This window comes from Anopheles gambiae, chromosome 3 (genome assembly GCF_943734735.2).
Source record: "Anopheles gambiae chromosome 3, idAnoGambNW_F1_1, whole genome shotgun sequence".
Classification (NCBI taxonomy): Eukaryota; Metazoa; Arthropoda; class Insecta; order Diptera; family Culicidae; genus Anopheles; species Anopheles gambiae.
The window spans coordinates 57,239,636-57,383,814 of record NC_064602.1 but is presented as its reverse complement, the minus strand read 5'-3'; the positions used below and the strand labels follow the sequence as shown (position 1 = coordinate 57,383,814).

The 144,179-nt window shown below is 40.0% G+C and overlaps 5 protein-coding genes and 2 long non-coding RNA genes across 8 annotated transcripts in view; 5 read left to right on the top strand and 2 right to left on the bottom strand.

The window, feature by feature from the left end:
* Positions 1 to 3,842, top strand: part of LOC133393522 (uncharacterized) — a 3,877-nt gene extending 35 nt beyond the window's left edge. The window contains exon 1 of the mRNA XM_061658773.1: positions 1 to 3,842. This exon is cut by the window's left edge and continues 35 nt beyond it. Coding sequence (XP_061514757.1) covers positions 2,650 to 3,672 — 1,023 coding nt within the window. The 5' untranslated portion in view covers positions 1 to 2,649 and the 3' untranslated portion in view covers positions 3,673 to 3,842.
* Positions 3,843 to 3,917: 75 nt separating this feature from the next.
* LOC133393519 (uncharacterized) lies at positions 3,918 to 6,627 on the bottom strand. Its single transcript, XM_061658751.1, has 4 exons — positions 6,498 to 6,627; positions 5,707 to 6,112; positions 5,286 to 5,593; positions 3,918 to 5,203 (listed from the first exon to the last, which is right to left on the bottom strand). The coding sequence occupies exons 1-4, from the start codon at positions 6,625 to 6,627 to the stop codon at positions 4,014 to 4,016; spliced, it is 2,034 nt and encodes a 677-aa protein (XP_061514735.1). The 3' UTR covers positions 3,918 to 4,013.
* Positions 6,628 to 26,076: 19,449 nt separating this feature from the next.
* LOC1275989 (heat shock 70 kDa protein 4) lies at positions 26,077 to 41,815 on the top strand. 2 transcript variants are annotated; one of them, XM_061653682.1, is made up of 6 exons: positions 26,077 to 26,504; positions 30,047 to 30,718; positions 30,792 to 31,632; positions 32,300 to 32,392; positions 39,325 to 39,426; positions 39,579 to 41,815. In XM_061653682.1, the coding sequence occupies exons 1-6, from the start codon at positions 26,398 to 26,400 to the stop codon at positions 40,293 to 40,295; spliced, it is 2,532 nt and encodes an 843-aa protein (XP_061509666.1). In that variant the 5' UTR covers positions 26,077 to 26,397; the 3' UTR covers positions 40,296 to 41,815. The 2 variants fall into 2 exon arrangements, with proteins under 2 accessions (XP_061509666.1, XP_315285.4); XM_315285.5 differs by lacking the exon at positions 32,300 to 32,392.
* A 7,408-nt stretch (positions 41,816 to 49,223) lies between these two features.
* Positions 49,224 to 82,351, top strand: LOC1275996 (mucin-2). Its single transcript, XM_315286.5, has 6 exons — positions 49,224 to 49,495; positions 49,553 to 53,856; positions 57,104 to 57,236; positions 73,394 to 75,193; positions 75,699 to 75,791; positions 79,221 to 82,351. Exons 3-6 carry the CDS (start codon positions 57,162 to 57,164, stop codon positions 81,861 to 81,863), a joined length of 4,611 nt encoding a protein of 1,536 aa, XP_315286.5. The 5' UTR covers positions 49,224 to 49,495; positions 49,553 to 53,856; positions 57,104 to 57,161; the 3' UTR covers positions 81,864 to 82,351.
* A 17-nt stretch (positions 82,352 to 82,368) lies between these two features.
* Positions 82,369 to 85,903, top strand: LOC133392889 (mucin-2-like). Its single transcript, XM_061655386.1, has 6 exons — positions 82,369 to 82,529; positions 82,598 to 83,284; positions 83,370 to 83,621; positions 83,680 to 84,636; positions 84,711 to 84,848; positions 84,961 to 85,903. Exons 1-6 carry the CDS (start codon positions 82,515 to 82,517, stop codon positions 85,054 to 85,056), a joined length of 2,145 nt encoding a protein of 714 aa, XP_061511370.1. The 5' UTR covers positions 82,369 to 82,514; the 3' UTR covers positions 85,057 to 85,903.
* Positions 85,904 to 88,199: 2,296 nt separating this feature from the next.
* Positions 88,200 to 106,172, top strand: LOC133393528 (uncharacterized). Its single transcript, XR_009766236.1, has 2 exons — positions 88,200 to 89,896; positions 104,881 to 106,172. It is a non-coding gene; the product is annotated as an uncharacterized LOC133393528 (long non-coding RNA).
* A 31,938-nt stretch (positions 106,173 to 138,110) lies between these two features.
* On the bottom strand, positions 138,111 to 138,753 carry LOC133393525 (uncharacterized). The gene is made up of 3 exons (XR_009766231.1): positions 138,629 to 138,753; positions 138,465 to 138,568; positions 138,111 to 138,386 (listed from the first exon to the last, which is right to left on the bottom strand). It is a non-coding gene; the product is annotated as an uncharacterized LOC133393525 (long non-coding RNA).
* Positions 138,754 to 144,179: the final 5,426 nt, after the last annotated feature.

Sequence of the window (144,179 nt, the reverse complement as noted above, 5' to 3'; positions counted from 1 at the left end):
TAAAAAAAACGCTCAACACAGACACTCGTTCCTCTGGCAGCCAAAACAATTCTAATTCTTTATTCCAAATCCATCTCCTTTTATACCCATTTTGTTGGTCGCTTGCTGTCTCACTCTTGTCTCCCTCTGTTTCTTTCTACTTTGCCTGTGGTACATTTTACTACGGTACGTTTGTACAGCGGCACGTCCTAGCAAAAATTAAACCTAACAATCGGCCTTTCCTGACGCCTGATTTGCAGCCCCTGCCAGGCACTATATTTCACTGCTTTCTTCGCTATCGTATGCTTCTAAATCCTCATTGTTGACCGTATAAGTCCAAAGCTTCATATTGTCTGCACTGGTTGTGGTGATATTTGGCCCTTCGCATTCTGCAGCTTTCCTGACCTTGAAACGTCCGTTTCGGTTCACCTGTGTAATTTCGTATGGCCCTAGAAATTCGCTTGCCAATTTTTTGCCTGCCACAAACTGTGTTCGTTTTATCGCTACTAGATCAAATTTACGTTCCCCGAAAAATGGGGTCTTTCACTGCACTCCCTGGCTCGGTGCCCTGGCTTGCCACACGCAAAACAAACTGGCCCGGCTGCTTTGTTTGGGCAATCTTTGACGATATGTCCTGTTTTACCGCAGCTACGGCATTTCATACTGGCTGGAGGTGCATATTTTGTTTTATTACTGTCAGGGTTCTTAGCAGGAATTTGACGCTTAGATCGTTGCTCGCGAATTTGCTCTGCCAATTTCTCATAAGTTCGCATTTGGCTTTTCAGTTGTTTAATCGTTTTTGCAGCGATCAAACAGGTTTTATTCATTGGATCATCGTCTATTCCTTGTACTATGTACTCACAAAGGGATTGTTCATCGACATGTCCCTTTTTCCCGATTTCGCACATAGCGTAGATATATTCTGAACATGATTCATCCGACTTCTTTTTTCTACGTCGAAGTGATTCGTGTACCGTTGCACTGGACACTTTCTCGTCGAATTCTTCCACAAGCGCGTGCTTCAAATCGATCCACGACGATACTTCCGGAATGCTTCTAACAAAAGCCTTGGCTGCGCCCTGGAGAACTCGTTTTGCGTAAATGAGCTTGTGAAGATCATGCCATTTGAACAGTTTGCTACTTGTCTCAAACTCGATCACCCATGCGCATACGTCTTCCTTTCCGGAGAATGTAGGCAAATAATCCTGCACATCTTTGAAGTGAATGGACACGCCCCGGGCCTCACGCTCTACGCTCTCTCGTGACGACGTGCTTGACCCTTCTACCGCATCCAAATAATCACCCACCCTCGTGGTGTCCTGATTTCCACCTTCACTGTGCTCCACTATTCTGCCAGCTAATTCCTCCTTCGAACCGCTTGTGTCTAGCCCTAAGGCCTCACACCTTTTTACTAAGCCGACACGGGTAAATTGCTCCATCAACTCTTCGATACTCGCCGGGATATCCATAGCAAAATTGCGTTATCTCACTTCTGACACCAAATGTAAAGAATCGAAAAGTAAAAAAAACGCTCAACACAGACACTCGTTCCTCTGGCAGCCAAAACAATTCTAATTCTTTATTCCAAATCCATCTCCTTTTATACCCATTTTGTTGGTCGCTTGCTGTCTCACTCTTGTCTCCCTCTGTTTCTTTCTACTTTGCCTGTGGTACATTTTACTACGGTACGTTTGTACAGCGGCACGTCCTAGCAAAAATATGAATATATATATATTATATATATAATCGCACACTCGCACACTGTCACTTCTTCGGACATCGTATTTGTCAAACCCCAAGATGCTCACAAACCCAAGATTACTATAAACTCAAGATGTTTACTGCTCGGCCTTTCCTGACATGATAAATTGCCCTCAATTTACTTATAGACTAAGTGTTGCCAAAGATACGCAAAAGGAAGTCAATCACTACCCGGGATCTGCACAATCCACTTTCTCAACATTCGCCTCCAACACTCCGTCATAAGGAAGTTGGGTCTGCTGGCACCCATCGATGTCCCGAACAACATAACGATCGTTTGGAAGCCGTCTGTGTATGACATAAGGGCCCTTGAATCTAGGAATAAGCTTTTTGTTTGAGTTTACCGTATTATCTACGTTTCGTATTACCACAAATTCTCCTTCTACAAATTCAGGGGCTGGTTTACATTTCGACAGGTGTTGTTGCTCATTAACTTGTTGATGTTTCATTACACAAGTAACAATTCACCACTGCCAAATTCACCACGATCCCTCTTTTTCAGCATTTGGAGGAACGGTTGGTTAATGTTTGCGCATGTCGAAAGGCCGATGTTCAAAATCCAAGATGGCGGCTATATCGACTGTCATGGCGGAAAAAATTTACACTGGTCTGAACAAAGGAAGAACCTTGTTTTGTACATGTTTACAATTGAATACATAAAAAAAGCGAACTTTCCCCTTCCTCAGCACTTGTTGTTTACACCCCCACCCATCTGCACTGCCTTGTATTGTCGTTCCAGTTGTCGCTTTCTCTCAACAGTGATTCTCGCTTGATATCGTTGCGTCGTGTCGCTCCTTTGGTGTTCCTGTGGATATAGATTTGAAAGAGGTTGTTATTAGAATTGAAATGGGACTGATTGATTGGTAGTCCGGTCTGTTAACCGCACGGCCATTCAGGTGTCCTGCCATCATGGGTGTTATTAATCAATATGTAATGGTATTGATTCATCATTTTAGGATTAGCGGATATAATAGAAACATGGCTGATAATAATGAGACACCCAATAATGAAAGAAACAGAGCAGTTCTACCGACTTCGTCTCGTGGCATCACCATCATAGACAACATATTGATAGTTCCGCCGAAAGCTGTTCATTCCAGCACTTCCCGATCATCATCTCCGCCAGCTTTTATGCATATTAGTGCCCCCCTACAATCAACATCCACAGCAACGCATTCTCGTCCTCACTCACAACCAGGATCAACAAAACCTGCGATTCCTCCTAAACCCAAAGTTCTTTCTGATCCTGCTTCTGTTCCTAAACTTCCAATGGCTCCAAAAACTAGCACAACATTCAAACCTACAGTAGCACCAAAACCGGCAATAGCATCCAAACCACCAATAGCATCCAAACCACCAATAGCACCTAAACCATCAGTATCTGCAACTGATATCGCATATTCAAAGATGAATCGAGAAGAAAGGATTGAAAGGAAGATTGACATTGCTGTTAAAATGCTGGAGAAGTTATCACCGCAGGTTTCGATGATAATGAACAACGTGTGTAGAAACGAATATACCGTCCCTAGGTCATTTGAAGTAGACAGGATAAGCGATGAACATAGCCTAAACAAATTTGAACAATCGTTACAAAATGGTACGTATATGGTAAACCTAGTTTGTCAAATCGTGCATATATTAACGGATGTCACAGATTTTGACAAACGGTTAACAGTTGTTCTCGATCTTTTTTTCGAAAAAGATTTTTTGAAGAAATGTTGCTGGACCGGAGAAGGCAAGCAGGGACCTAAAATTTGCTTCTCGAAGTATACGCAAATTTTAAGTCTACTAAAATTGATTGGAGGCAATCGATTGACAGAGCTTACTGACGCCTACGTAAAAACATTCCTAAACAAAAAATTTTACAATTGCAAGCCTTCAAAAATCGAAAAGTTAGAAACGACAAAGAAACGAAGAATATCAGAAACGTAATTTTTATATCAGGGATATAGTTATTAGCTATAAGCTTTTTAGATATTTTTTTCCTTTCGTTATGATGAACTGTGATGAACTATACCAAATAGGGATAATAGGTTAAGTTTCTTTCAACTGTATTACGAATATCAAAACTGAAATTAAATGTGATAAATAATGGAACTCAAGGATGGGATATATCTTGTTTTATATTTTTTAAATGATATGTTATTCGAAAAGTTCTGTATTTATGGTAATAAGACTCCTTTCTTGAAATTATTTTTATTTGAGAGCAATACATGCATTCATGTGTAGGATGTAATCCAACTAGCCAGGCTACAGATCACTAAATATATGTTTTATTCCAATAAAGTATGCATGAGCGGACTAAAATAAAACGATTCGCCATCATCAACAGAAACCGCTACCAATTTAACTTTTACATTGTTTAAATCTACTTTAACTACGTCGGTTGGAATATCTGATACTCTACCTATATAATTATAAATAACTTCCGAACGGTTCGGATAACTAAATGCTGGTTGTGTTTCTGCTAATTGATGTCCTTCTATGATATACGATCCTGGAACCTGCTTAACGCTACTATACCTAATAAGCTTATTATCTTTGGTTAAAAACCAACCGTTCCTATCACCTTTCCTTAATTGAAATTTATCTGTTATGTACAATTTAACCTCATCTTTCTTATGTTTAATAATTGGATAAACCATTTTCTCCTTGCTTTCACTTGCTTCTAGCTCATTAAGTTCTGTTAACCTACATACTATTTGTTCTAACGTTCTATGACCTGTTCTAACTAGCCTTTTAAGAAAATTTAACCGGCTTTCAAAGGGATATGAGGATATTGTTGGAAGGGGTCCGAATTCACGTACATCTTCAGCTATGTGTAAAAGATTGTGAACATTACTGGTAATGTGAGATTTGCCATAAATTAAACCGAAATCCTCAACAAATTGTTTTAAAAGAGCTTCCGCATAATCCCAATGATTTTTAAAATGATTGCTGGAAAACAATGTAATTGCAACATAAAAGAGTTTAAAATGATGATAAGCATCATCGTGAATTCTACCTCTAAGTAATGCTATGCTAATATGATTGAGAAATGTACGATATTCGGACCCCTTCCAATAAGCTAAATATTTCAGTGGCCTCATTGCCCTATTTATCTCTGCAGGTAACTTTGTCTTTGCTAGAATTTTAGAAATTTCCTCTCTATCTTCTTCGTTCCACTTCGGAAACGGTGCTAAACTACCTTCGTCATATCCTTTTCCTAATTTTTTTGCTATTCCTAAATGTAGTAAGTGTAAATCGTCTGCTATGCTTAAGATCTTAATAATATCTTTATCCTTAATATCTAATAACGGTGTTGGTCGTTTCTGATGGCTTATTTCATAATCTCCTTGCCTAAATTCCTTGTTTGTCCTCGGTTCAGCTGTTCCTTCAAATACCATTCTGTGGGTTTTTTTGTCCTTTTTTCCCACAATTTTACATTTTATACACCCGTTCGCTGCATTGAAATTCGCCACACCTGACAAATGAATAAAAAAAATGAGGAATTTAGTAATAAACACTACAAATTAGATGTATACATTTTTCTTTGATAAACTTACCTTTTATGAACGCTCGGGCGGGAGAATCGGCGATGATAACACGAAGATCAATTCCAATTTTTGTTTTGTTGATTGTGACTCCTTGGTCCATAACACGATTAAGGTCGTCTACCAATTGACGAAGATAATCCTCCACGTTGTCAGGTTTCGACGAACCACAGAAAATGCCTAGCACCAAGCCAGGCACCTCCGGAAGCTCGTGAATCTGCGCCATTATTGGCCATAATTGCGTAGGGCCACTGTTATGTAACGGAAGCCCATCTACGAAGAGATTTAAAGCAAATTTGTCCACAGTAGGCGTCGTGTTTCTGTAATAAATGAAAAAAAATGTATGTATATTTGCAGTATGTATGTATGTATGTATGTATGTATATCATTTGTGAGATGGAAAAATCATGTTACTTTAAATTTTAATTATTACTTAAAATGGCACTGAAGCGTCTTTTCGATCCCTTGGTACCATAGCTGTCCTCCTGCCACTGTGGTAATATTTTGTCTGACGTTCACGGGAGTTTTCAGAAACGTCCTTGCATCCATTGGAACGTAATATTCCGTTGTCTCGCGTATGATCCCAAGCAAATCATTTATAGCTGTGTGGGTTATTCGATGAGATAGGGCCCACATTCGTAATTTCCTTGATAATATGTTTTCAGATTGAGGATCCGTAACATAATTTTCTGTATGCTGATTATCTTCGCCTTCATCTTCGTCACTTTCGTTCAGCCATTCCTCCAACCATTCTTCTTCGGGCTCATCGTCGTCAAATACTTCTTCATCGGAGGCATTCTCATCTACGAATTCCGAACCAGCATGCGGAATTTCAATCACTGAAAGTGAAATGTAAAAAGAAACAGAACGTTAAACACTTAAGGGCCAGCAATAAGCATAAGTTATCTAAAATAGAAGCCACCGGCTTGTCACAGATGCATGTATGAACATTTTACCACCTTCCCGATATTGAAGGGCTTTTAACGGTAATCACACGCGTTAATTCTGAGACAATCTGGCGTGACATGAAGGAATATAGTTGTCGAGTAAATTTTGCTTCAAATGCCACTTGTCATGCATTTAAACACACTGCACTGGTTGATCTTATTTAATATCACTGATACTTTTGAACACCATTTTTCTTATTATTTTTAAAGCATTTTATGAAGCTTTCACTTGGGGTTTTAGCTAAAGTGACGCCACAAAATAATAAAGAAAATGTACCTGGTGCTTCTTGGCGTCGGCTGGTTCCTGGTTGGTTTTCCGCTTCCCATTCTCGCTCGCACTCCTCCCTTATCGCCTGCCCAAGCTTGCTTAGCATACCACTTTTCCTAGCACGCTTCACGTTCTCCATTTTCACTTAAAACACTTGGTATAAACTCTTATTTTGTTAACTGAACTAACAATGTTTAACTTGACTTGGCCGACAACGATGCTGGAATGATGATGCCGGTTTGTTTACGTTCCAATTTGACCGACTGTCATTTTCGCTTTCGCTCTTTTATGTGCCTGTCTCTTTCTCTCCACACATCATCTGAACGGTTCGAAGTCACCATACCCCCTCGCTACCTGTATGTCGATATTTCCCACCCCCGCTGTCCTAGATCTAGCTGTCAATTGTTACTTGTGTATGTTAACTGATGCTTGTGATCGTATACTATTTAAATCTACTCTTGAATCGTTATTTATCTCATCCAAATGTTCGGTTAATTCATCGATCACTGGACCTCTCTGTTCAATGCCAAATAAAAGAACTGACGGAGCAAAATGTGTAGATGTGTGAGTAGTATTGTTAAGAGCATACTCTATGTTAGGAATTTGAGCGCTCCAATCCGCATGGTCTACCAGGATTGAAAGTTTGCTCAGTACTGGTTGTTGTGTACAACGGGGATAAGAATGTGACACTTCACGGGCAAGGTATATGTTTACCTTACAGTGTGGAAACCTTGGGAAAAAAGGAGGGTTCCGGAAGAAGAACTGTCAGAGAGAGAACAAAAAGGGAAAGCCTAGGAGCTAGGAAGCAATTACGAGGCAGAATAAATAATACAGTGAACTACGATAAATAACTGTTCCTTAATTACAAAGATACAACAGTTTTGGCGACGAGGATGGTTGATCAAGCAAGTAACGCGGGCAACGTGCCATCTACGAGTTCTTCAATTATACCGAACGCAGCTGCCGCTGCTGGTACAGTTCCACCTCCGAATTTTGCTATGGAACCATTTGACAAACGCAAATCAAAATGGATGCGGTGGGTGGATCGACTGGAAACTGCCTTCGACATCTACAGAGTGACCGAAGAGCGGGATAAGAAGAACTACTTGCTACATTACATGGGAACCGAAACTTACGACGTCATTTGCGACAAGGTTGCCCCGGCTGCACCTCGTGATTGTACCTTCCAGCAAATTGTGGATACGCTGAAAGATTATTTCAGCCCGCAACCCTTAGAAATTGCAGAAAACTACAAGTTTAACAGTCGCCGCCAGGGTGACAAGGATGCAGTTACAGCCGATGAGTCGGTAGATGAATATTTGGTAGCGCTACGCAGGTTGGCCGCATCTTGTAACTTCGGTGATTACTTAGAGAAGGCGTTGTTGGTTATCATAGTATACAACGTTGTGTTGTTGAATCAAAGTAGACTATAGTATAGAATAAAAGGTTTTAGTTTTCTGTGTAACTTAAAAGGATACAGAACAGTTTAAGTTGTGTCCATTGTTTTATTAGAAAATTCCAACAGGTTATGGGCCCAGACCGTCTACGCTGATAAAGGTTTGGCTACCTCGTGGGTAGACCACTTTTTTATTTGGATTCCCAAGATGTCACAAAATACAATTTTTTACAATGTTTTTTTATCACGGGTTACGCAGTTACGGGAGCACGTCCACTAGCGGATGAGAACGAAAAGAGAAGAGAACGCGTGGTGGGAACGACGGCTTTTATAATCTTTTAACGGGAAATAGTTTAGTCTGGCTAAGTTGGTAACTATTGCTCGAATTAGGGTGCTCGAATAAGGTTGCTCGAATTAGGGTGCTTGAATTAGGGTGTTCGAATTAGAGTGCCCGATATTTTGAATTGACGGTTGACGTCAGCTCCGGACTGTGGTGAGGCTATAACGTGGTCGCCACAGTGCTCCCCTGCTAGACTGGAGTTACCGGTAACGAACGGGGATGATGACACGTCGCTGTGAGCGCGTAACTCCGGTCGAGAAGTCGTTCGGAGGTGACGGCTCTGTCGGTGGTGGTGAAGCTGGTGGTGGTGGCTCTGATGGTGGTGAAGCTGGTGGTGGTAGCGCTGGTGGTGGTGGCGTATACTCTGCTGCAGATGGTGGCGTAAGCTGTGTCACTGGCTCGGGTTGCTGGAGTGAGTAGCACGGTTTCAGGCGGTCGATAGAGATGTTAGTTGCCCTCTCGTTGATCAGGACTTCGAATGACTTGTCACTACGCCTAAGCACCTTGTAAGGCCCTTGGTACGGCGGGGTAAGGGCTGGGCGGACGGTGTCATTCCGGAGGAAGACGTGGCTGCATGTCCGAAGATCCGAATGGACGAAGGGTGTTGCTTTGTCATGCCAGGCCGTCTGTGTTGGGCAAATGGTGTTCATGGCATACTTAAGCGACTTGGTGAACTCGGTGGTGTCTGGCAGGCTGGTCATCGGGCTGCTATTGAAAAACTCCGCTGGGATCTTTAGCGTGCTTCCATAAACCAGCTCTGCTGGCGAAGCTTTGATGTCGTCTTTATACGCTGTGCGCAATCCAAGGAGTATGATGGGAAGGTGGTCGGTCCAATGAGCGGTGTTTTTGGTACAAATAGCTGCCTTCAGCGTGCGGTGCCATCGTTCTATCAAGCCGTTGGCCTGCGGATGATAAGCCGTTGTACGTAGATGTTTGATGCCCAGTAACTGGTTCAGCTCCGCGAAAAGCGTCGACTCGAACTGCCTGCCTTGATCCGTGGTGATGAACGATGGAACGCCAAAGCGAGCTATCCATCCACTGAGTAGGGCTGCGGCTACAGTCGTTGATGTTATGTCAGGGATGGGAATAGCTTCTGGCCAGCGTGTGAAGCGATCGATGGTGGTGAGGCAGTAACGATGTCCATTGCTGATCGGGAACGGTCCAACCAGGTCCAGGTTGATGTGTGCGAACCTAGCATCCGGTACCGGGTAGCGTCCTAGAGGGCTGCGGGTATGGCGTTGCACCTTCGTAGCCTGACACGCTAAGCAGTGGCGGACGAAATCTCGCGTATCTCGGCGGATGTTCAGCCAGACGAATCTCTCCGTCATTAGCTTCGTGGTAGTTTTCGCTCCGGGATGACTCATCTGATGAACCGCGCGTAGTAGTTGTTGACGAAACGGTTTCGTGACATACGGACGAATGATGCCGGTGGGGCAATCGCAGTACAAAGCCATGCTGCTGCCAGGTATTGGAACTCGTTGAAGGACCAGGTCCGTCCTTGTCTTCCCGCTGAGAATGTCGGCGAGCTCGGGATCTCGGGTCTGGTCTTCGGCCAATTTCTCGTAGTCGATGGATGTTGATGACTGGATGGGTTCGATTCGGGACAGCAAGTCGGCAGTGACGTTTTCCTGGCCTTCAACATGTCGGATGTCGGTGGTGAACTGGCCAATAAAGTCAAGGTGCCGTGCTTGTCTAGGAGAGGCCTTATCCAGCGACTGGCGGAAAGCATAAACCAGAGGTTTATGATCCGTGTAAATATGGAAAGAACGTCCTTCCAACTGATGACGAAAATACCGGACGGCCAAGTAAACAGCTGCTAGTTCGCGATCGTACGTGGAATAACGGCGCTGTGCGTTGTCGAACTTTCGGGAGAAGAAACCGAGCGGCTGCATCTGCCCGTCGATGACCTGATGTAAGGCGGCGCCGGCAGCGAAATCGGAAGCATCACACCACAGTGATAGTTCGGCGGATGGTACAGGGTGTACCAGCATGGTAGCCTGTGCAAGTTGCCGTTTGCAGTCCTCAAAGGCCGTGTCGGTAGCTGGGGTCCACGTCAGCGATGACTTATCTCGCCGTTTGTTGCCGGGAATCATCTCCAGGAGCGGTCCTTGTGCTCGCAGCGCGTGGGGGATGAAGCGCCTGTAGAAGTTGATCATCGCCAAAAATCGCTTAAGCTCCATGACAGTGTTTGGCTTCGGGAACTGACGTATGGTGTCGACTTTCTCTTCCAGTGGTAGGATGCCTTCAGACGTAACACGGTGTCCCAGGAAGGAGATCTCAGGCTGGGCAAACTCGCACTTCGCAAGGTTGATGTCGCAGGTGTTCGCGATGTTCTTCTGGTGTCTTCGAGGCCACTATAATGTCGTCGATATAGGGAAACACAAAGTTCAAGCCGCGTAGCACATCGTGGATTAGCCGTTGGAACGTCTGCGCTGCATTGCGTAATCCGAAGGGCATCGTCACGTACTCAAATAGGCCGAAAGGAGTGATGATCGCTGTCTTCGGAATGTCCTCTGGATGGATGGAGATCTGGAGGTAGGCTTTCTGTAGATCCACCTTTGAGAAAACGGTTTTTTCTCCCAGTTGCATCGTGAAGTCTTGTAGATAAGGCAATGGATACCGGTCAGGGGTGGTACGCGCGTTGAGGGACCGATAATCACCGCACGGACGCCAGGAACCATCAGCCTTTTTAACCATATGCAGCGGGCTGGCCCAACTGCTACTGGACGGTCTGCAAATTCCTAGCTGCACGAGGGAGTCGAATTCTGCTTTGGCTGCTTGGTACTTGTCGGGTGGAAGACGACGCGAACGGGTGAAAGTTGGAGGACCCGTTGTTTCGATACGATGTACCACCTCGGATTGCATCCTCACACCCGGTGAGTTTGTGATGAGTGTAGGAAACTCGTTCAGCAGGTCGGCCATCGGTGAATTTGCGTCGCACACCTTGACGGCGGTTTGTCGAGTGGTATCCGGAAGTCCTGGCACACGTAGGTTGGTTTGGGCATCCACCAAACAGCGCTGTCGAAGGTCTACTAGAAGATGGTAATGGCGAAGAAAGTCCGCTCCAATGATAGCAGAGCTTACGTCCGCGATAAAAAAATTCCACACAAAGGGGCGGCGTAAACTAAAATCAAGTGTACGGAGGGACTCACCAAATACCATGATCGGAGTACCGTTGGCTGCAAACAGTCGCATGGTGGACGGCGTCGGGGGGGTGTAGTTGGCTGGCTTCGGTAACACGGAGACATCGGCACCAGTATCGATCAGGTAACGCTGGTTGGTTCGTCGGTCGATCACCATCAACCGACTGCTCACAGGTGAGATGGTAGCCACCTGCGATCCGATATCTCCAGCGTGTCCTCAGGCTGAAGACGCCGGCTGGCCGACGCGCTGGCTGACAGGGGCTGGAAACGAACAGGGCTGGCGGCAGGTCCGGGCGGCTGTCCCGTAACGTCGATGGTAGTAGCACTCTCCTTCAGATGGTTCTGTACCGACACGAGATGGCACTGGTGGACGTGGGCGCGGTCGACTTTGGCGTTGGTCACGGTTACGACACTCTGTGATGAAGTCGTTAAGTTGCTGTGTGAGTTCGTCCACCTGGCGCGAAATGCGTTGCTCGAAATCGTTGGGTGTGGTGCGCACCCCGGCTACGGCATGGTGCACACTGGTGTTGTTGGATGCGGACAGGCACTCCACCATCGTATCGGCGACAGCAGCTTTCTCAGTTACACTTCCGGGTGCAGCAACGACGGCCGATTGCACATGTGGCGGAAGCTTGTTGATCCAAAGGTCGGTGAGGAGCGTACTGGCCAACGTGTCGCTGGAGGCTCGGTGCATTTCAGCTAGCAGCTGGAATGGCTTGCGGTCCCCTAAGTCCATGCCGTATAGGAGACGATGGAGGCGGCTACGCTGGGATTCCCCGAATTGCTGGAGGATGTTCCGCTTGATGTAATTGTACCGTTCCGTTGCAGGTACATTCTCGATTATCGGCTGGATCTCGTTATACACTCGAAGAGGAATTTGGGCCATCAATACGTGGTAGCGCTTATGGTTCATTTTGGCGGTGATTCCGGTCGCGGCGAACCAATGCTCCAGTGCACAAAAGTACGCAGGCAAATTGTGCAGGTCCATTTCGGGTACACTCAGTCGAACGGCCTGTGCTGCTTCCACTCGAGGATCACTTGCCGTTTCTGCTGCTGGCATGGCATTTGTTGCTTGGGACGTGCCAGTTCTCTCCGTGTTCACCGGGGGTGCATCGTGCGTTGCCGCTTGGGGAGCGGGTTGACGTTCTGGACTATGTTGCATCATCTTTTATTCGCTTGCGAGCACGTGGTTTCACGAGAAGCGAGAACAAAAGAAGTGACGTGGTAGTCGGGAGTTGGGCTTACTTCAGCGAGACAAAAATGGCGGCTGTCAATGGCGTCGAACGTGCAAAATGGCGGCAGTCAACGGCTTTACAAGGAGCGTTTTCTTTTGTCTGGGCTGGAACGATGGAATCGTTGCTCTTGCTTCTCTTTGGGGACGGCGATGTAACCCGCGGCTCGATCCTCTGTAGCGATGCGGGTTCACGATGCAAGGGAAACACGTCGGTGCGTATGGAGAGCAATGCACTCGGGACGGGACACTCGCGACACTTACACACACGCGGACGTGAAGGACACACGCGACGATTACGCACACACGGGCGTGTAGGGCACTCGCGATGGTTATGCACACGCGGGCGTGTAGGGCACTCGCGACACTTATGTACACGCGGGCGTGAGGGGCACTCGCGACGATTATGCACACGCGGGCGTGTAGGGCACTCGCGACACTTATATGCACGCGCGGAAACTCGATCGAACACGGTTTTTGTCCTTGCAAAAAAAAAAAAAAAAAAAGACACGACACTCGGCGACGCTTGATACACACACTACACGTACCGATTTTACTCGCGGCGTTGACGGACCTGGGCGAACGGGAACCGCGTAGCGTGGGAAGGCGAAAGCGGGCCGATGATGAATCTGTCGATCGGGGAATCTCGGGAATCACGTCGGGGTCACCAGTTTTGGCTACCTCGTGGGTAGACCACTTTTTTATTTGGATTCCCAAGATGTCACAAAATTCAATTTTTTACAATGTTTTTTTATCACGGGTTACGCAGTTACGGGAGCACGTCCACTAGCGGATGAGAACGAAAAGAGAAGAGAACGCGTGGTGGGAACGACGGCTTTTATAATCTTTTAACGGGAAATAGTTTAGTCTGGCTAAGTTGGTAACTATTGCTCGAATTAGGGTGCTCGAATAAGGTTGCTCGAATTAGGGTGCTTGAATTAGGGTGTTCGAATTAGAGTGCCCGATATTTTGAATTGACGGTTGACGTCAGCTCCGGACTGTGGTGAGGCTATAACGTGGTCGCCACAAAGGTATTGGATTTTTTGAGGAAAAATGGCTGATAAAGTGTCGTTCGCAAAATTGAATGGTACCAACTACGAGAATTGGAGTTTCAGAATGAAACTTCTTCTCATAAAGGAAGGATGTTGGTCAGTTGTGAAAGAAGAGAAACCGGAACCAATAACGGCAGCTTGGAGTAAACTGGATGAGCTGGCCATGGCTCATATTGGATTATGCGTGGAAGACAACCAGTTGATTCATATAAAAAAGGCGGGCAATGCAGCGGATGCATGGAAAAAACTGGAAGACTTCCATGTGAAGAAAACTATGACGACGAAGGTATCGATAATGCGAAAAATCTGTGGCTCACGTTTAGAAAAAGGTGGCGATATGGATGCACACATTACAAAACTAACGGAGTTATTTGAAAAATTGAATAATTTGTCTCCTGAAAAAATACTTGATGACCAATGGGTGATTGCTATTTTATTTAGTAGTCTTCCCGAGGAGTATGATGTACTTGTAACAGCATTAGAAGCTCGTCCGGATGAAGACTTGACGTTGAATTTAGTGAAGGGAAAGCTTATTGACGAGTGGCAAAAACAAAAAAATCGAGCTGATTTTGAATTAACGGAAACAGCACTTCAAATAGGCAGGATCAAAGAAAATGATGTTACAACGTGTTTCTTCTGTAAACGGCCAGGACATCATAAAGCACAGTGCGAGAAATTTAAAAGATGGAAAGACAGAAATCAGCAGGTTAGTGACAGAGAAAAAGCTAATGTTGTTTCAATTATATCAGAGGAAGATAGCGGAGAAAATTGGGCATTTACAACCAGAAAAATGTCTCTATCAGAGAAACTGTGGCTACTAGATTCGGGCGCTACTTGTCACATCTCGAATGAAAGAAGTTTTTTTGAGATTTTGGATGAAACTTTCGATGAAGAAGTAAGCGTAGCGAATGGAATGAAATCAAAATCAAAAGGACGTGGATCAGGTAGGCTGATCGTGCTGGATGGAAGCGGAAATGAACGAATTGTGACGCTGAAGGATGTGCTATTCGTGCCGAGTATGAAATCAAATCTAATATCAGTGAAACGTCTAGTACAAGAAGGATACACCATTACATTTAACCAGGCTGGTGCACAAATCCAACGTGGTGAAATAATTGGTGCAGTAGCTAAGATTTTTGGTAATTTGTTCGTATTATGCCTAGGAAGAGAAGAAAATTCAGTAGCTATGGTTAATTCAACTGATTGTATACACGTTTGGCATCGTCGTTTGGGACATGTTGGATGTCACAGTATTTCAAAAATGACGGAACTATCAAGAGGAATTATATTCAAGAATTGTACTTGTTCGGATATTTGTGAAATTTGCCTGAAAGGAAAAATGCAGCGTATTCCGTTCCCGAAGCAATCTGAACGTAAAACCAATGCAGTGATGGATCTAGTTCATACTCAATCAATTGCTCCTAGTCAATAATCCATTGATCGTAATCAAAAATAGAGGATGCTAGTCAAGAATCTATTGCGACTATTCAAAAAAAGTATGCGGCTAGTCTAAACTCAATTGGAAAACCCTGTATCTTGGAATTGAAGTTGAGCGAAATGAATCTGGTGATTTTTATATAAATCAGAAAAAATATATTAACGAAGTAGTTGCATCAAGTGGATTAGAACAAGCAAAACCTTCGAATATTCCATTGGATACGGGATACGGAAAACACGAACTAGGAGAATTTCTAGAAGATAACGAATTATATCGTAAGTTAGTAGGACAATTGCTGTACATTTCAACCAATACTAGGCCAGATATATCAGCTCCTGTATCGATCCTGAGCCAAAAAATTTCGAAACCCACGAAAAATGATTGGATAGAACTGAAAAGGATAGTAAGGTATCTCAAAGGAACAACTGATCTAAAGTTACGTCTTTCCGATTGCAATACAGATTCTGGACTTTTTGGTTACGCAGATGCAGATTGGGCGGAATGCAGAGTTGATCGGAAATCAAACAGCGGATACATATTTAAATTTTGTGGTGAAACAATATCTTGGAGTTGTAGAAAACAGACCTGTGTTGCGTTATCAACTGCAGAAGCAGAATTTATTGCGTTATCTGAAGCGTCACAAGAGGCAATTTGGCTACAAAAGTTGTTGAAAAATCTTGGAGAAGAACATTTTAACATTATTGTGTATGAAGATAATCAAAGCTGTTTGCAGATGTTAGAATCAGAGAAATATAGCAATCGGACGAAACACATTGATACTAGGTACCACTTTGCGAAACATTTGAAGAAACTCGGAATAGTGAAATTTGTGTATTACCCGACTGAAGAAATGCTTGCTGACATGTTAACGAAACCAATATCGAGAATCCGCATCCAGACTCTGAGACAATTGTGTGGTTTAGTATTTGCATAGTGAATATTGCAAGTAAGAACACAGCGTTGAGGAGGAGTGTTGGATATCATAGTATACAACGTTGTGTTGTTGAATCAAAGTAGACTATAGTATAGAATAAAATGTTTTAGTTTTCTGTGTAACTTAAAAGGATACAGAACAGTTTAAGTTGTGTCCATTGTTTTATTAGAAAATTCCAACAGGCGTTGCGTAACCAGCTGGTTTTCGGGATAAAAAGAGGAGACATTCGCGATCGACTTCTAGAAAAGCGAACGTTGACGTTGCAGGAGGCTCGGGACATTGCAGTCAGCATGGAATTGTCCCGGAAAGGTAGAACCGAGATCGAAGGTTGCTCAGCGAAACAAGAAATGCATGCGGTGTACCAGTCTAAAGGTAAAGGTTGGAAGCCAAATAAGGGTGTGGACAAACCCAGCACGAGTACGGAGAAATCTAATTGCTACCGTTGCGGAGACAAATCACATTTGGCAAATGCATGTAAGTACAAAAACATAATTTGTTCGTTTTGTAAAACAAAGGGACATTTAGCGAAAGTGTGTCTTAAAAAGAAGAAAAATGAAGCACATTCGACAGGCAGCGCGGCGGCTCAAACAAATTACGTGGAACAGCAAGGCAATGACGCAACAATAGAAAGCACAAACATACGAGATGTGTGTACAGTTGGTTCATCAACACATTGCAAGAAACTGTGGTTAAATATGAAGGTGAACAAAAAGACAATTAAATTCGAAATAGATACAGGTTCACCAGTTACGATCATTAGTGAAGAAGATCAAAAAAGGCTTTTTCCTGACGCACAGCTACGTGCGTGCACAACCAACCTTGTTAGCTATTGTAACACTCCGATCGACGTATGTGGCATACTTGACGTAGATGTACAGTTAGCAAGACATACATTAAAGCTGCCGCTGTATGTTGTGCGCTCGGACAAGCAAGTGTTGCGAGCAGCCGGTCGAGCAGGGCTCCCGGCAGGGCACGGTACGGCTGGCGCGCGGCCGAGTATTTTAGTGTGTTGTGCTTGTTATTATTTATGATGTGTACTGTTATATTTGTGTATGTAATAAAGTACCTGAAAGCAAGCCAAAGACACAACAATAAATAACACGAAATATATTATATTACAGTTTAATGGTTTTATTCAGTCATTTTCCTTAACCTACACAAACGATTACAGTGTATTTTTTAGCAAACTAGACTTGAACAGCCGCTTCACCCGGAGTAGGTGATGCACAAAGAGCACTAATAAACACAATTTCTCGGCTGTCTTTTTTACATTTTACAGTTTTGAACATACCGCCGACGTCTTCTTCTACTAAAATATAATTAAAACAATACTCTTTTTGTTCTTTTTTACATCTTTTCACTGACAACAAACGACAACACTTCGTACCGCTAAATTGCTCTTAAATTACTGATGTGACAGACACAAAACTGCTCGAATGGGTAAATTAACAGAAGGCTGTCTGACTGGGTTGTACCGTGGCCTTTTAACCTTTTAAGATCATGGTCTAGTATACTATCCTCTGCTCTACCGACATCCAATGAAGAATATCTAGCATTACAGTGTGTCGTGATATCCGCAACTTTCTTCGCCAATTACAACGTTCGCTTTTTCCATTCTACAGTGGAGCGCCGATTATCCGGGCTCTTCGGGATTCGACCTCGCACGGATAGTCGAATAACACGGATAATGAGTGAAAGAATTTATTTTATCACAAAATCCTGGTTTGTTTTAGAAATTAATAGTATGTTTCAGTAAAACCTAGCCAGTTTTAAAAGTGTTTTTCCATGAGAATATTTGAAATGTGCCATGAATAATAGCTTATTTTGTTATGAGAAAATGCTCTGGTAACCGTTATTTCAAATATCCTCCTCAGCACGCAATGTCATATACAGGCGGTCCCCGAGATACACGGTTAATGGGAAAACGGCCGCAAAATACCGCGTATCTCGAATTTCCGCGTAAGTCGAATCTCGTGATTTCCAGCTAAAATATCAGAAATTTTCGTGTAATTTTGCAAGTAGGGGGCGGTTTTAGTCACTTTATGAACTATTTGATATGATTCTGACTGAGTATAACTGTTTTAAACCTTTTGAAATAGTTTTTAACATACGATCAAAACGGAAATTATTTGGCAATTTGCAATTGATGTGTCAAATCAGTACAATTTGCTCAAAGAATTGTCAAATTTAGAAAACCGCGTATCTCCGAATCCGCGTATAAGAGGTACCGTGTATCTCGGGGACCGCCTGTATGTATTGAACTGTCATTTTTCAACAGCACGGATAAACGGACAACCGGTTAAAAGGTACCCGGATAAACGGCGCTCCACTGTACTTTTTATTTTTATTTTTTTTTTTTTCACTGCTGTCTCGTGTTTCGGATGCTCAGGATGCTTGGCGCTTCATGACCGCTCTCGTCAACATTCGTCCAAAAACTGATCGCTGTGTCGTTCTCTCTCTCCGTCGTCTCCAAAGCTTTCTCCGATTTCGTTCGTCTCTCGTGGTCATCGCTCCAATTCGCCAGAGGCACTGTTGAAGCGATGAAGGGATTGAATAAACGGATCGTTGGAATGGTATAGCGTTCTTCTCGACGGAATTAGTAGAAATTCGCGGCTTCAGAAAGTGAGCGGGTGTGTACAGTGTAATTCTATTAAGTAATGAAGGACAATCAATCTCATTCCGAAGCAAACCACCAATAAGCAAAGCTTGAGAAGCAGATCGATGATCGTGGGGGTCATTAAACCAAGCATGCGCCACCGAACTTCATATGGGGGAAGAGTAGCACCGGATTGCCCCAAGAGCCGCCTAACGGCAATTCAGATGAATCTGCGTTGAACGCTTTCAACCATGTTAGTTCATACTCCAAATAGCCAAAATTGCTTAAACAGCCAATTTTGGCAAGCTAAAGATCGCTGCTTGAATTCGCCTTTTGCAGTAGATAAACAGCATCAAAGTTCCAGGTGGTCCTTCTAAATAGCGTCTAAGCAGCTTCCTGATGCCACGGTGCCGGGGATTATTTTGCTATGTGTTTTATTTTCAAGCAAGCATCATAGATGAAATAAACAACAGGATTTGTTTTGTTTGTGTGCATCTGTATATTTTTAAATCCTTAATATTCATAAATTACACGAAATGTATCACAATTTACTGTACAATAACAATCACTTCACTCAAAATCTTTTCTTCAATTAACTTATCTAACTTGTGCAGCAAAGATGATGATGGCATGAGACGATTGACGGCACCAGTCTTTGACACTTTGACAAGAGTCACTTTGTACGGATGTCATGCATACAGAATACAGAAAATGAAAATTACATAATAAACAGCTACCAAGAAAATGAACAAACAATAAGAAAAAGAACAAGAAGCGAAACAATAAATGTCAGTGACACAGAGGTATATCTGAGTGAATCAGAAGTACAGTAGAACGTCGATTATCCGGGCAGCTCGGGACCGGACGGTTGCCGGTTAATCGATTTGCACGGATAATGGTCCAAGAAATGTCATTTTCATATAAAAATTATTATATTACTATTTTTTGATTAATTTTATGATTAATCCAACTTGAATAAATCGATTAATCGTTATTAAAATATTATTTTAATCAATAACTACAGGTTTAACAACTGTTCATGAACAAAAATGAATTTCGAAAATACCTTTAGACACCTCAGAGCTACACAAAAATCTGGTTGCCCACTTGACTATCGCTGCAAATGTTCGCTGTACGTTTAAACAGCTGTCACATTCATGCGCACGGTTAAGCCGCCCGCCGGTTAATCCGCCCCCGGATAATCGACGTTCTACTGTATACCAAAGTGACACTGAAAATTCTAGATACTTAAATGCAGCAGAAGAGTTAACCCCGCCAAATTTCGAATAATTTGAATAGACAAGATTTGAGCAGGAAAAATGAATCTTTTCAATATTATCTAAGCAAACATACAATCACTGAGAAAAAAACAAAGAAGAGCTTAAACATCTTACGCAAACACAAGACATTCATGGAATATGCCTACAAGAGACATGGACCAAAACAAATAAGAATATTAAAATACCAGGGTACAACACCATTAGAACAGATAGGTCAGATGGCTATTGTTGCAAACTATTGCAACAGCACTCTTTCTTTCGCCCGTAGTAGTATTAAGTATTAAATAACAAGCGTTTTCTTAAGCAGTCTTATACAGGTGTCCCCCGAGATACGACTGTATTTGGGACCGAAAAAATGCCCCAAAGCAAGGCGTAAGTCGAAAAAGTCGTATGTCGAATATCTGACAATGTTAAGTTTATAACCGAAGTTGAAAAGACGAAATCTATGCTATTGTGATTTTTATTTGCAACAATGTTTGATAATGTATTAATTTTACAGCAAAAGTCGTTTGCACGATGCAAATATTGAAGATCGGGTAGTTATAGAATCTTTGAAAATGTGTGTGTAACGGTTATCAGCACAGAAATTCAAAAAATAAAACAATTTCTTGTCACCGAAAACTTTTCACTGTCAAAATCAAAATCGTCGTATCTGCGTATCGTCGTAACTCGAGGGGGTCGTAACTCGGGGGACTCGGGGGATTTTATTATTGCGACGCTAAAAATCAATCGCTTGACTCGGGCTACCGCGAAAGAGTGGCCTTCGGTCATTGCCTTAGCCACGCTGTTCGGGAGCCTTTGAGCGATCGGGAATATTCGGCTCGATCGGTATTGGATGCTTCCCACACTACGCGTTTGTACCGCGATCTGTCGGGAATCACGGTAGATAACACCGACAGATCGAATCTAACGTTAATAATTATTAACAGCTATGGAGGAAGCTGTATCCTTATAAAAAAGGAATAAAATATAAAGAAATCAACATTACAAATCTAGTAGAAACAATTCAAACCACAGCAATAGTAACACTGAAAACAAAAATTAAACAGTAAAACAATGCATCAATAAAATTAAACAGATAAATAAAAATAATACTCACCGAACAAAACATAAACTAAAAGCATGGTGGAATGAAGAATTAAAAACTGCCTTTCGAAACTGAACTGAACTGAACTGAATCGAAACATAGCCAGAACTTCCTTTAATAATTCACGCACTATTAAAAACTCAATGGAATGCAAGAAAAGAACAGCTATCCTGATTTACAAAATAAAAAAAACATAAAAGAGAACTATTCTACCACATTCTAGATAGTATAAACTCCCAAACTAATACCAAAGAACTATGGGACTTAGTATACCATATTAACAATAACAAAAATCATGCCAAAGCATCGAACATTATACACAACGATAATAAAATAGCCTAAGACTTTTTAGATTTAAACTTCAAAAAAAAAATAAATTATCCAAATTTAGTACAGATTCAAACAATGCAACTCAAATAGACATAGAATTAATTAATAAGGAAATATGGACGGAATTACTAAAAAACAAGAAAAATACAGCACCAGGAATAGACAAAATAACATACGAAATGCTTCGTAGCATAAACGAAGAAACACTCAAGATCATCATAAAAGATGCAAACAATATGTGGATGAAAGGAAAAATACACAAAAATCTAAATCAAATCAAAATTATAGCCATACCAAAACCAGAAAAAGATCCAAACAATATAAACAATTACAGACCAATCGCGCTCATTCCGACTCCTACAAAAATTCTAAACTCTGCAGTACTCCTCAAACTAAATACGCACATAGAATTATGAAAGATTCTACCAGAAACCTCTTTCGGATTTAGAAAACACAAAACAATAAATCAATGCATCAATGCACCTAACAAATCAAGTATACCAAAACAAAAGAAAAAATAACATGACCGGGGCAATATTTATAGACTTAGAAAAGGCATATAACAAAGTCAAAACCAAAACACTGATACAAAAATTAATAGACGCTAACACACCAAACCAGATAACTCTATGGGTTACTAATTTCCTTAAAAATAGAACAGTAGAGATAGAAAGTAACACAAAGATCAAAATGCTAGTCACTAACGGACCACCCCAGGGAGATGTAATGTCCCCTACTCTATTCAATCTATATACCAAAAATATACACAATAAAATAACAAATGAAAACACCAACTTAATACAATATGCAGATGATTTTGTGATAATTGCCAGAGGAAAGGACCAAAACGAACTGAAGACCAATCTTCAAACAGCTTTAAATTCATTCATAAACGAAATAGAAGAACTAAACCTCCCCATAAACACGGACAAAAATAAATATATGAAATTTAAGAATAAAAACCAAAATTACAACCTCAACATACGAAACACACAAATAGAAGTAACAAACACATACAAATACCTCGGCACCCTAATAGACAATTCGCTTAAATTTCATAAACACATAGAATACCTGAGGAATAAATCCATAGATAGACGAAACATTTAAAAAATTCTATGCGCAAAAATAACAATCTAGACTCACAAAAAGCACTAATAGTATACAGATCAACTATGTGAAGTATATTTGAGACGGGCTCATCATACTTAAACAATAGCAACAAAAGCAATAGGAGAAAAATAAATACAACAATTAACCAAGCGATACGCAAAGCTACAGGATGCACAAAAACGACACTCATGAACACCTTGCACGCTATTGCAGCCGAAATCCCATTCCAATTCAGATCTAAATTCATAGCACGTAAAGAACTAGCAAAAATAATAGTATATTCACACATATTAAGATAACAAATAAATAAGGTAAAAGATAACAACTATAATAACAACTCAAATTCATACCAAGAGAAAATATATGAAGAAGACTATAACATTCTAATATATCTATCCATAAGCCAAATGAACAACATTGCAACAAAAATAAACATAGACACAACACTTAATAAAGAAATAGGTACCAAAGCAAACAAAAATAAAGAGACGATTAATTCAATAACCCTAGAAAAGATGAAAAACTGCAACAATAATGGACCAACAATTTTTAGCGGATGGTAGCTTAAAAGATAATCAGGCGGGAATAGGAATTTACATAAAAGATAGAAAATATAATATATACAAAGAATATAAAATTAAAAACATAGCATCAATAGCAACAATAGAACTGATAGCCATCGAAAAAGCTTTGGAGATAGCTAAAAAATATAAGATAAAAACATAACCCTATATACTGATAGCCTGACCTCATGCAACATCCTAAAAAAAGCACAAAAAGAACCACAAATAGTAGGATTTATATAAAACATCTTACAAAAATGCACCAGCACTAGCACACAAATTGTTTGGATACCGTCGCACGTAGGAATAAACGGAAACGAAGTCGCAGACGAATTAGCGAATAAAAAACATGGAGAGAACCCTCTGGAAAAACAATAAAGCAAATTATAAATTTCATAAAACAAAACCACATAGAAATATGAAAAAAAGTGAGGAAAAGGAGAAACATCTTTTATCTCTTCCTGCAATGGAAGATCATTTAAAGAAAAAAAATCTCCCTAAAACCTAAAAAAAAACAAACAAGAGAAAAAAACAATAGCATATACAGTGGAGCGCCGTTTATCCGGGTTTCTCGAGACTTGCGGCCTCAGCACAATTTTTCGATCGAAAAAATTCGATCGATCCGGCTGTCATTTTGGTGTCATTTGACACTCATTTCGCCGCCAAGGTGTTCATTTTACTGGTCTTTTTAAAACTGGTATACCATGACACTCACGAGCAAAATGAACTATGCTACAAAAATTCGATCGTTCCGCTTTGTATGGCGAAAAATCCGCAACTCATTGAGCTGCGGAAATTATCGAATATCAGAAAAATGCCATAAATCAAGGTTAATGGTTTTGAAAAACGTTATGTAAAAGCAAGTTGGTAATTGTTCTGGTTCTTTTTCAATATTTTGGGTGATAAAAAATCATTTATTAAATATTTTAAAAAATGGTTTGCCTACACTAAGTACTGAACTCGATGGGAATCGACTTCATGCAAGAGTATGAAAGAAATAGTTATACTGTCAGTTTTACGTGAGCGCCTATCGAATTTTTTCGATCGAAAAATGGTGCTGAGGCCGTTGAACTCGCCCGGATAAGCGAAAAACACGGATAATGAGTCAAATGATATATTTTATCACCAATTCCTGGTTATGTTTTGGAAATTTTTCTTATTTTTTGATAAAAATAACCCAGTGTTTATTAATTTCATGTTTTTTGAAAGAGAATTTTTAAAATTTGCCATGAATTATAGCGTTTTTTGTGATGACACTGTGCTCTTATAACCGCTTTTTCAAATATCCTCCTCATAACGCAATGTCACTTTTGTATTGAACTATCATTTCTCAACAGCACGGATAAACGGAAAGCCGAATAAAAGGTACCCGGATAAACGGCGCTCCACTGTATACAGTGGAGCGCCGTTTATCCGGGCTTCTCGGGTCTTGACCTCGCCCGGATAAGCGAAAAACACGGATAATGAGTCAAATGATATATTTTATCACCAATTCCTGGTTATGTTTTGGAAATTTTTCTTATTTTTTGATAAAAATAACCCAGTGTTTATTAATTTCATGTTTTTCGAAAGAGAATTTTTAAAATTTGCCATGAATTATAGCGTTTTTTGTGATGACACTGTGCTCTTATAACCGCTTTTTCAAATATCCTCCTCATAACGCAATGTCACTTTTGTATTGAACTATCATTTCTCAACAGCACGGATAAACGGAAAGCCGAATAAATTATCCGGGCTTCTCGGGTCTTGACCTCGCCCGGATAAGCGAAAAACACGGATAATGAGTCAAATGATGGAAATGTTTATGTTTTGGAAATTTTTCTTATTTTTTGATAAAAATAACCCAGTGTTTATTAATTTCATGTTTTTCTGAAGATAATTTTTAAAATTTGCCAATTATAGCGTTTTTTGTGATGACAATGTGCTCTTATAACCGCTTTTTCAAATATCCTCCTCATAACGCAATGTCACTTTTGTATTGAACTGTAATTTCTCAACAGCACGGATAAACGGAAAGCCGGATAAAAGGTACCCGGATAAATGGCGCTCCACTGTAACTATAATTAACTAGGAAAATAAATGGAACAACACAAAGGCCCATGGCAACGCTCATCGGATGCGATTTTATCGGACGAGATTTATATGGGATTTGACAGAAATTGTTGCCACCGCCCAAACAGATGGAAACTAACTGAATTTGGTTTTCTAAACCCAGTATAGTTACCCACACTCACATACACATATAATTCAAAAAACGGACACAAAAACAACACACAACAGACAACACAAAACACGCAAAACAAATCTGAGTATCAAACCCTGTGATATAAACGATGTGACAACCAATGACTGAAAGAAGAGAAAAAAACAAAAAAATTAAAGAGAAATAGACTGCAAGGTCTCTCTAACAATCAAGATGGTCAACCTCTGATTAAGGTGCCCAACAACATCATAGGAGGATAAACCCCATCACCCAAAGAAGAAGAAGAAAGAAGAAGATGTCATGCATTAAAAAGCTATAAAGTTCCACCAAGTTCGGTACGCTTTCTTAACAAGCCTTCAAGTTCCATCATGGGCCATACACATCAGGCTAAACAGCCGCAAGGTTCTAAAGAGTACCGAGTGCTAGTTAAAAAGCGCCATAGTTCTGCAAAATACTTCTTATCTCTTAATCAGCCACAAAGTACGACATCGGCCCGATTTTTCGTTAAACAGCCTCAAATCAGCTATAGAGTTCGAGCTGGTTATTTGGGATGCTTTTTAATTGAACTGTCAGTCAACTATCGAGCGTTCAACTAAAAAGCATGCCAACTAAAAAGCGTTAAACTATTGAATTCTGACTGTATATGATACAGATTTAAACTTCATCGACTCGAAACTGCTGACAGAAAAGCAACTTGTCAAATGATAGCAAAATGAACAAAATGAACGATCGAGAGAATTTATTTGAATGCCGAACGCAATATGATAGGCCTGTTTGTCTCAAACAATTTGAAAAATTTTCGCGGGTCGTTCGAACTTTCAAGCTGATCGACTATGTTCAACGGGAGGTTTGTTTGACAGCTCGACCGACACGGTTTGTTCCGCGGGTACTTTGTAATACAAGATGCTTGTGTCAAAAAAAGTCATGTTCCGCGCTGGGTTTTCTCACATCACCATTAAATGATTTGAAGTTGGAAGCGTTTGCACCTATACTGTGCCTGAAATCAGATCATTAATTCGCGTGGGAACTTTGGTTCATCTGTGAAATTGAGCAAGAGTGGCTACTAGAATAGTTCTCTGAGATTTAATCAACTTATTTCCAGATTCTGAAAATTTCTTCCGCTGTTGTGAAACTTCCTTTGGCGGCGCCGAGTCGAAGAAAAATTGTAATAAAATCCAACGAGATAATCCAGTAAACCTCAAAATGTCAGTGATTGGAATTGATTTTGGAAATGATTCGTCATATGTGGCGGTCGCCAAAGCAGGAGGCATCGAGACCATCGCCAACGACTACAGTTTGCGGGCCACACCGTAAGTATCCAGATATGCCCTCCAAACAGCTTTACTTTTTCTTCGCTAATGGATCATGCATTATGTGCGGCATGCTACACGCGGTACCTAAAAGTGTGTTTGTGAGACATGTATCTTATTCACGCATTATATGCGAATGCAGCGAAAGATTATGTAAAGTTCAAATGTAATGTCATTCTTTTAATAGCAATTTCTATTGATTTGCGAAAACCATCTGCTGTAAATTTTCGGAAAAACAAATTTGTTTAGCAAAAATTGTTTCTCGAACAGTTTGACAGCACCCTAGCGCTGTATACAACATAACCTCAATACTTTCGAGAATGTTCTCATGCTTGTATCGATTTCTAGTCCTTTCTGGAGAGTCTGGATCTGGATCTTTACCTAACATTTGTAAACACAAAACCTGCCGTTACCCCCGACGTTTCAGTTACCCCCTTGGGTATGCAGTACCCAACATTAAACGGAATTAAATTATTTTACAAAAATGCTGAAGTAAATGGACAATCAGAGGAGTATTCAAATGCATGCACATTTGAACTCCACAGCTTTACAACACTCTTTTCACTCACACGTTATTTGTTCGTCATACCCAAGAAATTTGAAAACGTAAATCGTCGGAATTTTTGCAAGGACTGTTCAATCACCATGCACTTTTTGCACTTTTTTATCGCATAGAGCAGAAAGGTTAGCGAGCTCTAGAAATTGATAGAGTCAAAAATGTACGTGGTCCGATTTAAAAAAGCTACGAATAGTTTTACTAACATCTAGTTAAATTGGCAACATATAATTCCTGAAATACTTGCGCGGCGTGGATCATGTAGAATATTTGATTATTATTTTTCATTCCACAATGAAGACTGAAATGGGATAAAATATTACTTAGTGCGTGTCCTTATGTCGTCAAAAAGACATAAAACAACATATGTGTGTAAAGAGTATTGTTTTGTGTGAAGCCGTGTTGTCAATGCCATAGCAAGTTCAGCCCTTAAAAGGAGTGGCGTTTGCTCGGTGGAATCACTATGTCTTCATTGAAATATTTTACTCTAGAAACGAACTCATACATTCGTGTTCATAAATAACAAATGAAAAATTTATGTGTAATCGAAGCAAAACCGATTATGGCGGATTCTACCAAAACAATAAAAAATCCAATTAATTTATTATTAATTTAATAAATTATTAGTATCCACTAACATTACCTTTTTTTCTTTTGACATGTTCTTTTCTTGTTGTTATATTTTTTTTTTGTTATTATCATATTTACACCTAAATAAGTACGATAAAATTAATATTAATAATGCCAATCTGATGAAAATAAGAATGTCAAATGTGTTATACACATTTTCTTCTACCTATTTCCATTGATTAAAACATTTTGTGACCTGTATTCGCGTTGCCGAAAATAGGAACAAACTGCAGAAAATAGGAGAAAATAATGACTATATATATGATTCATCTACATGCCCGTCCCCCAACAACATGCCTTAAAATTATCAGACCAATATGTGTATTGATATAAGTTTTTATTATGCTCTCCGTTTTAGATCTGGTTTGGTACGAGGGTCACTAATTTGTTCCATATGTTAGTATCTTTGTTGGATTCCAATTGCAGTTTTTTTTTCTAAAAACAACATATCCCTGACTGCTACGTTGTTTTAGTGATAGCAATATGTAGGTTTTTAATTTTTTTTAAATAATAGACATAAGATGAAAAAATATTGAAACATAAAAGAACAGTAGTAAAACCCAAACAAAATCAAGCAAAAAAGTCAAACAAATTTGTCTAAGAGAAATGCAATTAGAAAAATAAGATTAGGAATTTATAAACTAAAGCTGTGACAAGGGCGTTAAAAACACTCACGCACAATCTAAATTCATAGATCCCGTCTATTACAGTCATGGCTCTAATTGTGGAATAACCTGCCAAAGGAAGAAAGAAGAAGACTTAATATATTCCGACCTACAAAACATCCGCGTTGCCTGTTGAGTGGGCTATTGTAAAATACTAAACATAAACATCACCTTACCTGATAGATTATTAGTTGGAATGTCTTTTCGCATGGTGGTTTCCCGAGACACGGTAGGGTAACTGTATCAGTTTTCGGCAGATTAGTGCAGCAGTTTCACGAAAACAGCTCTTAAATCTAATTTTTTTTTAATTTTCCTGAAAGTGATTTTTATTTGGTTGCTAAACTATCGCAATAAGTTACACTATTTCTTATTTGCCGTTTCAAAGCCATTTTTTAAATATTCGTGAAAATTTAGTCATTATTTTCTCCTATTTTCGGCAACGCGAATACAGGTCAGAAAATGTTTTAATCAATGGAAATAGGTAGAAAAAAATGTGTATTACACATTTGACATTCTTATTTTCATCAGATTGGCATTATTAATATTAATTTTATCTTATTTATTTTGGTCATCGTTGGACAGTTTTATGGATGTCAGTTACAAACAATGCAGCCATTGAACAAACGTGTCAGCCTGACCGTTATATAGTACGGCACCGACGGGTTCACAAATATGTAATTATTTTTCCCAATTAGTTATTGCGAATGTTTTTTTTCAGTTTGAGAAAGCCCCATGACCCCGCGGCCTATGGGTTTGGCAGTTGCAGATCTGCGAGCAGATCATAGACTCTGTTCGCCAAAATCCGTTCGCTGCGACAATCTATCTCCATTTATTTCACAGTCTCTTTGGGTCGAAATGAGGGTGATGTCACTCACTCTTCAATGAGAAATCTGTTCGTTCCCTTTTATATATGACGGGCAACACTTTCATTAGTTTTTGTCAACATGAATATCTTTCAAAGCTGACGGTCCCTTGAAGATTCACCTTAGGGAGAATGCACTGTATATAATAAAATCAACAACTTATGTGGCGTGGATTCATTGATTAGTGCTGTAACGCTTTATGAAGTGAGCGAAGTTGTATCGGAACGGAATCCATGCTGATATCGGTGCAGTTGTAATTGAATGCCATTAATAAGAAAATTTTAAACTAAGTTATATATTGAGATGTATGCCACTAAGAACTACCCTGGGAAGATAGTTGGTAATATTCTCAGGATTGGTAAGGTAACAAATCATCCATAACGTAACCATACATGTCTGCTTGTTTCCGTTTTATAGAGTAATAACTGAGATGTAAACTAACTCCAGATAGTGAACATGATTCGCTAACTAGAGTGACGTTACTATGGATTGATTTTTTTTCATTAGTGTCTACTTCAACGAACATATCACACTTTTTTATTTATGTTGATATAAACTATAGTAATTCGTGTATTAAAAAAAATACATGTTTTGATGTTTCAGTGTTTTTAACTGAGAACCTTCAGTTAGCGAACCTCCAGTTAAAAAGCACTCCAGTTGAAACACCATCCAGTTTGTGATCACCCACTTTGTATACAATAAAGAATACAGATATAATATTATTAGGTCTATGTCATTCTTAGGAAATAAAGTTTGACCCACTTCCAGGAATTAAGAAAATAAGGATTATACGGATTAATACATGAGCATTTTATTTTCCCTTTATAGATCGTTCGTGGCATTCGCAGGACGTAATCGTGTACTTGGTGTTGCTGCCAAAAATCAACAAGTCACTAACATGAACAATACTATTGGCAACTTTAAGGAGTTGCTTGGCCGTAAGTTCGACGATCCTCGTGCGCAGGAAGAACTTCGTTCATTACCGTACCATACGGAGGCTTTACAAGATGGTGGTATCGGAATAAGAGTCAACTATTTGGATGAAGAGCACGTATTTAGTCCGGAGCAAATCACGGCAATGTTATTCACCAAGTTAAAGGAAGACGCATTTAAAGAGCTTAAGACTCAAATCAACGACTGTGTCATCACCGTACCATCTTATTTCACAAATGCTCAACGTCAAGCCCTTCTTGATGCGGCAAACATATCCGGGCTTAATGTATTGCGACTTATGAATGAAACTACGGCCACTGCTTTAAGCTATGGTTTCTACAAACAAGATTTGCCAGCTCCAGAGGAAAAGCCGCGCAATGTTATCTTCGTCGATTGTGGTCATGCCTCGTTACAAGTATCAGCGTGTGCTTTTCATAAGGGCAATCTCAAAATGTTGGCCAGCTGTTCTGATTCTGTCGGGGGACGTGATTTCGATTTAGTCCTCGCAACTCATTTTAATAAGGAGTTTCAGACTAAGTACAAGATTGATGCTTCATCAAAGAAAAGGTATGTTCATAATTTGTGCTTATTTTTAAATTGTAGGGCATGATAAACAACTATGTTTGTTCCGTTTTTTTAGAGCTTTTCTGCGTTTGATGGCGGAAGTTGAAAAACTAAAGAAAAATATGTCAGCTAACAGCACAAAGCTTCCGTTAAACATCGAATGTTTTATGAATGAGATAGATGTCCATTCTTCAATGCAGCGTTCTGAAATGGAAGAACTTTCGAGTCATTTGTTCAAGCGAATCGAGACAACAATGCGTAAGTTACTGCTTGATTCTAAGCTTGCGTTAGAAGAAATCCATTCGGTGGAAATCGTTGGTGGAAGCAGTCGCATTCCCGCCATAAAGCATTTAATCGAACAAATTTTTGGCAAGCCTGCTAGCACTACTCTAAATCAAGACGAAGCTGTGTCCCGTGGTGCAGCCTTGCAGTGTGCTATCCTTTCACCTGCAGTTCGTGTTCGTGAATTTAGTTGCACGGATGTTCAGGCCTATCCAGTCTTGATATCCTGGACCGATACCGATGGCCCTCATGAAATGAAGGTGTTTGAGCAATATCATGCGGCTCCATTTTGTAGATTGTTGACCGTTCATCGCAAGGAACCAATGACGATTAAGGTGCATTATGAGCCGAATAGCATTCCCTATCCAGATCCGTTTATTGGCACATACCATGTGAAGGGCATTAAGCCCGACGCAAATGGTGAAGCACAAGAAGTGAAAGTAAAGGTTCGCATTAATAATAATGGCATTATTACGGTGTCAAGTGCAACAATGTACGAACGCAAGGAAAGTGAAGAACCGTCGTCACCTACACCAACCAGTAATGGAGATCAACAGAAGACAGGTGATGCTAATCAATCGTCACCGCAAGGAGATGAGTCTGGCAAGGTTGGAGAACCAATGGACATACAAGAGGTGAGTCGGTACAACAATAAAACTATTGTTTTAGGTATCCACTACTAATTCAATTAATGATAATATTCATTTGATATTCGGCCATATTTCTAGTTGTTGAAAATATACTGGCAATACGTTTTTTTATGAAGAAGTAGCTTAGTTCATCTTACTAACAAGAAAACAATATTGCAACGAAATATTCTTCATTCGGTCTCCATATGAGCATATTAAATATGCTTAACAAATCGTAATGGCTGTTGTTATTTTTTTTATATTTTCTATGTTTTGTTGTTTTGTTGTTTTGTTGTCGTAAATTTTGTGTTTATTATGATTTTGTGTGTGTGTTTCTGTAATGAAATGATGGACTATTAATGTGTTTTTTCAACTTTAATACTCATTGTATTAAAGCAATGATCTCTTATCCATGCTTGTCTTTTCTGCTGGGATGTACGATTTAATGCAATGTCAAAATAGAGCTCAGAATGTTTCTTTTTGATATTCTTAAGATCCGAAGATGTTGCCTCATATTTTCCATTTCTTTATTTAATCCTTAGATTCTAAAGATTCTTCTGACCAAATCTGATTCTTCACTCATGCTGTCTGTTCTCTCGTTTCTCTCTTTTTCTCTTTGCCACTGTTTGGCTATTTTATGCTTTTATCCTGGCAATTTACCACGTTCTTGTAGGGTAGCGATGATGAGCATCCTAAAAAAGACTCGAAACCCAACGATAGTAGTGGAGAGGGTTGGACGCAACGTGTCACCAGATGGTTCACATCGGTATGTGCTACCCTGATATGTTTCTATTCTAGCTATCAAAAGAAAACGACAATGGCGTTTCATAGCAGAAACACACACTTAATGTATATGAGACTGTCATTTAAAAATTATCTACCAAGCATTTACCAAAAATGTTTTTTCATTGTTCAGTCGAGTTTTGAGGTTTTATATACATACCTTCTTATTTTTATCTGCTCTCAAAGCTTTAACAGCTTCAGCCGTTATACTTGTTACGCCTACTTTGTATATGATATTATGAAATATGGCGGTCACATGATCTATACAACCTGAAAATTCCTCTTAAGGAATGTTCTGTATTTATTTATTTTTGTAATGTTGAAAATTTGGCCGGTTTCGCGGTATCGTTATCAACTCGTAAGACTTCACAACATGCCAAGCATTGAGCATTTGAACCCGAATCGCGAATGGACCGTGTCCCTATACGTAGGACTGAGTATCCTGCGATGGTAATAAATAAGTCACTTAACGATTGTTGTGCCAAAGAATACGAGAAGGTTGAAAGATAACGTTATGTTTGTTTTATCTTTTATATTGTGTAATAGTTTTATCTATTCAGAGTTTAAAGTATTTTTTAATCTTTTTGAACTATACATATAGTGCTTTTTTGTTATAAAAATGCTTGACGCATAATACTATATATTTTATTTGTATGAATTGTGAAAATATGTATATGCGTATTTCCATGTCTAGAGGAATAACTTAAAACAAATAAAAACGCTTTATGTATCTAATTTGCCTTTAAGATAGCGTTTTTTACGGAAATTATTTGTTTTGTTTGTTTTGTTTTTCCGGCTTCAACAATGTTGCCTGTGTAATATAGGGTTTAAGTCACTTTCGAATGTGCACATCTTCTTTTTCTTCTTTTATGATGCACATCATTATTCACCACCTCCAAGATGTTTTTCAACAGCTGTCAAATAGTGCATTTGCTTCAAAATGAAATTTCAGTTTTTGGGGCGCTCAGAAAACTTTTTTGGGGGCGGTCCCGTGTTACTGTCGTCACCTCGAACGACTCACAACATGGGTTCAACCCCGAAATGGACCGTCTCTCTGTTGCAAGGATTGACTATCCGGCTGCGTGGTTATGAATTAAGTCTCGAAAGCCTGTATAAGGCCGGCATTTCCGCGTAGGGCGTTCTGCCAAATAGAAGAAGAAGAAGAACACATGATTTTCAACACATCACAAAGAACTGTCAAACTCAATCTAGCTTGAGGTGTTGAACATCATGCTGAAGAAATTAAAATTTGTGATGATTGAAATGAAATATCATATTACGTGGATTAACATTTCGCACGCGGTGAACAACAATGTTTACATTCCAAAGTTACTTGCAGGGTGGCCACTCAACCGGGGAAACCGGGAATTAGCCGGGAATTTTAAATTTCCGGGAAAAATCGGGAAATTCTCCAAAAAGGGGAAATTATCACAAACTTTTGCTATCACTGTTTACCATCGTACTAAGTGCATTTTCAATTAATGTTGAAATATGTTTTGTATATTGTTCCCAATTTACCACAGGCCAGCAACATCACACCAATGTGTAAGGACAACATTTTCCGTTTCTTACATATAGTACTATATAATACCATATGTGCAATATATGTACTATACTTCTCATTCGCACTGGTGCAATACTTACGTTCACCGATATTGGTTCTTGCACATTTCGGGTGTGGTGAGCTTATTCATTCTATCTTGCACTCGTCTTTTATTATTCAACTCTGGTGAAGTTGCGGTCTTGTCGAATTTAACGGTGGATTAGTGCGCGATCCCAATTTTTGAACATAATTGATAATTTTTGTCCCCTTTAGCAATTTTAAGGTTACCCAATCACACATCACCTGTACATTGGCATTTAGCATTTTGGTTTCGGGCCTCTACCTTCATTCCTCCCGGGTGGCTGGGTTCCCACACTGGCACTGATGGTTGAGGTGGCGTCGCTTCTGCGATCGTTGCTCCGTTGTTTTATTATCACATAAAGTACATTTCCCGTAAAACATATTCAAGAAAGTGTCCCAAAATTAAGAAACACACTGAAATCTCCTGTATCTATTGGTGAGGTGCATCATCAGCGTCGTGCGAGTAACAGCATAATGCATGGCTGCTGTTTTAAAGGAAATCCGTTCTTCGCAGATTTGTATGCTTTCTCCAGTGGCTGGTTGGTCCATGACTTAAGGTTACCCTTTTTTAAGGTTGTGTGATGACATCTGTTAATCAAAAATTGATAGCAGATGAAAAATAGCTTTGCCACGAGGTAAAGTCTTTACACGTTAGTGTCTTGATGCTAAACCACTAAAAAGCAATATTTGTAAAGCTTTTTTGTCATTTTTTCATTATTTGTTTGCTCATATAAAACTTCCGAAAATATAAAAAATGCATATTTAAATAGCTTAAGATCCATAGTAGCCAAATTGGATTCATAAACGCGAGCGCACGATTGAAAATTGGTTTGTACAAATTTGATAGAAATCATGCCAAAAATGGTTCTCAAATGTGTTGTCACACCTTTAGATTGGATCTCTTCTTCTTCTTCTTTTTGGCTCAACGACCGTTGTCGGTCATGGGCTTGGCTTTCAGTGGCTTATTGATCCCCCCATAGCAGGATAGTCAGTCCTACGTATGTCGGCACGGTCCATTTGGGGCTTGAACCCATGACGGGCAACCCATGACGGGCATGTTATTAAAATGGAAGAGTTGACGACTGTACTACGAGACCGGCTAAATTGGCTAGATAGGATATTTTTCCTTTTTTTTTCTTTTTGGCTCAACAACCGATGTCGGTCATGGACTTGGCTTTCAGTGACTTATTGATCCCCCCATAGTAGGATAGTCAGTCCTACGTATGGCGGCAGGGTCCATTTGGGGCTTGAACCCATGACGGGCATGTTATTAAGTTGTACGAGTTGACGACTGTTCTACGAGACCGGCTAAATTTGCTAGATTGGATATTATATTGTAGAATAATTCACTAATAACTTTTATCCAGTTTTTTTTGACAAGTTTCCATCTTTCCCGTAATGCCCGTGTTTACTTACCATCCTCTAGATAACGATTTTTGAAAACGTATTATATAAATTAATTTCAATCGAAGTACGATAAAACCGGCACACGAAGCATAGTGAACCGGGAAAACTCCAAAAAATCCGGGAAAAACCGGGAAAAAAGCGGTAATTTAATCCTGATTTGAGTGGCCACCCTGTACTTGAAACCCCCTGTAATAGTGAAGCAAGGCGGCCCGCGAACTGAAATGTGTGCAGACCCTCAGTTTACATGTTGCAGAATGTAAACTAGTACATTATAAATAGAATTCGTAAGGAATCAACCTTTTTAAGGGTACAAAAGAGATACATAGTTATATTAGGGCCAATTATGTGGGTCAATCGGAAAAGTATCAAACAAAAACCACTCGACACTAACGGAAACAAAATCGGTATTCTACAAACTTGTTAGTGATTTCTCTTTGTTTGTTCGGATCATAATAGAAAATCAGCATTTTTGAAATTTTTCTCTACAACTTGGGTCGCATATTTGGCCCTAGAATTTCGATTCGTTTGGAATGGGTTTGTTTGACATTTTTTTAAAACATTGTCAACATTTGGGTTAAAACATTGTCTTCTCATGTCGTCGTACTTATGAGTAATCGCTAGTTGAATTCAAGCGTTACCAGCCAAAGTACTACGACATCTTAGTTTCTCATTTTTGACCTACCACGCCACTTCTGTCCTTGTGGATGGCCAAAAAGAATTTTACGGGCTGGTTCGCCTGGTTCCATTCGTATAACCGGTATTTCTATAGTAAAACTTAAGTATAGTATATCTATGAGTGTGGGCCCCTTTCCGTTTTTTTAGATCGTAGGTTGAAATTTCAGCCTGTCAGCTGTTTGCATTGTATAGCAGTTTTCGAGCATCTGTCAAAGGGGGCTTATCCCAAAGTGTATGTATTTAGAAGGCTGATTTTTATCACTTCTACTTCTGAATGAAGATTTTAACCGTAGTGCCTACGACCAAAAAAATACACGTTGTTCTAAGACCGCCTACCCGGGTACAACACGGGTACAACCAACAAACATTTTGTGTAAGAGATTGCAGTTTCGCAGATTGAAAATCTTTAATTTATTTTGATCTGCTTATCGATTTTGCATCAATTTTTTTAAAACTCTTTTGTTACTGATAAAGATGAAGGTTTGCGAAAATGATGAAGGCACGATGTTGTTGCTTTGAACTCTGGAATTTGACTAAATTTATTCAGGAAAAACCAGCTTATATAATGTGGAAATTTAGGAATTCGAGCTGCCGGACGCGGATTTGCCCGCCATGCAACTGACAGCGATTTGCATGGGCGCGTGAGGACTCGCACGCCATACAAGTTCACAGACCCAAAACCCACATTAAAGTGCTTGCGAGCCAAAGTAGTTTTTTCGCCCCTAGTTTTAGCTGTTATAATTATAGCACCACGAATCCAGTCCACCCGACAGGACCATACCTTTTACTATGTGGGATTGTATTTGAGCGGATTGTAAAGCATGTAATTTTTATTAATTTTTGTAATGACACTTGTAATAATGTTCCGTTATGTTGTTAGGTTACGAATAAGATATAGTATTTTTTTAATTAACTCATTCTTCTTCTGTTTGTCGAATAACTTGCGTGGTCATGCCGGCCTATACAGGCTTTAGAGACTTCTTAGGTATCACGAATCTGGATAATCAATCAAGGGAGTCCATAAAAGGTTTGAAAAACCACGGCGGGTATGTTGTTAAGTCGTGCGAGTTGATGACTCAATAACATGCCCATCATGGGTTCAAGTCTAGAATGGACCATCCATAAAGCGATAATTTTAGTACTAATTGTTCATAATATAATAACTTTGAAGAATGAGAATTCCCTAGGCAAAAACCTCTTTGCTAAGCAATTTTTAATGATATATTATGAACATTTTAATAAAATCACATGGCATTAATTTTGTCCGAAAATTCTATTTAATGTTCATTGAAAGTAATATTATATTACTATAAACTCAAAAATACCAAAAATATTATTTATTAGACAGTGATAACAATGATACCTGACAACATAACGCAACTTTATGGCAAGTTTATTTTTAAAATAGGATGATTTTTTAGGACGATAATTATAAGGTTATCAATACTTATATATATAAATAAGTACATAACACATTTTTAATGAGTAAAAAATAAATAGAAACAAAAAATAAATTTCAGAAAAAAATATGGCTAGTTAAACAACGAGAAGATGCAGCTTGCATAAAAATTTCATGCAAATGCGACGATCAGATCAAAAGATCTTTTGAAGCTTTTGAATCCGCAAAACTGCAATCTCCCATACGAAATGTATGGTCCTACCCGGGTAGGCGGTCGTAGATGTAAAGGGTACGAATTGAAAAAATATTCAAACAGTTTTTTTTTTCGTCGAAGTAGTGTAAAACATATTTCTCCAGGCATTCTATGAATTTCATGTCTTTACGTCTTTTCTATCAAAAGATATTAAGAAAGCGCTAGTTTTGTGTGTGGTTTTGTATGGAGTGTTGACGTGATTTAAGCCTCCTACTGTCAAACTCCATATGACATAGCTGGCTAGAATCGTGAAAGGGCCCCAGTATTGGTAAAACCAGGACAACGTCAGCGATATGTTTTGATTCTCTGAGGAAAAGTTTATGTTTATTCAAGTGTTCTGAATTTAAAAAAAAAATCTGCTTAAACTGTAACAAAACTTAATAAATTAATTTATTTATTTATAGAATGTCAACCAACACATAAATAAATCAGTTTTCTTCATTAGTAGGGTAAACGTACCTATAGTGGTGCTAGTACCAATAGTGGTGGTATTGCACTAAAATGCGTCTCATACGATAAATTAACAGTAGTTAAGTTTTTTTATGATAGTGTGAAATGTTCTCTAGCCTTTTACAAAGGATTTAAAAATGAAATTGGGCCATTCCGTTTCTTAGTGACCGAAAAATCCATTATTTTGTGAAAGGTATCAACATTTTTCCAAAATCCTCAGGATTTCATAACGATACTCATATTCTTGTTAACGTTCTAAATGACCACATAACAATGCAATTATTAGTTTTTTAACATAATTGTTATCAAATTATATTGTTTTATTCAAATTCATTGGCTTTTGACCATATTTACGTATTTTTAGGTGTTATTTACGATAGTGCCATTATAGGTACACCAAACAGGCATGTTCCTATAGTGGTCCTAGTTCTAAAATCAATAAAAACAGCTAATTTTAGATTTTTTTCGACGACATTTTTGACATGTCGTACTGTTTTCATTAAAATAAGCAACAAAAATTAGTTTTCTGTAAGTAATTTATGAAACAAAGGCCAAAATTCGCTTATCTGGCTGAGTGAAAAATCGACTTCAAATCAAGCAAACTCTTCTGAGTATGGATTGACGACAGGTGTTATTCAGTACTTCAGTCAATATTTTCATCAACCAAATTCACACATTTTTTACGATCAAATTACGAAAGATATCATTATTATGGCAATAATCCATGCTATTCATACGAAAACAGCTTCTAAACTAAGTTTCATTGATATTATACACCGTTTTTGATGCATCTTTGTTTGCCACCACTATAGGAACACAATACGACGACTATAGGAACCATACCACCATTATAGGTACAAGGAAGCAATCACAAAAATATGTATTTTTTCGTAAATTTGATGTGTTTTATGGTAAAAATGGTTGTGATTGCGAAGATAAAACATATTCCAACTGTTATGTGTTGACATATTCAGAAATTGTCGTTTCTGACACTTTAAATCCATTAAAATACATCTGTATGACCACAAATTGCACCACTATTGGTACATTTACCCTAATAAATGTAATGTAAAAATATGTATTTTTTTCTAATTCATCTATTTACAGGATAAAAAGAAAAAAGTTACGACTAAACAAGTTGAATTAACAATTGATTCTAATACACACGGATTTGTGCATACAGAGCTATGTAAATATTTTGAAGAAGAGGTTAGTATTGTTCCTTTTTTACAGTTTCGTTTAATTCAAATATATTCAAATATTTCTCGTTTCGCATAAAAAAAAACAGAGCAGAACCAAAATATTTTAGATTTCTTCTCATTAAATTAACGATTTGTTAAATTTTAATATTATATTTTCAGATGAAAATGATTGCAAATGACCGTCAGGAAAAAGAACGTATTGATGCTCGTAACGCCCTTGAGGAGCAGGTGTATGAAATTCGTGAAAAAATTCAAGAAGATGGCGCATTGCACGATTACATCGATCCGCAAGACGCGTCGGCAATTTGTCGGGAGTTAGAAGAAACTGAAAATTGGCTCTATGAGGAAGGCGAGTCTTGCGAAAAAGGTGTATATAAAGAACGTCTTGAAAAGATGCGTGCTAAGATCGACCCGGTTCGAAACCGTTGTGAAGAGTTCAATGGCCAAGAACAGGCATTTACAGACCTAGGACATGCTGTTCAACAAACTTTAAAAGCAGTCGAGCAATATCGTGCAAAAGAACCAAAGTATGAACATCTTACAGAAACTGAAATGATAAATATTACTGAGGCTGCACAAAAAGCACAGAAATGGTACGAAGAGGCGCGATCGAAATTGGTCGGTGCTCGCAAAACCGAGGATCCACCGGTGAAACTTGCTGACATTCGCCATGAAACGGTAACCCTAACTACGTGCACGAACTCCGTTTTGAACCGACCTAAACCGAAACCCCCGACCCCACCTGCAGATCAAAACCAGCAAAACGGTTCTTCTGCAACCGGTGCTGCCAGCCAAGATACACACGCGCCAGGGAATGATAATCAAGATTCTAATACACCGAAACAAACCACAGAAGATTCTATGGATGTGGAGTAAACTCACCATCTCATTTGATAGCGTTTAACCAACCCTTAGCACATTTGAAATGCTAGCATGAATTAACTTACGTTTTTATGTTAGTAGGCTAATGTTTCTTTTATCACGCGTGTGAATGATTTAGTGGTCACATTGTTTTCCGAAGGAATAGTGCGAGAACATACCTTTTATTCTTTAAGCTCATTACCATCAGAACATTGCACTATAGCTTTAGTTGTAAAACTTCAGAATTATCAGGCCTCATTCAGGAAATGTATTAAAAATACTAGCACACAACATAGGATTACTTTGCTTGCATATAAATGAGAATGAGTGCTAGAAACCGAAAATCCCTTACAAACAGCTGTTTACTATTACTGTGCAAATATTACTACTTTGAACCGTTCCAGTTCGAATCAGAGCAATTCTATAATTTGTCATTGGATATTTTGAATGTAACATTTACAACAAGCTTTGAGATTTCAAGTGAAATATACTTGATACTTAAATGTGGTAAGCAAAGCTAACATAAATAACTACCAGTGTACTTTCGAAGTTTGACAACAAGCCGACAATTTTTCCCCATTTGTGTTTGTAGGAGAATGCCTTCCTATAACATTTAGTTGATTGGAAAAGTAGGACCTTATTTACAACTTTTCTTTGTGTATTCGAACGAGCATAATAAAGTACTAAATTCAACTCAGAATGAAAATGAAAGAAATTTAGGATATTCCATTGCAGAGTGAAGGGTGTAATATATCCTGAGCTTGCGGAAGGTTAACGATAAAGAGTTAAGCCCATGACTGCAGCAGGATGCTTTATTATTGCTGCAAACTTTTTCAATGCGTCAAACCGCCTATCTTAGACCAGCGATCGGTGAAGTGCGGCTCGCGAGCCGCATGTGGCTCGTTGATTTCGAGATGGCAGCTCCTAGCCGTTTATATATTTCATAGAAATTTCACTTTTTTTACTCTTCACTTGGAACTCTGCGAACATTTTTGAAGAATTTGTGTCGTTTGGTCTCAAAGTTTTCCGAACCCTAATTTAGACGAATATTTGTGTCCAGAAATTATCCCGCAACGATGGATGGTTCCGTTCAACCAAGTACCGCCATCGTGCCGCAGTCATGGGATTGACTCACTTTGAATCGTAAAATTGTCTCACTTTTGGTATAAATCGCAAAACTTTGTACTACAATTGAAACCATGTATCGTGTAGATGGTGTTCTCGCTCAACCGAATATTACCAGTTCTTGCAATTAATAGCGGTGTCCTAGAGACGTCGATGAAGAGAAAAATAATCTTACAAACACACCATTGCATTGTTGCAATGCTAAAAACAGTTAGTTAGATGTTATTTTTGATTCTCTTGAAATGGAATTGCGTGGAAATCAGAATAGAAGAAGCAGTAAGAAAACTGAGTAATAGCCTTTTTATGTGTTAAGGATGACTTTACCATTTTCAATTGTTGTTAAACTGGAAATGGTCGTAAACTGGCTTTGTGGAATATGAAGGGAAATAAATTTTGAATTAAACACTAAATTGTCAAATAGTATTGCGTTTAAAATAGATCTTGCCGGGTCGGAGCCACCCCTTCGGTTTGTCGCGAAAGGTAGAGGTTCAACAGGTGCATCTTCTTGTTTTTCCTCTTCTTGCGACAGGGGATGTATCCTCCTATGTTGTTCAAACGCTTGTTTGAAACAGCACATTCAGAGGCTTACTCCAATAGGTGCATCCGTTTTGGTAGGCAAAAGCGTGTTAAATACTATCTGGGACCCTAAGCGGAAAGGCATCATCCATGGAATACGTAACTCAAAAATTGAATTTTTTTACCCCTTCTCTCCTATTGTAACCAGCTGTCACTTTGGAAGAATCCCCCCTAAAAAATTACGTAATAGATTGATCCCTATCCGGCTTATATTATCTATCCGGCTGCGTGGTAATGAATTATGTCTCGAAAGCCTGTTTAGGCCGGCATGTCCGCGTAGGAGTTACGCCAAATAGAAGAAGATAGATCCCTCCCCTCCTAATAGATAATATAACATGTGTTCAATAGCTCAACTAAATAAGTTCGGATGTGCACAAAACAACGTCTGTCCTGGCCAAGTGTTTGTCGAAGAGTATCATTAATTTTGGCAATAAGTGCCAATTATATCCATTAATTCATTATAATCTTTTGTTCGTTCGTTTTCGATGTTACTAATACTAATGCCTTATCTAAACTAATCTAATTCACATTTCATGCAAGTTGCGTAAACATCCCGTGTTATATTTCCGTTTTCTTTCTGAGAACGCTCAAGAAATGTTAACGCGCTACTTCCCTTTAAAACGAGGAAAACGGAATGTCCTAGTTTATTTATAATAATCTCGTAAACGAATTGTTACCACTTTGTTCCACGACCTTGATCAAGCGCGCGCCATACATTTCTCCTCTCTGAACGGCACCAACGCATCGTGCCGAACCAGTGGCGGATCTAACGATAGGCGGACTAGGCGGTTGCCTGGGGCCCCGCCGATTTAGGGGCCCCGTAGATCGCCCATCTATAGTATGCCGTACGGACAGAGTACTAGCGACAAAGGCCCCGAGGCTGGTGAATCATTTGCACCCTCCCCTCCCCCGTTAGCAAAAATTTTAGAGCCTGAGACTGATGATCGAAGGGGCCCCGAAGTTTACTGTTCAATCTCCCTACAGCAAGTTTAGTGCCACTAATCGCCTTGTAATCGCCGGCGAATTGAAGGCGATCAGCCGTGCATTTAGCAGTAATTAAATGCCTTTGAAATATGTCAATCAAAAATTTCGCTTTTGATTTGAAATTTGAAATTACAACTGTCAAAAGAAAACCCTACAAGCGTCTTCAGCACTGCACTGTTGTAGTGTTCCCAGATATGAGCGTGAGACTCGATAGCACGATTTACGTTAAGCTCTGAGCTATTTCACTTTATTAAAGATGGTCTGCATTATTCGATTGTTAAAGACCAACCCGTTGAAAGGTGTTAATATATCAAACTCATTTCGATAACTCTAATAAAAGGAGAAATGAGATACATATTTCTTCCATCCTGATAATGAAGGGAAATTGTAATTATTATGTTTTTTAAAAAGGTATGAAAATAATACCTTTTTAAAAAACATAATAATTACAATTTCCCTTCATTCCCTTCATTTCCCCATTTGCTTCACATAAATTTTGTTTGTATTAATTATAGTGTAAAATTACATAAGTCTTAAAACACGTTTTGTCTCTCTGAATCTTCTTCTTCTTCTTCTTCTGTTTAGGTTGATGGGTTACGTCCTCCTATACTCTCTTTTTGGGAGGTATAATCAGAGGCGTACCATCTGAGCAAGGTGTTATAAATGACAAGGTGAAGTTGTTCAGAGCAGAATGACATTTCTCGACTTGACATATGTCTTCCGGGGGCTCCGGTATAAAAATCGGGGAGGGCTGGTGCGGGGTAATGAAATTTGTATGCAGAGAGTGACAGATGTCCCCCACAATGTCGCCCAGCAAAAGCGATAAAAATCAACCTTCTAAATACATTATCCTTGCATCTGAGTTAGGGAGTGGACTGTCATCCATGTCTCCTTTTTTTCCAGGTTGGTTTATATTGTGTCGTTAGTTACTTAGTCTTTTTTCCGTTATTTCCTCCGTTCATTATTATTATTATTATTTTTATTTTTTTGTATTATATTGTATTTTTGACTACGTTATACCGGGCTAGATTCGGTTTATTATTTCTAAGCGATTTTCCATTATGGTTCCCCTTTCATGGTCTTTCCTTAAATTAAATTTAAATCTTTTTTTCTTTTTTTTTTCGTTTGTGTTTGTGGGTTGTGCTGGTTTTTTTGTTTTTTTTTATGAATGAATTGTTATTATTATTATTTTTGTGAGGTAAGAGAATAGTTGTTCTGTTTGTTTCTTTTGTATGCGGTTGTATGGTTATTGCTTATTTTTCTGCTTATTATTTTTATTTTTTCACGTCCCTCTGTTTCTGAATTGGGATTTGCCACCTTAAGGGCAAATTCCAGCAGAAAGGGTGTTCTGGTTGTGATTAGTGGCATATGGCTTTCTATTCATCTTGTTGCAATTCTCGTGGAATTGAAGGATGCATGTGGCCTACCCTTTCTCCTCAAAAATACGATGGAGGTCCCGAGTTGTAGGTAAGGTTTTCCTTTTATTTTTTTTTGTTTTTAATAGAAATGTATAAAATATTAAGTAGATAAATAACTGAGAAAAAAAATTTTTTTTTCAATAAATATGTGAATAAATATGTCAATACATGTGAAGGAACGAGGTGGAAAATGTTATGGATATATAGACTGCGGTACGTAATGAAAGTATGTATGAAATGTGACCGTTTGTATATATGATGTGTACTTAGTTGTCCCTGAACCTAAAATTTCTATAAAGATATATTGTTTTTTTGTATAAACTCTATTATTTGTTTGCAGGTTTTACCTGATTTGTCTAGCCAGTTCTTTATGAGGTTTTCTTTAGTGATCTTTGTGTTTCTTTGGTATATTTTACAATCAAAAATTTTATGTCTCCCTGTTTTTGGTGTCAGGCATGTTTCGCATGTTCCATTTTGCATTATTTTCATAATGCTTAGCCAGTATTCTGAGTAATCGTGTCCTGCTATTATTTTATTAATAGTTTTTATTTCATTGCCTTTTAGTTGTATGTGTTTGTGCCATATTTCTGTTTTAAATTCATTTTGAAAGCATAGGAATTTTTTCCCTTTTTTCCTCTGAATCTTCAACGTAGATTGGCTTTTATTTTTTATTTTTTGACAGTTCATATGACATTTTATGTCAAGATTGTTAGAGCGAGACGGTAATTCTTTACACGGTACTTAAACTAAAGGTATGATCTCTGCCAAGGTGGCCATATTATAAAGATGGGATTTTGTATATTCTACAATAGCAAGAAAATATTAATTTAAAAAGAAATAAACACAGAAAAATATCATAAAAATAAGGATTTGAACACACGTTTTCTTGGTTCGGAACCAAAAGCAATGTCACTGCTCTATTTGGCAGTTACAATAGTAAGGGTGCTAAACCAGTATGTAAACAAGCAAAGATGGCGGCAAGCTATCTGTTCTCGTTGAATCAAAAAGTTGAAAGATTTCGAAGAGTACCCGTTACAGCCGTGAAAGTTTCGGTTGAAATCTTTATTCGCCTTCTAAGGCGACTAAGGCCTTAAATGCCTTATTAATGCCTTCAAAGCCGTTCAATGCTGGTAGGGATGGGTTAAATCAAGCTGTTCACGAGGAGTTTAAGCTAAAAATATAGAACAGTTCCCGCTGCGCAAAGCGATCGAAAACTTCTCAGCCTCTCGCTCAATTTAGCTAGAGAGCAAGAACCATTAATGATAAATCGTGGTGAAAGGAGGAGGAAGAGGGGAAGGAGGGGAGAAAGAGATCGTGTTTGTGAACAATTTTCGGCCATTATGATTTTTGCGCCAACACGGTCGCGTACCGGAGCTTTTTCGTCAGAAAGAGATAAACACATACAGCGCGTTCTCTCGAACGATCGTAAACGCTTCAATCGATCAAGAGCTTCGATCGGTTCTTCGGACGTTTCGGCGGAAAGCGAGCTAAAAACCGAGCTCAAAAACTGCTTGATTTTGTTGTGCGGGTCCCGCTGCGCAAAGCGATCGAAAACTTCTCAAACTCAAACTGCAAACATATTTCACAGCCCATGGCTGTGAAATATTTCGCATTAAACGATATTACAGGCGGTCCCCGAGATACACGGTACCTCTTATACGCGGATTCGGAGATACGCGGTTTTCTAAATTTGACAGTTCTTTGAGCAAATTGTACTGATTTGACACATAAATTGTATATTGCCAAATAATTTCCATTTCGATCGAATGTTAAAAACTATTTCAAAAAAGTTTAAAACTGTTATATTCAGTCAGAATCATATCAAATAACTCATAAAGTGACTAAAACCGCCCCCTACTTGCAAAATTACACGAAAATTAGTGAAATTTTAGCTGAAAATCGCGAGATTCGACTTACGCGGAAATTCGAGATACGCGGTATTTTGCGGCCGTTTTTGGTCCCCATTAACCGTGTATCTCGGGGACCGCCTGTACTAAGATATAAGATTATATTAGATTATATTAAACGAAGTATTTAAACGATCGTATCGAGGTTCTAGTTCTAGCGATGCATAACTTCAATGCGAAACCATAAAAAAGTACAGAGGAAATGAGAAAGCTCTCCTCCAAGCGATGAAGCTCAACTGGTTGGGGTATCCCACCAACAGATAGCGCCACCAGCTTTTTTGCTATTTTAAGAATGCATGAGTCGTTTGCCGTCTGCTAAACGAAGTCTTTCTATATTCTGTTTAGGTAGAGAACTTGAGTGGTTTAGAAGCTGTTTAGTGGTCGTGATGATACCCACGTATCTGACCGCACGACCATTCATATAGATTTTTGCTCAGAAAGTTATAAGGCTATATAGTTATAAGTTATAAGGCTATAAGATGAAACTTGTCGAAACACATTGCAAGAAAAGGATAGCAATATAATGATGAGTTTGTAATACGCCATCTATTGATCAAACCAATGAAGCTGTGGAGCTTTCTTTTTTTTTTCTATGGATATTCAATTTTCCAGTCGTTTAAGCTTAATCTGTGGCGCTTGGGACGTATCTGACCACACGACCATTCATATAGATTTTTGCTCAGAAAGTTAGAAGGCTATATAGGTCATGATAAGATGAAACTTGTCGAAACACATTGCAAGAAAAGGATAGCAATATAATGATGAGTTGTGTGTAATACGCCATCTATTGATCAAACCAAAGAAGCTGTCGAGCTTTCTTTTTTTTCTATGGATATTCAATTTTCCAGTCCTTTAAGCTTAATCTGTGGCGCTTGGGGTATTTGCGGCCTTACAAAACTTTTCGAATTGCCCACGGGGTTGTGAGGCCACGTGCGAGCTCGCAGACTGCTCGAATTTGTTTTGCGGGATACTTGCTCGAAACCCTCGAAATGTTTAGCGGGTGGTGGGTTATCGTTTTTCAATACGTACGAAATGAAAATAGGGTAACTGTACCAGTTTTCGGCAGGCTAGTGCAGCAGTTTCACAAAAATTGCTCACACATCAATATTTTTCATTATTTTTCTTGAAAGTGTTGTTATTCTGGTTGATAAACTATCATAGTATGTTGCAATATTTTTAATTTGCCGGTTCAAAGTCCTTTTTCATAAATATTCGTGAAAATGCAAACATTGATTTTGCTCCTATTTTCGGCAGTTTGTTCCTATTTTCGGCAGGCTGTGTTCCTATTTTCGGCAGCGCGAATACGGGTCAGAAAATGTTTGTATCAATGTGAATATGTACAAAAAAATGTTTAAAGCAATTTAACACTCTTACTTTCCTAAGATTGGTGTTAAAAAGCACTTTAATTATTAATTTTATGTTGCTTATTTTGGCCCGTTTTGACAGCCATTTTGATGCGACGTTTAAACAGAGCAGCCATTGACAGTTTGATGGTTATAGCGTACGGTGCGAACTGGCTTACAAATATTTATTTTTCTCTTAAGTTAGTGCATTGTTTGTCGTAAAATTGGTGATATTTGGTACAAGAAAGGTCATATTATGTGTCGACATACGCATTGTAGTGTTCTGATCAATTTTAAAAGGAATATTCAGCCAAATTCAAAGTGTGTTATTGTTCCGAGTTTCGGCACGAGCCCACAACATTGAGCTGTCAAAAATGAACATTTACTGTGTACCTATTTTCGGCAGCATTTAAAGTGAAAAATAACCTGTTTATCGTGATTTTAAAATTCCGAACAAGTTAGAATAAATTAAATAAGCATAAAATCTTTAATATACACCACTTTTTCATTGTTTTACTGTTCTGATTCTCTTAATCACAAAACCTGCCGAACGAGTGGCTGACAGCAAAGCTGCCGAAAAAAAGCACAATTTATTTGATATTTTGGAAAATACGTAATGAAATGGTGTGAAACTTCGTATGTGAATATCAAATAAGTACACCTTCACTACAAAATTGTATTTTGTGAAATTTTTTACCGCATTTGTGCAGAATTTCACGTTTTTAGCTACCCTGCCGAAAATAGGTACACTGCCGAAAACTGGTACAGTTACCCTACAGGCGGTCCCCGAGATACACGGTACCTCTTATACGCGGATTTGGAGATACGCGGTTTTCAAAATTTGACAGTTCTTTGGGCAAATTGTACTAATTTGACACATCCATTGTGAAATACCAAATAATTTCCGTATTGATCGACTGTAAAATACCATTTAAAAAGGTTTAAAACTGTTCAATTCATTAGAAACATATCAAATAATTAATTTGGTGGCTAAAACCACCTCCTACTTGCAAAATTGCACGAAAATTAGTGATATTTTGGATGGAAATCACGAGATTCGACTTACGCGGAAATTCGAGATACGCGGTATTTTGCGGCCGTTTTCGGTCCCCAATAACCGTGTATCTCGGGGACCGCCTGTACCTGGCATCCCTTCAAGGATAATGTATTTAGAAGGTTGATTTTTATCGCTTTTGCTGGGCGACATTGTGGGGGACATCTGTCACTCTCTGCATACAAATTTCATTACCCCGCACCAGCCCTTACCGATTTTTATACCGGAGCCAACGGAAGAGAAATGTCAAGTCGAGAAATGTCATTTTGCTCTGAACAACTTCACCTTGTCATTTATAACACCTTGCATCCCTTGGTCCAAGGTGTGTTTATTAAGGAGGTGAATTGTTAGCGCGTTTTCCGGGCGCCATCATTGAGTATTGTTATGTCAAATCGCATACAATTTTCTATACCCCCCTCCAGCCCTCCCCGATTTTAATACCGGAGCCCCCAGTATTGTTATGTCAAGTCGTGAAATGTCAATTTGCTCTGAAGCACTTCACCTCCTAATATCCATACACCTTGCCTTGGTCCAAGTCAAATTCATTTCAACATTGACAGATGGTACGTTTTGTGCGGTTTGCCTGTTCAAGCGCGCTGCTTCAGCAACAACAATTGTTTTCTAACTTTGCTTTTTATTTGACGACCCATCTAATCTTCTGCAGTCCAAGGCATCTTCAGAAATGATGGAAAAACTGTACAAAACTTGTTGCCGATTATGTCTGCACGATGGTTCTACTCAGCAGCTGCTGGACATACTTTCTGTGAAAGGATTAAAAGAAAACATCTCTAACATTTTCAATATAGAGGTAAGAGCAAGAAGATTCCTGGAACCACAAACCATTCAATGGATTTGTAACTTACAGATAGATACTCGGGATTGCTGCACTACTAATGTTTGTTTAAACTGTTTTAACGAGACATTAAGTATGGAGAAGGAATTTCAATTGTACGAGGAGCAAAAACGGATAATACTCGCCAACCAGCTCAGACTGCAGGAAAATCCTTCAGAAGCAACAAGTGAATTGGCATCTAGTGCATTGGCTAGCTCAGTTGCTTGTATTGATGGAGATGCTGGAGGAAAAAAGTCTGTTAATGCACCGGAACGTTCAAGGAAAGCTCCTAAAATTGCACCATACAACCTAAATTCAAAGAAAGATCAATCGATGAAAACACAGCGTATCTCTATTGATCCAGTTGACGTGAATTTAGAAGAAACAAAAAACCAACAAAACAAATCCATAACCAAAACAATTAAAGATAAAACTAAAAAAATCAAATTAGTGCAGAATGCTCCTGCCAAGACGAAAACATCGTGCAAAGAGTCAGTGCAGGAAAAAAACCCGTCCCAAAATGTGGTTGTTGTTCCTGTAGCAAACCTCCAACAACAGTTGGAACAATCTCAGAAAGAACAAACAGAAAATGCAAATGAATGTACAAATGCTACAGATTCCAATGAATTGCAAAGACCAAAACCGGGGATTGTTGTAACAGGAATATTGAAAAGAAGAATTGAAAAACCGCAGAATCTTGCTCCTGTGCAAAGTAAAAGCTCTATTAACAATACTACCGTGCATAGGAGTGCTGATGTTAACAAAACTCAGCCTAATAATGCTCATAATGTTGTTTTAAGCTCAACAAATATCGTTCATGATGCTGTCGAGAGCAATTCCATAAATGCAGTAAATATTCAACGACAAGAGGCACATGCATCAAATAACGAACCACGTTCGTTTGTTATACAAAAGGTTGTTACCTTCCAGGGATCCACACAAAGCAAAGAAACCACTACGATTGCTTCAGCAGTTTCGAATACTAACGGTGGAATGGTATGGATAAATAGTCCTGTAAACCAACCGGTTACAGTTCAATCCAATTATGGGAACAGTGAAATGCAAAATAAGGGGCAAGGTCCATCTCCTCCATTGACAGTATTTAACATTCCTGCCATTGCAGTACAGCAAGGTGCAACGGCTTCCGTTCCGTTGCATAATGCGCTTACCACTGTTGTCAGTAGTGTAGATTCGTCTGCTACAAATTCAACTTTAGGTTCATCTACGGCAACTCAAGTAGCAAGATGTAGTGTAACAACGATTCTGCCCCAGACCGTTTTTCAAGCCAGATGTAATACTCACTCATCGATGCCGGCACTTAGTATAGGTGCTAACGCATATCAAGGATCGCCCTTGCCTGCAATGAATAATGCGAATGACAGTGCAAACCAATCATCTTTGACCACTAATAACACCAATTTGGTTACTGACCAGCAGCCATCATCTTCATCAAACGAAACAACTAGTGAAACCGGAAATAATGTTGACATTAGCAATACGAGCCCTGCTGCTCTTACCAAAAAACGCCGCCATAGTACCTACATTCGAGTATCTTCCAACTTGTTTGATGAACCTCCAGAAAGAGCACAATTTGCTATGTTGAATAATAATCTTTTACTACGAAATTTTGAAACACAAATGAATGCTCCAACCCCATCGCACATCGTACGATTGCCGGTATTACCACCTGGTCGCAGAGTACAGGCAGTTCTTAATCCAACAATGCTGCCTGGCAATCAGCAAACTCCACATCCTTCTTTAAACAACTACCAATGGCAAAACAATGTGAATAATGTACAGCGTTTGCGCCATATAGCTCCCACGTCTACCAGTATCGCAGGCACTGTAGGAACTTCTGCTAATTCCGGGATCTTTTCAACAACAGTAAACAACTCAACTATCGTTCAGCAACAATTTTCAGGATCTAGCTTGATCCATCAGGGTCGTGTTGTTTCACATAATAGCAATCTTAATCAATTGTCAGTCACTAATATTAATCATACCGCTGGAATTGTGGATCGTACAGCATCTGTTCAGACTGACTTACTGACAACAAACTATGAAGTCAACAGTAGAAATGCAACCCTCGCAAAAGATGTTGGTCAACAGCCAAGTCGTCCTTGCTTCAGATGCAACATTTGTAATACTTATTATCTAATAGAACATAATCTACAATCACATTTGCATCGCGTCCACAATGTAGAAAAAACAGAACAGACCTGTTCAAAAGTCTATGATGCAAACATTCTTAACAAATTACTCACACGCTTTCGACGTAAATCTATTGCTGATCCTTTAACTCTTAGTAATAATCGTACGCAGCTAAATTAGGCTGAAACATGAAGACTTTTATTCACTGGAATCATTTTAGTGTTTTCATTTTGTTTTACTATGCCAGAAACATTTATATGGTTTGCTTTCAGCTTATTCTCCTTAGAAATTTAAGAATTAAAATATTGTTTTTGGAATCCAAAGGATACACAAGAATTCCAAAAAAAGTTGATAAACATACAGTTCATCTTATTATGCAGCACTTAGAATTCATGTTAATTTTTGATGTACTAAAAATAAAAATGAGTAGATGTAATTAGGAATCGAACTTTCAAACCTCATGTTGTTTGCATATAACGAATTATTTTTTGTAATGTTTCTCAACTTATAAGAATATTAATAAAATGAAGAAATAACCAAAAAAACGGTTCATAAGCCTTCATGAAACTTCTTTGTAGCTTTCACTAAACAAGGACAGCGATTGATGCCTTAACCTTAAGCCGCATTGCGTATTCGACCGTAAAATGAAGAACGATGCCATATGTTGGTAATGGCTTTGAACCTTAGTTTTTGTAGTTGTGGTCTGCACGCGCATCGAGGTTTCTGGGTTAGTAGATACCGTTATTAGCGTTCATTCTTGGAGGATGTTTGTCTAACTTACAAAAAAAAAAAACACACACACACACACAAAAAAACCAAAAATCACGGTGGATGTATGAACGCATTCGATAAGTGTGTTTTAATTACTGATTGAATGCAGATGGCTTTGGTAGTGGGTATGATGAACATGTTGGATACAAACCATTCTAGACCATTAGAATGAATGTTGTTTTCGTATACCGAATACAAAACGAACTGGATAATGAAAATGGGGCAATTTGATTACAAGTCGTTTAGGTTGAGCTTTGTGTCATTTAGAACTTTCTTGCTATCTTGGTTTATGGGAGGTTACGACGTTTTTATTAGATTATCAAAACTATCAACCGATATTAGGGCTGAGTTAAACAACATACTTGACTATTTTTAATTTTACAAAATTCGCTTTTGGTAAGCTATTACAAGTCTCCAAATTGTTTTCTACGCGTGTAAATAAATGTCAACTGTTTTTAAATGAAGCTTTATTTCATTTACACCGATAACAATATTAGCTGCTGCTTAAACGTTTGTACGAATCATCAACAAAATAGCTAGCAGTGCTTGCAGAAAGTAACAACGCTATAGTGGCCAACGTCATAACGTCAACTGGTAGAAGGGAGAACGATTAACATGATCGGTGGAGGGGATTCGTTACATGGTTCAGTCGGATGGTGGTAGGTTTAGCCCGGCTCCTTTGAAGACCGTTGATTGCGGTTTAAGCTTTAGCAGCGTGCAGACAGTGGTAAACAGTGGTAAACATTTTTTAAAGTGAAAACTCAATGTGGAACATGTACTGCATTTCTGTGCGGAATACCAACAAAATAATGCTCTGGATGTGATTAAAAAAGGAATCGAAAAAAGTGCCCGTTTAAAAAGAAATAAGTGAGGTGTGTTATGGATGTTTTATTTTTACGGCTATATCGAATAGACGTAATACACAAATCGTGAAATGGCAAAAAAGTGTTAAGAAATATTTAATATCACTTAAATTTGACCCGTTTTGCCACGAGGGTTGATGTGATCGTGAATCTGAAGTTCAAGTGGCCTCTGAATCTGAAGAAGTTGGCCGTTGTGTTGGCTGGGTGAACAAAAGTATCATGTTATGAAACACAAAATTGGAGAAATATAAATTTGTGAAGAGTAATTGTCATTCATTTGTTTTATCATAAAATCGGTTTACTGGTGTTTCGATTGCAGAGCTGATGCTATTCGTTTCCTCGGAGTGTATTTACAAAGGAAATAATAAAGCAATTGTCAACCTTAATATAGTTTTGCAGTCTTTGCATTTAGCTAGTAAGTGCATTCGGTGAATGAATCTGTTTGTGATTTGGATGCGTGAAACAATCCACAGCTATTAAAAATAGTGACAAACATCGGTGTTGAAAGACTCAATAACAAGGAATATTTTAAAATAAATATAAATTGTTACGGTAAGTTTATTAGTTTTTCTTCTAGTCTTAATTACATTTTACAAAATCAATACGACTTCTACTAAAAAAACAACTCTTCCGCCTATCGTTTTCTTGCATTGCGTCGATGGCGCAGATAATCCAAGAAGGTTATTTTAATATATTTGCATTAGCTGTTGATCCTAAACCGGTTATCTAATTGATAAAGCAGGTTGAATGTAATTGGTTTGGAATAGAATGAATAGAACTTTTTCCTCCATCTTTGGCACAACAACTGTTGTCAGTCAAGGCCGGCCAGTACAATTAGTGGGCTTAGCTCTCAGTGACTTACTGATAACCCAGAGCGGGATAGTCAGTCCTGCGTATGGGGGTATGGTTAACTTCTACGGTCAGTCCTGCTCCACGATGTTAACTTTTTTTAATCAACGTTTGTACTACTAGAATGAATGAGAAAACCATATGAATACCATATTTTTAAAGTAAGCCTTTCAAGCTGTATATTTCTTTATCATTCATGTGTCGTGAAAGGGTTGCAATCTATACAGCTAATTCCCGAGATATGCATTACCAGAATCACGTGGATTCGAACTGGTTTTCTTTATCTAACTTTATTTGCTCTATGCATATTGTACTGCTTTGACATCAATATACGCGGTTTCTCCACGGTCTCCATGAATAGCATATCTCGGAGACAAACTGTACATATAAAAAGTTGTTTAGGCAGGCCAATTGCGTGAAACACAACGAAAGGTTACAATAATCACGTCCGAAGGCAGCGGCCATTCACTTTCTTAAGCTGGACCAGTTTCGGTGTGTTTTGAGCGGTAACAAAGAGTAAGAGTAAAACAGTGAATTTGTGCTCGTTCGGAAATTCGAACCCCTTTTATTTTGTTTTGCTCAATGAGCTTATAAAATATCCAAAAATACAAGTCAATGACTTAGCTGCTGCGCTATGCTTGATCAAATCCTTTACATGCTTATGCATCCGGTTTGCATGTGTTTGCTTTATTTGGCTTATGAGTGAGAGAGCCCCGCGTAATAGTATCGTCACGGTTGCATAAAACAGATGTTATGAATCATAAACGTGTTTCGTTCGCATATGCGCTATTGGCGATAGATCCAGATAGGTCCGTTAAGCGACATGTCGTTAACGTAACACATACTACTCTAATGACTAGACTATGTTCCAATATATTCCGGCGAGCTTTATTCGTTATTCTCAATCCATACAGCTGTAGAAAATCCACGAGACTACACCCTTCACTATCTATATGGCATAGCACAAAAGTGATTTCATGATTTCTTCATTGGGCTTATTACAAAATTACATTATTACATACATAAAAATCAAACACAACATTGCAACTCCGTAACTCGTTAAAAAATGTAACTTAGTGCATAAGTTTATTGCAGTTGCAAAATCTTCTAGACTATAAATTACACAGCTAGAAATTAAAATAGTACAACCATGTATTTTTGCAATAATTGTTTATTTATCTTACGGATTACGATTTTTTTAGTTCATAATGTTAAAATAACCGGTTTTATACAATTCAAGTACATTACTTCAATCAATATTTATAATATTTTATACAAATATTATTAAATTATACAATTATAATCAATTTATAGTCCTCAAAACAGGTGCAAAAAAGTAGCATTAGTTGGATTTTTGATTTTATTTTATTGTATCATATCAAACGTATACTTTAAATACATGAATATTGCTAAATTATGGGCAAACATATATATTGTTTGTCAATAATCCAGCCTTAAATAATTCAATGCATGCCTGAAACGAATTGTTTATACTTTAAATCTATGTCTAGGCCATATGTATGTCAAACTGTTTTATCTAGATAATTTTTAGTATTTCAGTTTATTTGCAGATATTTTATGCATTTAGATCCGCTCCAAAAGCAAAATTTTGAAAATGAAAAAGCTTCGCTGAGAAAATGAAAAAAATAGTTCGTGCATCATGCTTATTATTCATGATCATAATATACCTCTACCATATTAATTCTTGCATTAAACCTTCTTTTCGTATAATTAACTTAACTATGATGTAAACTACTTTCAATATTTGTGTTCCATTTTCCTTGTTTAATCACACACAAGTTTTTATCTTTAATGTGGTTAGTTTTTCATTGTTCAAATTTTGTGCACAATGCAATTCCTTTTTATTCGATCAGTTTGATTGGTGACTAAGATAGAAATATAGATAGAAACATATCCAAATGTTATAGGGGTGACTGATCTCTCTCGCATCTTGAAGCTTAGTTTTACTCTACGCTAGAAAGTGAAAGTAAAGTATTAAATTTAAATATGCGGACTATTCATATTGAATTTGAATAATAAGCAACTAGTTCACGATGATCAAACGCAGTTCAAGAGATGGCCAAAAATCAATCGCCAATCCATTAGGGTTTCTGTAAAAGAAAGAAGATATGTAAAAGTAAATGGTACTGTAAATGTATATAAAACGCTTACGCAACGAATTATGAACTGTTTCGAGGATCATTGTGGCATGTTCTTTACCTTGATTACGCGTAGATAGATTTGTAACGATGTTTAGAAAATTCCATAAAAACATTATTTTAATGTCTTAATATCATTCTCTACAATACGATAAACAAAATACATTGCAGGAATAACATGAACTAAGAGATAAAAGTTATAAAATAAAGTAAAATCCATTGTTACTTAATATGTTAAGTATGTTAAGTATGTACTTAGAAGTCCAATGCGTCCTCAATGTTTGCGATGTTGTTATTTCTTGCATTCGTTACTCGTTCGAAACAATGGCTTTCAATCTTAATTGAAACTTTGCAACAAAATAAGTATATGAATATGTTTGTTGTTTACAGTTAATACCAATCATTTATTGACTAGTTGACAATAAGCTAACTTTTGGGCTCTTAAGTATATTTAGAACAGCCTGATGCTGTGGCTAGACTGTGCGGTCATTAAAAAAATATTAGAGGATTGATGTTCAAATGCTACTTAACAAAATTCACGCAAAAAGGCTCTTTTTATTTTAAACGACCTATTACATATTTTATGACCTGCTTATTACACTTAACCATCTGTACAATACAGAATACGTTTAATTTTTACGTGAAAGTGTTGCTCATGCTTTGCATAGTGTTTAGATTTATTTTTCAAAGGTTAAAATGACCACATTGAAGGTTAAATTTTAATGAGCCGCTTGTAAAACGCTAATTGATAGATCATAATTGCCCTAAAAAATATCACTTTTTTCCTACAGATTGGTATTGCCTGCCACCTGATCGGCCACTTTAGCGGCTGCTAAAAAAGTTCATGCGATGAAGCGGAGATACCGAAAAATAACGGCATTATTGTCGTTATTTATCATCGCTGGTTCATGGACATTAGGAGAGGTAAGTTTAAAACTGTAAATATGATTATAAAAAAAATACTAATATTTGTCCAGTAGTCGATGTCTTGGGGCAATAGATAACGACTAAGATTACTTGCACTGAAAACGAGATAAATCCAACAGTAGCCTCCTCTATAAGGGAATTCTGTGAAAATGAGGGACAAATAATATCAGAGTTTGAATATAAATTCCGGATATCTTCAAATTCCAGACGTTCAATTTTTCTGAATTACTTCATATTCAGCCCCAGGCCGATTTACTTACCTACTTATGCGGCGCACTATTAGCCTGCTTCAGGAGTGTGCGAAACCGCTCACGGTCTCGCGCCTTTTTCTGTCAGTCCGTTATCCCGCCCTTAATGGCGGACGCCTCCACGCCATCTTGCCACCTCAGTTTTGGCCTTTGTCTTTGTGGACGGCCTAATGGGCTGTGTCGTCCGTTTCCATGCCTACAACATGGCCAGCCCACCAGAGTGCTACACGAGAGTGAGGTTGCCGTACATCTCGTATAGCTATAGTTCGTCGTTAAACCGGCTCGTGCGGGACAAGACGATCCTGAAGGAGCAGGAAGAATATTTTATAGGTAGTCAACGTAATACCATCGTAACAACCGTAATACCCCATTCAACACCGTTATACCCCTGTACTTGTTGCAGTCCAACCTGTCCACCCTTCTTGTATTTGGGGTAGATGATGCCGAGATTCTAATCACAGGGCATCGATTCGCTATCTCACACCTCAGTAACATGAATAACCTCAGATTTGATGAATTTCGTTTTCTAGTCGTACTCCTCCATTCTTGACCAGTTCAGCTGCAATTCCATCGGTTCCGGGTGCCTTATTATTTTTCAGTCGACTGATAGCTTTTTGTGTTTCTTGTATGCTAGGTGACAATAGCATGACACTATCTGCTAGTGGAGCGACGCATGACGATTTCTGTTACTATTGTTTTTATACATGGATAAATTTTACAATGCTGTAAAATATTCAACTAGACCAGCATACGGCAAACTGTGCGACCAAAAGTGCCAAATTCTACCAAAATATTCGTAGAATTTCACGTAAAGAGCCACATTGTTAAACTTAGAACAAAAATGTGTGGAAGTTCTATGAAGAATATGAACTGTTAAGAGCCGACATCTTGCTAACAAATAGCCGCATGCGGCTCGCGAGCCGTACTTTGCCGATCGCTGAGCTAGACGAATACTTTTTGGACTCACTGTATGTTTGACCTGTAGTAGGGTCAGTTGTCACGTTAAATAAATTCTTTCTGTTTATCATTTCACCAACCGATGTATTCTTAGTAGTTTCGCTTGAAACCATCACCAGTGTTAATTTCTGATAATGATGATGATGATGATGATGATGATAAGTCCCACCTCTTTCCCCAACATAGGTTTGAGAAGGACGGAAGTATCTTTACGATAATATTACTCTGATAGGTATGTTAAAATAATTTGTACGAGCAAGTGGTGGCATCGGAAAACTCTCAGAGGAACTGTCCGAGTCATACACACACCCAAGATGACCAATATAGTTTCATCAAGAAAAAACGGGTCATACTCCATCGATAATTCCTATTAATCTAGTGCAATGCAGATATATTCGAAAGTACATCTATTGCAGAGGTAATTATCAACGAGAAAACCAAAGTTTTTTTTATCATACTATGCTCAGAAATTAAAAAAAAATGACAACTTTGTTCTGAATTTTACGCATGCTTTTTTATCTTATTTTCAATTCCGAGCAGTCGAAGAAAATTGAATTTGATTATATATTTTTTTCCACAAATGATAACGACAAGAATATAATGTCAAGTTGAATACGGATGTTACGAATGTCTTGATAGAAGAGTAAAAAGCACACACCCTCTTTCTTTTCTCAGATTAAGAAGTGTATTGCGAAGAATAAATCTAGCCAAGTGTTATGCGCTGGTATTACCAAGTAAAATTTGTATAACAAACAAAATAGTATATGCCAAAACACCTTTCTAATATCGTTAATTTGAATCAGTACGGTACTACTAAAGCTTGATATACATAAATGCGTTGATTTAATGGTTACTTTAGATACTATTGTTTAGATTTAATCATCTCTAAAACAAAAACATATAAGATATTACTTACAATGTTGAATGGTAAAATGAGTTAAAAAAGAGAGAAAAATAAAAAATATTTTTTTCTTCAGTACTTTGTCGTGCGAGGAAATACCTTGCGGTATTTCAAGGGTTTAACATGTTTTTAGGCAGTCTTATGTCACGGTGTTCGTGAAACAAATAATGAAACCCAAAATGAACTTACATCAAAACGTTAGCCACCTGTAATGTCCGATTTGTAAAGTACTATTCAGGTGGAAAAATCTCCGAAAATGGGTAGAGCGTAATGGAACGACTTTCCCGCAAATTTTCTCCAGATCATATAATGCTCCAGGCGTGGTATCTGAATTAAGCTTTCTTAATGCGACGTTTTTATGGAACAAGTAGTACGAAACTTTGTTCGCGGCTCCATGACTTGTCCCCCACTCTCTTTTCCTTGCATTTATGTCCCATTGTTGTTTTCCGGCTCATTCAAATCCGGTAGACATCGGTATCAGTATGGTATTTCAGATCGTGAGCAAAGTTTTTCAAACTGGCAACTTAGTAGAATTGGATTATTTCCCACCGTCTGGACGTTGTCTTCGTATAAATTACTCCATCAACATAAATGTTTTTCTTCTTTAACCCATATTCCAAGAAATGAACAACTCCTATTATCTGTTGGTTACTCGGCATGCCTACATCAATAATCGAATTGTAACATTTTATTCAACAAAAAGGGGAGATAAATTAATGTGATTAGAAAAACATTAGGTTTAACTCAAGAAAATTAGGAAAAACAAGAAGGTTTGCTTGAGTAAAGTGGATTATGCACAGGTGTGTCCAAGATTATTTATGAAAGTAAAAATATCTCATTAAAAATGCTTTAAGCGGCAGTAAATCCAACCAATATGGTAGTTATGGTTGGTGCTATATGTTTTTTTTTAAGTTGACTATAGCATATTTTAGTTATACTAATATTTTCAAACATATTAAAGTGATTACAGAGGAAATAATTTTAAGAAAGGGCAAATTAATTTGTACATATTAGTTAAAAAAAAAATATACTAGAACAAGTATTAACCGATTTGCTTTTGGTTTTCGAATTTTTGCATTTTTTTAAAAAGAGTGTTACATGAAATTTGTATAAATACGAAAGTCACGCGGTTTCAATTTCCTACGCGGTGAAACTGTGTAAGTGTTTTTCTTACACATTTTTCTTTTTTTATCGCACTCTGGTGACGGAAAATTCAATGAGCATTGCTTTGTATGCTGAAAGTGGTTTAGAAAGGGTCATTCAGTTAGGAGTTTGTAATCAAAACCATCAATTGAAAGACACATCATAAGATGCTTTAAACAAGTATGTCGTTGCAACTTTCTTTGAAACGGATTTTTTGTTCCAGTTAACAAACTAGATCAAAACAGTTTCGTATATGTTTAAATTAAAGTTGCAGTGTAAAAGGCATAGATGATAGCAAAGAAAACCCCCAGCAATAAAAGATTTTATGGCTATGATATATATGTCCGTGAATGCAAAGTCATATCCTTTAGGAAGCTTGCACGTAATCACACGAAACGGGAAGTTTTTAGTCATCATGGTGCAAGTCATGAGGTGTTAGGAAAATGTATAAGACTAGTAATACAAGGGAAAGTAATAACGCTGCGCAATGTGTGTAATGCAAAAGTTGAAAAAAAAAAACTGTTATGAAAAGGGAAAGAAAGTACAGCTCGTCATTGCGTTGCGCAATAATTAATTGGCGCACCAAACAGGTTGTATTGCGTGCAATCCTTTGCAGCGATAATTGGTTAACAAAGCTCTATAGCACAATTGATGAAATGTTGGTTAACTTATCCTATCCATACATATTATTAGTAAATTGTTTAATGTGAAATGTATAATAAAAAGCTAAGCTTTAATGACATTTGGTTAATTATGCAACATTAATAGCCCTATCGATATATTTTGGGTATATAGATTGGCTATTCGAATGCAACTCGGATTGATCTTGATACAGTGAAATCTCCCTAAAGTGAATCTTCAAGGGACCGTCGGCTTTGAGAGATATTTATGTTAGAGAAAACTAATGAAGGTGTTCCTATGAAGTATTCAAGAAACCACGAGAAAAAGCTGGCATCCTTTGGTCAATATTTTTGTGAATTGTCACCCAAAACTTCATTTTAAAGAATTTAGGCTATCAAATTGCATATGCAACTTAGAGAATTTTCGACTTAAGAAGATATTAATCTAAGAGAAACATAAAATGTATAGAATATGACGGGACCGTTAAAATATTCATCTTAAAGAAACAATTCAGCTTGACGAGACTACATCTTATAAAGATTTCACTGTAATAGAATCAATCTTCATGTTATGAGCATAAACCGTTTCTGTGATTCACAAGTTAATTTGTGGAAAAAGTTGAGCACAAATAAACATATACTTTTGGTTTGGCTATTTCATTCTCGTACTTAAGCTTTGTTCAGTGATTTTTAAGGATGTTTTGTTCCGGGCAATTGTCTTAGTTAAAAAGATAAGAATCATCATTCGAAAGCTTGTGACTTTCCGTTTTTGTGCATAAAATGTGTCAACATGTGTGAATAATGTAGAAAACATAGGCAAACTTGCACCTTGATTGGGCTGTCAAAATTAAACTTGAACTACGTACTAGGAGTCAAAATTTCGTGAGCGACTTGTTGAAATATTGAAATATTGTTGCTTTTTATTGAAAAATTTGCCAAAATATTTTGTATTGCCAAACATTCGAGTATATATATAATATACATAATAAATAAATAAATAATTAATATTTATTATAGTTTTTTTCAATTGAAATGCATACATATGGATTGGCGGAGTGATTATTTTGTTTTTGTATAGATTTGTTTACTACCTGTACACCTTATTTTGAATTTTGTTTTTTCAACCATAGCATCTTTATCACTCTTTTATCGATATGCATATTTTTGGTTCACAATGACATCACATGTAAAGTGTAATTATGTCGGCGCGCACCGCACAAGCTGTAGCCCTTTAGACAAAGCCTACACAATACCTTTGACTTACTGACCCTGCAGCTATTTTGCATGGAAATGGGAACATTAGTCAATTAGTGAGCCTGTCAGCCTGAGATAAATTGTCTTTTCTTTAACAATATGGCAGTAGATATGGAACTTGATAAGCTTTTGTCAAGCATGATGAATATTTGTTGTATTATATGTAGATATGAACATGTTTTAACGTTCCAAGCAAAAGACGTTTCATATGAAAGCAGTTTAATATTTAAAAAAAAAATTAAACTTATTATTTGCATAGTTCAATGTGGATGTCAATCCTCTCCGTAATTATATTTTATAAAAACGGCGTTATAAAAACAACGAAAAAGAAAATATTTTGCACGCCGATGATCAAAGACATCATTTTGTTTAGCAGCTAATAGAGGAAGTTGACAATATTTTCGAAACAAGATACTCATTAATTTATTATGACAAATTATAAGCGATGAGCGATAATTGATTGCGCCAACGAGCAGAAATGGGAACGTTCTCTGCTAAATATTTACTTCGTATTATAATACGTTGTGCATCGTGGATCAGGGGTGGATTAGGCAGTATGCAAACTAAGCGGCGACCCTCGCTCACAAGTAAATTTGCTTCTCATTCCTGCTGTGGTTTAGAATTCCTCAACCAATTTCTCTTTGTACACTTCAGAAAGACCTAAATTCATGTGACCGCTTTGCGCCTCCACTCGTGTTAATCCGGCACTGTCGTGGATGGTAGGAAATTTGACTAAGGCGACATAAGACTGTGTTTAGAATGTTTATTGATTGATGTTAAGCTACTAATGATTAAGTGCGTTTCCATTCAGCTACGGTTTGATTTATGTTAACATATCTCAAGCGTTCAAATATATAGAATCATTTGAACATAATCGTTTTTTGCCTAAAACAATCGAATAAGTCCTGCATATTAAAATATAATTGTATGATATAATTTTAAACCTCATCTGGTCTTGGATATTAATTCTATCGAATTGATATTTACACCAATCGAATTGAGCAGAATATCTTAAGTAATCATGTAGGCACACTTGCTATTTATTAATTATTGAAAAATGATTAATAAAAACTAAACAAAAAAATTTGACAAATATTTGTAAACCAATATGAATTTCATCTCGTGGGCTGTTTCATGACTCCATGACAACAATGCCGGTGTTTTTCTGTCAAAATTACTTCGTTGGTTAGGTGCCACATAAGGAACAACCCCGACCAATAATGAAAAAAAACTGAACCAGTGAGCTTATACTGCAATAGCAAGTGTTATAATATGATTTTATCTTAAGTTGATCTAAATTAATTTACTTGTTTCAAATCTCACATTCCAATTCGCTGATTTCACTATTCACATTTTTAGATATTGGCTCCTTTGATGGTTTAATCGAGAAAATAGAAATTTAAAACAAATTCAATAGAAATATCTCAATATTGGATATTGGATTTCGACAATTATCACAATTAATCGCGCATCGAAAAAAAGGTTTGGTTTTATACGTGTTCATTGTTTTTACATATTAAAAAAATGCTACATTTAACACATCTGAAAACCTATTTTATCAATACCAATGCAAAACTAGTTTATATGAAAAAAACAAATGGTTCAAGGTAGGTTATTGAGTTTTTTATACATAGAAATTAATTGATTAATTATTTGAATTAATTGCAAGAAAAAATATCCGGTATGTTACAACGTAATTGAATGGGCAATGCAATGGTGGTATTGTGATTAAATGTAATATTGTAATATTAATTTAAATTTCATATTTGCTTTAAAATTTACGCTTTTAGACCTTACATTTATGATCTTACCACTTGGTTACATTTCATGTTGATTTTTTCTCTTTACCTGTATGTACGAGCAAAAATGTAGTCAATGCGTTCGCATTCGAAAAGTGAAAGGATCCATACTAAAGTAAGGTCAACTTTAAGGTGCTTATGCAGCAGGTATCTCCGGACTTTGGCGTGCTGTGGAATGAGATCGTTAACCAGGTTATAATACTACATTGGAGAGTGTACATGCAACTCCTTCAATATGAGACATGCAACTCCTTCAATATGAGACATGCGATCTTATTACGCAAAATCGATTTCAATTGCACTCTATGCGGTAATGGATATAGTATGGAGATAGTAGTATTTACATTCAGATTCAGGTAACAAAGGGAGTACATCGTTTGTATTTACTATAGAAAAACATCTCCTGCACTTTATATTGCTAATGATAGAATACAAATACTCTAGAGAAACAGTGGACAACTGTGTACTGCTAGAGAGCATATGTTTTATTTTTGGATTGCTGCCCTTGACAACAAATGTGCTGTTCAGAAATAAATAAAGTAGTAGCAGGTTTAGCTCATGGAGTTTGAGTGCTAAGTGTTTCATTTTCCAGATAAATCCTTTGTTAATACGTTTTATTTTGGTTGGATTAATTGTTGGCAGAAATTGCGGTTCCTGTAGGCAGGAATGGATTTGTATATGCTATGCTTTAAGAGCTGTTTTTCACTCCTTCGATTTTAATTGATTGTAATACTTACTATGAAAGTAGAGGAAGAAAGATAATTAAAGCATCAAATGTTACCTAAATGAAATTGTTTAATCGATATATTAAAAAACACGTGCCCAATAAAACTATTAATCAGAAAGTTTGGCAAACTACAGTATAATCTCACTGATTAGCTCCTTTTTAGTTAGGTTATTCTATAGTTGGAAGCCGGTCTCATGGTAAAGCCGTCACCTCGCACGACCTAACAACATGCCCGTCATGGGTTCAAGCCCCAAATAGACCGTGCTGACATACGTAGGACTGACTATCCTGCTATGGGGGGTAATACAAAAAAGTCACTGAAAGCCAACCCCACAAGTGGGTACAGGCAGGCCTTGACCGACAACGGTTGTGGAGCCAAAAAGAAGAAGATTCTCTAGTTGGCACCTCAATAGTTGAGTTGTGATCTAAACCACGAGTTAGATGGGACAGAAACAAACTCCGGCATTGCAATCATGGAGCTATTAAGCAAAGTCATTGCAATGACTTCCAGATTTGGACCACTAAGCTCTCAGAACAAAATGGTTTGATATTTGAACTTTGATATTTGAACATTGATATTTTCCATTGATTAAGAATAAACATTGATATTTGCCAATAACTCTTGGCTGATCCGTCAAAATAATATGGTAATTACTTCCTGTGTTGATTCGTTATCTTGGAATACCAGATTTTTTCGTGTATGCTTGGAACACACGTCAAAGAACTTGATCTCGATGATATTTACGTTCTGGTTGCTGTCCTTTCATTTTTAAGGGATAGAGATTAAAAACAAGTTCCAAAGTATAATGTCAAGGTCACAGACGATTTCTATATTCCCATAAAAAGGGTAAGTAGTGTTCTAGGCCATAGCAGCATATTGAAAAGATCTTGGTTTCGGCATTTGTTGTATCAGTTTTCCATAATGCGATTTTAAAAAAGGACACCAATTGGGAATACAAAGCTGACATTTTCTGAAGTGGGAGCTGAAGGAAGTGGGAGAGAAATATCATCCAGGAAAAAAACCGGTTGACTTTTTAACTTAACCTTAAGCGACAGCGAATAACAACTGGCATTTTATGAAATTAAAAAGTAGCAACAACAGCAGTCAGCAACGTCTCTTATGATATCTTATGAAAGTTGCTGAAAATTTACCATAAAATTAATTACTCAAAAACATGGTTTGTTGTCTGAAAAAAAAAAACATCTGCAAACTTTTTGAGACGTCAGTGATTTCCAAACATTACTTTATACATACATACATGCATACCACTAGATTACCTTAAATAAAGAAATAAATGAACAAATAAATATATAAACTAATAAAAAAGTAAATAAATAAAATAACTATAAATAATATAAAAATATAATAATAATAAATAAATAAATAAATAAATAAATAAAATAAATAAATAAATTACATACATAATTTCATCTTCTTCTTTGACACAACAACCGTAATACATAATTACATCTTCTTCTTTGACACAACAACCGTTGTTGGTCAAGGCCTGCCTGTACTACTTGTAGACTTGGCTTTCAGTGGCTTATTGATTTCCCCAAATATCCCCAGGATATTTAGTCCTACGTATGGCGGCACGGTCTATTTGGGGCTTGAACCCATGACGGGCATGTTGTTAAATCGTACGAGTTGACGACTGTACCTTGAGACCCGTTTATACTTTTTATACATACATACATACATACATTTTATTATGGAGTCTCTTGATACAATTTTAAATTGCAAATTAGGAGTCTCTCTGAAATCAATAGGTTGAAATGAAAATCGATTAACACAATGCTAAATTTTGTAACAACGACTAGTTTCAATTACTGCATTGGAAATTGTATCTCCAAAAGCACTCAAATTTTATTCAGGATCTTGTTTTCACATACTATTTTTATTAACGTTACAACAACATAAAATTGTGATGTTTTGTTTTGTGCCTGATTGTTTAAATAACAATAAAAATAAAAATAAAAGCGAAATCTCGGAAGGTTGTTGAAAGAAATGTTGGTGCAGCAATTTTACCTCCAAAACTGAACAACTTCAATTTTCATTCCTACGTTCCTTGTCAGCATTTTTGCGGGCAGACACGAACACGAAAACGCTTAGTAATGAGGATTTATTTGTTAATTTATAATATGAGATAATCCGCTTTCAGACGCAGTACTAATTGTGCCAGCGGAGGAACCAAGACAGAACAAAGCGCGTAACATTTACTCTCGATTGCTTTGTATTAGTACAGCGGGTGATGTTTATTTTTTATCCATCCTATTCCTACACCAATTAGCAGAAAGGCGAAAAATAAATATAACAAAACATCACCACATTGCACCATTAGTACATCAAGATGTGGGCCACATTTCGTTATCACGTTTAAGAGCGGCATTGAACGAACGAAAGGTTAGCGCACTGCACTGACGCGCTAAAGCATCGCTGTTGTGCAGGAAAAAGTGCGAAAATTAATGGACGGAAATAAAACTAAATAAAAGTGGACCATGCCCTATAGCCACTCGCGTCACAACGTCCTAGCTCGGGATCATGCAACTTTAGAAGGAAGCAACATACATCCCAGTCCAGTCTTGCCCTCAATTAATTCAGCTGGTTGGTCAATATTTCGCCATGGATGTTTGGATACTAGGGCTGCTTTTCCAAAGGCTTTTTTTATTCCTTTCTTCGTCCTTCTACGCCTCTGAAGCCGTGCTTTTTACCGCAGTGCTTGGGCTTATGTAACAAAGTTGAACTGATAAACTGGTTTATGTTGGATGAATGCCGCTAAATGGCCGTACACCAGTGTTGGACCAAGCAGTAGAGGGTGGAGGTTGAAAGCGTGTATGTACAGTAAAAAATCAAACTGAGCCTTAGTCTGGGGGCGAAAGAAAAACGGTAGGGTCAACAAACCAGATGAAACTAGAGCACAATTGTTGGAAATTGAGAATGGGATATCTCGGGATGATGTGGTACGTCCTTCAAACTGTAACAAGATTTTTTTACGTTACAGGCTTGATGAAGAAGATAAAAAAAACAGGAACAGTTTTCAAAACACGTTATGCGAACATTGTGTAAAGCAGTTGTTTTGCATTAAAAAAAGCTTTTTAGTTTTCAATAAGACCAACGTAGTTCAATACGGGAATCTGGGGCAAAATGGTTATGTGGGGCGAATTGGTCTCCTGGATTATTGTTAGAGAAACAAATAATTAGAAAAGGATGTGTGTCCCGGCACATGACATTTATTTATAATTTATGTGGAAAAAGTAACCATTTTAATTTAATGTAATGTTTTTTTTAATTAAAGTTTGTAAAAAGTTTTGCTTGGGGCAAAATGGTGGTTCCAGCTTGGGGCTAAATGGTCGGAAAGTTTTGACAGGAGCAAAATGCGACTGAGGTATAGGCTCGCTACAATAATTTGATTTTTATGAATAAACGTATGCTGTAGGTAAACTCTATCGACAAGGAAAAAATACTGACAACACGTGAATTATAAAAGTATTCCAATAATTTACTAAATTATTTAACAAAACGTTTTAATACAAATCATAAATCTTTACCCTTACAGATAGAGAAAGAAAGAGATAGCGAGAGAAAAAGAGAGAGAGTGAAAGATAGAGATAGAAAGAGAAATAGAGATAACAGTAAGTAAGTAGAGAAACAGAGAACAGAGTAAGAGAAACAGAGACAGAAAGTAAGAGAAAAAGAAAGAGCGTGGGAGAGGGAGAGAGGGAGAGAGGAAGAGAGGACGAGAGAGAGAGTGAGAGAGAGACAGAGTGTGTGTGTGTGTGTGAGCGAGAGAGAGAGAGAGAGAGAGAGAGAGAGAGAGAGAGAGAGAGAGAAAGTTTCACATTATTAATAAATATAAAACACAAAACATAACCTGCAAACTGGAACTATAATGTGCATAGTTCTAAGCATGTTGTTTATTGATCTTTTTTAACGCCATTCCTTGAACAGATTTCTTCTATATTTCCCACCGAAGACTATTTGATTTACAATGATAAGATTACAGAGTGCTAGAAGAAACAAATGAAGATAAAAAACGTCGGAAATAATTTACATTATCCAGTTTGGCGAACCTGTAGGTTTTGGCTTTTTTTGATCGCTTGGTTTCGATTGCAGTTTTGATTTAGAAAGAGATTTATAATGCAGCACGTAGAGTGTTTAAGGAAGTCTTGTTTTAGACTGGTAGTATGTACTAACAAAACATACATAAAGTGTTTGACTAAATGCATTTTTTACAGACAAACGAAACCACCTGTGTTTCATAATATTTTCTCCTACGTTAAACCATTTCCGTTTATATGCATGTCGTTCATTATCGCAATCTGGATCTGTGACTATGCTTTCCGGATAGTTATACGTCCGTCACAACGGTTACCCTTTCATCACATGGAGAATGCAATAACCGCGGAACCTGTTTCGATCGGCATTGTATGTATTTGTGTTGCTCGATTTGTACTGAGTACTTCTGTACTTTCATTTTCATCCAACACGACTGACGCAAAAGTAGTGCGTTGAGGGGCATCCAACATGGGGCACTAGTAAATTGTTACTCGTACTAAACGGATAACTTTTACTCTTCATTCAAAATAGAAAATCCACCGTTTATGTGAACTGTTTACAAATAAAAGATCATAGAAATAACAGAACATTTTTATTTGAATTATCATTTTCAATAATAATATTCTCAATATATTATATTTGTTGTTATGGAGTTGCAAAAGAAATGATATATATGATGAATAAAGTGCGATAGTGTATGAAACCACATCAATACATAATGATATTTATTTTCTTTACCATATATAACCGAATGGATTTTTCAAACACACTTCTGTTAACCGTTAAATCAAACCTTCTACTTGGTGCAGGTCAACATAAAATAGGATTTCTTCCTATTTAACCATTTAAAATGAAACATTAATTCTTGTCTTGAAACTTCTTTCTGTAGAAAAAAAATCAACTAGTAAAAATATTTCATTGCCACTGTTTTGTTATTTTCTAATGATAGTGTCCAGCCATTAGAGTTGGTTGAACCTTATGGTGTGCGTATTCACACGACGACCAAAATAACGAGAGTGAACCGTACTGTTGAAACGAATCATGTTAGTGAGCTTTTTTGGCATTTATACTGTGACGATTCATGGCCATGAAAAGATAGCGAAACTTTCTTTTTATGCAATGCCTAAAAACCACCAAACTAGCTTGAAAACTAATCGACTTTGACGATGAAATAGTAAGAGGTTGTGAGTAGAAAAGTTTCGCCACTTGCAACAGAGTTGAGAAGAAAGACAATGTTAGAGTTTCTCCACAATCGACGTTGCTTTTACAACAGTTTTCTTTGCTCTTACATAATACACACCACGAAAAAGATAGATTAATGTAAGTATAAGTGACAGCTAACGCTACAGTTACTAATTTTTTTTTAATTTCGTATTTCTCCCAATTTAACAAATATTGGGAGAATCGATGCAAAAGAATATTTAAATCTGTGGAATAAATTAAGACATTTATATAGTTTTTAATTAAAACCCTATACATGTATTAAAACAAGGTAAATTAAAAAGAACATTGTATAAATAAACGTATGGCAACAGGTTATTTTTTACAAAGTGTAGGGAGATTAACTGCACATTGAACTGCAGCAACACGCACTCTAGGATTCGGTATTGTTGGGCATATTATTATTAGCAACGTGTAGCCTTTTACAGACTGGTTTCTTCGGTGCTACCGCTAAGTTGTTGGCTAACGGTTACACGGCATTAACAGGGTGAAACTGTGACGGGAAGAGCAAAATTGAAAATTGACGGTTACATGAAACCGTAGACTCTGCTTCCGCGCCAAGTAAGCTCCGTTGACAGGTGTTCCCCTGATCTGATTTCTAATATTTTACAGTTAGGCAGCAGGGCAGTAAAATTTTTGGCAACATGTTCAACAAAGGCTCTAATGTGTGTATAACAATAGCAGCATCAAAAGTATAAAATATCACATATATGTTTTGGAGCAATAAATCGATCTATTCATGAAAGCCGTGTATTAGGATTTGATCAATGTTAATGTAATTTAACAAAAATCACAACCAAATCTAATTAGACTATTTCATTCCAACCAAAATTTTTGTATAACTTTAATTTTGTTTTCTATATAACTATATTTTCATTTGTTTGAACCAGTGGTCTCCAACCTGTTTAGGATCACGGACCACTTGTCTTGGAAAATACATTTGCCTCGACCCACATACATTGAAGGCATATATTTTGTAGACTTAGTGTAAAGCTTTTTGATCAAAAATATGTTTAAATATTATTCTAGACATGGCTGTTGAAAATTTAATCTTACAAAACCTTTCTTTTCAAACTCAATTCCTTTACGGACCAATTCTGTTAACGCCACGGACCACAGGTTGGAAACCACGAGTTGGAAGTAATGGCGGAAAACATTCATAGCTTTTCATTGTGATTTTTTTCATGAAAACACTGGTTTTCATCCGACAAAACGTCTATTAATATAAAAATCCTCTAGGTAAATGAAGTTCATATTATATGTTATTAATCACACACTTCCAACGTAACGTTACATTACATACTAATAATGCGCCGTGCATCAGTGCCCCGGCAGCCACCACACACTATCGGACGTCACACGAATCAACCTTATCAATGCGCGTTACATGCTATTAAAACTTAGTACTCTTATACATATTTTACTCTTATAATATTTTATTTCATAATGCGTTTATTATGATATAAACAGATCGTTTCAAATACTGCTTGGTTTAGATTTAGATGTATTCAACAGGACTGCTTTTGTGGATTTGATAGGACTTTATCCCTTTAATAAACATTAATAAACATTAGAATTACTGGAGACCCTCTCAAGCTATGACGATTTTCAGAATTTTTACGATATGAACGAACGATATGAATTGTAGGACATTGCTTTGGGACATGATTTCGGTCCCAAATACAGTCGTATCTCGGGGGTCTGTATTGAGAAATCCTTCTGCGTCCTCAAGTTCTTTATTCCTTTAGTCCTTTATGTGATTAAAAAAAATGTTTCCCCCAGTAAGTTGTAATCTATAATTCGCCAGAAACCCAGGTTTCGAGTGAAAACATGATCTTAATCCGTTTCCTCTAAATCTTTATAGAAACACTTCAGCAAGGTGAGTCTGTACTGGTATTAAGTGCTTAGATAGAACAGTGTTTTAAATATATAAAGCATGTTGGAATTGAAGAAATAGATTTTTTTGGAAACCTAGCCATGTAATTAACCAAAATATTGTTGCACAAAGCAAAACAGACAGACGCTGATGGAAGATGAGAAGATTATGCTTGCAATTTCCATACCCTGAACCATTGACTACCAACGATAGATCAAACATAGCCCTTTACATCTAACCCTACCCTAGCCCTACCCCTTAACTATCTAAATTTCCGCGAAATTCACTTTCAAGGGCACTCAAAGAAAGACGAGCATTGGGCGTTACGGTACGTCAGTGATTAAACTGAAATAGAAGATAGTCTGGACGATGAAAGTGGTAAAAGGCAACATTTGTTGGTCTAGCATTGGATAAATAGTGACAGACTGCTTGTTGAAAATGGTTGGTTATAGAGAAATTGAAATTGAACCATTTCCTTGGAGGTCGGACATGTGATTTCCATATGTGCTCGACTGTTAGTTATTTACATCCTTATGATTGAAAAAAAATCTTTTGCACTAATGCAGCAAAAAAATATATGTTATAAATTGATTGAGTGAAATGATTGATCACTAATATGATACTGTGTTGGAAGTTTAAACAAATAAACCAACCAATATTTTTTATACTGAAACTTTTGAAATGAATCATGGTTGGTTATTGGTTGCCCACCAATGTTTGCGAACTCAACCACAAACCTTTATGAAAGGAAAGAAAGTAGCAATACTTGCAATGCCTTTTAATACGACACCTGAATAACATCAGCATATGTGCACTAGTTTTACAACACAAGGGCTGAATGTGTGCTGGTAAGATGAATGCACGAGCAAAAGCGGTGAATGCACTCGATCGTTACATCGTAGGTTTGCATAGTTCGGTCATTTAATCGTTTATTTGTCCGCACACCCGTTTAGTCATCTATCTACTCGGTTGCTGGTTGCTGATGCAGCGATGCAAAACGGTTGCGAAACTAGCAGCATTTGCCGATGTGGTTGTAGGTCGTGTAATGTTGTAGAGGGCAATCAACCTGCTTCCTGCTTCTTTACATCGATGTATTTTTTTTCATCCACATTTCAGCTATGGCTTCGCACAATGGCCTTATCACTTCCATTATCAATGACATGCGAAGAGTGTAAAATACAATATATGTGTTTAGTGAAAAGAACCTATGTACAACTAATAAAGTTTATTCCATTATTGTATGATGATTAAAAAAATTCTGGTTATGAAAGTTAACAAACTACTTTTTTCATTAATATAGTTTACATTCATACCATTTACTAATATTAAAGATTTTTTTTTTATTTCTCAGGGAAGCAGGGGATCTGTTCGCTTCACGCTGCAGTCTCAAAATCAACAGGCTTTTAAAACTCTTAAACCAAATCTCGATGACGAATCTGCTACTGTGCCAAACTCTCGTTTTGTTCGAAGACGCACGACAACAACCTCTAGCTCTTTATCGATAGAAACTGCCGCCAAACCTTATGTAAAGAAAATAAACAGCAGGTTTGGTGATGGTCCTACAGAGTCTAAAACAAGTATCAAAAATACAGAAATATATCTTGAGGCAAAGGTCGTTAATCGCCGAGAAAAACAAAATCCAGCACCCTCGTTACGTTCGGATAACAGGGCACAACCTGATTTCGAAAGGCGCATTGATGATAAAGGGCGAAACGAATTAAAACCTATGAAAGATGAAGTCTTTGCTTCAAAAAGAAGAGTAGCTAAGAGTGGTTCTTTTGGCGAGCAGCCTTTATCAACCGATGCTAGTACAATGTTGGAGACTGATCCAGGAACGAAACGAGCGAAATCGCTAACAAACTTAAGCAAGAACTCATCGAATGACCCTTTTATTAAATCTGAGTCACCAAGTCATTGGTCAATATTGAGAGGAAAAACTACAAAGACATTCCGTGACATCTCCGCTAAGCGTGATGATGGTTCGTCTGAAGAGAATTATCCCGAACCATTTAAAAAGCTTTTAAAAGCTCAGTTTAATGACGATACATTGAAGGAAGTGTACGTGCAAAAATTAGAAAGTACAATACAGAAATCTATGCATACTTTATCTGGACGTAGGAAAAATCAATCTACTACGTTGGAAATACCGCATAACACACAAATGATAGTTATTGTCAACAAACCCGATCGAGATAGCACTCGACGTGTTGAATCCGCCGTGGTAGAAAACGGATGGCAACGTCGTACTATTCTCCCAAAAACAATTAAACAAACGCGTAGAAATTCGCAACATTTAGTAACAAACAGTACATCTTCTGACATAATTCTACAAACCTCTAAATCCTCTGAGCTAAATAATGCTCAAGAATCATCCAGGGAAATGATGCAACGACTAAGTGTAAGAACACGGTACACTGCAAGTAGTGAACAATCATCTAAAGAACAAATTGATTTTCCTGTGGAGTATTCTATCGAGGGTGTTAAGGAACAGTCTAGCAGCTCGAATGTAAAAACATCGCTCAAAACAAACAAAAGGCTTCTTAATACAGCACAACTAGATGCACGTATGAATGTAAAAGTTTTGAGTACGACTACATCAGGACCAACCACTACTGTTAAATTAATAACACAACGACCTGTTCGATCATATACAAGAAAGCAAAATACATTGGCTTATCTTACGTCGACCACTACAGAACCTACGACTACGACTAGAAAAGCTTTTTTGCCTACACCAAGAGGAGGTGTACATCGCAAACCTACAAAAACACCTACCGAGAATGATGTATTAAGTACAGGTACAACCGCGCGTTTGGAATCTGCACCAAAAAGATCCTCTCCAATTTCACGATCGAATAGCAAGAACCAAACTGAAAATAATACTGTTTCCAATACTTCTACACAATCATCAAACTACGAACCAGGCGATGGATCTAAAAAAATGACCCTTCTGTATACCAACCCGGTAGAATACCTGCGAAGAAAATCATCCTCAACAAAAACCATTAACAAGTCTGTTATTGAAAATTCAAACTCTCTTGTGAGAATAAATAATGGAAGTTCTACTGAAGTTCAACAGCTGTCACAGAAAACTACGTCTACATCAGCGTCAAAGTCTCCAGCACTCATCAAACGTATTTCAAATAATGCGGTAAGTTCTTTGTTCAACTATCCTTCGAGAGATATGCACATAATATTGCATACATAATTTAAATGATTTTTCCTTTTGCATTTATTTTGGCATCAGTAGTTCTAGATTCTAGAGTTCTAGATAGTTCTAGAGCCGGTCTCGTAGTACAGTTGTCAACTCGTACGACTTAACAACATGCCCGTCATGGGTTCAATCCACAAATAGATAGGACTGGAAATAGAACTGATATAGAATGGAAATAGGACTGACTATCCTGCTATGGGGGAATCAATTAGTCACTGGAAGCCAAGCCCACAAGTGGGTACAGGCAGGCCTTGACCGACATCGGTTGTTGAGCCAAAGAAGAAGAAGTTCTAGATTAGTTTCAATTAAATTGGGAAGATTTAAAGGAACTCCTCTGATTTATGTTATGTATTCCATTTTCATTTATTGTATAGTTATTAAATTTTTCATTAAATTAGCACAAAGTGTTGAATAATAGTGATAAATTTGTTTCAATTTGCAGTACAAACGACGCCCTTCATTTTCTTCAAATCGAGCTAATATAAAATCTGCAGTGTATACTCCAACAATTCCAACAGTAACAACGCTGCCGACGGTATGTATTAAATTTTACAAAGTAAATTACATTTTTTAGCAGTATTGTTAATGGTAAGAAAAGCATTTATATCTGTAGCTGGATCATGCCCTTGTACCGTAGTCGCCGTTGTCTGTGTTTTTTTTCTTTTTCTTATAAATAGTGTAAGAACTGCTAAACCAATCAGAATACATTCCTTTTCAATATTGATATATTACTGATACATAAAATGTACTCAATATGTGGATGATTTGCTTGTAGGATATTGTTTTTTATGCACATAAAAGTACGCACACCAGGAAGAATTTCCAAGCTTATTGCATTCATAATTGTTGTATTGATTTAGAAATCGCATGCAAATCCCTAGTTATGCGATGAGGTTCATGTCATCTTACAGGGTTTTCCAGGAGTTGTCATAGTTGTAGGACATTTCCTTGACGCTTTCTTATGGGAAATTCGTATTGGATTTATCCAACAAGGATGCTATAGAATCCAATTCCTATTATATTAAGTTCATTTCACGTAAGATGGAGCCAATCAAGTGTCCCACAGCTATGAGAACTCCTGAAAAACCCTGTATGCATTCATTTATTCCGTGTTTGCGTACTCATGCTAGGCATATTATTGTGTCACGTTGATTAACACATGCCATCCAACAATGATTAATTGCATACGATTTTTCATCATTTCGATTGGCCATCATTCAATTTTTTTCATTTTTTAAATTGTGTTTGGCTTGTTGCAAAAAAATATGAAACTAGATTACAAAGCTCAACATATTGAACGCCGTGTTTGGTCAAACTTTAGTATATAACATAAGAGGCACTATCTGATCTGGACTCTACACCAAACGATCACTTCAATTGACCGATTTCCATCCCCCACCATTGCCATATTACCACTGCACTGACTAACTGCACTGAAATGCGTAATTTAGATACTAATGTTTAATTCTGTGTAGCAAATCATAACAAATTTAAAAAACTGAATGTCTCAAAATATAGGTTTTAAAGAAGTTTCAATTGTAAAAATTATAACATTATTAAAAATAGATTTGTACAATGTTTGTAGATTGGCTTGATCTTATTGTCTAGTTTTGGTGTATAGTATTTAGTTCAATTATACATTATCTACAGCAAAATTTTAAATAATTTGGAATCAAGTCAGTTTGATACTTATTCTAAATGCTTTTCGATTGATTATTAAATATTCATATTCATTCATATTCACTCATACTATTGCTCCACTTTGTAATTATCCTAAAATATAGTAAATTTAACAGGTGAGCTGAATTTTCGATACCATACCGAAGCGATTTCCAATTTTCGATACCATTTTTGTATTGCAATTTGTAATTTGCCTCAAAATAGACATCAGTTTCGGCGATTCATTGGTTCCCAGCGAATCTGAGAACAGGAAATAGTCACTGGGAGCCAGGTCTGGATCATACAATCAAGTGTGTGTGGAAGCAATTTGTAGCCCAATGCATTATTTTGGTAATTGTTTTCACTGATTTGTGACAACTCGTTTGTGTTTTGGTCAAATGTGAGCTCCTGCGCTAGCCTTTTTGTATAGAGCTTTCTTATATGCAAATATTTATGACGTCTGTAGGATGTCAGTTTTCTCGATCAACTGCACTTTAGCCGCGGTGCGTCTGGTGCATGCGAGTGGTTCCAAGAAACAAAATGAGCATGTTTTCTCGCTCTGTTTGACCCGACCGCTTATCAAAACAGATAGAGGGAGAATGCTCATTTTGTTGCTAGAGCCCACTATCGCCGACAACAATGTCGTGACCAAGTGAGTGACCAAAAGTTGGGTGCTAAACTAAATGTCACCAAGCATGTGATTGATTTTCCAACTGTTTGAGTATCGTCACTGATCATCTCAGTTGTGAACGTGATTTGATTTGAGCTTCGTTTCAGGCATGAGTGTTGGTGACTGAAACAGTGGCATTTGGCAGCACTGTTCACAGCCAGAAAAAAAATCATGATTATGCTTGCGCCGGCATTAAGCTAAGCTTGTCAGTCAGAGTATCGCGTTGGACTCAAGAATTCACATGTCGTGTTCAGCATGTCATGACGCACTTTTATTGACTATCAGCAATGACATTTTGCAGCACTGGTCTGAACACTAACATTTCATCAGCATCAGAAAATTAGCACTACCACACATTTTACATTTAAGGTTTTAGGTGTCTTAATGAGTTCATTAGCGTAAATGCTATATAATGAGATAAACACTACCACACATTTTACATTTACGGTAGGTCTAGGTGTATGAATGGGTTCATTAGCGTAAACGCTATAGAATTAGATAAATAGTTATACAATTTAAATCGATGGTAGAACAAAAAATATAATGTATTACAAAACAAAACTGTAGCAAACAGTTTCAACAATTCAAGGTAAGATTTAATATCGAATTGTGTTTTTTATTGTTGTTTGACTCCTTATCGTTGTTGTCGAAACAGATAATTTAAGTATTCATAATAAACACGGATAATGAAGAATTGTAATAATTAAATCACCTCCTTGATCTGCAATACTTTCTAAATAATTTTTCACATGCTTTTCACATAATACAATATTCTGTTATGTATCAATTAACCGGTAAAGTACCTTTAGTGGTGATATTGCCGATAATGGAGATACTATAATATGTCCCATGCGATAACGTATAAATTAACAATTTAATTATTGTAGCATGAAATGTTCATTAGTTTTTACGAATGGTTTAGAAGATAAATGATATCATTTTGTAAGACAGCGATATAAGGTAGCAATACATGACGTAAATTCATTATTGTGAGTAATTTTGGGTGTTCTGGGTGCAGTAAAAAAGTATTTTTCTTCATAAATTTGTTGTGTTTAATAATATAAATAGTTGTGTTTGGGAAGATAAAACATGTTGCATTTATGACATGTCAAAATGTTATAATATACAGGTTGTCCCCGAGATACGCTATCAACACTAGGTTTACAGACGTCTCTTATAAACCTATCTCTACGGACACTCGTCAATTTGACGGGGGGATAAAAATACGTATCTGTTGACAGTCTGAGAGAGAAATCGTGTTTAATCATGTTTAATCATTCGTATTTGATTGCATTTAAGGCCTAAGTGAGTGCATTTTTCATAACAAGACCCCGTATTTGACGTATTATTAAAATTAAAAATTTCGATCAAAGGGTAATTTATTTTGCATTTGACAATTGCTGTGTCAAATCAGTACAATTTGCTCAAAGAGCTGTCAAATTAAGAAAGCCGCGTATCTCCGAATCCGCGTATAAGAGGTATCGCGTATCTTGGGGACTACCTGTACATATATTTTTCTTAACACTTTGAATTCATTAAAACATATCTGTACAGCTAGAAATTGTACTACTATTGATAACTTGTAATTCAATTCATAATAGGTTTATATCTAATAGTATGATCCCTTACTTACAGGTAAAAGTTATTGCCGGTGATCAAACATTGCAAAAGCCTGCTAACTTCAGCACAAAACTGCCAAGCCGCATTGCTAGCTTATCTTCCCACTCTACCACCACCGCTGCACTAGCTAATGAAATCGATGTCTACGACGATATCGATAATCAAAGCGCTATGAAACAAAACCATCAATTTGATAGGGAAGAAACCGAAGAATACATCGGAAACGATCTTGAGTCAAGAGGAGTACAATTGAAAGTGTTATCAAATGAACGTCTTCCTAAGATATCTGTAGTTGGCGTAGAGAAAACATCAGGAGGCACCGAAAAACAGATCGTTCCAGTTTCATCCGGCTTGACACAAAGCCGCATAGACATTGACACACCGAGTCACCGGGTGCAGGATGTCCCTTCCGCTGTCACCGTGTCGATATTCAGCGCTCTATCCGAGATCCTTTCGCAACCAACCGAAAGTTTACATTTTTTGTCCTCCAGCACCGATGCACCAACTTCTGCATCTCTATCTGCAACAAGCACCACTTCATCTTCAACCACTACAACCACCACCACAACCACAACCACCACCACAACCACCACAACCACCACTACCACTACGACCACTCCTCCACCTCCTCAATCACCAGAACCGTCACTATTTTCAAGTAAATCCAACGACAAGGTACTGGAATTGGTTGGCAACAGTTCTGCCATTGCTTCTGACGTATTACCCATGCGACTGGAGAATACGTTTGTACATACTAGCTATCTGGAATCCATCGATAACCCGAATGTAAATAAACCTGATCTAACCAATGCAAGCACACAGATCGCGGAGGGACCTGAGACAAAAAGGCAAAACATGTCGGCAAGTTCCCGAAAGACTGCATCGACACAGTCTTTATGGACTGGACTAGCCGAGCAGAAAGAAACGAACAGCTATGATAGTGACCATTATGCAGAATATGATATCGAAAATAGAATTCTCTTAGAAGAAGCTCCTTTTGGAGAAGACAGAACGATAGGCAGTACAATTGGTGACTCTTTTCTTCCGATTGCTTCTGATCTTCCCACATCATCGTTCGAGACCCATGTTATAGAGGACAATGCTGATGCTGATGTTGTTCCTTTGTCCATTACACAGAAACCGTTGATGCCTGCTGCAGAAACGGAAGCGATGGAGACTTCGACATCGACATCTACACTGTACACTAATTATGTGACTGAAGGACAGGATATCACGGAGTCTGCTACCTACTACTCAACCCCTACTACCATTTCCACTGAAATGATTTCTAATATCGCTTCTACCATCAACGATGTAGGCTATTTAGAGTCGGGATACAATTTAACCGCTTCTAATAATGATGCCACACTAATAAACGCCGTTTCTTCTACTGCAAATCCATCATCATTTGATTCAGAAAATATTACAATAACTCCTGATTACAGCTATCAGCCTTTCCTGGCTGATAGTTCTAAAAAAAATACCTCTGCTTCTGAACAGCCGACATCCACATTTCCACCTACATCTACGATTAGTAATTTTAACGGCTTCCCGCATCTTACTACAATTTTATCAGATACTAATATTGGAACCGAATCATCCGATCAGTCCAATCAATCTGCTTCGACATTCTTACCTTACCTTAACCATGATTCAAAAACTAGCAACATCAATATTGAAATAGATCCACGCCATCCTACTACTAGTCCTCTTGACCTAGCCACTGAATTGCCTGCCAAAATTGTGAACAGTACACCATTCATCATTACTCCCATCACCTCAAATGCTTCCACCACTGGTTCGAAACAGACGAGCTCAACCGCATACGTTACGTCACCACCAACGACCGTAAGTAAGACACTTTACTCTTTTCCACCTGTTTCCGATGTCACATCTCGCCCATCTCCTTCCGATCTGCTGGCTCGGCTCGGGTTTGCGAAATCTCTCGAAACTACCACTGACGAGTACCGACCGAGATTCAAAATGCGCATACCAGTCTCGCCAATTGGTTTTTATGATACAGTCCCAGACTTGAGAGTGGAATCGTCTGTCAATGGATCTTTGCTTTCGTTTCCGACTATGACACTTTCGAGCACACCTGTACCTACTACTGCAAAACTAAATGCTTCTACTGTTCCTGTTATATTCACAACCGCACTTCCTATGATAAACATAACTTACCCGGTCAGCAAACGATCTCGAGGAATTGTGGTCTACGGCATTCTTCCAAACAATACCGTTATACGACGAGTGATTGGTGGGGACGATGAAGATGTACACACAACCACAGAAAATGTACGGATCGTTTATGGAATTTTCCCGAATGGCACCTTGGTGAGACGCTATCCAAACGGTATAATAGTACCCGAGGTGAAACGCCAAAGTCTCGTGGAAGTTACCAACATAGATCCAAGTGAACTACGCAACCCGAATAGTGCCATCTATCGCACGTCAGAACTTCCGCCATTGTTCAAATCATTGAGCCTCCCTCCTGCCTATAGCACAGCCTCTACTACTATTACTACTAGCACCAATCATACTGCCAGCACATCCATTACGAAGGGCTCCGTGGTATCAAGCACCACTGCTCTACCTACTTCTAGAATTACTTTTTCCACCACAATGAACAAATCCACGGTACTTGAAACATATTTTTGAATCTCCTTTCCATGTATAATGAATTGCTGAATGCGTAGAATTTCTCAAACGCTAGTTCTTGCAAACCCTTTTAACAGTATTTTGAGTATATATCATACATCATTATTCAATTTTATTTAAATGCGATAAACATAATGTTGTACGGTATAATTGCGTTTTGGACCAGTAAACAATTACAAAAATGTATCTCGAAATGTACCGCTGCTATGCTGGAACAAATTTTTTATACATTTCGAACATTACGATCTGCTTACATTTGGGTATCATGCATGATTTGGGTTCTGTTGACTGTACTCTTCTGTAGTTTATTTCTTATCTATCCCACTCTTCTGTTTCTCGTCTATCGCTATATTTCTTCTGCTGAGCATTATTTTTTTATTTAAGCAACAATTAGAACATTCGCTTTGGCATGTATTTTTAGATATATTTTGCTTTTTTGTGATAAGTGACGGAGTGTTACTAGATATTAATGTAGTGTTGTATTAAATTCAACAGGGTACGACAACTATTATTGAAATATTGCGCAAGTACAATGAGGACAATCAGTTGGATGCGAAGGTAAAATCAGAGAACGTTTTTAGTTTAGCAGCAGGCAAGATAAAATCAACAAACAAAACGCCTACAATCAGTAATTCAACTGATATTACATTGATGGGAAATTCAAATGTAAGTGCAAATTTAATAGCCACATGTAGCAACTACTGATATTTTGTTTGTGGGGTCTGTTTTTTCAGCAGGAGGAAAATATACGCGAGGACGTGAGAGTTTCGCGACCTAATGCTCCCGATATAGTGTATCGGTGGAAACCTATGATAGCATCGAGTACTCTGGCTAGCGAAAACGAATTTATTCCTACAACAAGTATGCCAAAAGGCACGGCAGGATCATCTACACCGAGCGTATCCGAAAATACAGTTCCAGATATGATGGGAATTGGTAAAGCCCATGTTAGTAACGAAGCTTCATTAACTACGCAAGGTAGTTCCAACAGACAAAGAAATGACTTTACATTAAAGAAAAATACTGTTATGAATGCTGTGCATGAAGATCCGTCATCATTTTCTGGACTAAGCTTTAGTTCAACCTCCACTCTGCCTAATATGGATGAAACTACTCTTACGCCCATCGAGTGGACCGCGATCCCTTCGACTGTTCAAATCACGAAACCTGTAACACAATCATCCAGCACAATTATTTCCACTATAAGTAGAACAACAACTCTTCCGACAACAACAACGATTAACTATGCTTCTAGCATTTCCCACACTACACCCAAGCTAAGCACCACAACATCTATGTTAACTAGCATACCGTTTTCATTCACAAATATGCCACGTAAACCAACAACTACGGTGCGCCCTATCACAACACAAAGAACCCGTACAACAACATTCTCGGATGCTGAGGATTTAGCATTCTTGGTAAGAAAAATCGGAAGAGATTATTACACCAAATGACAGATAAATATGATCGGAAAACAACTGATAATACATTTTACTCCTACAGCGGCAACTAGCAAGATTCCTGAACGGAGGACAGTCATCTTCGAACAGTCAGAGAAAAACAACAAAAAAGACCACTACTACCTCAATAAAACCGACTACAACAACTGCTAGCAGTACCACTACTACCACAACTACAACCACTATAAGCACAACTACACCGAAAACAACCACAACAACACCGAAACCAACGACAACACCGAGCTTAAGCACGGTCATCATTGACAACGATGATCCAGCCTTTCTAAATGATGTGGTAGGTTCGTTTTTTTGGTAGTGAAGCAGTGAATCTTATCTCAAGTTTTACTTTTTAGCGTAAATTGCCCAACTTTGCTACGCCAAATCCTCTTGTCGATACACCCCTGGCTAATAGAATACTTCAATTGGCAATACAAAGAGATCCCAAAAGTATTGCACGATTACCACTGAAAACTGAAAATGAGTTTCCATCCATCGAAAAGCTTCGCACGGAAAATCAGTCCAAAGAAATTTTCAAACCGACCACATTGTCTCCGGAGGAAATAGAGAAAACAAAAAAGCAGCTGAATCGTGAGGTACAGCAGTATAACAATGATTTGAAACTTCTTTCAAATCTACTGGGAAGACCCATTACCGAAAAAGATATACCAAATCTTACCAAGCAGCTGGGAACAGGTGGGTCAGGACCGTTATTTGCCAACACTGGACTATCCGCCATGAGAACTACGACTGCAGCACCAACAACAATAAGAACAACAATCTCGAATAAAGTTCGTCGTCCGACCTCTACAGCAGATGCTGAGCTGTTGAAGCAACTGCTTCTTACACAGCAAGAGCAACACAACAGTAGTCCAGCCGTAATTGAGAGCCCAGACTTTTATGGCAAAACTAATGAAGCAATTTTGGCCGCAGTTCTAAAGCAACGTGGTATAGGTCCGTCAAACACGAATGGAGATATCGAAGACATTTTGGCGCAAATAACTCCAAATGTTCAGACGGCTACATTACCTTCAAAAATTATCACAACTTCCCGAACCACTCCGAGACGCACTCGTCCCCCGCAACCACCACCTTTACGATCACAAAGTCCAATTCTAGACGGTTTGAGCTGGCTATGGCGTGAATGGCAAGCGACTGCTCCACAATCACGCAATCGAGTTCTTAGCCCTGGGGCTAGTGCCACTAATGTTCGATCTGGAACATTTGGATTGAGCGGTGGCGGTGGAGGGCTGAGAGGCAGGACCACGTCTTTAACGCAATCGTACGGAGATGAGGGACTAGATCCGGATGCGGTACGAAATTTCCTTCGTAAGGGACTGAAAATCGATTATATTGGTCTATTAAAGTGAAACTTTTCTCATTGCAGAAACCAATCAACCCAAGTGTGACCGAAGAACCTGCATCCTTGTTTGGCGGGTTTGGCATAAATCCCGGAGGCCAACTGTTGAATGCAGCGATCGGCGTAACTCGTGCTGTATCGCAGTTCCTAGGTGTGGCGCTACAGGTATGTCCAAGATTTTTTGGAATCTTAAAAAAGACTATCTATGAAACAATGATAACTAGCCGTAAACTTCCTACTCTTAATAATTGTTTTATGTTCTATTCCTTGTATACAGGGTGCGGCTAAATCGTTTACTTCCGCATTTCGCCCACAGCCAGCCGCTGGTGAACCATTGGATGACCTAAGCTACTATCGTTCCAGCGGAAGATAAACGCTTCAGCTTTCCCGACAATCTAGTTGATTGGCTTCAAAACCGATACCCTCTGATTTACAGGCGAGGATTGACACGATCAACCCGTTGGCAGGCCCCAGGGCCTGCCAGTAAAGCTTTCCAAATGCCGGTGGCAATCCTCAGGGCCTGCCATTGGTCCTTTGTTGGGGATGCAACAAACAGTGCGAACAAATTTACTCTACCCATATGTATAGCAGTGGTGCGTAGGTAGAATAATCGCATTATATGAACTATTGCGATTGACAAAAATATCATCGCACACACAACAATATTGATGAATAGAGTATAGTTGAAATTATAGCAAAAAACTCAATTTTGCTGCATGCATATTTGGTTCAAAATCAACAGCTTGCGCCGGTGATGCCGGAGGAACGGAAAGTTTATTAAAATCAGTACCGGCCGGAACGTGTTAAGCAGTTTGCAAACTAAGCGGTCGCGTGGGCCCTTTAGGTCTCAAGGGGCGGAGAAAAAGAACACACCCCGGCTCACAAGTAAATTTGCTTCGCAGTCCTTCCTCAACAAATTTCACGCTCGACAACTCAGAAAGACCTACATTGACCACTTAAGGGTTTCTCTCGTGTTAATCCGCTACTGCTAATGTAAATAATTTCCAAATCCTACTCTTAAAATTCAATTAGCAGCACTCGAACATTGCAGTTGCTACTTCCTGTGAATATTACTAAAATAGTTTCAGTAAAGGAAACTGATGAAAAGGAAAATAGAGGTAAAGTTTAAAGCCTAAACTTGGTAAACAAACAAAACTTAGTGAGCTAATACTTGATAAGACTGTATCATCTGAACATTAAAGTTACTTTTTTGCTGTGTGTAGATGTTATTTATTTTTATTTCTCAGGAGCGTTTGTTCTGAACAGGGAACTTTGTAAGAAGTCATAAGGATATACATTGGAAGATAATGAAAACATTAGATTTATCAATTTCGTGCATTAGAGATATAATTCTGATATATATATATATATATATATATATATATATATATATATATATATATATATATATATATAGATATATATATATATATATATACACATATATAGATATATAAGCTATTAAACTATTAAACAACAGCTTTTAAACTGCTATCAATTTGCTCAATCGCTGAACTCTCTCTCTGATATTTATAGAAAAACGAAAAATATGGCATGGGAACAACATAATGGTAAATATGGTGCCATTTCCGTGGATACTATACGGAGATAGGCAAGATAGTTAGAAGAATAAAATTTGATTAAATCATGTAATCTGCTTACTCGTCTAAAATTATGTATATAAATCAAATGAAAACATCGTCTTTATTAAAACATGTGTAAAGAGAAAAGATACTTTGAGAAAAATGTGTTTTTCGAGTGAATCTGAAGAACATACTTTTATATTTATTTGTACGTTTCTTATTTATGGATAGTATAAATACTAGTAATGGACGTATTCGAGCGCACCAACAGCTGATTTATTGGGTATTTACCGGACATGATTTACTTGGCTATTTACCGGCCGATTCGGAAGTCAGATTCCTCTGATGAAAGATTGTAAGGCTACCGACAATATGTTCCAGTGCCCGTACGGTTTCGGACCCTACAGGTCAAGCTATTAAATCAAGTTTCAATACTGTTAGTATTTTACTCAAACTTCTTCTTATATTTGGCGTAAACGTCTAACGCGGACATGCCGGCCTATACAAGCTTTCGAAACTTTATTCAGTAGCACGCATCCAAATAGTCAGTCCTTGCTACAGAGAGAAGGTCTACTCTAGACTGGAACCCACGACGGGCATTTTTTTAATTCAAACTAGTTGACGACTGTACGACTGGGCCGCCCTTTAAGTACGTTCCGATTGCCGACCCCCTTGATAAATTTTTTGATATTTTAGAAAAAAAAGTTTTTTTACTTTGGATTTAACAAAATGTAAAAACAATTTGCCCATGATACCAATTTTATTTCCGATCAAATTTGTTTTTTTTTTTTGTTTTTCGTACGTCTATAACAAGCGAATGGAATTTTACCTTTGAATAATTTTGGTAGGGGTTTTCTTTTATGAACTTGTATCATCAACCATTGATTAACAGTTTCCTCTGTTTTCAATCTTCTTTCTATTTCCTTATGTATTTCCTTGACAATACTTCTTGCTGTGTATAGTATTATCTTTGTGCATACCTATTCACCAGACTAGCTTACTACGTACTAGTAATCGATTGTAATATCTTAGTTGTAGGGTTCCGTGGTATAGTCATCAATTCGAACGACTCAATAACATGCCCGTCATGGGTTCAAGCCCGCTGCGCAAAGTGATCGAAAACTTCTCAATCTCCCGCTCAATTTAGCTAGATTGCAAGAACCAATAATGATAAAGCGAGTTGAAAGAAAGGGGAAGATGGGAAAGGAGAGGAGAAAGACAACGTGGGTGTGAACTATGTGCAGCTCAGTTCCACGCACATATGTAGTTCGTGACTTAGGTATACAACTAGATAGTAGATTAACTCTTCAAGATCACTATGAGTTATGTATTTCAAAAGTCTTTGTCTTACGTGTTAAAAAGGACTTTAGTGATCCATATACCTTAAAATCCTTATATTGGGCTATGGTTAGGCCTGTTCTATAGTTTGCTTCAATAATATGGATACCAACTGAAAAATACAGGCTAGAATCAATCCAAAGAAAATTCTCATGCGTCCTTTGGTACCGTCTGAATTGGTCTCTTGACGCTAATTATCCCTGCTACCGTACCAGGTGCCTACTTTTTGGATTGGAATCACTCGAACACAGGCGAATGACGGCAGTGCACTTTCTTACATAATCTCATTACCGGATTCACTGACAGGCCCCTAGTCCCTAGCATTTCAGGTCCCTAGTAGGGGCCACGAACTCTATTTAGCACTGATTTCAGGACGACGGAATTTGGCTCCAAAGACCGTTTACTTCTAATGGATGCATTAACCATTAACCATAGCTCTATATACAATACTGTCGAACTTAATCTTCTCTATATAAATAAATTTCTATATATATATTTCTATATATATATATATATATATATATATATATATATATATATATATATATATATATATATATATATATATATATATATAGTTTCTATAAATTTTCCTTAAAGCGTAACGCTTCCATGGCAACGGGGTGACGCCGTTACAGTAACGGTGTTACGGCGACGGTGTTACGGAGACGGTGTTACGGAGACGGTGTTACGGTGACGGTGTGTTTCTCAACCGGGGCGAGTACCGGCTTCGAACGACGAAATCCGTTCGACGCTCATGAGAGAATGAGAATCATGGGATACAACTGTCAATCATTTAAAGACGTTTATATCTACGATTCAAGGATGGTAAAGTATTGAATTTTGATCTTTTTTGCCGTTGGTATTGGATTTCATACATGATAAGACCATAGTGCTCAATATGCCGGATCAGAATATGACCATCACCGTGACAACTGTGCGATAATCTGAATGTCAAAATAAAAATCATTCGTTTACGGATCGTTGTACTGACAACACCTTCAGCCTTCTGTTTATTCTTCTACTTTGCGATTTTGTGCCTTTGTTATAACTTGAACGTTTAATTCAAATTGGTAAAATTCGAGGTTTTACATCTCAGAAGTGGGATACGTCTTATCGCCTGCACCTGCTTTTCTGTCCAATCCAGCACGGTACAAGATTGTGTATCAAAGAGTTTGTGTGTTTGTGTGTGAGACGACGCTACCATCTGCCATCACGATGCGCAAAAACGAGAAGCTTCTGTGTGTGCTTGCCGGTATAGGCAGCAAATTCGATGATTAGGCAACGATTTGCCTCATGGCTAGATGGCCAGATTCACCAGCCGCAACGATCTCGACCCCTGCAACCCCAAAGACACCAGCCATCCAGCACTTGCATTTTGTGTGGCCGCCATCTTGTTCATGTTGCACGACAATGGCGGCGCCGCCATTTAGTATGAATACGGCCGCTGGCTATTCTTTCATCATCGCTCATACTTGGAATACTGGAAAAGCAGCTCGCATCACTTCTGTTACTGCATGTGCACCGCATGCCGTGTTGTCATCACCTCCGATTCACCGTGTGCTTTACCTTCCGTCACTTTATGGATTGACCCCGCTATCACCCTCTACCGCCGCGTCATGTTCGAGTGCTGTGGCATCGGTTGTAGCCTACTGAGTTGTTGAACAACAATCATCGTGGTGTCGTTCAGTATTCAGGTTCATCCTGATCGACATTGTCCTTATGCTTGGCTGTAGCTTCTGTAAACGTCAGCAAGACTTCTGGAGGAGATGCCGATCAGCGGCAGCAGTACTTACACCCGCTATGAGATTGATTCAACCGCACGCATCACATGACGACATCATTCAGGATCAGTTCTTTTCGATATCAGCATCGTCCTCATGCTTGGCTGTAACTTCCGTAAACTTCAGCAAGACTTCCGGAGGAGATGTTGGTCAGAAAAGCAGTTGTGATTGAAAGTATGTGAGTTATTCTCATGCCAGCTCTGTTCAATAAGTATTGAAGATTTCTACAGTAAAGCCGCTCAAATTGAGGTCAATTTGTTTGTCAGGATAGCCGAGCTGTAATATCCTGGAGATTTGACCCCTGATAAGACCATAGTGCCCAATATGCCGGATCAGAATATGACCATCACCGTGACAACTGTGCGATAATCTGAATGTCAAAATAAAGATCATTCGTTTACGGATCGTTGTACTGACAACACCTTCAGCCTTCTGTTTATTCTTCTACTTTGCGATTTTGTGCCTTTGTTATAACTTGAACGTTTAATTCAAATTGGTAAAATTCGAGGTTTTACAATCAATTGAATTGCTTGGGTGTTGATCAAACGTGTAGTGAGGTGAATCGAGCTACAGGGACCATCAGCGAACTTTCCCGTACGCCGGTAGCGGTCCCTGTGTCTTTTGATGGAAGATGGACAATCATTACGATCAACTGTACTCTGCCTTCATGAATGGAAGCAGTGCATAGGTTGAAAAATTTAGTGTTCTCAGAATTAATGCGATTGACAAAAATCTCATCGGACACACAACGGTATTGATGAGCAGTTGAGTTGAAAACTTAAATAAATTAATTTTGCCTCGTGTTCTTCTTCTTCTAATTGGCGTAAACGTCCTAAGAGGACATTCCAGCCTACCCAGTCCGCAAAAAGCCGAAGTTTTGTATGGGATCATGTCGTACCCATATGTACCCACTTACGTACCCACTTGCAGTAGAAGTGTAAATGTGGTTTCACGCACACATAGACACCTTCCACCCGAACGATCGCGTTCACACATACTATAACGCTCCGATTTCTTCTGCACCTCACGCATGCAAATGTGTTTGCTCCACCCCCTTTTCGGATAGCTTATGGAAATGATGAGGCACATTTGTGTTGAGTTAAGCTTAATAAAAGGAATAAATCCAACAAACGCAGTGGTTCCGTTCTGGCTGACGGTCTAAGCTCAACTACAAAGTTCATTTATTGTCTGATCAAGATATTTACATGGTACAAAACAAGGTAACAAAATAAAGAAAGGTGTGAACACAAAGGTTAGTATAAACTGTAAGGTGTTCACACTGCTGTCAGATTAGGCGTCGGTGCAAACTCCAACACTCCTCCTCACCGACGACTCCATCGTACAACTACTCGATATTGAGCAGTTTACAAAAGAACTCGTGCTTTTGCGGTCCCAACGGTTTGGCCATGATGTCGGCTATCATTACCTCGGTTGGACAATATTCCAGGGTGATCTCGTTCCTTTCGCACAACTCCTGCACGAAACGTTCTTTCGTGTCGATGTGTTTGGATCTGCGATGAGTTCTTTCTGTCTTCACGAATGCCAAACACCCTTGGTTGTCTTCTTTGATGACTGTAGGATTTGATGTGCTTTCTCCAAAATCTCGAAGCAGCTTTCGCAACCAAATCGTCTCCTGGCATGCTTGTGACAATGCCACGTACTCGGCCTCCATAGATGATAGGGTGACACACGTTTGTCTACGGCTGGCCCAAGATATAGCTCCTCCGCAGTACATGAACACGAATCCCGACGTTGAGCGCCGGCTCTCGGTGTCTCCAGCCCAATCAGAGTCAGAGTATCCACACAGTCCTTCATTTTCAGCACCACCAAGTCGCAGATAATTCTCTTTAGTTCCTTTCAAGAAACGCAGTACTCGTTTAGCTGCATTCCAATCAGTTTGGGTAGGTGCGGCAAACTTTCTCCCGAGGATGGCTGTAGCGGCTGCGATGTCTGGTCTAGCTGTCACAGCAAGATACAATAAACCTCCTACCAGACTGCGGTATACTGTTACATTTTCAAGCAGTTCCGATTCATCACACTGTTGTTTCAAATAGCCCTGATCCATAGGCGATTTCGAACATTTCGCATCTTTCATTCCATGGGCTTCCAATAATTTTTCGATAAATAGCTTCAATCTCAGCTTATAGCATCCTCCATCTCGCTGCACTTCCATGCCTAGAAAATGCTTTATTTCACCCAAACAAGTTATCTCAAATTCTCGACTGAGATCTTTATGAATCAGTAAGGCTTCTTCTTCTGTTGATGTGGCTATGAGCATATCGTCTACGTACACAAGCAAGAAGATCGAATTATTATTTGTAGACTTTACATACATGCATTGATCTGCCGAAGAAGCTTTGAATGCTAGTTTGGCTAACACGTCGTTTAATTTTCGATACCAATAACGAGCAGATTGGTGTAATCCATAAATGCTCCGTTTAAGCCGACAAACTAGCTCCTCCTGCCCATTTACTGCGAAACCAGGTGGTTGACGCATGTAAATTTCTTCGCTTAGTGTTCCATTCAAGTATGCCGTTTTTACATCCAGATGGCATACTGTCATTTTTCGTTTACAAGCAACAGTGAGAAAAGTTCGAAATGTCGAGTGATTTGTCACTGGGGCATACACGTCACTATAATCAATGCCAAATCGTTGCGTATAACCTTGTGCTACAACACGAGCTTTGTACTTAACTATTTTATCGTGCTCATTTCTTTTGATTTTAAATACCCTTCTTGAACCAATGGCTTTACGTCCTTTAGGAAGGGATACCAATTCCCATGTTCCAATCTTATGATGTGATTGCATTTCGGACGTCATGGCTTCACGCCACTCTGTTTCTTTCATGGCCTCTTCTACATTTAAAGGTTCTTCACGAGCACACGAAGCTACGCCAGCTGCGTACTCTAAAACATAATCTTCAAGGTACGGAGGCGGTCTTGTTACTCTTTCTGGGCTAGCATTTTCATCTGTTTCTGTAGTTTCTGTGTTTTGGATCTCCTCCTCTCCTGATGCCCCTTCGCTTGTCTGTGCGATTACCGTTTCGTCATTGTCGTCGTTTGCATTCTTTTGAGAACGTGAAACTAATGAAACTTCTACAAAGCTGTTTCTATTTTCATGTTCGATGAACCGGGCGTCTCGACTTATTGTTATGTCGTCAGTTTCAGGATTCACAAATCTATAAGCTTTATGCTCTGAGGAGTATCCAACCAATTTCAACTTTATAGCTCTATCGTCTAACTTATTTCGTTTCACTTTCGGCAAATGAACATAAGCGTCACTAAAAAAAATGCGTATGTGTCTTAAGTCCGGCTTACGATTCCACCATAGCTCATACGGTGTTTTGTTAACGGATCTAGATGGTAAGCGGTTCTGCATGTATGTTGCCGTTAACATCGCCTCACCCCAAAAACGTTTATCCATACCCGAATCGATCAGCATACAAGTAGCCATCTCGGTGATCGATCGATTCTTTCGTTCTGCCACGCCGTTGGATTGAGGGGAATAGGGTGTTGTGAACTGAGGCTTAATTCCATTATCAACGTAAAATTTTCGCAACCTTGTGTTGTCGAATTCCCCTCCACCATCAGAACGAATAAAACGAGGTTTTCTGCCGAAAATATTTCCTACCCACTCTACGTATTCGATTATTTTCTCCGTGGCATCTGATTTCTTCTGTAGTAAACAAGTTACGGTAAATTTGCTAAAATCATCGACTATATGAATAACATACCTGTTGCCACTCGGTGTTAGTGTTTCCATCGGACCACATACGTCTGTGTGCACAATGTCCAACACCTTCATCGACTTCCGGTCGGTCACAGCTGGGAAGGGGGCTCGGGTAGATTTCCCCTGAAGGCAGCACTCGCACACCAGTTTCACTCCGCAATCGATGATCTTCAACCCGGTGCCTAGCTGCTCCTTGTTGATTCTCTCGATGGCCGCCCAATCGCGGTGTCCCAGACGCCGGTGCCACTGATGCTGACAATTCTGATGTTGGTCGCTGGCTGCTCTCATGGACGACTCCGCCAACTGTAGATAGTACTGACCATTGTACCGTACGCCAGTTGCCACGATGGTTCCATGCATGTCGATAATTTTGCACCCTTCGCAGTCGAATATCGCACTCATATTTTTCTTCGCTAGGCGATCTACTGAGATTAGATTTGCTTCTAATCCGGGCACATATTTCAAGTCACTGAAGGTAATGTGCCGATCCTCCTGATCACCATCAATCACAGAAATAACCGCTTTTCCTTCTCCGAGAACCCTTGTCTTTTCACCATTTGCGAGCGTTATAAAACCTCCAGCAAATTCGTTCAATTCGGTGAAAATGGCTTTGTCGTTGCACATATGAGCACTGGCACCGCTGTCGATAATCCAAGCGTTGCTGCACCCACCGTTAACAACAAAAGCTGTTCCAGGAACATCGCTCAATACGGTCTTCGCGTTGCCATTGTTCTTACTTTGGTTTTGTCTCTTTTTGCAATTTGCCATGAGATGACCGGGCTTCTTACAAAAATGACAAAGACGGGGAGGACGGTGTCGATTATTTTCTGCTGAGCTATGTGCTTTGTCGCTCCTATTGTTTGAGCCACACTCACGTTCGATCCTGCGCTGGTTTTCATCCGCTATTTTCGATCGCACCAATTCCACAGAAATGTCGTCATCCGACAAACAATCGAGTGCTGTCACTAACGTATCATACGATGCGGGAAGGCTACGAAAAATCATGCATATTTTCGTGTCGGTGTCGAGAGCCATTCCAGCTGCACTCAAGCGATCGAATAATTCGTCGATTTTAAATAAATGCTGTTCAACATCACCATGCTCTGCCAGGTTCAACGCGCAAAGTTTCTTCAGTAGTGAAACTTTTACCGATCGCGTATTTTTCTCGTGATGTTTCTTGAGAGCATTGAAAAACATCATGTGCCGTTTCCTTGTTTTTCACTAATGGGAGCTGATTGTCTTCCAGCGATAAGATGATAGTTGCCTTAGCGTGCCTATTGTCGGACATCCAATCATCATCTGCTATGTTCTTAGTCTCCGGTTGCTTCTCCACAACCTCCCAAAGATCATCACGCTGTAGCAAGTTTTCTATACGCACTTTCCAAGTGCTCCAATTTGTTGCGTTTAGTTTCGGGAACGACATCTTGCTGTCCACCATTTTGTATTCGGTACTGCTCGTAGCTGCTTAGCACTGTGGATTTCTATTCGGAAGCGCGACCGAATTCACTCGTAATTTTCACACACGTACTCGACTCTGACTGGTCAAGATATTATGCAGCAGAAATTACGCAATTAGCCTCTAACCATAACCCCATAACCATAAGCCCATAACCTGTTGAGTTAAGCTTAATAAAAGGAATAAATCCAACAAACGCAGTGGTTCCGTTCTGGCTGACGGTCTAAGCTCAACTACAAAGTTCATTTTTTGTCTGATCAAGATATTTACATGGTACAAAACAAGGTAACAAAATAAAGAAAGGTGTGAACACAAAGGTTAGTATAAACTGTAAGGTGTTCACACTGCTGTCAGATTAGGCGTCGGTGCAAACTCCAACAATTTGTTTACATTTGGTGTATGCACACATTCGCATGCGTTTTATTCCACACTTTTTCTTTCCCTTCCAACACGTGCTTTGACATACTCACACTGTGGAGACGGCAGAACGGTCTCCCCCTTCCAAATTTACCGTTCTTCCTCCTCTCGATCTTTTTTCTTCTTACCGCGTCCGGGGTACCATCAGAGCTGCGCGCTGGCTTTAGTTTTCTCCTCTCGTTCTTCCTTTCTCCTACCGTGCCCGGGGGCTGCGCGCGTTTCGACAGGTTCTTAGCGTAATCCAGTGCGTTGTTTTGTGGCTGAGTTGTGCTGAACGCTGTCAATAAAAATGAACCAATAATTAATGCATGTAGTACGTATTACTTTGGATAGTTTTACGTATATGATGAGAGCAACACTTACCTTAATATTGTAAAACTGGAAAACAATTTCTTTCCGTCACCCACTTTGATGATGATGCCAACAGGTAGGCTTGATGAATGGTGCATGCATCTGTAACTTTGAAGACGATAAGCATTAGTTGAATTAGTACATTGAAGCACATATGAGATCAAGAAACTTACCTCAACAAGTTAGCAAGACTGCGCAAAACGTAAACAAGGAAAGTAGGGGACACAAGAAATCGCGCATCACTCCCCCACATCCTTCCACAACGAAAGTTCTGGACAGACTGAGGATGCCTAACACCCGGATGAGTGCGATAGCAGAAAAAATCATGGTAGATCGAGAGAGATGGGTAGACTCGATATAGCGCAATCCGCTGGTATATGGATGTGTGTGTGTGTGTGTGTGTGTGACCAACGAAAGACTTCCCAAGTAGCAGAGCCGAAGTTGTTGAGATGTTTTTCTGTGAGCCAAAGCGAGAGGCCCTCCCTACTAGCAATGAGAATGTAAAAGTGTGCGTCTTTCAGGCGAGGGGCATGTAGAAGCAGCCCAAGGACGCAAAAACCGACGGCGGCCTGTGTAATCTGAGCTCCCTACAAAGCTCTCCACAAAGCTCTCGTTTGCAGTCTTGTCGAGAGCTTCGCCACAGGCGCCCGAACCATCCGTCACGCACACATCTAAACGTTCTGGTTTCTTCAGCCGCTCACGCATACCAATGTGTTTGCTCCACCCCCTTTTTCGGATTGCTTATAGAAATGATGAGGCTGTTCACATTTGCTTTATGCACACATTCGCATGCTGTTTATTGAATAATATACCTCTCCCTTCCCACATGTGTTTTGGCATACTCCCGCTGTGTAGACGGTAGAACGCTTTCCCCCTTCCAAATTTACCGGTCTTCCTCCTCTCGTTCTTCCTTCCTCCTACCGCGCTCGGGGTACCATCCGTGCTGCGCGTGTTCAGCTGGCTTCAGTTTCGTGATGACGTCATGAACAGGAGCTGCGCGTGTTGAACCGGCTTCTGTTAAGTAATGACGTCCTCACCGGGGGCTGAATGAAGCAATAATGAATGTAAGTAGTATGTATTACTATGGAGAGTTTAGCGCATAGGATTAGATCAAAACTTACCTTAATATTTTAAAACTGGAAAATGTTTTCTTTCCGTCGCTCACTTTGAAGATTGTTGACGAGGCTAGCAGGTAGTCGTTGATAAATAGCGCACACACCTGTAACTTTTTAGACGCCAAGGGTTAGTTGAATGTACCTGCACAAGCACACAGCAAGAAACTTACCTCAACAATTTGCTAGGATAAATCATTCCATAACTGAGGAAGAAGGAACACGGCACAAAACGTAAATGAGCAAAGTACGTTGCACAAGAAATCGCACCTCACTTCAGTACATCCTTCCACAGGGAAAGTTCTGGACAGACTGAGGATGCCTAACACCCGGATGAGCGCGATAGCAGAAAAATCATGGTGGATCGAGAGGGATGGGTAGACTCGGTCCAGCGATATCCGCTGGTAAATGCATGTGTGTGTGTGACGAACGAAAGACTTCAGACCCCGCTTCCCCCGTATTTCATCCATAATTTTTCGTCACACGCACACACCTCTGCACGGGCGGCGGTTTGCCGTCCAAAATCTAGAGAGAGAAGACAGGGCCTCTCGCTTTGGCACACAGCAAAATCTCTCAACAACTTCGGCTCTGCTACTTGGGTTGGGTTCAGATCCCGCTCCTCGCGTTTTTCATCCATCGTTTTTCGTCACACGCACACACCTCTACACGCGCAGCTGTTTGCTGTCCAAAATCTAGAGAGAGAAGACAGGGTATCTCGCTTTGGCACACAGAAAAATCTCTGAACAACTTCGGCTCTGCTACTTGGGTTAGTGTGTGCGACAGTGTGCGTGTACACACTGTCGTCCCCCTGGACGTTGACCGGTAGCAGCGCAACTGCCACGGCAAGCCCAGGGGTCGGTACGCACGGCTGCCCACAACATCTCCCCCTTTATTTATCCGGAGGGGTCGAACCGACACGGGATATTCCACTGAGGGAATACCGGTGTGGTGACACCCTCCGGCCGATGCTGTTGTATTCGGTGGATGCTGTGGCGCGGACGCTTCTGCTTGCCCTACGGCTACCGGTACCCCTTTTCCGCCCCGCCATCACCCTCATTCGCGCTCGATCATCGTCGGCAACGATTACTTGCGGCGGCGGTGATGCTGCGTGTACCTACGCCTTTCTCTGCCCCGCTATCGTCCCTTTGCTCCGGGTCGGCGATGACGATCTTGTAGCGGCGGTGCTGAAGATGAACCACGGGCGGCATAGACTCTCGCCCTTCTCACGAACTAGCTGTAGCCGGGGCGGCATGACCACCTCGCCCCCATTCCAACCTGCGATGGTGCATCCAGGGCGGCCTCACCCTCCTTAGAAACTGTGACACTGTTGCTGCTGTTGTTGATCCTGGGCGGCATGGACCCTCGCCCTACCTTTATAAGTCCCTGCTGCTGTTGCTGCTGCGCTCTGCTGCTGATGCTGATGCTGGGCGGCATGGACCCTCGCCCTTCCTTCACACGTTCCTGCTGTTGTTGCCGCTGCGCTCTGCTGCTGATGCTGATGCAGGGCGGCATGGACCCTCGCTCTTCCTTCACACGTTCCTGTTGCTCGTAGTGCTGGATCCAGGGTGGCATAAAACCTTCGCCCTCTTTAGACACTGTGGCTGTCTCCGGGGCGGCATGACAACCTCGCCCCCATAGTACAGAGCAGCACCCGGGACGGCATGTGTCCTCGTCCCTTTTCCACACTGCATCCAGGGCGGCTTAGATCCCTCGCCCTCTTAGGACACAGTGGCACGACTGCTGTTGTAGCTGCAAGGCAGCATTAACCCTCGCCCGCTGAAGTTGGGGCTGCAGCCTGGCGGATGACGCTCTCGCCCATAGCCCGGCAGCAAGGCGGAAAGCTTCCTCACCGATGACGCAGCCGGCGTTGCTTGGACTGCAGCCCGGCGACCTTCACACGTCGCCGAGAGTGTGCAGCGCTGCCCATACGGTCCCCTTGATGGGACGGCAGCCGGGGGCCTCGGTCTTGGCGGTGGCGGCGGCCCAATCATTCCACGGGATTCCCGGACCTTTGACATCGCGATGGCCGCTGCGATGATGCAGCGAAAGACGTGCCCAATCGCGATGGCGTTCGCGGGTTCGTACTGAGATCCCCCTTACGCAGGAGGATCCCATCCTCGTCGCCACTGTTGTGTTTAGACACTTTTGCTTTATTTAAACACTTATTAAACATACGATATAAATAAAATACATAATTAACAAACACTTTAAACGTATACTGTATGGGCCGTGCACTAGCCGCACCGAGCGCCCCTGCCGAGAGCTCCTGCTCGATCGGCCTTCGTGCACACTCTGCTCGGCACTCGGCACACACTAAGCCTTGCGCGCTTAGTGTGTGCGACAGTGTGCGTGTACACACTGTCGTCCCCCTGGACGCTGACCGGTGGCAGAGCAACTGCCACGGCAAGTCCAGGGGTCGGCACGCACGGCTGCCCACAACACTATGGGCTTCATCGACTGCTGAGATCCAGAAGACTCAGCCCGCATGAAATATGAGATATAACGCACATTGATTCGCCTGGTGGTCCTCTATGGACACGAGTCCTGGATCATTCGAGCGAAAGACGCAAACACTTTGAGCGTGTTTGAGTGACGCATTTTCCAACTACCTTTGGTGGTGTGTTCGAGCATGAAGTTTGGAGCAGAAGGATGAACAACGAGTTTGCTGAGCTGTACGGCGGATAGAGCACCCTGAAGATGGTGAAGGCTGACAGGATACGATCGCTGGGGCATGTTATGAGGATACCGAACACATGTCTCGCCAAGAAGGGGTCGGTAATCTGGATCAGATAAAGTAAGTTTTGTCGGAGAATGGGTATCTACATGGTTAAGATGCTGCAACTAGGGACCAAACATCTTGGAGAATTGTTGTTCAGGCCATGTAAGGACGATGTGCTCGATCGTGAAAGAAAATATCGATAAAGATATGTCGATTTCGATATTTAGATAAAGATAAAGTTTGAGTACAGTCTCGAGTGATACAAAAACACTCGGGATTCTGTTGCAAAATCCTGTAACCGGGCCATCTTTAGCTAGTGTTTGTGTAAATAATCTTAAAATGATTCTTCAAGGCTCATGTGGACGATCAGAAACTTTAAGTTATTTATTTATATACAGTGAACCCTCTCTTATTTGACACCTCTCCAATTTGAAAAACCTCTCTTATTTGAACATTTTCCACAGTCCCTTCATTTTTAGTACATTTTTGTTCCTCTAATTTGAAAAACCTCTGAAATCTGTATCCCTCTTATTTGTGTATGGTGTTGCCATGGTTATTGAATGATGTATGCTCAAATTGGCAATCGTGTTCGCAGTTTCCTATAGCAACAGTTAAGGCTGCATACTAAATGTGCTGTCTCTTTCTTGTTTGTATGGACCTTTCATTCACTTTCAACCTCTGTAATTTGAAAACCCCTCTTATTCGACAGTCCCATCGCCTCTCAAATAAGAGAGAGTTGACTGTATTTACACCTGTTTCCAGCTACGTTCGAATCTCGTGCCGTGTGCAACGAATCGCAAACCGCCTGCTTCGAATCGCATGCCACTACGATCGAATGCGTGCATCCACGGTTGAATCGCGTTCCACAACGGTCGAATCGTGTGCTACTACGATCGAATTGTCTGGAACTACCATTGGAACTCTGGAGGTTAAACTGTTTGTTTATGTTTGAAAACTGCTTCCTTCTTCGTCGGTGGCAATCCGTTTGTAAAAATCACTTTTATAAAATTCTAGGCAGGGCTGATCAGCGTTACTTTCCAGCGGTAGCTTGGATGATTTTTGTTTAGTTTACATCCATACAATGGCAACCACATCGACTGTAGAAAACGCAACGCCGACTTAGTTTTTAGTGTTTTGAAAGGTATGGAGAACAATGATACAAATTACAGTCAGAATTGAATAATTGAACGTTTTTCCGTGGTCTTCTACGACGTGTAAGTAAAGTTTTCCAATAAGTAGTCCCAAAGTCTATATAATACAGAGGTCGAGTCGTCCAGAACATTTGATCAAAAAGGGTGGGAAAGTTTTGACAGCTGGATGAAAAAGCTTCAATAGTTTCATCGTAGCATACATTGAGGTTTTAGTTGTTGTGCATGTAGTGGTCTGAAAGCATTTTTGGCCATTTTTACATCGTTTGTTTGTAATATTGTACTTTAAAAAGTTGGCGAATATCAAGAAAAGATAGAATTATAGTGAAATTATCAATTACAACAAGATCAGTGCCCGAAATTACGACGAAATCTTGTGCAGCTCAAGAGGGTCAAAGCTAAGAGGCCAGATTACTGATTGTGGTCGTTTTTAAGTGATGAAATGACTGAAAAAACTACTCCATGCCACGTTCATGAGAAAGAAATGTATAGTTAAACTAAGTTTTGAGCACAAAATGCACAATTAGCCCTAAAAAGTGTATGGTTGTTTGGAATCGTTTGTGAACGCTCTTTCATCTAACTGTCAAAAATAAGCTTTCAAAATGGTTGACCAAAATCGAGCTATGCATCGACCTCTGTATTATATGGACTTTGAAGTAGTCCAATGATAGGTGGCTGCTACTGTAAAGTCGAATGTATGAAAACGTATCGAAAACATTCATACGAAAAAGTGACTGAAACAAATAATCTTCTTTTATGAATACAGTATACGCTCGGTAATCTGAACTTGATTGAGTGCAGATTATGGAATAACGTTTTGACGTGATTTCTTATTTTTGTCACGGTTCATGAGTTAATTGTTACATTACATACATTTTCAGGTTTTTCAAAGAAGTTTATAATTTAAAAAATAGAAAGATATTTATATTTTTAATCATAGTTCATTACTTTTGACCGAATACTATTCACCTCATGGTTTTGATTGTAATACATGCAGATTATCGAGTTGCGGATTATCGAGCGTGGGGATTAAAAAATGCCGATTACCGAGCGTATACTGTGACGGGTCATGCCTGTTCGGTTTTAGTTCATATTGAATTTGTTGATCGAGGAACGGTGAACGTTAGCGGTAAACCGTTAGCGTTAGAACCGGTTTGTTCATACCGGTTCTATAGTTATTAGAATAAACACACAAGGAGAACTTCCAGAAGAGAACATCGGAAATAAAATTGATCAGAATTAACTACCGCGATTAACACTCACACTATAGAGACGATCCGAACATTGGTGCCGTGACCAGGATCATTAGATAAAGTGTTAGTGCGGATACTGTGCAGAGTAGTGTGCAGTTAGTGACTTCCAAGTTTGCGTAAAATTCACGTGAAGGCGAAAAGTTTCTGTGCAAAATTGTGCACAGTTAGTTTCGTGAAGATCGTAAGTGAATTACGCGTGGTTTAATTGTGCCCTAAAAGAGGCAATCTCGTGCTGATAGATTGTAGGGATAGTGTACACGCGGACGCGTACACACATGTACACGTACATTGGAAAGCGGGCAGAAACCTACCAGTAAGCCAGTGCAGCGAGAGTGTAAGGAGAGCGAGAGCGAGAGTGAAAGTAACGTGCACACGAAGCGCACTATGGGAAAGGGTTGTTGAAAACAGATGTAAACGCGTGCGAAATTTAAAGTAAGGACGACAGTACCAGCAAACAAAATTACTTCGGTGAGCAAACAGATTCTTCGAAAATCTGCAGTGAAATACGTTACACCACTAAAGAAAAATACTGATACTCCGCTCAAAGAAAAGGTTGTAAAGAAAATGGCTGAATTAGAGTTGAAAGTACGCCGAAGAGATGCATGCATGGTATTGAAGTGCCGCCTCGATAATGTAAATGATTTATACAAACGATTTGATGAAAACCGTCAAGCGATCGAAGACGAGTGTCCGGCTGCTGAACTGCCAATGCATCAAGAAACGGCGAACAAAATTTTCTAATTATTCTACAAAACTAAAGCTGGCCTTCTTACTGCACTAGATGAAGAGTCAAGCTGTGATGAAAGGAAAATTGGGCCATTACTAGTAGAAAACAATGCACAAAGCATGAGGCTACCGAAAATCACTCTACCTGAATTTTCTGGAAAATTCGAAGATCGTCGTTTCATGATCTATTTGTCTCATTAGTGCACGATAACAAGCATCTAAGTGGAACTCACAAAATGTGTGACATGCGGTCATCTCTAAAGGGTGAAGCACTAAAGGTCATTGACACATTTCCAACGTGTGATGCCAGTTATGAACCCGCATGGGAAATGCTAAAAAAGCGGTTTAACAACAAGTATGTTCTGACAAAACAACACGTGAATGCGATCATTAATTGGCCAAAATTGAGAAGCAAAGGCACCGAAGGCATACATAACTTAGTGGACGGATTTGAACGGCATACGAAACTGTTGTCCCAACTAGGGGAAGATGCATCAGGTTATGGTATGCTGCTAACCCAACTTTTGGTATCTAAGCTGGATGAGGAAACCAAGCACGATTGGGAGGTGCAGGTGGAAGCGACAGGTAAACACTCGATCAGTGAACTCTATGATTTTCTACATTCTTTTTTTTTTTTTTTTTCTTTGGCTCAACAACCGATGTCGGTCAAGGCCTGCCTGTACCCACTTGTGGGCTTGGCTTTCAGTGACTAATAGATTTCCCCCCATAGCAGGATAGTCAGTCCTACGTATGGCGGCGCGGTCTATTTGGGGATTGAACCCATGACGGGCATGTTGTTAAGTCGTACGAGTTGACGACTGTACTACGAGACCGGCTCAGCCTACATTCACAGACTATAATTCTTGATGCGGCAGCGGCGGACTATCGTCTCACAGGAAGGCACCCTCAACGGCGTTTAGTGGCAAATGTTTTGGCTAGCAACTCACCAATAGTTTGCGAAAATTGCAACGAAGGGCATCATCTAGGGCGATGTGGCGCTTTCCAATTATTAACACTAGAGGAGCGGGCTTCATTCGTAAGAGCGAGAAAATTGTGTAACAACTGTTTATCTCCTGGACATTGGGCGAAGACATGTAAGTCGAGATTCAGGTGCACTCATTGTTCTGGTAAGCATCATACCTTAATGCATGGTAATTTAAAGCTGGAACAGAGCATTCAGCCACAAGATCGACGTTTCGATGGACAGCATGAGGTAACCAATTTGACGGCTATTAGTATTCCGGTAGCAAAAGCGAATCAAGTGTTGCTATCTACGGCAATTATAAAGGTTAAATCAGCAAACGGGCAATGGATTTTTGTGAAAGCCCTATTAGATAATGGTGCACAAGTCAATTTGATGACAGAGGCCCTCTGTGAACGACTTGGTTTGGCGAAAAACATAAATGGCATGCGTCTGTTTGGTGTTGGTAGGCGGAGTGTTTCTGCTTCTGCCGTATACACATCAATTGCTGCTCGAAACGAGAAGTATGAGCAGCAGATGGATTTTGTGTTGATGCCGAGGATTACTGGATATCAACCAAGTGTAGACGTAGCAGCAATAAGAACCAACTTACCTTGAGATTTCGACTTTGCCGATCCAAATTTTGATAAAATGCAAGACATGGAGTTGCTATTGGGATCGGAATGTTTTGTCGATTTTTTGTCAGTCGAAGGAAACCGACCTTATATTAAAAAGGCCGAAGGACCACTACCAGCTTTAGTCAAAACTGTTTTTGGTTGGATCACCATGGGTAAAATACAGTGCATCCCTCAATGTAATATACCTGAAGCTAGCGTGTGTACTAGTGATGGGTAAATTCAACAAAAATCCGGAATCGCTTCCGAATGACTCCGCCAAAATTGGAAGCGGTTCCGGAAGGTAGGTGCAAAACTCCGACCTCGGAGCCGTCTGGAGCCGTTCGGAGCCGTTCGGAGCCGTCCGGAGCCGCTAGTCGGCAGCCGGAGCCGTCTGGAGCCGTCGGAGCCGTCCGGAGCCGTTGGAGCCGTCGGAGCCGTTGGAGCCGTTGGAGCCGTCGGAGCCGTCCGAAGCCGTCGGAGCCGTCGGAGCCGTCCGGAGCCATTAGTCAGCAGCCGGAGCCGTCCGGAGCCGTCGGAGCCGTTGGAGCCGTTGGAGCCGTTGGAGCCGTTGGAGCCGTCCGGAGCCGTCGGAGCCGTCGGAGTAGTTGTAATAGTCGGAAGCATTTTGAAGCGCATTAATTTCCCGAAATTAGTGATAATTTTATTGTAAAAAACAGTAAAAAAAGAGTCTTTTGGTATGAAGCTTTTTTGTGTGTGTGTTTTTTTTTCAAAAATAAAGCCAAAAATAATTGTTTGCTCCGTATCCTGGATATTGTAATATCCTGGAGATTTGACCCCTGATAAGACCATAGTGCTCAATATGCCGGATCAGAATATGACCATCTCCGTGACAACTGTGCGATAATCTGAATGTCAAAATAAAGATCATTCGTTTACGGATCGTTGTACTGACAACACCTTCAGCCTTCTGTTAATTCTTCTGCCTTGCTATTTTGTGCCTTTTATAAGTTCAACGTTTAGTTCAAATTGGTAAAATTCGAGGTTTTACATCTCAGAAGTGGGATACGTCTTATCGCCTGCACCTGCTTTTCTGTCCAATCCAGCACGGCACAAGATTGTGTATCGAAGAGTTTGTTTGTTTGTGTGTGAGATGACGCTACCATCTGCCATTGCAATGCGCAAAAACGAGAAGCTTCTGTGTGTGCTTGCCGGTATAGGCAGCAAATTCGATGTTTAGGCAACGATTTGCCTCATGGCTAGACCAGATTACGCCAGATTCACCAGCCGCAACGATCTCGATCCCTGCAACCGCATAGACACCAGCCATCCAGAATTTGCATTTTGTGTGGCCGCCATCTTGTTCATGTTGCACGACAATGGCGGCGCCGCCATTTAGTATGAATACGGCCGCTGGCTATTCTTTCATCATCGCTCATACTTGGAATACTGGAAAAACTTCGCGCATCACTTCTGTTATTGCATGTGCACCGCATGCCGTGTTGTCATCACCTCCGATTCATCGTGTGTATTGCCTTCCGCCACTTTATGGATTGACCCCGCTACCACCCTCTACCGCCGCGTCATGTTCGAGTGCTGTGGCATCAGTTGTAGCATGCTGAGCTGTTGAACAACAATCATCGTGGTGTCGTTCAGTATTCAGGTTCATCCTGATCGTCATTGTCCTTATGCTTGGCTGTAACTTCTGTAAACGTCAGCAAGACTTCTGGAGGAGATGCCGATCAGCGGCAGCAGTACTTACACCCACTATGAGATTGATTCAACCGCACGCATCACATGACGACATCATTCAGGATCAGTTCTTTTCGATATCAGCATCGTCCTCATGCTTGGCTGTAACTTCCGTAAACTTCAGCAAGACTTCCGGAGGAGATGTTGGTCAGAAAAGCAGCTGTGATTGAAATTGACACACACCTTGAAATTGACCCAACTTTACGCATCACATGACGACATCATTCCGGATCAACACCTTTCGATATCATCATCGTCCTTATGCTTGGCTGTAACTTCCGTAAACTTCAGCAAGACTTCCGGAGGAGATGTTGGTCAGAAAAGCAGTTGTGATTGAAAGTATGTGAGTTATTCTCATGCCAGCTCTGTTCAATAAGTATTGAAGATTTCTACAGTAAAGCCGCTCAAATTGAGGTCAATTTGTTTGTCAGGATAGCCGAGCTGTAATATCCTGGAGATTTGACCCCTGATAAGACCATAGTGCCCAATATGCCGGATCAGAATATGACCATCACCGTGACAACTGTGCGATAATCTGAATGTCAAAATAAAGATCATTCGTTTACGGATCGTTGTACTGACAACACCTTCAGCCTTCTGTTAATTCTTCTGCCTTGCTATTTTGTGCCTTTTATAAGTTCAACGTTTAGTTCAAATTAGTAAAATTCGAGGTTTTACAATATATAGAAAAAAATGAATTAAATTAGGAGGTCAAGGAGCAATAGAACTATGACGGGAGGTGGGTTTGATAAAATACGAAACAACGAGACAGACGAGTGTAATTATGGCAGTTTTGCACGGTTGTTTACATCGACTAACGTGTATGGTTTAGGCCGCACTTGTTTTTTACCGAATAACATGATGGCACATGGACAAGACAAAGAATATAACTATCAATCATCCGTCCATCTTTTATGAAAATAAAGATCAATAATAGTTTGATTCATAGTTTTTCCCTAAATATACGGAGCAAACAATTGTTTTTGACTTTATTGTTTAAAAAAAAATACAAAAAAACCTTCAGAGCAATAAATGAAGAAGACTACTTTTTAATCGTAAGCTGTTTTTTGAAATGAAATCATCGCTGATATCGGGAAATTAAAGCGCTTCCGAAGACTTCCGACTATTACAACGACTCCGACGGCTCGAACTGGCTCCGTCGGCTTCGACGGCACTGACGGCGCCAACGTCTCCTACCAGTTCCGTTGGCTTCAACGACTACGACTCTTCCGACCGGCTCCGGACGGCTCCGTCGGCTCCGTCGGCTCCGGACGGCTCCGGACGGCTCCGTCGGCTCCAACTGCTACGACGGCTCCGACCGGCTCCAGCTGCCAACTAGCGGCTCCGACGGCTCCAACGGCTCCGACGGTTCCGGACGGCTCCGACGGCTCCAACGATTCCGGACAGCTCCAACAGCTCCAACGGCTCCAACGGCCCCGACGGCTCCGGACGGCTCCGACGGTTCCGGACGGCTCCGACGGTTCCGGACGGCTCCGACGGCTCCGACGGCTCCAGCTGCCGACTAGCGGCTCCGGACGGCTCCGGACGGCTCCGGACGGCTCCGGACGGCTCCGGACGGCTCCGGACGGCTCCGGACGGCTCCGGACGGCTCCGGACGGCTCCGACAGCTCCGGACGGCTTCGGACGGCTCCGGACGGCTCCGACGGCTCCGGGCGGAATCGACGATTTGAATTTTTCGGAATCGGAGCCGGAGTAGCAATGCTCGGAAGCGATTCCGAGCCGTGGGTGCGATTCCGGTTACCCATCACTAGTGTGTACTGTCAGCGATGAGTACAATTTGGCCAAACAGATAGAACGTTTTTGGGTAGTTGACGAGTTACCAGTATCGACTAAACAATCTCAAGAAGAACGTGATTGTGAGGAGCATTTTCGGCAGTATCACACAAGAGACATAGAGGGTAGATACGTAGTGAAGCTTCCATTTAAGACCAATTTCAAGGAGATTATTGGGAGCTCTCTAGATACAGCACTTAAGCGTTTCCTGCAACTCGAGCGGCGATTCAAACGCGATCCAGAATTGAAAAGGAGCTATGAAGCTGTCATCGATGAGAATATGACTAGAGGATATCTGAACAAGATATCAGAAGAAAGAAAGGTCACACATCAGCCAATCTGTTACCTTCCACATCACCCGGTTTTAAAAGCATCCAGCACAAGCACAAAAATCCGGCCAGTATTTGATGGTTCTGCTAAAACTTCATCGGGTGTCTCTTTAAATGATGCTCTACTTGTAGGACCGGTTGTTCAAGATCCCCTATTTGATCTGTTGCTGCGTTTTCGGATGCATCGTGTAGCATTGGTAGCAGATATAGAGAAAATGTATCTGCAGGTAAAGGTACATGCGGATCAGACCCCTCTTCAGCGCATCCTTTGGCGATCGTCCGAAGAAAACCCAATTGACACATACGAACTACAGAGAGTTACGTTTGGACTCAAACCATCATCGTTTTTAACCACCCGAGTGTTATTACAGCTTGCTGTTGATGAAGGCGAAACATACCCCCTTGCTCAAAAGGCTCTGCGAGAAAATTTCTATGTGGATGATTTTATTGGCGGGGCGAATAGCGAAAACGAAGCTTTACAATTGCAAATGGAATTAATTCAAATATTAAGGAAGGGAGGCTTTGAATTGAAAAAGTGGTGCTCAAATAAGACATCGATAATGAAAGCTGTCCCCCCAGAAACACGGGCCACTGACAGCGAAATATCATTTACTCTCGAAGAAAACATCAATGCATTAGGCATCTCTTGGTTACCTGCTTCTGACAATCTGCACATAACTGTAAATACTCATTCGACACCTGCTCCGTTAACAAGGCGTTTGGCATATTCTATGGTTGCAAGACTGTTTGACATCGCCGTGTTCGTGTGCTTCAGTGTAAAGGCCGTACACATTGAGCTTGTAGAAGATTTGTCGACACAAGCCTTCTTGTCAGCGTTTCGGAGATTCATCGCACGTCGGGGCATTCCTGCGAAAGTATTTTCGGATAACAGATTGAACTTCAAGGGTGCCAGTAACTGTTTAAGGGAACTCTATGATATGTTTCAATGCAAGAAAAGTTTGAACGATATCCAGGTAGCAGCTACAAGACAAGGTATAGAATGGGAGTTTATTCCGCCTAGGGCACCGAACTTTGGTGGCCTTTGGGAGGCGGCTGTAAAAGCAACCAAGAGAGGGCTTACGAAAGTAATAGGCACGCATAAATTAACCTTTTGTGAAATGGTTACGGTTCTATCGCAAGTGGAAGCACAATTAAATAGTAGACCATTAACGCCTATGTCCGAAGATCCTGAGGAACTAGATGTATTAACCTCAGGCCATTTTTTGATCGGAACAGCGTTAAATGCCCTCCCAGAGGACGATATTACCCTAAAAGCAGAAAATAGACTACACAAATATCAGGTACTTCAGCAAATAGTACAGCGTCATTGGAGAAGATGGAAGAAGGAATATTTATCCGAGTTACATAACGTTCAACAGCGTGATAGGAAGATTACTCCGATTAAAGTAGGACAAATGATATTGTTAAAGGAAGACGACTCTATGCCTTTATCGTGGCCCTTAGGACGCATAGTAGAGACACATCCAGGACCAGATGGGATAGTTCGCATCGTGACGTTGAAAGCATGTGAAGGCATTTTCAAGCGTCCGGTGTCGAAAATTTGTCTGTTGCCGTTTGAAGGGTTTAATAATCAACCAGAAAAGAAAACTCTATAGTAAATTAAGTAAATTTAGGTGGCCGCTATGTTCGGTTTTAGATCATATTGAATTTGTTGATCGGGGAACGGTGAACGTTAGTGGTAAACCGTTAGCGTTAGAACCGGTTTGTTCATACCGGTTCTATAGTTATTAGAATAAACACATAACGTAGGAGAACTTCCAGAAGAGAACATCGGAAATAAAATTGAGCAGAATTAACTACCGCGATTAACACTCACACTATAGAGACGATCCGAACAATGCCTATACAGTCTGTTCCCGAGTTACACGGTTCTCGACTTACGCGGATTCGGAGATACGCGGTTTTCTAAATTTGACAGATCAAATGTCAAATCAGTACAATTTGCTTCAAGTTCGGTATGAATTGCATTTTTGCTAACAAGTTGAAACCGGTTAAAAGCCAGAAATATTAGAATTTTTCGCACAAATCATATCAAATAAATGATAAAGTGTATAAAAGTACTAAATAAAATCAAAAACTCTGATTAATGAATAGTATTTTATTCAAAAAATGTGAAATTCGACTTACGCGGATATTCGAGTTACGCGGATTCGCCGGGAACGCAGAAACCGCGTAACTCGGGAACAGACTGTACAGGCTTTTGATAGTTTAGTCGATCCTTACCGGATAGTCAATCTTTACTTAGGGCGACGGTTTATGAGATGGTCATGTTGTTAAGATGTCCGAGTTGACGATAGTACCGCGAGATCTGCATTAGGTCAGGATCAGTTCCAGGACCATTATGGGCTCAGTATAAGTTCTGTGTGTGGGTTCGGGATCAATTCCAAGGCCGGTACGCTTTTTGGAGCCGTTATACCGGTATATATAAATACAATTTCAGTACCGGTAGGCTAAATGTATCAATAGTTGTGCAATTTGCAGGGGTACAGATGTGCTCGAATAGATTTAAAGTGTCAGGAAGGTACATTTATGAATATTTTAACACATAGCAATTGGAATATGTTTTATCCCCGCTATCATACCCATTTTTACCATAAAATACCACAAATTTACGACAAAAAGCATATTTGTACAAAGACTTCGTTGTACCTACTACAGGCGGTCCCCGAGATACACGGTTAATGGGGACCGAAAACGGCAACAAAATACCGCGTATCTCGAATTTCCGCGTAAGTCGAATCTCGTGGTTTCCAGCTAAAATATCAGTAATGTTCGTGTAATTTTGCAAGTAGGGGGAGGTTATAGTTACTTTATGAATTAGTTGATATGATTCTTACTGAATATAACAGTTTTAAACCATTTGAAATAGTTTTTAACATTCGATCAAAACGGAAATTATTTGGCAATTTAAAATTGATGTGTCAAATCAGTACAATTTGCTCAAAGAATTGTCAAATTTAGAAAACCGCGTATCTCCGAATCCGCGTATAAGAGGTACCGTGTATCTCGGGGACCGCCTGTATATGATGATGGTAAGGTTCCTAAAGTCGTTGTATTGTGTTACTATACTGTTGGTAAACAAAAATATCTGTAACAAAAACTGTGTTTAATATACATGGAACTTAGTTTTGTAGCTGTTTTCTTATAAATAGTAAGAATCACATCCATAATATTGATTTCTTACATAATTTGACCGTAAAAATGTATAAATATGAGGGATAAAAATATTGACTAAAAAACTGTATTAAGACTGCCGTTTATCCAAGCCAGGAACAGTGTGTTTGATTCCAAGTCGATTTTTCACTCAGTTGGATATGCGAATTTTGGCCTTTTTTGGTAAATTACATACAGGAAACTCATTTCTGTTGCTTATTTTCGTAAAAAAAATACAAAATGTTAACAATATCCCAGAAAAAAATCTTAAATATTTTTTAAAAATAATTTTACAATTACGGCCACTTTGGAACATCCCTGTTTTGCGTACCTGTAATGGCACTATGGTAAAAAAACACATTATAATGCGAAAAAATTGTCAAAAGGCAATAAATCAATAACATTTCATAAAAGCCATGTTAAATCAATAATAATTGCGTTGTTATGTTTTCATTTAAAACGTTAACAAAAATGTTAGTATATTATGAAATCCTACGGATTTTGGAAAATGTTAACACATTTCACAAAATATTGAGGTGTTTCTGTCACTATAATGGAATGGCCCAATTTTAAAACTTTTATAGCCTTTTTAAAAGACCAGAGAACATTTCACAAGCGCATTTTAGAGCGCAGTTTAGACCCATATCATCACTTTTGGTACTACCACCACTACAGGAACGTTTACTCTATAGGGTCTAGATATATTTCAGATCCGGTATGTGAATGGGATTAACTTCACGACCTGTATGGTATCAGGATCAGTTACAAGACCAGTAAAGGGTAAGGATCAGTTCCAGGATTTCATGACTAATCCTAAAACCTATACGGGAATGGAATCAGTTCCAGCACCAGAATATGCTCTATAAAATTTTAGGTTCAACATCGGGATTTGTCCCCGGAGCTGTTTGAATTACAAATCATTTTCTTTTGATCACTTGGAATTAAAACCACATTGAATTTGCGTTCTTAGGTTATTATATACCCCAGAAACTATCTTGCATAACCCTGTAACCGGGCCAAATTAACTAGCTCTAATAAAATTTAAAATGAATACAAAACCACCATCGCCAATAGCTGGATGGTTATTGGGTTAGCAGCGACCGCTCTTTCCTGAGAACCATCAAGACCACAACACCACCATGGAAAGACCATCCATCACACCAAGACCAGAGAATCCTATCACGACTTCGGATAGGACTCACCCGGCTCACCCACACCTTTTTATTACAAAAATACAGTCTTCCACTATGCAGTTTCTGTTGCGTCAACATAATCGTCCGTCACATCTTAACCGAATGCCATGGATATTCTGCGGAACGCATCACCTGCAAATTGGACCACAGCACCGACACTATCCTCTCACCAGACAGCGATTGCCAGCGTAAACTTTTAAAATTCCTTCGTATCTTCTTCTTAGACGGGGTCCTTCGTATCACTAATCTTTACAAACAACTCTAACCAAAACCACATTGGTAACAGACAATAAAGTCCACAGATAGCTTTAAGTAAACCGAGATTATCCGGTATAAGGTATTTTGCAAGCTACAAAGGCTTGCAAAGAAGAATATTAGACTTTAAATATAGAATTAATCAACCGATTGAAAGAGACGAATGAGGCTAATTGTCTCAAAGTCTCTATAAAAATAAAGAAACAAAAATGGATACTTTCCTTTTTTTAATACGGATAATTCCGCATCCGTAGACTGTTGTTGTTTTTTTTAATTGTTTTTGTTTTCAGTTTTGCAATTGATTTTTATATTTAACTGAAATTGATGACTATGATTTACTTCAAATCTTACTTACTTCTCCGGCGCTACAACCGCTTTGCGGCCTGGGCCTGCAACAAGAGTGTCCGAATCCACTCAAATTCAAATCTAATTGTATTTAAATATTTGCCGAATCTCTGCTTTCAAATTTCTTTTAACGGTGAGCAACATTAAGAAACAACAAGTTACGGACAACATCGTATAATATTTATAAATGTATATTTCTTTTCATATGGTTTATCCTCATCCAGCTCACTTTTAATTGGTATATATGAAACTTATTCTTCTTCTTTGGCGCAACTACTGTTTGTTATAGAATTCGTATTGTTGCTTTACAATATTTTTTCTATTCTTCTCTTGCGAGGTTATATAGCGATATGGCTTTAAAGTTCAGCATCCTGGGTCATACAGAACTAATCCGCAACAGGTTTATCTTCATTAACCTTCATAAATTAAGACTCTCAGCATAGGCCGTATGTTCCAATGCAATACTAGTGCATGGTATAATTTTAAAAACAAAAGATAAAGTACTTCTTCTTCATCTTTGGCACAACAACCGTTGTCGGTCAAGGCCTTGGCTTTCAGTGACAATGTGGGTGGGTTGATTACCTTAGTTAAGTTGTAACATTTTTCAACATACAAAACATCTTGATAAATGATTTAAATACAGTGGCCTCAAACGGAATTGCTGATCAACTTATTCCTCGTGTTTACACTAGGTTTACGGGCGTCTTTTATATACTTATCTCTACGGACACCCGTCAATTTGACGGGTGGATAAAAATGCGTATTCCGAGTAGTTTAAATCATGAAAACCCTATTTTATTAAAATAATGAAACGTTTAACATGTTTTGGTATCCATGAAAAAAATTCTGCGCAATGCTAATTTATTGTAATAGTCGTTATTGTTTAACCGAACCGACTCGATATCTTTTCGATGCCACATTTTGACCGATGTCCGCGGGAGCTTCGAAAAACACGAGGAGTAAGTTGATCAGCACTTCCGTTTGAGGCCACTTTATTTAAGTCATTTATCAAGATTTTTAAACTCCCGGTTTTTTAATAAAAACAAGTGGTTTGTAGCTTTCTTTCATTCCTAAGTTTACTTTTAATGAAAAATGTTACAGCTTATTTAAATAATCTAAATGCAGGGTGGCCACTCAAATCAGGATTTTAAATTCCCGGTATTTCCCGGTATTTTCCGGATTTTTTGGAGTTTTCCCGGTTCACTATGCTTCGTGTGCCGGTTTTATCGTACTTCGATTCCAAATTATTATATAATACGTTTTCAAAAATCGTTATCTAGAGGATGGTAAGTAAACACGGGCATTACGGGAAAGATGGAAACTTGTCATAAAAACTGGATAAAAGTTATTAGTGAATTATTCAACAATATACAGGCGTCCCCCGAGTTACGACCCCCTCGAGTTACGACGATTTGCAGATACGACTATTTCGATTTTGACAGTTGAAAGATGTCATTGAGACGAAATTGATATATTTTTTTGAATTTCTGTGCAGATAACCGTTACAAACATATTTCCTCAAACATATTCCTATTTAGATTCCACAACACCCCGATCTTGAATATCTGTGTCGTGTAAACGGCTGTTGGAGGGAAATTAATACATTATCGTACATTATTTTAAATTAAATATACGATTACATAGATTCCGACTCTTCAATTTCGGTTATAAACTTTATATTCACAGATATACGACTTACGACTATTTCAACTTACGCCTTACTTTAGGACATTTTTTCGGTCCCAAATACAGTCGTATCTCGGGGGACACCTGTAATATCCAATCTAGCCAATTTAGCCGGTCTCGTAGTACAGTCGTCAACTCGTACAACTTAATAACATGCCCAAACGGACCGTGCCGACATACGTAGGACTGACTATCCTGCTATGGGGGGATCAATAAGTCACTGAAAGCCAAGCCCATGACCGACAACGGTCGTTGAGTCAAAAAGAAGAAGAAGAAGAAGAAGAGATAATATCCAATCTAAAGGTGTGACAACACATTTGAGAACCATTTTTGGCATGATTTCTATCAAATTTGTAGAAACAAATTTTCAATCGTGCGCTCGCGTTTATGGATCCAATTTGGCTACTATGGATCTTAAGCTATTTAAATATGCATTTTTTATATTTTCGGAAGTTTTATATGAGCAAACAACTAATGAAAACACAACAAAAAAGTCTTTAAAAATATTGCTTTTTAGTGGTTTAGCATCAAGACACTGACGTGTAAAGACTTTACCTCGTGGCAAAGATATTTTTCGTCTGCTATCAATTTTTGATTAACAGATGTCATCACACAACCTTAAAAAAGGGTAACCTGAAGTCATGAACCAACCAGCCACTGGTGAAAGCATACAAATCTGCGAAGAACGGATTTCCTGTAAAACAGCAGCCATGCATTATGCTGTTACTCGCACGACGTTGATGATGCACTTCCCAAAAAGATACAGGAGATTTCAGTTTGTTTCTTAATTTTGGGACACTTTCTTGAATATGTTTTACGGGTAGTGTACTTTATGTGATAATAAAACAACGGAGCAACGATCGGACTGCAGAAGCGACGCCACCTAAACCATCAGTGCCAGTGTGGGAACCCAGTCACCCGGGAGGAATGAAGGTAGAGGCCCGAAACCAAAATGCAAAATGCCAATGTATAGGTGATGTGTGATTGGGTAACCTTAAAATTGCTAAAGGGGACAAAAATTATCAATTATGTTCAAAAATTGGGATCGCGCACTAATCCACCGTTAAATTCGACAAGACCGCAACTTCACGAGAGTTGAATAAAAGACGAATGCAAGGTAGAACGAATAAGCACATCACACCCGAAATGTGCAAGAACCAATATCGGTGAACGTAAGTATTGCACCAGTGCGAATGAGAAGTATAGTACATATATTGCACATATGGTATTATATAGTACTATATGTAAGAAACGGAAAATGTTGTCCTTACACATTGGTGTGATGTTGCTGATCTGTGGTAAATTGGGAACAATATACAAAACATATTTCAACATTAATTGAAAATGCACTTCGTACGATGGTAAACAGTGAGAGCAAAAGTTTGTGATAATTTCCCTTTTTTGGAGAATTTCCCGGTTTTTCCCGGAAAAATAAAATTCCCGGCTAATTCCCGGTTTTCCCGGTGTTCCCGGTTGAGTGGCCACCCTGTAAATGTTATCAAGCTATCCGTCAATTAAACGGGTTCCGTAGAGATAGGTATATCACATTTGTATCTGAAAATCTATGAAAGTTATGAAAATAAAACTTATGCTACAAACTCATTGTTATGTTATATGTTATAATAAATTTACGAAAAGTAAAAATCATTAAACAAAAGTGATTTTTTGTATTTCACTTCAAAGTTTAAATTCCGTCAAATTGACGGGTTCCGTAAACCTAGTGTTAACCAATCTAAATACGTATTTTTATCCACTCGTCAAAACGACGGATGTCCGTAGAGATAGGTATATAAGAGACGCCCGTAAACCTAGTGTTAAATACAGTTTACAGATTGAATGCATAATATAATACTACATATGGAATCAAATTAACTTTATTTCAAATAACAGCTGCTTTAAAAAAATATATATGTTTTTCATTGTCTGCAAAAGAGAAATAATGTTGCAATTTAGAATAATATTTACATCTAATAATGTAAACCACTTTAAAATTTGCATTTACTATGTGACACATTCAACAGATAATATGATACATGGTATGATTAGTTCATTACACGTGTGGGTCCTAATATCCATAAATAAGGCTGATGGTGTCTGGGAGAGGATCCATAAGTTCAATTCTTGGATCCGGTGGCTTTTGTCAGTCTAGCACATCTTTAAGTTTCACATACAAGCAACAGGATAACACCATACCAAACACTTGTATTGCGCTCAATCCAAGCCCGATGGCACCGAGAATTATCAGGTGATATTTAAGGTCATCCATCATCCCGTATATGCAACCCTATCAAAGAGATATTTCGTAAGGTAAATGCACGATTAGACTAACAGGAGGACGCAAAACGCTTTTGTTCAGTATTTAGTTAAAATGAAAATATTTGCCGCACCGTATAGTGTATATTACTGGGACCATCACGTAAACCACAGTTGGAAACCACGGTTATACAGCACGAATCTGGTACCAAGCGGCCTTCAGTTGGTTTTATCAGATTTTTGCGTCGTGACCGCAGCCATACACTATGTCGCCAGTCTTCAAATCGTACAGCGCCACAGCAGGAAAACTTTTTGATTCGAGAGTATTTGCAGCAAAATCCCGACGGTTTATGTCGTCCAGATGCATCGATGTAGAATCAGTCACATATTAGAGGAAACAAGAAAGGCAAAATAGTAATAATAAAGAATAGAAACATAACATTATTTATTGACATCTACTAATAAGTTAGTTAGTTAGTTATCCGGAGCTACAACCGCTGTATGGTCTGCCTCAGGAGTGTCCGAAACCGCTCACGGTCTCGCACCTTCACGCCATCCAGTCATCTTAATTTGGACCTACCACGCCTCCTCTGCCCTTGTGAACGGCCTAAAAAGACTTTACGGGCTGGGTCGTTCGTTTCCATGCGTACAACATGGCTAGCCAACAGGTGCCTTGCGAGCTTAATTCGCTGCACGACATTAAGGTAGGCATACATTTTGTCCCACATTGTCTTTCCACACATACGGGGCCAAATAATCTTTTGCGCAATTTCCTCTCGAACGCGTTTAAAAGGAATTCGTCAGATTTGGACAGTGTTGGAGGTCTGAGAGACGTATGTGAGTATCGGAACTATATAGGGGCTATATAGTCCCAGCTTCGTCCGTCGTGACAGGTTCTTTGAGGTGAACTGATTTTTCAGGCCGTAGAATGGCTGGTTGGCAACCCGCATCTTTGCACGCAACTCAATTAATGTGTACCACGTAGAAAATACGAGGTAAAATGGGGAGTAGTTGTAATCATTATTTAAGCAGCACATATAAGATAGACTTAACCTGTTAAACATTGCGAGGGTTGCGAGTCATCTGTTCAAAATCTTATTATCTATTTTATTTTAATATTTTAAATAATCTTTATTTTTTATTCATAAATTAAAAAAATCACTTTTTCAATTTTTGTGGATTTATTGCAAAATAAAATGTGTAAAAATACGCCAGGGGGACGAGCTTGTCTGTCTCCTATTCAAATTGGCGTTCGAGAGAACCATCCGGGACTGGATGGTGGAGACTTCGGGAACCATCTTATATAAGTCAACCCAGATCCTGACATACGCTGATATTATAGACATCATTGATCTGCGACTCTCCTATGTAGCAGAAGCCTACTAAGGGTTGAGCGGGTGGCAGAGAATCTCGGATTGCAGATAAACGAGGCAAACACCAAACTGACAGTGGCAACCTCAGCAGCCCTACCAATAAATAATCAGAACCTACGAAGGCGTGACGTACAGATAAGTGAACGTGCTTTAGAAATCATCCCAGAATTCAGCTATATCGGTTCTAAGGTCAGTTCCGACAGTAGCATGAATGAATTGTGAACAAGGACGCTCATTCTACAGCCTGAGATAGCAGTTCACCTCAAAGAACCTATCGCGACGGACGAAGCTGGGACTATATAGCGCCTATAAAGTATCGGTACTCCCATACGCTTCTGATACATGAGCACTGTTCAAATATGACGAAATCCTCCCTGCCGCGTTCAAGAGTAAGATGATCAGAAGGATCCTTGGAATCGTATGAGTGGTAGGACAATGGAGGAGCCGTTATTATGACAAGCGATACGAGATGTACGCCGACCTCTCTGTTGTCCAGCGTATTATTATTATGTATTGTTTAATCTTCAACCGGCCGTATGACCTAATTAAGATAAGTAACAGTATACAAAAAAAGTAAATAGCAAAATCAAGATTTGTACCGAAATTTACTGTGGCCACGGAAAAGCTGGAGACGTTCCTTGAAGCACTGAGTTAAGATGTTGAAGTCGAAGCAATCCGAAATAGTGTTGAAAACAGCCGATATGCAGAACATAGGGTCAGACCGACCAGCACTGGAACGGGGTTGAGCGAGCCGTAGAGTTTCTCTAGACCTAAGTGTTCGGGGTGGTGCATAGATATCGACTTGATGCAATAAAGGCGATGAGTCGATAGAGCCATTTAGCAAACCAGCGATGAAAGAGCACTGTGCATTACGTCTTCTAACCGAAAGAGGTTCAAGGCCTAGAAGAGGATACCGCGCAGCATGCGTAGGAAGATAATTGCGATCCTGCCAGCAGTGGCGTATTAAGGGTATCGGGGGCCCTAGGCGGTAAGACGAGTTGAGTTCCCCTGTAAATGGTAAATTATGTTCGGGGGAGGGGGGGGGGGGCTTGGTACTGGCACTGAACTTGCTGTTGGGAAATGGAACAGTAAACTTGAAATGCCGTCGGGGGCCTTTTTTTGCTTGTCCCTTGTCGCTAGTACTCTGTCCATACGGCATACATGTAATACATACGGCTATACTATAGACTAGCGATCTACCGGCTCTAAATCGGCGGGGCCCTAGGCAACCGCCTAGTCCGCCTACCATTAGATCCGCCACTGCCTGCCAGGGACGTAGGCGTAGGGCATATCGCGTGAGCTTACGTTGAATCGCCTCAAGCCGAGCAATTTTAAAAGCAGTATGACTTTTAAAAGCAGAAGACGTATGTGCGATTAACTAGGTAAGACTTAAGCCACTGTACGAGAGAGCAGGGAAATCCTAGCTTATCGAGTTTAGCGAGAAGAATTGCGTGAGTATTATGCTTGTCGACTCCATGTTGTACGCATGGAAACGGACGACCCAGCCCGTAAAGTCCTTTTAGGCCATAAGGACAGAGGAAGCGTGGTAGACCTAAATTGTGGAGGTAAGATGGCGTGGAGGCGTCTGCCGTTAAAGCTGGGATAATGGATTGACAGACGAAGGCGTGAGACCGTCAGCGATTTCGTACACTCCTGAGGCAGGCCCAGTGGCGGATTTAACGGTGCGCGGACTGAGCGGCCGCGGGGGGCCCCGTCAATGTAGGGGCCCCGAGTAAGGAAATTCCAGCATATAGAACAGTGTGTACAGTAGTGTCAGCAAGAGCTTCTGTGGTAGTTAGGGCCCCATGCATGAAGGGACTCATAAACTATAGGGGCCCAGTACAGGGATTCTGAACCACCCCCCCCCCCCCCCCGAGCAAACCATAAAAGGGTTTTTGATTCCAAACCTAATGCCACAATATGCACCCCCCCCCCCCCCCCCCCCCGCTCGACACAAACCGGGGGGCCTCCGCTCCTTTTAACGCTTAGGGCCCCCAACACCCTAAATCCGCCACTGGGCAGGCCAAGACCGTTAAGCGGAAATAGCCCCGTATAAGTAAGTTAGAAAGTATCAACGAGGACTTTCACTACCGCCGCAAACATGTTAAAAAATATCAATTCAAATATCAAAAACCCCAGTACAGACTGTACATTGCATTAACTGAGAATACTGCACAATTATTGTGATGCAAATAAAACATATGACTGAAGTTGATAAACAAGCTCCCGCGATAAGAACGTGATCTCGAATGCCCTTTGAATTTACTTATGTTTCTGAAACAGATAAAAATACATCAAGTTTTACGTACGTACCTCTTGCTGCATACTGTCAATAGCCTTTGTTTGTTGTTCACTTACACCGTAGTGTTCCATGAAAGTAGCATTAAGTGTGTGTTGGAGCTCTGTCTCAATTTGCGTTTCATATAAATAGGCTAAGCTGCCTACTATAATCTCCAATAGAAATACAATCAGCAAAACAAAAGTGTACTGAAAATAGAAATAGAAAAATAAACCACAACTGTTCGTCATTTTATATGCATATTTATTTAAATGTTTAATATATGTTTTTATTGATTGATATATAACACAGGGTTCTGTTGGCAGTGTTGTAGCAATACCTCGCTGATACGGGGGTGGATCCGAAGCCTCTAGAAGGCTATCATAGGCTCTCCACCTCCTACACCCAGTGGTGGATTTAACGGTACGCGGACTGAGCGCGGGGGGCCCCGTCTATTTAGGGGCCCCGTGGATGGTAATTCCATGAAATAATCTTTGATTTTTGCTCATAAATTATATTTTTTTCGGTGGTATTCATCGAAAAGCTCACTAGTTATAATTTTGTGGATATTTGCAAAATAAATGTCACAATTCAGGTGTTTAGTATGCTACAAATCGTACTGTTATACCTGCTCTCGGGGTGCTATAATTCTAACTGCTAAAACTAGGGGTGTACTAAGTAAGTAAGTAAAACTAGGGGTGAAAAAACTAGCAAGGCTCGCAAGCTATTTAATGCGAGGGCTCTGGGGCGGTGAACTTGTATGGCGTGCGAGCCCTCGCGCGCCCTCGCAAATTGCTGTCAATCGTATATTTATTTATTTATTATTTTTTTAATATTAAATATTTATTTAATATTATTAATTTCCAATTTTGGCGACACCGGATTAAGGCAGATGTCGATCTCAATAATCCCCCCCCCCCCCCCCCCCACGCCAGCAAACCATTACGGTGAGTTTGATTCAAAGCCAATTGCAATATTACCCCCCCCCCCTCCCACGCAATATTACCATTACCACCATTACCACATTACCACCTCACCAACAGGGGGCCTCAACTCCTTTTACCGCTTAGGGCCCCCAACACCCTAAATCCACTGCCCCACTGCCTACCCTACTACCAATGAGAATGAAAAAGTGTGCGACTTTCAGGCGAGGGGCATGTAGAAGCATGGGGAGACGGTTGGAAATACGCGGAATTACGCGGAGGCGCGAGCGTGTTTTGGTTTCTACACAGTTTTTGCACTCACACAAAGACACATGTGTGAATGTGTGCGTTCACTTTCAGCCTGCGCGCTCAGTTTGGTTTTCTCGCAGCGGCATGCGGGTATCGGTGTCTCGCTCGCACTAGTGCAGCGAGTGTTCCTCTGTTCGCTCGCTTTCTTGCCACCACACGAAATCGTTAGTTCAGCTCAAGCGTTTGCCGAGAAAGGCGCGCGCGTTTTAGCCTAAGTCCCGGGCGATCGAAGTTTCGCTAAGTGTTGAAGTGTTGTGCACATTGAAATGAAGCTGCGCTTATTTTTTATCATTTATCCGAAATGTGTGATTTGCGTTGCTTCATTTTAATATTTGTTTGCTGTATTGAACATCAACAACGGTATCCATGCAGTTAGGCGACTATTTTAAATACGACGATTTTTTTTATATAAATAATGTGTGTGGTTTGAAGCAAGATTGTGTGAAGGTATGTGTGAAAATGCCCCTTTATTTGCAATAAAAGTGATAAAATATAAACCAAGTTTGATGTTCAAGTTTTTGTTTTGATTCGGGTGCACCAAGTCCGAATGAAGGGAAACGCACAGCGCGCTACGAAAGAAACGAGCGGGAGGGGGTTTCAGTCCAGCGCAGCGCAATTCGCTGGAATCAAGTGGGAGTGGGTACCAGTTCAGCGCAGCGCAAGCCGAAAGAAACGGGAAGGAAGGGGTATGAGGAAAATACGATGAAACAGCGCGAGCGAGCGTTCTTTGCAGCGAGAGCCCCTCGTGTATTTTAAAGGCAAGCAAGAGAGCGCATTCTCTCCGTGGTAGCGCTCCATCCGCCATTTTTAATTTCGAGCCCAAAACAACGGACTTTGGATCCGACTTCGGGCCGGACCCCCACCGCGTGTTTCTACCTACCCCTCGCCTGAAAATTTCGTTCTCTTTGTCTGTCGGGTACACCTACTCAATACGTAGGTAATCCGTACGTAATCCCCGTCGTACAGAACGATAACATGTCTCTCAATTAACCTAGCTTGGGTATACGGGGAAATCCAACACCTTGGGCGGATGGGTTGCATGTAGTGTAGAGTCAAGTAGCTCTTTTCAAGGAACCTTAGACTTATTTGTTGGGTTCAATGTTCAATGTTTCGGTGCTTCTTGTTGTTCTCCGCCTGCCAACCATCTAACGTGATCATGTTCGTCCTTTGTAGATGGTGTCATCTGCATACCGGACGGATCATCCGATTAATACGACACTAGCGACTTGGACGGCTCGCTTAGGACCGTGTGTTTGCATAGCACCTGTGTACATATATAAAACATACCATTTTTCTATCTATACATTTCTAATAAAAGAAAATGCTAATGTAGTTGATATGGTATAATTAAAATAAACGCCGTATCTTACAAATTCTGGCAAAGTCAACTCCTTTGCTAACCATTTATTTGTACTGATGTTCTGTAATGATGGTAGTGTAAAAATTAACTAAAACTTTTAAGATTAATTTAAAACGGTAGAGATATTCGTTAATACTTTTTTATTCCCTAACATTATGCATGATGATATCCCGTATTTGTAAAAAAATGGAATAGATCGTTTACCACTCACTGTAATTTACATTTGTTCCCGTAAATTAGCGATTTGTTGAACTAATTTTTATCCATGACATGTATTTTTATTCCTAAACGTTCATAATTTGTTTAAAATATATTGTTAGAAACTGCCGTTCTAACTCGGAAAAATTGAACAAAATTAATTTATTAGGTTGGCACTACAGGTGCACCAAAAAATTAGTTTATTTCTCTATTCTCCGTTATCTTCGCTCTTGGGTGTTTTTATCGCAATTATCCCATTTTGCGCGGTTTTCTCCCTTTTTATGCCTATGTCCATACACAAAACATCGCCTTAGCTGACAGTTTGTTGGAACCTTACAGTTGGAACAGTTTCCAACATATATGTTTGATATTTTGTAATTTTGTAATTAATCTTAGTCGGTATAATAATTACAAAATTACTGCAAAAACATGACAGTACGCCCGGTAGAAATATCTCGTAAATTACTCTTTTTTATCTTTTACAAATGATATTTACTGTTTGGAAATGTGTTTTTTTTTTGTCAGGAGGAATAAATGCTTATATTTGAAATTATATATCAGTAATGAAATTAAAAACTTATTAACAAAATACTTCATTAATATGTAGAAAATAATAACTTCACACTTTGCTTAATCGACCGTGTATCGCACACTTCTCACCATGCTCAACCGAGCGCATATCGCGCACCGCTCACCACGCTCAATCGAGCGCATATCGCTCATCGCTCACTACGGTTTATCGAGCGCGTACCGCACACCGATCACTACGCTCAATTTTGCGCACATCGCTCACCACGATCATCGCTCACTATGGAGCTACTCGATTTTTCACACGAAGCGACCAAGGTAGCTCACTACACAACAACTTTGACGATACATTCATGTAGCTCGAATGATAGCTCGGTGGATAGGTAGCTCTGCAAGTAGCTTCGTGGATATGTAGCTCGACTGGTAGCTCCGTGAATATGAAACTCGGCTGGTAGCTCTGTGCAATGGTAACTGGACAGCTAGCTCTATGGTTTGGTGGCTCGGTTAGTGGCTTGTTGCGACGTATTTGTAAAATCATTTGCCTGGAATTAATGCTTTAATATTCCCTTAAAAAATTTTTACATAGCACCGCAGCTGGGGTTATTTAAGTTATATCATTAATAAAATACTCATTTTAAAAATGATGTTTCTCTCAAATAATCATCTGGAAGTTTTTACTCTATTTGCTTGTTTTCATGATATTTCAGATGGATCAATATTTTGGTGTGAATCTTTAACTGCTTTGTCTATCTTACATCAACAAAGTACAATTATTATTCGTCACTCAAGAATACTTAAATTATAAATTCCCAAAACATTTCACTTGTCAAAGAGCTACCTCCTGAGTGAGCGTGTGAACGCTCAGTTAAGTGCGCGGAGCGATTGAGGTAGCTCTTCGTTCACTACCCAACACTAGTTGCATGGCTAAATTGAGAGTGGAATAGATGATTGATCTTCATGACTCTACCTGGGAGCGTCTGTTCTCCATGTCAGGATCGGCTTCCCCCCAGCGTATGTCTCTTTCCGAAGGGCTGCGCTAGCTTCTTCCATCTTGGCTCGCTGCATGACTCTAAAAAGCCAGTGAGCGTAGGCTCTACGACGAGATTGGAGGTTAGGGGAGAGGCCTTACAAGCCACCCTCGTAAAAACATAAACACCCACATAGACATGGAACTGCAAAACCCTCTCATCGGATGTGAAGACCCGAATTGCGTTCGATGAGGTCTGGGCCCGCGGTTTGGAAATAGTAGCACTTCAGGAGGTATGCTGGAAAGGTGTGACGGTATGCCAGTACCGTAGCAACAGCACGATCTACCAGAGCGGTGGAGAGGCGCACGAGCGCGGTACAGCGTTCATGGTGCTGGGTGCGATGCAACAGTGCGGTGGCCGGTCAACGAACGGATGTGCCTGAGCATTACAAATGTGCATAGTCCGCAGCTTGGGAGCACCGATGGCGAGAAAGAAGAATTTTACACGCAGCTGGAGAGGGAGTACGACCACTGCCCACAACATGACGTGAAGGTAGTCATCGGAGACCTTAATGCTCAGGTCGAACAGGAGGAGACATATAAACCAACGATTGGAAGCTGACAAATGACAACAGCCCCAGGCTGATAAACTTTGCCTCCTCTAAGCACATGAGCATCCGCAGCACCTTCTTCCAGCATGCACACCGTCTTAGTTACACCTGGAGATACCCCAAGGGTGATTCAAAGTCCCAGATCGACCACGTTCTGATTGATGGGAGGCACTTCTCGGATATTATCGACGTTATAACGTTTAGAGGCGCTAACGTCGACTCGGACCATTTCCTGGTCATGGTAAAGCTGCGCCAGAAACTCTCCGTGGTTAACAACCAACGGGGTCAGGACACCCCAAGGCTCAACCAGGACCGGTTGAAGTGTGCTGATGTCGCGGAGGGGTCGCGACAGAGCTCGGGGAAGCACTTACATCCGACAACAACATCGCCGCGATGCCCCTCGCAGACCATTGGCATATGGTGGAACGAGCCATCAGCACCGCAGCCGAACACAAGATCGGCCGATTACCACGTGGAGAGAAAAAGGAATGGTTCGACGAATAGTGCAGACGAGCATTAAAAAAAAAATGCAGCGCGCGCTCGCATGGTACGGCATGAAACCCGTCAGAACGTGGAGATCTACAGACGACTGAGGAAACAGCAAACACTGCTCTTCCAGACCAAACAGTGCCGTTTTGAAGAGTCAGATAAACATCTGCTGGAGCAGCTTTCTCAATCGGGGGATACACGCTTGTTTTATACGAGATTGAAGGAGGCACGGAGCAGTTTTGCTCCTAAAACCGCAATGTGCCAGGATGCGGAAGGAAATGTCCTGACGGACGAGCGGGAGGTGATCGAAAGGTGGAAGTGCTACTACGAAGGACAGCTGAATGGAACAGAGGCAGGATAGGCTGGCGCAAGTGGCAAGCCAACCACCACAGCAGCAGCACAGCAGTAACAACAGCGACAGCATTGACGCAGACGACGAGGTGTCTCCGCCATCTCTGGATGATATTGTCAGCGCCATCAAGTAGCTTAAGAGCAATAACAGGCCTATTATTTTCCTCGAATGACATTCGATGCCGTCGGAAGCAGTCGTATCGAGCGGGAGAAAAATTGATATCGTTTTTGCCATTCGAGTCGATGAAGGTTTTGTATCGTTGTATTGTATTGTTTATTGTATTAAGTGATTGGCCAAACAAGCGGCCTTATCACTGAATTAAAACTAGAACTTAAATAACTAACACAAAGAGCAGGTTAAACGCCGTGTACAATAACAAGACGGATCAACAGAATCTTGTAGGTAGGTACACCGGTGGACAAAAAGATAGGAAAAAAATTTGTTGTGTGTTTTTTTGCGTGCAATAGGTGTGTCATCGCCAACAGTTGTTGTTGTTGTTAGTATGGTTTAGAGAGGCTTTGGCTTCTGCGGAGTTCGTTGGCCTCTTATCGCCAACAGATCGAGGCGTATGTTGTTGTTAGTATGGTTTAGAGAGGCTTTGGCTCCTGCGGAGTTCTTTCGTCTAACGTTCGAGGCGTACTGAATTTGCAATCGCTGTTTGTTTGCCTTTTATACTCGCATTTGTGGTGCGCTACTTATCTGAGTTTTGAGTAACGGCAGCGTTTTTCGGTAGTATAAAAAGAGATCAAAACCGTGTTGCGCTTCATTCTTCATTCAGTGGTAAAGGTGAAAGTTTGCGATTTGAAAATTCCACAAGTTAATCATGGGTCGCGGAAAGCACTGCACTCCAGAGGAGCGGAAACATATTCAGGGTTTGTATCGTGAGAACGTGCCTATCAAAACCATCTGCAAGGCGTTCGGCCGTTCGCGGACGTTTGTGGACAACGCCATTCGTAGCGAGGCTACGGGTAAATCCTCAGGTCGTCCGCGAAAAACAACTGCTGACGTTAACGCGCAGATGGTTGAGATAATCAGGGCGGACCCTTTCAAAACTTGCAATCGTATTAAGCAGGAGCTTAGATTGCAAGTTTCGGCGAAAACGGTGTCGCGCCGTTTACACGCCGGTGGGTTCTGTGCCCGGAAACCACGAAAGGTTCGTAAGCTAATGCCGCACCACGTAGAAATGCTCTTCGGTTTGCTGAAGAGCATTTAGCTGCATCCATCTTTTGGTGGAGCAAAATAATTTATTCGGATGAGTCCAGAATCAATCTGGATGGTTCGGACGGCACTAAATACGTCTGGCGCCTTCCTAAACAGGCGTATCATCCAAAAAATACTATAAAAACCCTAAAGCACGGAGGCGGCCACGTAATGGTGTGGGGTTGCTTCTCCTGGCACGGCCCGTATCAAAGGGACACTGAACTCGGAAGGGTATAGAAACATACTACGTCATAAGATGTTGCCACACGCCCGACAAAAATTCGGAGACGAAGAGCATTACATCTTTCAGCACGATAACGACTCAAAGCATACATCGCGATTAGTTAAATGTTTTTTGGCAAACGAGGATGTGCAAGTTCTACCGTGGCCTGCGTTGAGTCCAGACCTCAACCCGATTGAGAATCTGTGGTCAACTCTCAAGCGTCAGCTTAAGAACAAGCATGCACGTTCTGCCGATTCGCTATGGGGACGCTGCAAGGCTATGTGGAAACGCATAGACAGAAGCGAATGCCGCAACCTCATCGGCGATATGGCCCTACGCTGTGAGGAAGTGATAGCGAATAACGGTCAACACATTGACCGTTAGAATATGTTTCCGCTCTGTGGAACACCGCAACACCACCTCCCAACAACCACTTAAACAGTCCTTTTCAGGGCTACCAAATATTTCCGACAAGAACTATGTTTTTCGGTCACAGAAAAAAGTTCCTATTTTTATGTCCACCAGTGTACCAGTCAAATAACATGTAACGCTGATTAAATTTATGGGCAACGCAGTCATTGGGTCGTTCTCGCTGTATGCACGTCTTGTAAGGTCAGTTTTTATTAGTCTGTAGTTACGGAACACTCTAGGAGGGACATTTATGTTGACTCTAGCCAGTAGTTCTGGCGAATCTATCTCACCGACAATAAGCTTGGACAAAAACGTACATTGGGCATTATCACGTCTACTAGCAAGTGTGTACAGACCAAACAACAAACAACGAGTATGATACGATGGACGAGGGGTTACATTATGCCACGGAGTGAAGTGTAGGACAATACGAGTAACTCTCTTTTGGACAGCTTCTATTCTATTGGACCAAACACTAGAGAACGGACACCAAACTGTAGAACTAAACTCGAGGATGGAACGAACATAGGACTTATACAGAGTTAACAGGCAGTGTGGGTCATTAAGTTCTCTCGAATGTCGACGAATAAATCCTAGCATTTTGTTAGCTTTGTCTAAAATATCACAGTAATGTTGTCGGAAATCTAGTTTGCGATCCAGGGTGACTCCTAAATCCCTGACCGTATTGCACCGCGGTAGTTGTGTCCCTGATATGCTATAGATATACCTTATCGGACTAGCTATTCTAAAGAAAGACATTGACGTACACTTATCAACAGAAATTAGCAGGTCGTTATTGATACACCAGTCAGAGAAAACATCAATCGATCTTTGCAGAGAAAGAGAGTCGGAAGTGTTCCGTACGATGCGAAACAGCCTAATATCATCCGCATAAAGCAAACAATCTGCTTCCGTAATGGCAAGTGTGACGTCGTTAATAAAAAGCGAGAACAGCAGTGGTCCCAAGTTGCTGCCCTGAGGAACGCCAGATGAACTCTCGAAAACGTTAGAGGAGACACCATCGATTTGTACGTAGTAGCTACGTTCAGAGATATAGGACCTGAACCAATTCACCAGCGGAGTAGAGAGACCGATCCGGGCGAGCTTAGCCAATAGCAAGCGATGGTTCACACGATCAAACGCAGCCTTAAGATCAGTGTATACTGCATCCATCTGAGCTCCGGAAGTAAAGGCTGCGTGGCAGTTGGAGACTGCCCTGACTGACTAAGACGGCAGTTGGAGACGAATTCCACCAGGTTTGTGGTAACACTGCGTCGAGGAAAAAAACCATGCTGGCGTGTAGAAATATAAGAACGACAGTGATACATTAGCGAATTTTGTATGACGATCTCAAACACCTTGGCACAAGAAGGCAAGGTGGTTATACCGCGGTAGTTTTCAGCAGAGTTTTTATCTCCTTTTTTGTACACCGGAAACATCACAGAGGATTTCCAGGCCGTGGGTACAGTACTTTGTGCAAAAGAGAGTTGGTAGATTTGATTTCGTCATCATTTTTGTTCTAGCATCTGTGTGTTTGACAGTTGGTCGAAGCAACCGGCGGTCGAAGTGAGCGTAAACAAACGGATTCAGCACTTCTTCAAAATCATTTTTTTCCTTTTTTTTGGAAATAGAGTTAATATAAGTGATAAGAGTGTTGATAAACTTATGTTAAACTTAATTACACACGTAGACAGTGGCTTACATTCTTTGTGAGGTTAAATTTGCGCGTTTCCGACAACTTGAGCTGTCGGCAGAAAATCTCTCGAATGCACCACATGTCGCTAGCAAAACGATACGAAAATGAACATAATGAACGTGCGAGTGAATCTTCTCGAATGCCGAACGCAATATGATAGGCCTGTAAGTCTGCTGGCAGTGGTGGACCGGCGGCCGAGCTCTTCAAGATGGGGCCGGAGAGGCTTACCATCGAAATGCATCAGCTGATCGTGAAAGCCTGAGAGCAGGAGGAACTACCGGAGGAGTGGAAGCTGGGTGTTATTCACCCAGTCTACAAAAAGGACGACATGCTGGATTGCTCTAATTTTCGAGCCGTCACAGTTCTGAATGCCGCCTACAAGATCCTGTCCAAGATCCTGTTCTGCAGAATTGCACTCCTTGCTACAAATTTTGTCAGCAGCTACTAAGCTGAGTTTGTTGGGGGCAAATTCTCCACCGACCAAATTTTCACTCTACGGCAGATCCTCCAGAAGTGCCGAGAGCGCCAGATCCCAACGCCCCACCTGCTCAAAGACTTCAAGGCGACTCTCCTGTCTGCTCTTCAACATCACCCTGGAAGGTGTCATTCGAGGCGCTAGACAACGATATCCGTGACACGATCCTCTACAGATCTCTCCAGTTTCTTGGCTTTGCGGATGACATCGACATCATCGGCAGGACAACAGCGAAGGTGTGTGAGGCGTACACCCGACTCAAACGCGAAGCAGCAAGAATTGGATTGAGAATCAATGCGAAGACGAAGTACCTGCTTGATGGAGACTCAGACCACCTTTGAAAGCAATGTATTAGTTGACGCCGACAATCTCGAGGTAGTAAAAGAGGTTTGCTATCTCGGGAGGTCGTTACTTCGGTCGGATAACGACATCAGCAGCAAAATCCGGAGACGCATTGTGTAGGGGAATTGTGAATACTATGAGCTTCACCGACTGCTGAGATCCAGAAGACTTCGAGCCCGCACGAAATGTGAGATATATCGCACTTTGATTCGCCCGGTGGTTCTCTATGTACACGAGTACTGGACCATTCGTGCGGAGGATGCAAACGCTCTGGGCGTGTTTGATTAATGCACCATCTTTGGCGGTGTGTTCGAGTATGGCGAGTCGGGGAGAAGGATGAACAACGAGCTTGTTAAGCTGTACGGCGAACCGAGCATCCTGACGATGGCGAAGGCTGGCAGGATACGATGACTGGGGTATGTCATGAGGATATCGGATTCATGCCCCACCAAGAAGATATTCGTCAGCGATCCCCAGCTAGGAGGCGCAGGGGAGCACAGCGAACTCGATGGCTGGACCAGATGAAGCGAGACCTGACGGAGATCGGGTGTCTGCATGGATGGGAGGCTGCAGCCAGGGACCGAGCATCCTGGAGAATTATAATTGATCGGGCCATGTCACAACGACGTGCTCTATCACGATCAGGCCAACAAGAGCCAACAAGATTATCTAATATCACACAATTCAAATAAGATACACGGGAAAGCGGGGCAAAATGAGCATGTGGGGCAAAATGGGCACCCTCTATTTAAGCATTATTTAAAAATGGGCAGATATTTTTGATATATGGCACTTGATGGCGCTATGGTGTTGTATTTGCCACCACAATAATGATAGGGGAAGGTAGGTAAAGACGGACACTGCTGGTAACTGGTAAGATGGACACTTCTCATAACTGCATTAAAATGGTAATTTTCGAAGAAATCAACAATGCAGCATTCTAACTTAAAGTTAAACAACACGTTTGAGAACATTTTTGGCATAATATATGCAAAATTGGTTAAAACAACGAACAAAATAAATGTTAAATCGTGTGCACCCTTGTGGATCTAATTTGACTACTGCGGATTTTAAGGTCTACAATTTATATTATAAACATTTTTAATATAAACAATACATATTTCCGGAAGTTTTATTTCATAAATGAGTTGTCGTTATCATTATTGAAAAAAAAAGCAAAAGAACGAGAATGAAATCAGTATAAATATTGTTTTCTGGTGGTTTAAACATCCTGACACCAAAACGGGAAAGACGGACACTTTGTTGTAGGGAAAGATGGACACTGAATTTATTGATTTATTTTACTTCTTATATCAATTGTTTATGAATAGATTTCATCAAATACCTTAAATAAGGCTATTCCGAATCTATAAACCAACCAGCAAATACAGAAAGTATTGAAATAAGCGAGAAATGAAACACCGGTCAAAACAGTAGCCATTCGTTATGCTATTACTCGATTTCGTTTGGATGCGCTTACAATTCCTAAAACCATGGTTGAATGAATCGTCGTTGCAATAGGCCAAGAATTGGTTTATAAACGTAGCAGGACGTGGAAAGCGATAGAATTTATTAAAATACTGTAAAACTCTTCACTTTCCAATGTTTTATACAGGTGTCCATCTTACCCTTCATGGTGTCCATCTTTCCCATATCAGGTGTCCGTCTTACCCGAACATTTCAAAACTGCACGAAAAAAACCATGTTTTTCATTCATAAAAAAACGCAAAAATCGATGGAAACTTAAAAGTTTCAACACATTTTCTAATAAAACATGAGTGTAAGATAAAATATACACATTTTCATGGTCGTTGCACTTATATATCCCTAGATTTTTACCATTTCCCTTAACGTGTCCGTCTTTACCTACCTTCCCCTAACAGACACAGCTTCAAACTATTCGATTTTGTAGATTGAAACGTGTAAAAACTATTATAATTTTAATAAAATATTATTTAAGAATTTTAAGAGCTTTCCTGAACAGCAAAACAAAAGATATGACAAGAATACATATCACGAAACGCGCGCAAAAGCATAGACCATTACCTAAGCGCAGTTGTTGTGACCCATATTGCCCCAGTGTTTTGACGTTTCACAGTTTGTTTACATATTGTTTATTTTACAGTTTTTTTTATGTTTTTAAGTTATTTTTAGTCTGGGTGGCAATTTTAATCCATAGATAAATGGTGTAGGCATACAATAATGAAAGAAAAATTGTGTTTTGCGGCATATTCAAAGGAATATTCAGTAAACTGCTTAACATGCCCATTTGCCCCGCTTTCCCCTACAGTTGAACACAATTCAAAAGTAGCTTAAAATTGTTTATGTGGACTCGAAAATGGTGTAATAAAGAACTTACATTAACATTGTTTTACATGTTTTAACTTACCAATAGCAGAACTCCACGATGTTCACGCCATACACCACAGCATCCTAGAATACCGCCACAAACGGCGAATAAGCCTGCTGTTAATAGAGCATACGTTCCGGTTACGTAGTTGGTAGTGGATAGTAGTGAAATATACTGATGCTTCCAGATTATTGTCCAAAGAGTAACACCTATAATAATTGATCCTGATATCTGCAATTGAAACAAGATGTCAAAGAAAAGTGAAAAATAAGTTATTTTACTATTACCGATTTATGGTGTGCAGGGTGGGGTATCTTTTCAACCAGTATTTATTTTTGGGTTTTCACCGGATTTTTATCTTTTTCGTTTTTGCTTTGGTAGATACTTGGTAGTTTCGCATGATTTAAATTTTAAGTGGAGTTTAAATTTTGGTCACTTATAATAAAAATCTTTCTCGAAAGTTTTTTATACCTAGTTTAGGCAAGTCTATGGTCTCTTTACTTAAATATTCAATAAACTTAATCTATTTGTTACGAGACGACCTTTTTTCATTGAAGATGACGTGCGATCAGATCTTGGTTTGTAATCGATTTGTTTCATGTTTTCAAAAGGATGAACTGATTGCTAATTTTTCAACATCTTATAAAAGAGTATAAAAAAGAATTAACGATTGTTAAAAATCTTTATCTAGTTTGAATGGATTCACAAAAAACGTGTAACAAATTATCCACAGATCGAGCCGGAAATTGACGTATTTGTCGTATAAACACGATTTAAGCTAGGGCATATATTCCCCTAATGTTTATAGATGATAATTAAATAAAGTTAGAAAATTCTGAAGTTAAATACTAAATGCATACCAGAGATATGCCTACCCGCAAATTTCCGTTAAATGCTTTCAAATCGTTTTTTAACCGTAGACTTGGCAACCAGATTTACACACAGTAGGCAACCGGCATACCCGGGTATTCCACACGTTTTGACGCAAACAATTAACGGTTTTCATAGGAAAATAATGCTATCTATCTTTTAATGCTGTAATGCTTCAGGTAAAGTTTAAAATAAATCAAAATTAAATACTTACAGGCTGTTTAAAAGTACAATTTATGCCCTAAAAAATCTAAAATTGAATATTGGGAGGCTACGGAAAATTTTAAGTCAATAAAAGCAATAAATCAAAATCGCCTGCGAATTGAAGGCGATTAGCAGTGCATTTAACATTAATTAAATTCTTTTGAGATATGTAAATGAAAAAAATCGTTTTGAATTTGATATTTGAATTTGCAACTCCCATTGCGCAAACCCGCACAACAAAATCTAGTAGATTTTGAGCTCGCTTTCTAGCTCGCTTTCCGCCGAAACCGATCGAGAAAGCGAGCATAAAACGTCCAAAGAACTGATCAAAGCTCTTGATCGATTGAAGCGTCTACGGTCGTTCGAGGGAGCGCACTGTATGTGATTATCTCTTACTGACAAAAATCGACCGTGTTGGCGCAAACATGATAATGACCGAAAAATAGTTCACACCCACGTTCTGTTTCTCCCCTCCTTCCCCTCATTTTGTTTTGAATAGCCTTTTGTCATTTTATTTTAAAAAATCCAAAAAAATTGAAATAGTGACCTTTTCGACAAATACTACCGCAAAAAAAATCCATGAATAAAAATCAAAGATTATTTGAAATACCATAAGATTTCGAACAGAGGATATCATTCGCAACCTTCGCAATGTTTGACGGGATACTAAACACCTGAAATTTGACATTTTATTTTGCAAATATCCACAAAATTAGAACTAGTGATCTTTTCGATGAATACCACCGAAAAAAATATAATTTATGAGCAAAAATCAAAGATTATTTCATATACTATAAGATCTCGAGCAGATGATACTACACGCAACCCTCGCAATGTTTAACCCCGCTGCGCAAAGCGATCGAAAACTTCTCACCCTCTTGCTCAATGTAGCTAGAGAGCAAGAACTAATAATGATAAAGCGTGGTGAAAGGATGGGGAAATTGAAAAGGAGGGGAGGAAGAGAATGTGGGTGTGAACTATTTTTCGGCCACTATCATTTTTGCGCCAACACGGTCGCGTGCCAGAGCCTTTTTGTCAGAAAGAGATAAACACATACAGCACGCTCTCTCCAACGATCGTAAACGCTTCAATTGATGAAGACTTCGATCGGTTGTTCGGACGTTTCTGCTCGCTTTCTCGATCGGTTTCAGCGGAAAACGAGTAGCAAACCGAGCTCAAAAACTGCTCGATTTTGTTGTGCGGGACGGGTAAACAAAACCGTGTTTTCGAGCAGGTACTCGAATCTAATTCTAGCTTGTAGGCTAAAATTTTCTAGACTGAAAATCGCAGGCTAGTTTTTTTTGTGTGGTTTTGTATGGATTGTTTACATGATTTCAGCCTCCAACTGTCAAACTCCATACAAAAAACTAACTAGAACCGTGAAGGCCCCCATTATTCGTTCTTGCTCTCTAGCTACATTGAGCGAGATGCTGAGTTTTCGATCGTTTTGCGCTGCGGTTTTCAAGCGAGTAGAGTACAGTTTTTCGCAATGTTTGTTGTTTCCTTAGCAAAAGGTCTGCCACCGGCATACGGGAAAGTTTACAGTCAGGCCTTGGGGCCAGCCACCGGGCTGAACGTGTTAAATAATAAATATGAAAGGTGTCTGTTATGTTTGAACTTTTTCTGTTTTATTTCACACTTATACAACATACAAAATAAATAATAAAACACAATACACTTTAAAATATAAAAGTACGGTGGCCGCGCACCAGCCGCATCATCGCCCCTGCCGAGAGCTCCTGCACGATCGGCTCGCTAACACACTCTAATCTTGCGCTCGGCACACACTAAGCCTTGCGCTGATTAGTGTGTGCGATAGTGTGCGTGCGTCGTCCTCCTGGACGTTGACCGGTGGCAGCGCAACTGCCACGGCAAGTCCAGGGGTCGGTACGGCTGCCCACAACATCTCCCCCTTTTAATGCCGAAGGGCTCGAACCGACGTGGGGGTATTCCACTAAGAGAATATCGGCGTGGTGACACCCCAACAGTCAAAAGCCGAAGATTTTATATTGACCTTTCACTTTTTCTATCTGTCTCTCGCTCTAATTTGAGCGATTTTCCCCTGATGAGTGTCCCCGAGCCTCCTCGTGTGGTTGTTGTTGTTGGAAGTTGAAGCCGAAATCCCCTCGTGCGCTGCCAAAATCAGCGAAGAACGAAATCGAGTGGCTCAAGCGAAAAAACGAAAAAAAAATGACGAACGAGTGTGCTGTGACAATAACACACACACGCACAAGGCGACACCCGAAATCTGGTGCGATACCGGCTTTCAGTGGAGCAAGTACACACATGCACACATTTGGCCACACCACGGTGATACAACCCACAGCCACGCACTTGGCGATACACGCTGTGTGGTGCGGTGCGGCGGACGTTCAGAATTCAGTGGTGCAAATACACACATGCATACACTTGGCGACACACGCTCTGCTTTGCGGTGAGATTTGTGTTCTGTGTCCAGTGGTGCAAATATACACACACACGCACTTGGCTACACACGCAGTACGGCGCGGTTGGCTTGGCAGAAGCGCATACACACATTCACGCAGTAGGCTTTACTTTCAGTCCAGTGAGGTTGGTGCTTGTGTGGTGTTTCAGCGCTTGGTAGTCAGCGGATAAACCCCGTAAAAAATAGAGTTTTGTTTAATTTGAGGTAAGTAAAAGTGATTAAAATTTTCAACCAACATCCCCCCTTCTAATTAATATCATTTTTCTTCCATTTCATGTGTGGTTCACGGCGAACGGAGACAACAAAACCTGTGGCTGTGTCGTGGTGTTGGAGATGGTGGGCCGTACAGTGCAGCGAGAACTAGGTGCGACAGCGATGAGGAGCAGAAAGTGTTGTGCTAATTTTTCTCTGTGCGAGTGTAAAAAGTGTTTGTTAAATTATGTGCGTTAATTTAGAATTAAGTGCAGTGGTTATTGTGCATGTGTTGTGTTTTTTTTTGTATTTATGTTATATAAAATATTCAATAAATCGAATCATGTTGATATAATGGTTCGCACTGTATCATTTTGGAAAGAAATCCTGGCAAAAAAGGGGGAGGGGGCTAATTAAACGAAGGTTCGTACAGTCCTCCGTTCGGGTTTTGCTTCGGCTTCGGGTTTACTTCGGCTTCGGGACCCGACGGATCACTTGAATAATTTCGCCAACTCAAGTTCTTTTTCAAGCGCGTATTCAAGCGATCTCTGAGTGCTGGTGCCCGGTGGGACCCTTCCAGCCGATGCTGCCAAGATGCGGGGACCCCGCCCGTCCGGCAAAATGAGTGTATTTTTTGAGTGATTTGAGTGACGCTGTCGAAATACAGTGTCTCTTCGACCAATGAGTTACCCACTCGCGCGAGCCCTCCCCCACCCCACCCGCAACGCACGGTGCGCTCTGCAGCACGGTGTGTTGTGTTCTTTCGAGCCAGGCTACCAACACATCAAAAGCTTGTTGTTTTCGCTTTCTTTCATGCACTTATTCTAAAACTAAACACAAACACGGTCATTTTTTATTACATTAAACACTTTATTGAAACATAAAGTTCACACTAAAGTACACATTTAGAATTCTTCATACTCACGAATGGCGTCATACTGCAAAGTACCGGGTCGAGCCAGGCTGCGGGAAACTTGTCGACAATCTGCGTTGACTCTGTTCAGCAAATTCTTACCTGTCGATCCACGTACTGCATGTGCGTCTGTGCACACTGTTTATTCACTGCACACTTCACCAAAACACACCGACGCACGAGACTTAGACGAAATGCGCACCAACGCACAAACACTGCGCGCGGGACTTAGAACAAAACACGCACAACCATCTCCGGCAAAGCGTCGCGCTGTACTGGTGGTTTTGTACGCGTAGGAGGGGGGGGACATACGGAGCGATGGTTCGATGCTGTAGTGTAAGCGAGACAACACGATGTGACGAGCAGCTCCAAGTTGTTGAGCTCGCTGAAAGAAGGCACACACACACATTCACAGACGGCTCGTCAAAGCACGGTATTTGTATTGGTGTTAGTGAAGCGCGCGTGTAAAACAGAATGCGAACTCTCATCGCAGCGCGTTTCTCCGTGCTTCCTCAAGCTTCCTCATACCCCTCGGCCTGAATCACTCAAAATTTACTACCCAAGGACGCAAAAACCGACGGCGGCCTGTGTAATCTGGGCTCCCTACAAAGCTCTCCACAAAGCTCTCGTTTGCAGGCTTGTCGAGAGCTTCGCCACAGGCGCCCGAACCATCCGTCACGCACACATCTAAACGTTCTGGTTTCTTCAGCCGCTCACGCATACCAATGTGTTTGCTCCACCCCCTTTTTCGGATTGCTTATAGAAATGATGAGGCTGTTCACATTTGCTTTATGCACACATTCGCATGCTGTTTATTGAATAATATCCCTCTCCCTTCCCACATGTGTTTTGGCATACTCCCGCTGTGTAGACGGCAGAACGCTTTCCCCCTTCCAAATTTACCGTTCTTCCTCCTCTCGTTCTTCCTTCCTCCTACTGCGTTCGGGGTACCATCCGTGCTGCGCGTGTTATGCTGGCTTCAGTTTTATGATGACGTCATGAACAGGAGCTGTGCGTGTTGAACCGGCTTCTGTTAAGTAATGACGTCCTCACCGGGGGCTGAATGAAGCAATAATGAATGTAAGTAGTATGTATTACTATGGAGAGTTTAGCGCAGAGGATTAGACCAAAACTTACCTTAATATTTTAAAACTGGAAAACGTTTTCTTTCCGTCGCTCACTTTGAAGATTGTTGACGAGGCTAGCATGTAGTCGTTGATAAATAGCGCACACACCTGTAACTTTTTAGACGCCAAGGGTTAGTTGAATGTACCTGCACAAGCACACAGCAAGAAACTTACCTCAACAATTTGCTAGGATAAATCATTTCATAACTGAGGAAGAAGGAACACGGCACAAAACGTAAATGAGCAAAGTACGTTGCACAAGAAATCGCACCTCACTTCAGTACATCCTTCCACAGGGAAAGTTCTGGACAGACTAAGGATGCCTAACACCCGGATGAGCGCGATAGCAGAAAAATCATGGTGGATCGAGAGAGATGGGTAGACTCGGTCCAGCGATATCCGCTGGTAAATGCATGTGTGTGTGACGAACGAAAGACTTCAGACCCCGCTTCCCCCGTATTTCATCCATAATTTTTCGTCACACGCACACACCTCTGCACGGGCGGCGGTTTGCCGTTCAAAATCTAGAGAGAGAAGACAGAGCCTCTCGCTTTGGCTCACAAAAAAACCTCTCAATAACTTCGGCTCTGCTACTTGGGTATCTCATTGCTTGGGTGGCGATGTTGCCGCGCTGAGCATTGCTTGCTGCTGCTCTCGACCCTCACCGCGATGGCGATAAATCAGCGGTGATGCTGCTGCTGCGCTCCCTGGGGCGGCGGCGATGGTGTGACGGCGATGATGATGACGATGATGATGATGCCGATTAATGGTATTTTGACTCTCGGTACCCTTTTTTGCCAATTCATCGGCTTTTTCGTTACCTTCAATGGTTATTCATTTAGATGCACCGGTATCCATCTGACGTCTGCATTTAATTTATCGCTTTTTTCCAAAATGCTGTAAATTGTTCCATCAACGTGCTGCTTTTCTTGACATTTTTTTATGATTTTACATGCTGTTTGACTGTCTGTATATAGAACTGAGTTTTTTGATATTGTTTGTTACCGCTATATTTAGTGTTTTTTCAATAGCTGTGATTTCAACTGATGCAATTGGTACCGTATTTTTTAGTTTGAATTTTGTAGCGATGTATTGATTTCGTTTGTTACATGGTTTAATGTAAATACCAATGCCACATTTTTCCTCAATTTTGCTGCCATCAGTGAAAATCAACGGGTTTGTATTTTTAATATTTCTGATTTTCTTTTCGTTTTAGGATTTTTGACTTAAGATTATTTTGCCATGAATGGTAGTTTTGTTAATGACTGTTTCTGTTTCACCTTGGATAGATACTCTACTAGCAATGAGAATGAAAAAGTGGGCGATTTTCAGGCGAGGGGCATGTAGAAGCATGGGGAGACGGTTGGAAATACGCGGAATTACGCGGAGGCGCGAGCGTGTTTTGGTTTCTACACCGTGTTTGCACTCACACAAAGACACATGTGTGAATGTGTGCGTTCACTTTCAGCCTGCGCGCTCAGTTTGGTTTTCTCGCAGCGGCATGCGGGTATCGGTGTCTCGCTCGCACTAGTGCAGCGAGTGTTCCTCTGTTCGCTCGCTTTCTTGCCACCACACGAAATCGTCAGTTCAGCTCAAGCGTTCGCCGAGAAAGGCGCGCGCGTTTTAGCCTAAGTCCCGGGCGATCGAAGTTTCGCTAAGTGTTGAAGTGTTGTGCACATTGAAATGAAGCTGCGCTTATTTTTTATCATTTATCCGAAATGTGTGATTTGCGTTGCTTCATTTTAATATTTGTTTGCTGTATTGAACATCAACAACGGTATCCATGCAGTTAGGCGACTATTTTAAATACGACGATTTTTTTTATATAAATAATGTGTGTGGTTTGAAGCAAGATTGTGTGAAGGTATGTGTGAAAATGCCCCTTTATTTGCAATAAAAGTGATAAAATATAAACCAAGTTTGATGTTCAAGTTTTTGTTTTGATTCGGGTGCACCAAGTCCGAATGAAGGGAAACGCACAGCGCGCTACGAAAGAAACGAGCGGGAGGGGGTTTCAGTCCAGCGCAGCGCAATTCGCTGGAATCAAGTGGGAGTGGGTACCAGTTCAGCGCAGCGCAAGCCGAAAGAAACGGGAAGGAAGGGGTATGAGGAAAATACGATGAAACAGCGCGAGCGAGCGTTCTTTGCAACGAGAGCCCCTCGTGTATTTTAAAGGCAAGCAAGAGAGCGCATTCTGTCCGTGCCCAACCAACCAAGCCGAGCTCTTTCGAAGCAAATCCTTCGTGATGAGCGAGAAAGCATGTCACGCATCTCACGTGTTGCCATGCGAACAACTGCGCGTGTAGATGTGTGAGTGCGCGGAGAAAAAATGATGGATGACGAATGGAGGAAGGGGAGGAGCTTCACTCTCTCGAAGCATTTGAAGGGGGGCCGAACGCTCTCTTCACATTTTGCGAAGAATCAGTTGAACTCAGACGCTTGGCAAAGAGGATATACTACTTTGAGGCACTAAATATTTCAGGCAATGGAGTCGTGGTCTATTAGTATTAGTATAAATTATTTCCCTTACCCCATTTATGAATTAATTTGAAGGAATAAACATTAATCTGAGTAAAATTTCAAAAGTCACTTTTAGCAAAAAACTTTTTCCAAATGTGTTTTGAAATTCTGAATCGATCTTGTAAAGACGGTTTTTTCATACAATGCGTACTTTTTAAGATATTTGGAAAAGTATGGTTCATAGGGTGCGCGGATGATATACTAGCAATGCTATTCCAATGAAATGCTATTCCGCTCTATCAAATTTTCAGCTGAGCGATTTTGTCTGTTTACGTTAGAACCGCTCCATTATTATTGCGTCTTTTACGTCCTCACGCGCGAATTCACAAATAGTTAAAGTGTTAGGCCCGCTTGTGATGAACAGTAGATCCACCATGTACCATGTTTCAATTCTCTGATTAAATAGCACGTAATAAATAAATCGAATATCTCTCCTTCCAATTTCAATTAAAACACATAACCACTGCACATAAGGTAGGAAGATAGATGAGAGGAGGAGGAGGAGGAGGAGAAGCTATAAACACGTACGTAAATAAAAGGGGGCAGGGCGCGCGTGTGAGCGAAACGCGGCAGCAAACGAGAGAATTTTTTCTTTCTCTTTTGTAACATTTCGGCTAAACACCCGAGCTTAACTTCGGTAGGAACTGCCTATCAATGTTGATACACCTTCGGTAGAGAACTTCTATCGAAGCTATATCGAAGCAAATTTACTTCGAAAGAGCACGGTTTGGTTGGTTGGGGTAGCGCTCCATCCGCCATTTTTAATTCTCAGCCCAAAACAACGGACTTCGGATCCGAGCTTGGGCCGGACCCCCACCGCGTGTTTCTACCTACCCCTCGCCTGAAAATTTCGTTCTCTTTGTCTGTCGGGTATAAATATTTTTTCTCAATAGGTTTTTTTTCCTTTCTGGTATTGTACTTCTGTTGTATTTTGTCTGTTCTCGATGAATTAGAGAGCAAGCTATTGTTTTTAGTGTTTCTTTTGTTGCTATGTATTTGGATCTGATTGTTACAGGTATTTCTGCTGCTATTGTCATGATTGGCCGGTCTCATGGTACAGTCGTCAACTCGTACGACTTCACAACATGCCCGTCATGGGTTCAAGCCCCAAATAGACCGTGCCGCCATACGTAGGACTGACTATCCTGCTATGGGGGGTAATCCAAAAGTCACTGAAAGCCAACCGCAAAAGTGGTATAGGCAGGCTTGGACCGACAACGGTTGTTGAGCCAAAAGAAGAAGCATTGTCATTGTTGGGAATATTTAACGATCAACCTTCAAAGTTAGCGAATTCAAAATATTAACGAACTTAATGACATTTAACGAACGAAGTGTCAAAGGTAAGACGGCTGCTAGGGAAGTGTCAGATTGAAAACCGCATGGAACAGAACACAACGTAGGGCAGACAACACAACAACACATTCCTGAATAAAAGAATTCTATTTCACTAAAATCACCCAGCTGCCCAGGTGCAGCCTATTATTTTTCGAAGTGATTGGTTTCCTATGGTTTAGAGTGATTTGTTTAGTGTTTTTGTAGCGTTTCCTATGTAGGAGGCCCCTTGTTCCAAAATTCCCCTCATTATGGCTCTGTGGACTACTATTTTTTTGGACTTAGTTTGTTGTTTTCGTTGCAGAGCGTCGGATTATTTCAGTCCTTTTCTGGACTTGTTTTTTAGCTCTTCAATTTGTTTTTTAAACTTAAAATTTCCGTCTATCTATACTCCGAGATATTCTTGAGTATATGTTGTTACTTTTTTGATATTTGTATTGTTTATTTTTAGTGTTATTGGATGCTCACTTTTTTCAAAAACCATGAACTTGGTTTTTTCGATGTTCATCGGTAGTTTTAGCACCGACAAACCGACGTCCGTGACATCGAACAAAATGAGCTTCAAAAGTTGTCTCCTTATTTCAAATGAAAATACGTTAAACACTAGCGCCATCTCTATAATGATTCGCTTACTACACTGACACAAAGGAGGAACTGCTAAAATCCCTTTTTGTTTTTCTCCGCAAATTCCAATGCGCATTGTTTTATTCAATTCTCACATCTTTTGCATTGATTTGGAAACTTATAAAATGATTTTCGTGGGTGTTTTGTCCAATAATTCTCACAAAATCTTGCCTAACACTTTTTCCGCCGTTTGTACTTGGAAAAGTTGTTTCCATCGAAGCAGCAGTGGACAGAGCTTACTTTGACAGAAGTGATCGCCTCACATGCAAATGACAGTACTTTCGTGTGGGACACTTTTGTAACGCCAGTGTCACGTCGGTTTGTCGGTGGTTTTAGTTTAGTCATTTCTTCTATGAATATGTTTAGTGATCTTTTTAATTTTGTTTGTAATTCTTGGGCTATTTTGGCATTTTGTATTATGATGAAATCATCTGCGTCCCAACGGGACAAAAGTAGAAAGCTTGGAGCAAAATAATCGTTTGTCTCCCTTCATCCTCTACCCAAACGTCCAAAACGCGATGACTGGGTAAAACTATGGACCTGAGATGGGGCCCGATCTCAGTACTGGTACTGGTAACAAACTGGTACCCAAAGGCAGACGGACTTATTTTTTGAGAGAGAGCTAAAAAAGCTGATTCCTCCCCTCTTCTCCACTTATCTCTAGAATTCCATTTGTATGAGTTCTAGGAGAAGGGGAAAGGGAAGGAGATGAGAAGTAAGTGAATTAAAGTTGATGAGGGAGGGGAGGGACACATTCACCAGTCACCGTCAATATCGAGAATTTGACATTGGCCGGTGGTGTTTGGTTCATCGGCGTTCCGTGTGGACCACGGATGCTTAAAGGAAATGCTCTGTATCAAGGATAATGTATTTAGAAGGTTGATTTTTATCGCTTTTGCTGGGCGACATTGTGGGGGACATCTGTCACTCTCTGCATACAAATTTCATTACCCCGCACCAGCCCTCCCCGATTTTTATACCGTAGCCCCCGGAAGAGAAATGTCAAGTCGAGAAATGTCATTTTGCTCTGAACAACTTCACCTTGTCATTTATAACACCTTGCTCTGTATATTTCCGTACAGTATCTCATTGCGACGGAACCTTACAAATGTTATTGCGCGGTCGAATCAGGAATTGCGCATCGGATCGATGGAAGAAGGGAGTACGAACTAGGGTGGAACCCACGCAAACAACCCAAGTAGCAGAGCCGAAGTTGTTGAGAGATTTTGCTGTGTGCCAAAGCGAGAGG

Excerpts from the sequence above, each read along its gene's own strand:
- LOC133393519 (XM_061658751.1), bottom strand. The coding sequence starts at position 6,627 with ATGGAGAACGTGAAGCGTGCTAGGAAAAGTGGTATGCTAAGCAAGCTT. Across the intron at positions 6,113-6,497 it reads CCGACGCCAAGAAGCACCAG|TGATTGAAATTCCGCATGCT; the intron begins GTACATTTTCTT and ends TTTCACTTTCAG. Across the intron at positions 5,594-5,706 it reads ACGCTTCAGTGCCATTTTAA|AAACACGACGCCTACTGTGG; the intron begins GTAATAATTAAA and ends CATTTATTACAG.
- LOC1275989 (XM_061653682.1), top strand. The coding sequence starts at position 26,398 with ATGTCAGTGATTGGAATTGATTTTGGAAATGATTCGTCATATGTGGCG. Across the intron at positions 26,505-30,046 it reads TACAGTTTGCGGGCCACACC|ATCGTTCGTGGCATTCGCAG; the intron begins GTAAGTATCCAG and ends TTCCCTTTATAG. Across the intron at positions 39,427-39,578 it reads GTAAATATTTTGAAGAAGAG|ATGAAAATGATTGCAAATGA; the intron begins GTTAGTATTGTT and ends TTATATTTTCAG.
- LOC1275996 (XM_315286.5), top strand. The coding sequence starts at position 57,162 with ATGAAGCGGAGATACCGAAAAATAACGGCATTATTGTCGTTATTTATC. Across the intron at positions 57,237-73,393 it reads GTTCATGGACATTAGGAGAG|GGAAGCAGGGGATCTGTTCG; the intron begins GTAAGTTTAAAA and ends TTTATTTCTCAG. Across the intron at positions 75,792-79,220 it reads CAGTAACAACGCTGCCGACG|GTAAAAGTTATTGCCGGTGA; the intron begins GTATGTATTAAA and ends CCTTACTTACAG.
- LOC133392889 (XM_061655386.1), top strand. Across the intron at positions 83,285-83,369 it reads CTGAGGATTTAGCATTCTTG|CGGCAACTAGCAAGATTCCT; the intron begins GTAAGAAAAATC and ends TTACTCCTACAG. Across the intron at positions 84,637-84,710 it reads AGGGACTAGATCCGGATGCG|AAACCAATCAACCCAAGTGT; the intron begins GTACGAAATTTC and ends TTCTCATTGCAG.